This window comes from Diadema antillarum, unplaced genomic scaffold (assembly GCF_040938485.1).
Source record: "Diadema antillarum isolate AM-2024a unplaced genomic scaffold, OU_Dant_1.0 seq00000383_RagTag, whole genome shotgun sequence".
NCBI classification, from domain to species: domain Eukaryota; kingdom Metazoa; phylum Echinodermata; class Echinoidea; order Diadematoida; family Diadematidae; genus Diadema; species Diadema antillarum.
In genome coordinates this window covers 31,061-145,144 of record NW_027271381.1, presented here as the reverse complement: position 1 = coordinate 145,144, position 114,084 = coordinate 31,061, and the positions used below count along the sequence as shown (strand labels likewise).

The window sequence follows — 114,084 nt, the reverse complement described above, 5'->3', positions numbered from 1 at the left end:
ATAACGTCATTGTTACAAGAAACAATAATTACACAAGAAAAAGACGAGACATATACAGATATGATGAATTGTGTAAGGTTGATGAAGTACGTCATACAGCTCAGCTGAATTAGCATGAATTATGCCTATCTGCAGATCTACTTCAGTATTTTGTTTTGCTTCTTACATGGCAGAGTTTTAATTAGTGGTCCAGGAACTTGCAACAAAGGTACATATGCAACTCTCATGCAACCCAAGATGACAGCTGGTATTGTGCGAACAAAATTAGTTTAGATCTAAAATAAACAATCAAAGAAGTTGATGTAGACACCAAAATGATATAGAAATGGTAAATATTGCTACTGGAAAAACACAAACACACAATCAGAACAGTAGACAGTCAGTCAACAGAAAGAAATTAGGTATAAAAACTTCTTAGTGAGTTTATCATCATTTCTTTTTCTCTTGTACTGCACCTTGCACAGGCAGGGGGGCTCACAGGGGTCCTCGTTGATGCTACCGGCATCACTGCAAGCACACTTCTGACAGTTGGGGTAGCCACGGTAACCACGGGCGCACCTGTCGCAGCTTGGCCCGGCGTAGCCCTCCTTGCAAAAACAGTCTCCTGGGTTCTTTTTTTTTTGGGGGGGGGGGGTGGAAAGGGGGATGAGAGAAAGAGAGAGAGAGAGAGAGAAATTGAACAAGATGCAGATAGAAAGAAAGAGAGAGGGAGAGAGAGAGGGAGAGAGAGGGAGAGCAGACAAGGGGGCAGATATCATTAGTGCTTGGAGGAATGAACAAGGGTCAAAAATATATTCCAATGTAAGATCCCAGCAACCCCTGTTGGCAGCCACTTCTGCATACTTCAGCACACTACTGTAGTTTGAATACCAAATTCACTGAGGAGTGCAATGCATTCATTTATGGGCCAATTTCACAATGAATTTAAATATGGATGTTTCTCCTTTCGCTTCTGCTAGAACAATCTACTAGGACTTCTCATCAATTATCAACACTTTCATTATTGCAAATCAAAAAAATTGAATTTTTACTCTGGTGTATAAGACAAATGAAACTAGAAATGTCGCTACAGCGACTGGTTATACCCCTGCAAAACAACATTTCATAAGCTTTGGTCAAAACAACATTTCATAAGCTTTGGTCAAAAAACTGAGGAAGTAGTTAAATCCGCAAGATCTTTCCTTGATCTTCTGCCATTAATATGCCATTACCATGGCAACGTACTTTTGGGTACTGTCGAAAAATGCGTCTTGCACATCTACAACCAAAGGCACACATCTGTACCAAGTTTCATGGAAATTGGGCAAAAACTGAGGAAGTAGTTTGCAACACAAAATTTTCCATCATTTTGGCTCATAATATGTGAGCTGTTACCATGGCAACATACTTTTTGTCACTGTCAAGAAATGTGTCATGCTGACCTATATCCTAAGACAAACATTCAATATGAATTCCATGAGAATTGGAAGAACACTGATGAAGCAGTTTTGCCATGAAGCATTTTGCCCTATATTTTACCAATAACATGCCGTTACCATGGCAACGCACTTTTTGCCACTGCGGAAATATGTGTCTTGCACATTAACATATTCAGATGAACATCTGTACCTAATTTCATAAAAATGGATCAAATACTGTGGGAGGAGTTCGCGACGCAAGATTTGTACCCATTTTTGCCCATAATATGCCGTTACCATGGCAACGTACTTTTGGGTACTGTCAAAAAATACGTCTTGCACATCTACAACCCAAGGCACACATCTGTGCCAAGTTTTATGGGAATCGGTTGAAAACTGAGGAAGTAGTTCGCGACGCAAGATTTGCAACGGACCGACCGCCCGACCGTCCGCAGATTCCTATATACCCCCTTCAAACTTCGTTTGGCGGGGGTATAATGACCAATATCGGAAAAGCTTATCAGAGAGAGGTGATGGACAAGCTGTGTGCGCCTTTATAATGGAAACGTATAATTGGACTACTCACAAACTTGGTATATTCATACCAGGACACTGATTACTTTTGGACAGTTTAAAAGGGAAACTACATGTATACATGTATTATGCAATCATAAATTCAATAAGTCTTTTTTTTTTGGGGGGGGGCAGTTTTACTTTCCTCACTTTTCAGTTGATAGCATTCCAGCTGCCTATCCCCTTTGGAGATTAAGTACTCTGGGCAACAATGAAAATACATATGTGAAGATGACAAAATACAATTTTGATCTACAATTGTTAATACTACTTAGAAGTTACATCAAATCTCATGAACTTATCATACCCCTATGCAATTCTTATTTTGGAAAGCAATTTACTTTCTTTGTAAAATTATAATATCTATTACCATTTACTATATCTTTTTTATCATCTTCTAATCTCATTTCATCTCATCTCACAATCACTAATCTGCGGTTGGCTTCTCTCCTCCTACCTACCAGGTTTTCAAAGAGACGGCTGTCATCCTTCACACAGTGGTATCTGGAGTCACTACGGCTACCAACGGCACTACAGTAGCATTCTGTCAAGACAACATACAGGTGTTATTGTATTAAACTTGTTTTTGTATGATTATAATCCCCCTATACAATATTTCATTGTTGGTACATTATATATGATTATATTTATATTCATTTTGTGTTGGATATAATGTGATTAGTATTGGAAAATGGTTTGTTACGTTATATATATTATACTTCGTGAAAAATACAGAAATAAATCAAATCAGAAGACTTGATTTCACACTGAATTATGGAGTTATCAAGAGAAGTTCATCTAGAATGACAGATGAAGTCCATTGGGTAGGTAAAATGGTTGCTTTCTGCAAACCATTACTGTGACACAACTTCAGACATACATTGTACAGCCTATTTGTTTTGTACTCTAAAGGATAACAATTTAATGTTTTATCACAAACCATTCTATTCAATACTTTGTTCAAGACACATTACAAACAAAGTTTTCACACAAATCACTCTAAAAACTGAGAGATAATTCCTCCATTAACAACTAAAACAGCACACTCTATGTTTCTCTTAGAAGCGAGGGGAGATTGAATTAAGAAGTGTCAAAGTGATGTGACTGATCATGAAATTCATGAGGACTCGCTCACAGGACACCACCACATAAGGATGATTTACTGATATTTACCATGGATACAACTCATGAACTGGAAGAAGTTTGCCAAACACAGATTTGTCGGGGGGGGGGGGGGGGTGTGGATCTGTACCATTTGAAGAACTTTGTATTCTCTGACCCTAATAATGAAAAAAATTCCGCAGAGCTGGCTTAAAATTGGATCATTTGAAATATTGAAAAAAAACCTTGAAAATGTCAAGGCTTTCAACAGATGACCTAATGACAGAAAGAAAATTATAAATGTTTAATACATGTAGATGGGGAAAAAAAAGGTTACACCTGCATTCTTTGAGTCTTGCTCAAGAGAGCACAAAGGGGGGGGGGGGGGGGGAGTGGGAGAAAACCCTAAGCTACATAATTACATGTTAGCTGTAGCCATCACAAAAGTGTCACATGAATACTTTCATTCATTCATTCATTCATTCATTTATTTTTCATTTCCAACAAAAACATATAAATATATTACAAAAATTGAATACAGTGCATAAATTTCATCATACAAAGTAAAGGATAAATTTACAGAAAACTTGTAGGTATAGGAAAATGTTGGAAATGGGGAGGAATGCTAAAAAGCTGAGCTTGTAGGCTGCATTCCCCCCACACGTAATACAAGAAATTATATGATCGATAGACTGATAAGCATTGAAAATGGATGAAACAAAGAAACTAAGACAAAAAGACCTATAACCTAACTTATCCGAAACAAAAACCCTGAACAAATCCCTACACTACACTAAAGTCGCTGTCATGCCGGAAAAGAGAGGAGAGAAACAAAATAGTATGTGTGTGTGTGTGTGTGTGTGTGTGTGTGTGTGTGTGAGTGTGTGTGTGTGTGTATGAGAGAGAGGGGGGGGGGGAGAAAGCAGCTTAATGCGTGGTGTGAAGATAAGAGACAAAAAAAAATAGAAGGACACGAGAGGTAGTGGATGGATGGAGCCGCTTAGCTGTAATTCCAATAGAATATAAGGTTGGATTTTACACTTCTTTGCAACCAATAAAGAATCAACAATTCTTATAACTGTTCAAAATATTTTTCTTCAGATTACTCTTAAAGGAACTTAAACTTGGAGATGTCCTCAAACTGTTAGAAAGGTTGTTCCAATATTTAGGTCCAGCAAATGTAAATATAGAATGTGTAAACATTGTTCTAGTTAAAGGCAGATGGAATTCATCTGAGTGACGAGTTGGATATTTATGGAACGAGCGGTTTCTCGCAAACATGCTTGTGAAGACAGACGGCAACAAATTATTAGAAAGTTTATACATAAATTGGCCAAGACAATAATAATAAATATCAGTTATCTTTAAAATTTTGTTTTCAGAAAATAAAACATCGGTGTGGGCTCTCCAAGAAACATGACAAATTATTCGAAGAGCTTTTTTCTGGAGACGGGACAGTCTGTCGAGATATGATGGATGTGTGTTCCCCCAAGCTATGATGCCATAATTCAAATAAGGTAAAATCAAAGCTGAATATAACATTAAAAGGGTGGGAATAGAAAAATAATATTTAACTCTATTAATAACACCAATATTTCGAGATATTGTGTGACAAATACTATCAATATGTGACTTCCATGAAAGTTTATTGTCAATAACCAAACCTAAAAACTTCATTGATGCAACTTCATCTATAACTATATCATCTATTTTTATATCATTAGGAAGATTATTTAAAGTATTACTAAATAATATACATTTAGTTTTAAGAAGATTTATAGACAACTTATTTGACCTTATCCAACATAACAATCTCTTTAATTCAGAATTTAACAAATCCACCAAAATATGAGGATCTGAATGAGAAAGAAAAACATTAGAGTCATCAGCAAAAAGTACAAAAGATAAAATATTAGAAGCATTTATTATATCATTTATATACAAAATGAATAAAAGAGGTCCCAGTAAACTACCCTGAGGTACACCACAGGTGACAGATTGGTTGCAGGAGTTTTGACCAGATAGAAAAACATACTGTTTACGATCAGAGAGGTAACTCCTGAACCACTCCAAGGCCTTGCCACGTATACCATAGTGACATAATTTATGAAGTAATATTTTATGATCAATGGTATCGAAGGCCTTGGAGAGGTCCAGGAAGACACCCACTGTGTGATGAGCCCTATCTACTGCTTTGGCTACTTTTTCAATAAAGGAGAGGATTGCTTGAGAAGTGCTATGTCCTTTGCGGAAACCAAATTGTGAATCAGAAATGATATCATAAAAATCAAGAAATTTAAGGAGTCTAGAATAAACAACTTTTTCTAACAGTTTTGAAAACGATGACAACAATGAAATTGGTCTATAATTACTAATATCTTCCTTATTACCTTTCTTATAAATTGGGATTACTTTAGCAATTTTCATTCGTAGCGGAACAACACCACTGCTTAATGACAAATTAAAAATGTAAGTTAAAGGTTCAACAATATTCTCAGCTATATTTTTCAAAATAACGTTATCAATACAATCAGGTCCCGAGCTTCTTTTACTTTCCAAACTCATAATGATATCTTTTACTTCATAACTAATAATCGGATCAAAAAAGAATGAATTTGAGTTGGGTAATTTAAGAAATTCATAGAAATTTTTTTGACAAGCAGGAGTTTTATTAGCAAGATCATGTCCAATCTGCGAAAAGTAAAGGTTAAATGCATCTGCAATCATCACAGGGTCTGTTATTTCCTTGTCACCAGAAACAACTCTTGTAACACAAAACTTATCATTTTCTTTATTTATAGCACTGTTTATTATTTTCCAAGTTTTACTCATGTCATGCTTACAAAAGGATATCTGATCCGCGTAATACTTCTTTTTTTCATAACGCAATATTCTTGTAAGAGTGTTTTTATACATAATATATTTACGATGAGATTGTTCAGTACGTTTAATTTTGTCTGCATAATACAAATTGTTTTTCCGGTTTATAGATCGTAGAAGAGATTTTGTTATCCATGGTGATCTAGGATACTTTTTGTAATCACGTTTAACTTCTACCAAAGGAACATATTTCTCTAAATGAGAATTCAAAATATTCATAAAAACATCAAATGATAAATCCGTATCATGAGTGCTATATACTTCTCTCCAAGTTTCTTCATTCAGACTATTCTTCAAATTCTGTAAGTTATCCGGTGTGACTTTTCTAAATACTTCTCTAGTGGGACTAATTGGTTTCGTGGTGACTGGGATGGATGTGAAAATTGGAAAGTGGTCCGATATATCTGCTAAAATGATATTCGATTTAGGAGTAGGCGTAATATTACAAAATATATTATCAATAAGTGAAGCTGTATTATCTGTCACTCGGGTGGGTTTAGTAATAAGTGGTAAAAAAGAAGCTGAAAACATACTATCAAGTAAATTCTGAGAGGCATTTACTGTGTGGCATTTCAATATATCTATATTGAAATCGCCCATAACAAAGCATTTTTTATTAACAAAAATTGGGTTATGGATGAGATCCTGTAAGGCTTCTAGAAATAATGCACTGCTGGAGTTTGGAGGTCTATATATCAATGTAATCAAAATATTCCTAGACTTTGGGATATTTATTTCAACAACCAAAGATTCTAAAATTTCATTCATGGAGTTAAGTTCGGTGTGTACAAAATAATCAAAATGTTGTTTAATATATAATGCAACCCCTCCTCCTACCTTGTTAGTTCTATTATTCGTAATAAAATCATAACCAGGAAATGCAAAAGAATTAGGGGAATATTTAGTAAGCCACGTCTCAGTGAGCCCAATAACAGAAAATGAATTCTGGGTAGGATTTTCTAGTAAAGATTGTAAATGTTCGAAGTTGCTATTTAAACTTCGGACATTTAGATGCATCAATGAAAAACTATCATTCGATATCTCTAAAGACTGAAATTGATTAATCGTTAGATAATCAGAACCTTGATGTAATATATTTTCCTCATTCACATTCAAATTATCGAAGATAGAATTAATGGTATCTGCTGCACGGTATTCATATCTAAATGGGTTATTTTCACTTTGTTGATCCTTTTGATTGATTCCAAAAAGGTTAATCAAATCTTCATTCCCTAGAGAATGAAAAGCAAAACTATCTATCTGCGCCATCATTAACAACCAAAATTAAGTATTAGATATGGAGCGTAAGCTCCTAATTGGAGAATAGCAAACTTTACATAAGCCGAGCGGGACCCAACCATGGATTGGAAATAGATTAACAGCTGATTGTGAACACGAGAGATAGCATGACAAGCGACAACATAAACAAGTAAACATAAACAACAAAACATAAACAAAACAACAAAAGCACACATATTGCTCAGAACATAACTAAACCTGATAGACATCAAGCAAGGCGGAGCTCCCGGCGTGCTTGAAAACACACGAGTAAAAAAAAAAAAAAAAACCACTCATGAATGGTATAGATCTATGGCTTACGTATAAGATAGACCAACAACGCCATAGTAATCGCAGACAACTGCGGTTAAACCAGCTAATAATCAACATCAGTTTAGATCTCAGTTTTATGTATTATAAGAGACAATATTACCAAAAAAAAAAAAATGGAATGCCGTGTGGAGAGAGCAGTGGATAATAACAATGAACAGGACATTGAAAGATGCTAAACTGTCACTGAATACATTCAAAATGTACAGTATAGCGTCATACTCAACGGACCCTGCACACATTTTCCAATACACATTAATTAAACCCATATATTACAACACTTTTGGTACTTCATGATAATAATATCACAAAAAAATAATTCATGTCGGGTTACTTTTTTTTTTTACAGTGATACACAGAAAAAGAAATAAGATGGTTAATACACTTTTCCTCTTCCTCTTGCTATCGTCCTTCTTGACACAAATTAGAGAGTATCAATTTTGACATATCGGTGCATGACATTTCTATGATTATACAAAAGAGGGGGAAATTGATACTGCAGAAATAAATGCAAAAGGAAAAAAAAAGATTGTATTGACCTATTGGAAATAAATGAATGATTCGGCAACCATGGCAACGTCGATTGTTAGTGATGCTGCAAATGACGGGTATGTGAACGGATAAAAGTGAAAAATGGCTTAATACATCAAATAGCATCGTTCTATAATGTTGCCATAGTGTCATGACCAGTGCAGCGGTCTTATAAAATTGCATACCATAATTATCAAAAGTAAAGATGCAGCGAGGTAAATTTGATAAATCAGATTGAAGACCAGCTGCTGAAATACATTATTAACCAGGATTAGGTCACAGTGTCCATCGGTTTAACAGTTTGACTTGGTATTCAATTACATAAGAGAGGAACAAAGTGACGACAAGAAAAAAAAAAGAAGAAGAAAGAAAATAGCGAATTACAAAAAGGTCCCATATCATTCCTGGAAAAGCTAACAAAAAACCAGGATCAAATTTCTACTCGTATAGTTACTCTAGCAACAATTAAGTTGCTATAACTATAAAAGAGACGGCCAGCTATAACTATAAAAGAGACGGACGCCATTCAGCCAGTTGGCATAACAACAGTTGGGAGAATCACAATCTTTCCTTTTCAAAAGAAGTGTGGAAAATATTTGGCAAACACAACAAGCAATATCTGGCTACTGCACATATGTGTAGCAGCTGAAATTTAGCCCAAGAAGAACAAAAAGAACTGGCAAGCAATGACTTGGCATGAATCACGTCAAAATTTGTGATGTGGAGTGACCGAAGTTGCCAGGTCATACAGCTGACTTTCTAGGTGGCTGTTGGAGGGCAAAAAGATAGCATAATGTCCCACAGTTCCAGGGCTGGGCAAAGAGGACTTGAAGTATACACAACAAATCTTTTGCCACTGGAGTATACTTGATCACAGTTCTAAACAACATTTTATCAATGAAAGAAATCTTGTCAACATTGAAAATGGTGAAGCATCCTGTCAGTACCTTGAGCTTTACTTTCATATTGTTTTCATTTCATAATTTCATTCACAAAAACTTAAAAACATAAGGAAGCACAGATGTTGGTTCATTTACATTTCTTATTTCTTTGTTTTCCTGTGCTCTTATGTATGAGATACAAATTGTAAGTGCATAAATGTGTATGTGCAATTTTAAGCTTTCAGGACAGGATTGGGATCGCCAATAATGAAACGTTTCCGTCTAAATTCACACATTTCCCTCTTGCCTGCTGCTGTCTGCAGTCGACTGGAGCTAATCAAATAAAATTCTAGAACTGACATTCTCATGTAGTGGCCCTGTGTGACTCATGGTCACATCAGCTGCCCACTGCAGCAATTGTTAGTTAGGCATTTGGACATTTAAAAACTTTTGAGCCATTCAGTTGACAACTTTTTGGCTGAACACTGGACTATTTGCCAGAAGTAATATGTCACATATAGATTTTCTTTTTTTTTCTGTGCTACTTGTAGTAAAACCAATCACAGTGACAAATATTACATCATAGACATCAAATTACAGATCAGTGGTAAAAATACATTTAAATGAAGGAACATAAATGCCAATTTTGTTTATCTTTACAAAATCTCCATAATTCTACATTTATGTATGTATGAATAATTATGAAGAAATTGTAAGTCTTGTTTTATTCATTTATATTCTTTAGGTGGGGCAATGAATCCCATCCATCTCAAAAAAGAACATATGACAACTCTGCACACTGGCACTGGTCTGACGGTCCCTGACTAGTGAAAGATGGTAAAACTGGGTACCTACTGGTTCGATAGACAGGTCGGACCAGTAGAAAAAAAAAATGGGTTAGTGTGCATGCCTGCATAAGAAGTATATTTCAAAGAAAAGAAAATACCCATTGCAAAACTAATGCATGCTGAAATGTGTTCTCTTACACAAATCAAGTATGACCCTCAGTAAACTTGGTATTTTTCCATCCTGGCAAGGCAATTTACATTTCAAAAGTTCACATCAAACACAGGTGTTTGACATACATTTCACAGGTGTGGACTCAACCACATATCTGAAGAAGTTAATAATCTCATTTACTATAATTAGGGATTGTGAAATGCCCCCTAGTGGTGGTAAAGAAAAGAATCCCCCATAATCAATATGACACCTGTTCATCACATTGTGAGACAAAGGAATGGCCAAGTGCAAATATGTCAATAATTCCTTTCACCTGTCAACAAAAGTGAAGGGTGGGCTGTTCTTGACAAATATTCAGACAGTGGTAAAACATTGAATCCTATGCACTCAACTTACACTGGCATTTATCCAGCATGGGTTCAGAAAGTTTTCATTCAGAGACATGTATAAAGCCATTGACAATTAGTTAGAATAATTTGTTGATAAAATTGATGTTAAATACACATTATACTCTATAAAGTTTGCATTTCTTGATGTAATAAATACCCTTTCTCAAAATAAGCAAACATGGTTTGCACACTTACACTGTATTCCTGCATTGCACAATAATTTTATGCATTATTTCAAAACACCTGCCCCTGTCAGATAATTTAAAGAGCCATTATAGGTTGAGGTGACCACAAGTAGAGTGAAAAATAAGTGTGACTCCAGGCTAAAATAAGTCATATATGAAATTATGTCTCCATACTTCCAATTGATAAGTAAAGGTGTCATGCACCATGCATGAAAAGGCTTCTGTCCCTAACATCAAAATAAGATTAATCATCACATTCCCATAGAGTCAGGTTTACTGGATGCATAATTTAATGGCAAAAAGATGAGATACATACGGTGACATGGCAATGGATCGTCAGGTTCGACACCGAGCGGTCGGTAGAACCCATCGCGACAAGTCTCGCAGTTCAGCCCCGCCGTGTTGTCGCGGCAATCGAGGCAGACTCCGCCCCCCTCGTATCTACCCAGCACATTCAGACTCCGGCCCTGGAGGTCGACTTGCGGGTCATAGTAGCAGTCTTCAGCATGACCGTGGCAGTTGCAAGCTGGATAAAAACAGGTTGGTGGATGTAAGTTCTTTAAATTCAACCAAAGAAATTCAAAGCATAGATGGAGTATATGTTGACTTCATTATGATAACCTGTAATTCTTTTTTTTTTCCATGAATATCATATCAATAATTACCATATTCATCATGATATTAATTAACTTTTTTATAAATAAGTCTTTGCCATTATTACTGCTATAACTGTGTACACTTGCATTTCCATGAATATCATATCACCAATTTTCATTGTCATCACGTTCATTATCTTTTTTTGCAAACATATCTTCACAATTCCTACTGTCACAGCTTCTACCATAGCACTATTGTCGTATTTACCATTACTATCACTTATACCCTCTCAACAGTATCAAAGTGAATTCATTTTGATGAAATGTCTCCTATTGGGATCATCCGATTTTACTGAGTTTATCTAGCCTGGAATTGCACTGTCACTTCATCAGCATGAAATAATCAAACACAACACAGACAGTATTTGTGCGCCGTTTTTAAATAATTCCTTCATGTTGTGTGATTTCATCTTATCTTTGCAGGCACTCAGCTCTGCTTTATATATACGACGACAGTTGTTTAAGTCTACTATAGCCTACTGTACCTTTCAACTGAATCTCATATTCCATAGCTGAGAAAGAGGATCACAAAGGTTATTCTCTGTTACCAGTCTCGATTCTCCCACTACTAACTGCTCCTAGCAGATGACTATCATGTATACTGCTACCCCTACAATTGAGGTGATAAGACATTGGCTTCTACCATTATTCACAGATATGACAACAGTTAGTGTAACTCTACTATATCTTTCAACTCCATCTCATATTCTTGGGATCAGAAAGGGGGCAGGGAGGGGTGGGTTTCTTGAACCATTAGCATCTGACCACTCACCTTCACAAATGTTGCTAAATTCTGTGTTTCCTGGTCGCCATGGTTTCTGGTGGTAACCAGGGCAACATTTATTGCACTGATCCCCGCAGGTATTGTGCTCACATATACACTTCAGGGCCTGTGAAATGTGAGGAATGCAGAACAAAAACAAAAAACAAAAATGAAAAAGAAAAAGAATATGATACAAAGTGCTATGGAACTGAAGTAACTTTTATACAAAATATTCATCTTTCACAATATAAAGTATATTCATATATCAGGCATATCTTCAAAGAGAATTTTTTTGTTGTTGTTGGAAAAGTCCCGATAACAATGAGAGGTGACATCAAATCCTCACATATCCATTTAAAAAAACAAAAAAACAAAAAAACAAACACACACACACACACACACACACACACACACACACACACACACAAACATTGATGCAACTCCAACCGAACGTGCACATCTAACCTGACATACTGAATCATTCAAATGTATGCTCATTTGATGTCTACACTTGACAGATACATGTGTACCAACAGATACCAGTCGGTACTTAAACCATTGAAGACTAGTCCCTGAGTATACCCAGACACGTGTCTATGGGAAAAGTGTGTTTTAGCAAAAGTAGCTTGTCCTCAATTGGTTAATATTGTTAAAGCACCTAAAATGTCTCTTCTACATTCAAAGGGATTGTAGCATGATAACACTACAAACTTTTTATTTCCACCCCCATCCCTTTAAACGTGCTCTTAGTGTAAACATATTCACAAGTAACATAACAGATTACATGGAAATTACAACAGTGCATAACTGTCACTATTGTGGTTGTTACATTGTGAATTTACATGCAGTACAATGGAACCTTTAAACAACCATATTGGGAATTAAGGGGGAGGAAAGGTCATTGACATACAAGTCAACTCACACACATACAGACACACAAACAAACACACAGACACATACACCTCTGAGGACTATATATTATATTCAATGTCATCTAACATTATGATATCCTAACTTGATTCCAAGTCCTGTCAAGATAGGGAAGGGAGGAAGGGATAGCTTGGAGCTAAATGCACAGATCAAGGTCAACAATACTGTCACCTCACACTGAGATAGAGAGACACACATACACACTCTCACACACACAAACATACACATGCACAACACCTTTGAGAATACACCATCAATGTCATTCCAGGACATTGTCATCTTTTTTTGGCTCCAACCTTCCCTGCCCCAAAAAGTATGATCTGATACACATATTTATTTGATAAGCTCACGTGTCAGTGAAAAAAAATAGCGCATTCCAGAATGACCTTTAACCTCCCAACAAGCACCAACCGTGGCCTTGCACATTCCATGGAATCCATCCATGTTGAATAATTGGCAATCTTTTTTGGGGGAGGTTTGCTACTGTGCTGGTTCCATCCATTTCACATCCAAGGTTGCAAGTGGAAAATTTGAATGCTAGACAGGAAAACACAATTTGCTACCTACTACATTCAAAAATGGTGACAAGATACAGCACCCTCAATTAATAGGAGAGAACATATTGATACATTTGTACATTCATCTAGTAAATGCTAAATACACCATTTAATATGTAGGCCCTACACACAAGTTGCCCAACTTTTAATGAGAAGCAGATCAAATGATTAACAACAACTCTACTACTGTATACGCCGAATATTTCGCAAGGTTTTTATTTTCGCAAATTTCGCGAGTCAGGTGCTATTCGCGAAATTAAAGACACACAAAAATAATGACTCTGCTCCCGATATGAATGTGACGCACACATATACATTTCTCTGTTCAGTACAGTACTCCACGATCGCGAATTTAACCACTCGCGAAATCATCAGGAGGTCCTGATACGCCAAATATATGGTGTATACAGTAATTCAGGGGATGCATGAAAGGAAAGAAGAGAGAGGGAGTGTGGGGAGAGCAAAAATAAATGTAAGACAGACAGACAGACAGACTGACAGACAGATATGACAAGACATCAGACTAGCAAAGAGGAAGAAATATGCATTTGCAAACTGGATAAAAAAATTGATGAAGAAAGAAGTCAGGCAGGGTCCAGTCATTTGATGGAATACAAGAATATGGCCACATATATTGAGATTGATACAAAATCCCTTATGAATAGAATCTACTTGTACTCTAGCAGAAACTGCAATAAATCCTGTTAATTCTGATCAGTCACTGCGCACACTGTTCCCTTTATTTAAGTCGGAAGTCTGATCTTATTTTTGTTTTCATGTCATATATTCTAAACTACAATACTTTAAAAGCTGGCATCCATTAAACTATTATGTGATCACTATGATTGTATCATTTTATATGTATAAAACCTTTAACCTCTGAGAATTGACCTTTAACTCCTTTGTTTGACAAAAAAAAATATCCTCTCCTTCTTCTATCCTGATTATCAAGTCACTTTCTCTCTGGAACATCGTACTTGACGATTTGGCAAAATGTAGTATATTTTAACCCATAAACTTTGGCTTTGAGCACCCCTCCTGATTTGCCATTTCACATGAATAATCGTTTCCTTTCTATCTCACATGGTACAGACATAGGACACAGTTAGCTCAAGTTATGGCTAGAAAATGGCATTTGAAGCCATACTTCGGTGAACTTTGAACTTTAACCTTGAATGATTGTGCCCATAATCTAATCGTACAACTACGCCTCATTTAGCGTACCTGAGTCAAATTATCAACAAAAATCCACCCTAGGGATTTTTCTTGATTAATACTGACAGGATCTAGGATGTGTACCAATGGATGAATGAAGTGGGAGAGAAAGAGAGGGAATAGTAACTGGGAAATGATAGAAAAGATTGATAGCTTGGTGACAGATAGGTACCAATTTGAGCCAAAAATGCTGTAATAAAGGGAGAAATGGCCCTGGTACATATTTTCCATTTTTGAAACTGCAGCATCTTTGGGGATTACAACATAAAGACTTTCTTGCAAAGAATTCACTATTGTGCAAAGTTGATGTGTGGATTAATAAGTCCAGATCCGCAGATTGATAAAACAGAATCAGAGTGCCTGGGAATGGATGCAAAATAGACACTACAGAAAGGGAAACAGAGTCTGGTTATCCAGGAAATATCGAAAAACGTCATGATATTATCCAGAACAGCAAAACACAGGTATGGTAATTTAGAGCACTGACTGATGGGGATAGCACAGGCTCTAGCACATTTTAATCAAAACAGCTAAACCTGATTAAACTGAATCTATCATTCCTCCCACATGCTTGCAGAAAGTGCAATTTTCTGTGAGTTCATATTTAGATGTAAGCATACACGATTGTATGCTTATATCTCTCTTGAACAAAATAACACATACACATACACACATAACTCAATATGGATACATACATACATACATATAGGGCCTACTTACAGCAATCATCAATACATGTACCTGCATAAATACATACATTTATATATACTTGCAACTGCATAAATACATACATTTATATATACTTGCAATTGCATAAATACATACATTTATATATACTTGCAACATACATACATAAATATACACATGCACACATATACTAAACTACACACACACATTTGGGAGTTAAGAAACTTGAAATGGCAGTGTTCATATGACACATTTCTGAAAGTTTTTTTTTTCTCTCCTACATTACACTGTTTCTCTGCCAAGCATAGTAAATACCACAACACAAGTAATTCTTTGTTTGAATTGAAGTATAATATGTTGATCTTATATACTCCCAACACGCATATAACACCCTACACAATTGCATGTTTACTTTAAAATTCCCTCAGCACTGTCTCTTTCTGACTTGACTTTCACCATTCCACCTCCTGTTCACACAATTCTGAACACAATAATGTAGAGTCAGGCCTACAGGGAGGTCTTACGTCCTTGGAAGTGAAATTTAACAGTTGGAAAGTAATCCTCAAGAAAATTCCCCTTTTTCCCTTCAAAGACCATAAATCAATGGCCTGACTCCACAGTTGTTGCCCTTGGAGTAAAAGGATGGCTCAATTTTCAGGCACCGGCCTTACCATGTATCCTTTCACAAAAATTGAACAAATATCTATGTGTAATTGTTGCTACTACATCTATTTCTACATCAATGGTAAATTACAAAAAGTGTATGACTCATTTCATCACATCAATCATCTGCAGAAATGTCAGTATACAAGGCAAAATCATTTTTATCATCATTTTAAACAAAGTCCTACTTTACTTCTTCTCCTTCTTGTCCTCTTCTTTCTCTTCCTCATCTTTTTCCTCTGCTTCTTCCTCTCTTCCTCCTCATTCTTCTGCTCAACCTCTCACTATTTTTTCTTCCAGCTTCTCCTTTCTCCTCTTGTACTACTCATCACTTATTGAAATGAAACCCGGCAGAAAGTAATTTCCCTTTTAGTTCATCACAACTGCTCGCCAATCAGATAAAATGATTTCACAAAACAACCTGAGTGACAGCAACATCCATAATAAAAGCAGAATGTTTACTACATCATGTTGTCTATTTTTTTTTTCTAATTAACCCCTTGCCCATTGGAACAGAAAACCCCATAGCATTGTACACACTGTATAAAGTTCCTGGCACAGAAAGGGTTTAAGTTAAGAGTCTTACCATGTCATTTGGTCCTGCGTCTGGATCCACCACACACTGTTGGGCGTGGCCGAAGCATATACACTGGCCTCCAACAGAGATGTCTTTGATGGAATAATAATACTGTAGTTGGTGTTTTTTTCAAAGAAAAATGTGAAAGAGAGAAGAAACTTTGAAGAAACTCAAAAGACAACAGAGAAATGATTTGATTTGGGTTCATGTTTTGAGAGGGTTGTATCCTGCATGGAAGATCATATATCAATTCTGTTTTTGTTAGTTTGAGCAGAATATACATACAGATTTATTGTAATTTATGTTTTTTCTTTAAGATCTGAAGGAGGTTATACACTTGTCACTCACTTAGTGGGGATTCTTCAGCTGCAAGGGTAAAGTCAACAGCGGACAAATAACAAAATACCATTTTTATGTAGTCATGGGCTCTATCATGGCTGAATATGAGAGAAAAGTCTATTGCATTTGGGACAGATCATCTCTTTCCGTAACCATGCTAACAGACAATGTATTACTACAAGACTGCCTGACAGAGTGACATGAGAATACAAAGCGAAAATCTAAACAAATAAAATGACGATTGAGAAGATGTCCTGCCACATCAAATTTGCCATCATATCTTCATAGAGCATAGCCCCCCCCCCCCCATTTTGTCTCAAGACATTTCATTTACTTCCTTTCTACCCTCCCACACTTGGTTGACATATTCATTGGCAGAAATCCACATGGATGAGTGGGCAAATTTCATTATTACAATTAGCAGTGCCCCAGTAGGACACTTATAAGCTTCAGTCATCACTTTTGAAGCAGGATGTCGTAAATGTTTTCAGCCGAGCTTTGACATTACAATGTCAGCAGTTCAGAAGCAGAAGGAAATAAGTTCACTCAACAAACTTCTACTTTAGACTGATCTTACTTACAAACTTACTTACTTATCCTGGACCTGAAATAGATCAAAGGATGGCGGCTCATATATAATGACATGCATTGTATCTATTAAAGCTTTACTTTCTTTTCTCACACACTAGAATATGAAAATGGAACATTAACCAGCTCCCTACAAGAGTCTGAAATACCCACACACTTTGAACAAAGCCCATCAAGTTCACATAGGCAAAGACTTCATAATGCATAAAACATAAAGCTGTATTGAAAGCTAAAAATATCATCCCCTGCTGAAGATCAGAAAACAATGGCAAAGTCATTGAGTAAAATTTAATGACTGATATTCTTCTCTAACCACATATGACAGAAGCCTAGTATTCTAGTTATTTTTGTTATATGAATGGTTATTAAGTGCACAACACAAAATAAAGAAAGGAAGAAAAAGACCAACCCTTAACTGCCTCATTTAGCGACAGACATTTGCACAGCTATCGTTCTGTAACACACGAAAAGTGCAGAGACCACACAGCTTGTGGAATTATTCTTTTGAGTCAAGTAAACTGCTTTTTATAATAATCACTGCCAAACTATACAGCCATGAAGCACTGCAACAAATTCAACTGCACTTTACTTCCCTTCTCCCCCCCCCCCCCCACCCCACCAACCCAATGATAAAAGAAGAAATAATAATATGAAGAAAAAAAAAGTGTATAAAAATATGGTCAATTTGATTATTGTGCTCATTTCTGAATTTTCTCACCCTTCTTGACACAATGGGATCGATATACTGGATTCCCTGGGTGTTAAAGGTCATGAGGTCAGCATGCAGTGTGCGGATCTGTTGGAGACGCAGTCTGATGAATCGTGCTGAGGTGAACTCCTGCAAGAGAGAAACGAGGACAGAAACAGAAAATAAGAACGTCCTTCAATTCTCACTTTTCCAAATTTGATCAGATTGTAAACTTGTTATCTGACGTGGGTAAGCAACTCTTTCTTCACAATTTTGTTTAAAGATCGAGTAAAGTTTTGGGGAAATCCACAGGTTGACAAACTATAGAACTCTACACATTTGATTCACATGTACAAGGCTTGTTCTAAAATGTTCCCATGCAAGACTTATCTCTTTTGTGATCAGGCACATACTATACAGAATGTTCCAACCTTTTGGTTTGAAAACTGTATCCTAGGATAGGTTAAACAATTATCCTGGCTTTGTTGAGGGACATCTAACTGCTCTCCCAATAACGTTTCAAATTTTTTGCATGGAACACTCTGGATATTCCCTTCATCCTTCAGTCCTATCATCTGCATCTGCAGTTGTGATGACAATCAAATTTATTTCAAAAGATAGTCTTATTTCTCTTTATTCAAATTCTCTTTGCTTCCTTAAACATAAGATTTTATCTGGAAACTTATATGTGTTATTTCAACATCAACTTCCAACTACAATAAAACCTGTCTATAGCGGCCATCCAAGGGAGATGAAAAAAGTGGCCATTATAGACAGGTGGCCGCTAGAGACAGGGTCTTTAACGTGGCTTATCTTTCAGAGGAAATTGTTTTTAGTGACCGTATAGGGCAGGTGGTCGCTATAGACAGGTGGTTAGTAAGGCAGGTTTGACTGTACTAATATGACTTTGTCAAAAAAAGGCTACTAATATCCCATGGAATCACTATCCTGGGTTTTAAAAAAAAGAAAGAAAAATACAAACACAAACAAAATCGAAGTGAGGTGTGAGTTTTCTTCAATTTGTCTCCCTCTACAAATTTTATCTTGTAAACTCATACCTCAACCTTCACCCCTCTGCTTAATAATCTCTTGCTTTCAATTAAAATGACCCCCCCCCCAAAAAAAAAAAAAAAAGTATTAGAAGGTCACTACAGCCATTCTATATGCGAAGAGCACTCAAAAAACAAGAGAAACACATTTACAGATACGGAGAAAATTTGACATTACTCTCTAATAATCAAAATTAGAGCCTCTGTTCTCTAACAAATTACTTCACATGCAAAAAAAAAAAAAAAAAAAGAAGAGAAAATCTTCCCCAGCTAACCTTCAAAATCTGATGATTAAATTGACCTAACCGCTTCACAGCTTGTTGACTGAACTATTTCTGATGAGTGGTTGGCAAATAATTACTTACGACCTTTTTGACACAGAAATCATCTCTCACAGAACTGTGGAACACAGGAAACAGCTAGGCAGTAGTAAAACAAGAATCTATTTCCTCCTCGGTATGTTCTTGCCGATGGGTTAATATCTATCTGGTGTATTATTCATATTGATCTACTGACCAACAAGGTCAGATGGCAATATCAAACTGATTATGACATCTAAAGATACCTCACAAAATTCTGTCTGGCAATGTGTGCACATTTTAAACCATGATTGATAAAGACAGAAATGGTACAACTGCTCCACTCTTGAAATTAACCACAATGACAATTTCAATATTTTATCTGGGTTCCGCATCGTAGACATTCCCACACATTCATACTCCTGTTTCACGTAATATCGCTGGCAAACAGAAGCAAAAAATTCTGAAGACTGAGAGCACTGACTTGCCAACACAATTGGATTTTCAAATGAAACAGACATATGCAAATATCTGACACAGTTCTACTCTTCTCAACCATATTTATCATGAAATAGTATTAAATCCCTGTCACATCCCCTTAAAAAATAAAAACTGAGTAACTACAAGGTAAGTAATGTGTGCACTGTACAACTATGATACAAATTTATGGTGAGCATACATCATGGAAATATGATAATAGTACATACATAGTATGGCACAGAATTGACTTTTTTTCAACAGCACCCATCTTGCAAGAGTGACACCAGCCCCTTACCCCTACCGCCCCATACCCCCCCCCCCCCCCCCCCCAAGAAAGTATCTGCACTGGCCAACAGTCATAGAAATTGTAATTCATCCATAGAACTATGGAAATGATTTGTGTGGTAAAATCTATTTTCATTACAGAAAAGAGGAGAGGGAGGAAAAAATACAGAGACAACAAACTTTGTCACAATCTTGACACCAGTGACCTATTCACAGAATCCAACTTTGTAGAGTAGTGGCAACAGCCCCTATCAACCTCCACCCCCTAAAAAAAAAGAAGGCAGAAAAAAAACCTTGTCAAGGTTAATTCATATTGATGTATCATAGTATAACTTGCAGTCATTTTTATTTGGGTGGATGGGCTGGGAGGGGTAGGATGTGGTGGTTGTTGTTTTCCGAGTGTAATGTTTTGGGCGAGTTGGACATAATATGTCACAACAGATGAAAATGAGACTAATAAGATTCCCACATGAATGTCGCCTCTAATTCAGGGGTGAAATGAAGGTCTCACAGCAGGGTATGATCATTTATGTCAGGGGGCATAGACTGTATATATCTGACACTTGAAGAGTGTCATCTATCCACACTATTTGTTTCTTGTCATTTTTGTATTTGTTTGTATTTCAAAGGCCTGACCTGATATTATGTACATATACTCAAAAACTTTTGCACTGGGAATGCAATGTACAACTATTAGATTATTTCGGATATCTCAGCCATTTTAAAACTGATTTTCATCAAACAATATTAATGAACTTTGAATACCTCTTGGAATTGTATGTTCTTTAATATTCAATGTAAGTAATTGAATACCTTTTGGTTTGAATACCTCTTATGCTCTGTAATATTCAATGTAAGTGGTTTCTAATTATCTCACAAAAAAGTTAAAACCTGAATCTCCATCTCAACCAAAATTATACCATCCCTTTTAGTATTGTGCCATAAAGAGGGTGGAAAGCTGAAGATGATAAATGTCCTTAAATTCTGAAACTATCAGATTATCTCACCTGACAGATGAAAACTTATTAGCTTGATCTCATCACTGACAACGGTCTTTAGGATAGATGAGCATGATAGCACACTTCTCAACATCAAAAAGTGGGCCATGACTTGAGATCTTTTGTAACGCTGACCCAGATTCTTGCTCTGATGACACGCTTTATAAATGCATCATCATACCATTATCTATTACAAACAGACTTTCCAACAATGTCACACTCCGTATTCATACTTGTCTACTTGTCATTACTACAATCATCAAATGTGTACACACCGTCCTTGGGCATAACTGTTATTTGTGCCGATGTTAATCTGCATCAGAAATCTAAAGCTTAGTTTCATAAGGCACAATATTCTCCAATGTGTATTACATTATTACACATCAGTTCTGAGATGTATTGAAATTCACAGATATTCCCCTATGAATTACAAGTAACAATGATTGAAGTAGATGCTTATTAACAAATAATATCAAATTGATAAGCTGTTTTTTTTTTTTGGTATTTTATCATATTACAATGTATGCAACACCACATTTGCAAGCTTAAACACCAATGGTAAAACTGTTGTTGTAAAAATATGCAAGAAACTGAAGCAATACTGTAAAAGTGGATATTTTCGTGCGACTAATTTTTTGCGCTTGGCCGGGTAAGAAGAATTTCGCGTGTTTTTAATTCCGCGGAATCAAGACACAACTACTGGAGCATATGGCACGCAAAAATATTTGTGTGCTTTTATTTTCACGCTAGCTTCTGGTTGCGCGAAATGCGCGAAAATGTCAACACCGCGAAAATTTCCACTTTTACAGTATTAGAATACTAATGCATAGGCTTACTTTGTTCTTATCTGACTGTTGATTATTTACTGCCCTGAATTTGCTCCTAGTACTATGGCATAATATTGTGATTTTCTTAGGCTGAAATTTGTAATGTTTTCTTCAATTTCTGCACTGTCAATAGAATACAGCATCTCTTGTGCATCAAGATAATGAGCACAGATTGAGTGAGATAAATTTTGTCTCATTACAAGCAATGAAAAGATTTCTTTCAAGGATAAAGGCATCACAACAATGCATACATTTTGAAGCAAAGTTCCATTATTACAGAGCCAAAAACTTTGAACTGAACAAGCTTGCCACTGTTTCCACAGAAATGGCATATCCCTCAAAAACTCTCTGACCCTTCAGTCGACATCTCCATGCAGCTATTATGAAGCTGAGTCGGCCCGCTTTTTCAGGTTTTCTACTCTTAATCAAACGCATGACAAAGAGATGCACCAGTGGAATTCCAAAAGTAATAGACGAGCATTATTGCGCGATGTATCAATCAGCCAAGGCATGTGAACTTGTTATTGTAGATTTCTTTCTTCAACAGGCACCAAGTACATTTTGTGCCTCGGGAGTTTGGAGTTGAGTTTATTTGCACTTTGTCAAAAAGCAATCTGACCTAAACTTCACACTCCTCTCACTTGACATTAATTTGAAAGGAGTCCATTAGAGGTGCAAATGTCACCGCGTCTGAATCAGCATCTGTAACTTCATCTTTCACAATCCTGGACGATTTATATTTTTTTCTTTCTTTTTCAAATGACAAGTACCTTGAAATTGCATGACAAATCTGTTTCATTACGGGTGCATTTGTGCTCTCTGTTACCCAGCTTCCAAACAAACTACAAATTGTGAAGCTTGTGAATGAATGAATGCCAGAAGCTTGATTAAAAATAACAGGATGTATATGCACAACATATGCTTCTCAAAGTCCATGACTTGCCCTAAAATTGGCACAAGACTTTTCTTCTTGTTTGAATTTGACCTCATGCAGTTTCTCTATGTATCTAATACAACCTACAGTAAGTCCTGCACACAAATATTATATTCTACATTGTAAATGCTTTGATTTAATCCTTTAGCTCCTGAACTAGTTATGGCTGCTTCTCTTGAAAAATCACAGAGCCATCCACGTCATCCTATGCTTGTCTTGTGTCTTTGTGTGTGTGGGTGTGTGTGCACACATGTGCTGTATGGTGAAGGAAAACATGTGTGTTTCATTGACTGGTTCATATCACCCATGTATCAATCTACTCTGCAAATTTCACTATGAGTACACGTAATCAAATCGTCTTCTCATCATCATAAAATTTACTATTTCCATCAAAAGTGAGTATAGATCAATAGTGCATATAGGTGCAAAAGAGCAATTAACCCATTAGCCACTGAAACACCTGAAATCTCCTCTCTGTGTTGTTGTTGTTGTTGTTGTTGTTGTTGTTGTTGTTGTTGTTGTTGATGTTGTTTTAAATAGTTTTATGCTTTACCATTTTTAGTTTTCATATAGAATATATAATAATGTAATTTGAAAGTGGTCAAAGGTCAATAAAAGTATGTCAGAATTACTTCTGTGAAACACCAATCTCTTGATAAATAATAGGCTTTCAAATAAACATAACTTATAATAGACAAACATAAACATGCAGTGAGCTATTTCACATCATCTAAAAAGTTGTCAAAATGAGAGTAATATTGATGTATCTACCAGGGAACCATAGGCCATTATGTACAGAATCTTCAGTTGCTAAGGGGTTAAGACTCACATGGTAACAATAGCCAACAGATGTACTTCTGGCAAGTTACAATCAAAGCAGGCCGGCCAATAATTGTCAAACCACTAATCCAGGTTGGCTTGTAAGAATACATTCCCATGGCAAATTCAAACAGATATTGGGTAGATTTTTTTGTTTTGCTGAAAATATCTCTCCTGCATGTTCACTGTCATACATCTCACTAAAAAAAAGGGGTAAAAATATAAACGATCCAGTTTCCAAGACAAACAAGAATTTCTCCTGAGACAAGTGTCAATTTGTTGTTCCTGTAAACCGACCAAAGCACGAACCGAAACCGCCGAGAGCATTCATTCATAATTCACTTCAGTTTCACACCAAATCCCTCCAATCAAAATCAGAGAGTTAAAAGAAGGGCACACCAACACTTACTTTGTGTGATAAATAAACAAACATGAGATCCATTTGGGAATCTATCTTGTCTTCTATCATAGTGTTTATTTCTCAGAATGTTACTGTGACTTTAGTGTCATATGTTTCAAGATTTGTGGATGTCCATGAAAATACCTTATAAGCAATAAATTGAAGTTTTCATGGCAGTTGTAGCTGGTGCTTCATTCAAGCTTTGCCAAACCTGTCATGATTTGGCATCTGTGCACATTTAAAACTTGCTATTTTCTATACTAGCTCGTTGTTGTTATTGTTGTTGTTGAAAGCACCAGTGAAAATTGGAAAATGCACAGAAGTCATCTCTTAGCAAAAATAAACAGTATGCTTTCTAATGTAATTTACTGATATACTCTGGCAACATTAAATACAAGATACACATCAATTCTAAGCTCTGAGGGTAGGCTAGCAAATAATAATAATCTAGTCCTGAAAAGCTGATGGAAAATCATCAAGTACCAATAATCCAAAGAAGTAAAGTACAGTAAGGGAAACAAAATAACAGCACCACCCTGCAAGTGACTTTTTTATTCTTACAGGTTCACTTGTTTACAAGAGTGACCAGAAAAGGCTTTCAGTACCACTTATATCCTAAAATTCCTTATTGATGGTATGTGTTCTGAATAAACTGTAAGCCATTCTCGAAGGTGACCATCCTTGTGCTCTGAAATGTAATTACACATGACAAAAGAGGCATGACTGATTTCATTTTGATCAGTTATGTGTCACTTAGGATTATCTGTACATCTGGGTCTGGCTGTCTGATCAAAAAAAAAAAAATCATTCCAATTATCTGTACATCTGGGTCTGGTTGTCTGATTTAAAAAATAAAAATAAAAAATCACTCGGAATTTTATGACCCATATAAAATTTCAGCTTAATAAGTTTAGACATTGTATAAAGTGAGGTCTGCATCTCTCCCCATTTAGAATTCCCAGCACCATAATTTCACATCCACTACAAAATTTACGTTTTGATGTATTGTTGAGAACAGTACTTTAATTTCAGGCGTGTATTACAACTTTATTTGTCAAGTGCCATCTCATTCTTGGGAGTGTTTTCCCCGTGAAATATCACTTCATGTCACTCCCAATTTTCCTCACTGCTGTACTGTATGTACAAGTGATCTCATATTCCTCAGAACAATGCCAAGATAACCACTGTGCTGGACAAAAAGGCCTACACTTGTTTCTTCTGTCACTGTTGTTTATGTTGATGATTACAATGTTGTTGTTGCTACTTTTCTTTTTCTCTCTCCAGGGGAAAACAGTTTCTTGCCAACTGCAGTACAATAGAAAATAGATCCACCTGTTCCTTTAAGTGTTCGCTTCTTTTTCTTTTTTTTCATGTGCTCCTATTGGTTGTAGATCACATGCTGCCATTGGTGAATCAATATATGGAATGCTTCAAACATAGGCAGGTTTACAGGTATGTCTGACTTAGTTTGCTGCTAGAGGTCCTAATGAGCAGGAGAATCAGCTTACTCATCATCATGCAAGATTAACCTCACTGTGGAATGTCGTTACATTTGAGTTAATATCTCAAAGGTAAAGTTATCATAAACACAATTTTGATGGTGATATCAGTGTGTAAATTCCACCAAGAAAGCTACCCTGAATTAAATCTAATCTTTACTCTAAGAGAAATTACTAAGGAATTTCCAGCAAACTTTTACCTGAAGGGAAAGTTAAAAGAAAGTTGTCCACTGAAGGAAAAGCTGAATGAAGCTGTTAAGTGACAGAACATTACTGACATACTGATCAAGTTAAAAATACAGAAAAGACTGAAGGTTTCATACGATGGAGTCCTACTCAATTGCTGCACAGTTAGTGTGGTCAAGTAAATATGTCTTGTATTGCTCCTCTTTAATCTGTTGAGGATGGACTAATTTTGCTACAACACGTATTTCCCACAGACACCTGCCCGAGTATACTCGGGACTTGTCCTCAACGGGTTAACTCACTACAAATTGACCAAAATATATTTTGGTTGAATATGTACAAAGCCACTGATGATATCAATGACAATACTAATAAAAATGACCAAAGAAATATCATTAATATTCAATAAACAATCACAAAAGCCATCTGAAGTCCTCAAAGTCTAAAGTGCTGCATTTTCATTTGCAAAGCATTGATATCAAAAACTTTAAAAGGTGTGTTAGAAGTGAAAGTGCAATTTCCACATCATTTTAAAGGTAACTTTAATGACTTCATCAATAGCAAATTCATCAAAATCTCACTTGTGAAAAGAAATTTTCATATATTTCACCACACAGGGATATTGGTTGCAACTACCTGACAACTACAAGGTGATGGTATCACCACAAAACTCCCCAATTGATATGTACTCAAAGATATCATAAAATATGATCAATGAGTCAGCAAGTGTAACACTTTCCCCTGGATAAGTTGTCACTGTTGTGTTAATTCACCACAACAAATTTTCGACAGAAAGGACACCAGACTTGTTGGTGCTTTCATAACAAAAAAAGGACAAATTTAGAGGTTGCATAATATGTATGAGGGTCAAGGATATACTTGTGAGACTCTTTTAATAGATATCATTACCTCCTCCATGATTTACATAAGATGCAGTTGCCACCAACATCACCCTTTAAAGGGAAGGTAAACCCAAAGAACAATGTGGATTGAGTGAAAGCAGCAACATTAGTAGAACACATCAGTGAAAGTTTGAGGAAAATCGGATAATCGATGCAAAAGTTACGAATTTTTAAAGTTTTGGTATTGGAACCGCTGGATGAGGAGACTACTAGAGGATATGACGTATGAGTGGACAACAATACAAAGAAAATATAAAGGAAATTCAACAAAAATTCACTTTTCTAGAATTATGAAAAAACAATGGACCAACCGCTTTCAGAAAGCAGGGGGAATAATTGCTACCCCTAACATATATCAATATCAACTTGATGGAATTTGTAATTTTCATGAAAAATGGATTTTTGCAGAATTTTCTTTAGATTTTCTTGGTATTGTTGTCCACTCATACGTCATAACCTCTAGTAGTCTCCTCATCCAGCGGTTCCAACATCAAAACTTTAAAAATTCATAACTTTTGCATCGATTGTCCGATTTTCTTCAAACTTTCACTGATGTGTTCCACTAATGCTGCTGCTTTCACTCAATCCACATTGTTCTTGGGGTTTATCTTCCCTTTAAGGAAAACACCTGCATTTTAAAATTTCACAACAATCCTGTTTTTAGTCTGCTTGTGATAAAACCTTTTACCATTCTGTTCGTCCAATTTCAGAGTACTGATCAAAGCCAGCTTGCACATGGTGTGGATTCACACTCAGAGACAGGGTGCAAGGACAGAGGGGCTGGGGGTTAAAGAGAGGGACTTTGCTACCAATGGAATGCATCTTACCAAGAGGACCGGGCTGGGGTTCTCTGCACTCGGCCTCCCATTGATGATGGAGGTGTGTATCTCCCCATTCTCCATCGGCTCCAGCTTGGAGTAGAGCGATGTGCACGTCACCTCGTCATCGCGCTCGAAGTGATGCATGCTCCGCGACGGCGCCACACCGTAGTGCTTCACGCACTCGCTGTCGGAGATGGCGAAGTACTGCCATGGCTTGTACATCTCACCATCCAAGGACCGCTCCAGGACCCAGTTGCCAGGGCGTGGCGAGTTGGCAGCTTTGACGATGACATAGGCTACCTGGTATATCTGCAGTGGGATTAGACAGAAAGCACATGACTCAGTAAAGACCTAGATGTCTTTTGATTGGCAAGCTTCAAGTGGAGGTATTGTAAGGTGAAGGAAGATGCAATACAGCCAGATTATTGTTTTCAGTTGAAGATCGATAGTGATTGTATCCGTGATGATGATGGTGATATAATCATGATCAGGATAATGGTAAAAATGCTGAAGATGGTGATGATGGCAATGATGAGTCAACATTACGCCACTGATAATGACAAGTAAATTCGTAATTGTGAATCATGTTGGTTATGAATCTTACACAATAATTTTGTGCTTGATGAAACCTTTTATTTGCAATGTTGGTACAACCCCATCCCCCAAATGTTTGGCAATTGGCAGCTAATAACCTTTGAAAGATGGTGAGTTCACTCTAGCTTTATGGATGCACCTTTCAGCTGCATTCCATTCACACTGCATACATGAATCTAAAGTGGACCACCACCGAGCAAGTAAATCAAAGTCAAGTCTTTTAAACAAATCTACTCTCACATTTGCAGTTTTAAGGATAACTTCAAAGCTGGTTTTACGGACTGGCAATCCTCTCTCCGATCACAACAAATATTACGATTGATACGTGTCAGTTCTTGGAACCATCTCCAAAGTGTTGACTCATGTTTCACCAAGTATGACAAGTATTTGGAAAGAGGATACCCCTAAATCCAACTTTATCCAAACATGCCAGGAAGAGAGACATCAAACTCACTCTGGATCTGTCTACTTTTGTTGACAAGTGGCTTGATCAAAGCAAACAGCCCTAAGGGCCACATCATGCTATTTTGTTTGACTATGATTTCAACAACATAATCAGATTTGCTGGTAGATGGAAACCACACAGACAATCATCCAGAAACACGAATCAGTCTCTGATAACCATGTGGTAAGCTTTGCAGTAAGCATTCTTTTATGCAGCTGAAAAGTTTCAAGCCTTTAAGAAGATGGCCAGAGCCCTGTTGCATGAAAAGATGCAGTCAAACATACATGTAAGTCAGAAAATCAAATGCACACTTTAAAGATAATATAAAGTTTTGGTACCTCAAAAGTTTCCCTGAGTTTCCTTGTCTTAGTTTGTGTTTCAGGTTAAAGTACCTTTCATATAACTAACACTGTGAGACTTACTCGCCCCAAAGTGCTCTCATGTCTTAGTAATCATGCAATAATGGTTTCGTACAATACGTGTATATTGATTCTCGCGGTACCGCGTCGAGTCAAACTAACGGCTCGTTCGAATTTTTCAGAGCCCGCTCTACTCTGGTACGAAACCATTATTGCATGATTACCAAGACATGAGAGCACTTTGGGGCGAGTAAGTCTCACAGTGTTAGTTATATGAAAGGTATTTTAACCTGAAACACAAACTAAGACAAGGAAACTCAGGGAAACTTTTAAGGTACCAAAACTTTATATTATCTTTAAGTCAGGTATGAGCTACTTACAATTGAGCATACAAGGACTTATTTTTGATATTCTGATGTATGTTTGACCTCAACTTTCATGCCACAGAGTCCAGAAGTAATGAAAAAAGAGGAACCCTGATCATATAGCCTTGGGTCAAAATATAGAAATACATCAACAAATCCATGTGCGTGATACAAGATTAATGCAGATATGAAACAAGCAAATTCAATCTTTCATGCAAGCAAGTCTGTGTCATAAACTTGTGATCTTTATACAGGGGGCTGTAAGCTTCAAAACTTTTAATTAAGACCAAATTTTCACGACAAACTCCAATGGTGTCCAACTAGTTTAAAAAAATATACTTGGAGTACCCGTGGTGTGAATCAACAAAATAAAATCATCCTCCAGTAGAGAGGGATGGGGGAAGCATTTGCTATTTTTGCGCTAAATTTTGAAACATCATATCAGAAACAAACTTGTAAATTACTGTACGTACAACCACCATGAATGCTTACTTGAAATACAATTATGATGGAAAATTCTCCACTTTTCCAATACGGAGGTGTTGTCTTTTCCTCTGTTATCAGTAAATTAAGACAAGGAGACTGGGAATCACCGTGAAAGGACTGGCAAAAAGGAGGGAAAGGCTGAACACCTCCAACAAGGTAAACGTCCCCAAACTTTGCGCTGATTTGATTATTTCAATAGACTCGGCAAACATGACACCTAGACATCAAGTGCTGCGAGCCAGAGTTAATGGACCTTGATAAAAAAAGTGATTTTCTATATGTGGCCTCTCTCCCCCGAAACCCAATTGTGCAAAGGTGCACAAAGCAGTTTGATCAAGGAGTGTAAATGACATCTTGGCTTGTTTAGAGGAGGATGTCATTACAAAAGGGTGTTGGAGTGTTTTCTGTCCGACAATGCGCAGTGTTTGGGAAACTTTGTCGAGAGAAAGTTTTGTTGGAAGAGGAGGGGAAAGGTGTTAATTTGAGTCAATATGTACCCACTGGCAAAAGGGGTTTGTATGGTGATTGTGGTCATTGGCAGTACCATGAAAGATAGCGAGCTTGAATGAGGTAAGTTACAAAAGAGAGAGCGAGAGCGAGAAAGGGAAAAAAAAAGAAGTTTTGCTCCGCCAATATTTAGCCAATCCAACCTCACTGGGAAAAAAGTGCATTCTCATGGTAATGTAATTTCACTCAAACAGTTCCTGGAAAGTGGGTGAAATCTACCAAACTTTAGTGTTCATAAGCTGCCCACATGTATGATATGGGGGGGGGGGGTTATAATTTCAACCCTGACTTTGATTGGAATTGTACCTTCACATGTATGAAATAATGTAATTTCCATGAGGGAAATTATTCCTATCATTTCTGAATCCTGCATACAAACATAAAGGTATGAATATCCTGTGGCAATGCCATGATGTGTATGAAAAGTAACTGCGGTAGAAAAATAGTAATTGGGCTAAAATCAATCAAGTTTACCTTCACAATAGTGAAGCAACACAATGTCATTCTTTGGAAACATGGAAATTTAGGGTCCTTTGTCTCACTGTGTTCTTCTTCACACAAACTTTGAACCCTTATAATATGCAACTGTTGTGGAAATCCTATACCTTTCTTGGCCTATTCAGTTAAAAAAATATAGCCCAAAACATAAGCAAACAGAATTTTATTGGTATTTATTTTGTTAAGATCCTGGAAATGGGTCACTTCTGTACATACATGTAGAAATAAATGGAGTTAAGTTCCCTTAAAAATTCTGCTTTTCTCAGGTGATGAAATCAAAGAGACATTGAAAATGCTCCTACAGTTCCTGAGTGTTAGTTTTAATACACACAGGAGAAGTCCTTTCAGGAGTCATATCATAGATTCTCCGGTGAATTTCCGGTGTGCAAGTGTGTGAATGAGACTATATATTGCACGTCAACCCTTGCAAGCCATCGCCAAGCTCTCTGGTCTAATAAAGCAGTGTGTTTTTTGTCAAGGTCAGAGCAAAATTTACCCCTCTTTACACCCTTAATCTTACCCAAACAATAAGGTGTGACCTCTTTAGTGAAAAGGCTTAGGCCAGCTTATCCTTAAAATTGGGTTCTTCACCAGCAGCAGGACAAGCTGGGAAAATATCATCATGGAATATGAGGCCATCATGAGGATGTTTTCATTCCCCTCTTGAGAGTAAATTAGGTAAAGGAGGCTGCTTAAAGGGATGGTATAGTTTTTGGTTGAGGTGGGGGATTCAGATTATAATTTTTGTGAGATGATTAGAAACCTTCAGTGAAATATGAAAGAGCATACAATTCTAAGAGGAAATCAATTTATTTGACGAAAATTGATTTTGAATTGACTGAGATATCGGAAGATGAAGTGAAACAAAGTGATCCTAACAAAAAGTGGGTCCCATCTTTTATTAGACCACTTTGTTTTTGGATATCTCAGCCATTTCAAAACCAATTTTCATCAAATAAACTATAAATTCCTCTTAGAATTATATGCTCTTTCATATTTCATTGGGGATTTCTGATTATCTCACAAAAAGTTGGAAACCTGAAGTCCCACCTCACCCCAAACTATACCATCCCTTTAAGGGTTTCTGGAGTTCACATATTAGTATGAAATACTTGAGGCTGCAGTTTGGATGGGGTTGATAACTTGTTTTGAAATAATTGTTTTATACCATGCTTATTTTTAAGTTAAAATAGGTAATCATCTAGTAAATAGCTTTTCATATGGTGGTCCTGAAAAGCTGAATTGCAGCGATTGCAGAATTCTGCAGGGTGGTAGAACCTATCTGATCAGAAAAGTGTTTGCTGACAATTTTGTATATGACACCTGAAAAGCTGAATGTTTTTGAGTAGAAAGTAGAAGCACATTTTCACCACAATGAATCTGCATTGTTGCTTGAAATCATGACCCATCTTGCAAACACTGACATACTTATGTCAGGGTTATAAGACAGCACTTGCGTGACATTTTGATCTTTTTTTTTAACATAAAGATTACTGAAACATACATGTCAAAAGCAAATGACAAGAAGTAAACAAAAATAAATTCATTTTAAAAAGCTTTTTGACTATGAACTTTGATTCTGAATACGAATAAAAAAAATGAAAATTTTGAAATTAACACAAACAAGTAAAAAGTAGGGAATGCTTCACTCAAATTCACTAAATATTACCCAACTTTAAAATGGTGAATGGTCCTACCAACAACTATACACACCCAGAAAAGTATGGAAATTTTAAAAAGAAAAACAAGTGTGTCCAGCAAAGTATGTCCAGTATGTTTTTGACCTTTCCCTACAACACGTCTGCCTAGTAGCAGAATTCTCAATGGGACAAGAATCACATAAAAACAAAAACAAGAAGGCAATATGATCTCTTTACTGCTTTCAGTGGAATGTGGAAGGAAAACATGTGCTGGTAAAATATTTTTCCTGTTTCTAGCAAGCAAACAGGAAGCTTTCAATGCACGTTAAACTCGCTGATCTTTTTCCCCTGGACTTATTTTGGTTTTCCAAGCAAACTCAGTATTCTAAACCAAAACAGTTTCTGCAGAATCTGTTGATCTAGGAACTGCATTTTGGATTATAGGTTAATAGGCAAAGACCATATCAGTCGGAATGCACAATTTAGCACCATGATGTATCTTATGGTTTCGAAAGAAGGAAAGAAAGATCATACTAGTTTCCAATTTGAATGACGTCTTGAAAAGTATATTTTGCCTTAATACACTTCATTGTTACGTTGTTATACATTCCCTGTCATTGTAAATGAAATGTTATTCTCTTTATTCTTCAGTAAAATGAATAGTAATGATAATGATAATAATAGTAATGTGAACAAACTTTGTCCTGTCAAAATGTATGAGCATTCACTGAAACAATCCTCTAACATTTTTCTACTTTTGATATTTCAAACAATTGGTTAAAAAACGAAACAAATCTATATATTTTTCATCAACTGCTGCAATCTAACTTTCATGGCCAAAATAGATATTCTGTGAGGCTGGATTCTGAGCTCATTTGTTGCACACAATTAAAGAGTAAAAGAGCCATCAAAGTTTTTGATCAATCGGTCACAACTACGAATTCATCATAGGGTGAGAGCTATGTGAGTAGTACACTTAACCAAATAATGATAATAATGATTTTTTTTTTTTTTTTCAATTCAAAGTTTATTTCATTTTCCGACAAAACATAAGTTACACTTCTTTTGACAACAGAGAATAAGGTAAACAGAACATTATGTATTGAAAAGAATGTACAACATTGAGGACCTTATAGTAATTATACATTGTTGTGAAAAAAGAAACAGAAGTGATCGAAATGAGGTACATGTATAACTTTGCTTAAAGTGCGAAAAATGGAGAGACCCACTAAAAAGACAGAGCTTGTAGAATGTGGGCCCCTCTGGAAAAATAACATCAGTGGGAAGATAATTGAAGCATCATAAATACAAAAGGAAAAAGAAAAGAAAAGAAGAAGAAGAAGTCTGGAAGCCCACTGAGAATTAGATTCACAGATAAATACATTTACTTTTATAGACGCGAACGAACATAGAAAACGACTAGACAACGAAACAACTACTGAAGAAAAGGTTGTACGGGACAAAACGGAATGGACAAGACTAACAAACAGAAGACAAAATAGCAAACGAAAATGCACAACAGAGACAGCGATCTCCGACAGAAGCATGTCAAGAGAAACAGATGATAGTTGTGGAGAAAAAAAGTGATATTGTAACGCCAGAAAGGAGAAAAGCAAGGAAATGAGGGGACGTATGAACTGGAGTAAGACAGAAATTCAAGTCTTGACGCTTTGGGCGATAGCGTAGATGGCAGCAGACATCCACTAAAAAGAATACAATTTTTTCTTCAAAGAGGAAAAAAGGTAATTAAGTCAGTAAGTGAGAAAGAAGGCCAAACGGCTAGTTCAGTACTGTAGAGTCATACGATTGCAATAGAAAGGACCTCAGTCTCCTCTTGAAAGAATATATAGATGGGGCGTTTTTTATATCATGATTCAAAGAATTCCAATAATTTGGGCCTATATAAATAAGTGTATTTTTAGCAAGGATCGTGCGTAAAAGGGGTAAATGAAATTCATTGGAACGCCTAGTGGGATATTCATGAAATGATTGGTTTTTGAGGAACATAGAATCAAAAATAGATGGAAGCAAATTGTTGCAATAATTGTACATAAATTGGCCTAAATTATACAAAAACAGATCTTTAATTTTCAAGAGCTTGCTAGAGGCAAACAACGTGTTTGTATGAGAACGTACAGGGGAATGGCAGATAACGCGGAGGGCTTTCTTTTGCAAGAGGGACACTCTTTCAAGTAAATTCTGATGCGTGTTGCCCCAAACTAAAACTCCATAATTCAAATGAGGCAATATTAACGACGAATATAACATAAGTAATACTTTTTGTGGAATATAAAATTTCAATCTATTTATAACACCTATATTACGCGATATTATGTTACAAATATTATCAACATGTGATTTCCAGGAAAGTTTATCATCCACAATGACCCCCAAGAATTTAATATTTGATACTCTTTGTAGATGAGAATCATCTAAAACTATATTTGTGTTTAAATTATCAACAGTATTACTAAAAATCATATATTTTGTTTTTTGAGCATTGAGTGATAACTTGTTAGCTCTGACCCAGTTGGTCACTTTTTGCAATTCAATATTGATTTTGTGAACGAGAAAATCAATATCGTTATGGGCGAAAAATACATTTGTATCATCTGCGAAATGAATAAAAGAGAGATCATCAGATACGCGACAAAAATCATTTATATAGATAATGAACAATAACGGCCCTAAAATACTTCCCTGTGGGACACCACATTTAACTTCTCTGATAACTGAATCATTATTATTAATTGTAACAAATTGTTTTCTATCGACTAAATAACTCTTGAACCACTCCAAGGCCTTCCCACGTACTCCATAATGTGATAACTTATAAAGTAAAATGTCATGATTGATGGTGTCGAAGGCCTTGGAGAAGTCCAAGAAAATACTAACTAAATGAGAATGATTATCAATGGCATGAACTACTCTATCAACGAAATATAAAAGAGCATGCGAAGTACTATGTTTTTCACGAAAACCAAACTGAGAGTTCGTAAAAACTTCATGTACCTTCAAAAAATTGATCATTCTCTTATAAATAAGTTTTTCTAAAACCTTAGACAGTGAGGACAATAATGAAATTGGGCGATAATTGCTGACTACAAATTTATCGCCTTTCTTAAATATTGGTATTACTTTAGCCAATTTCATTTTATCGGGAAACACACCGTTAAAAATTGACAAATTAAATATATGAACAAGTGGATCAGCAACCGAGGAAATAACACCCTTAAGTATAAAATTATCTATCTCATCATAACCAGAACTTCGTTTGTTCTCAAAAGAGGAAACTATATCAATAATTTCAAATCTATTAGTCGGTGTAAAAAATATGGAATCAGAGTTGCGCTGGCCTAAAAATTCAGTAAAATGAGTTTCTGTTGCAGGAATAGTTTGAGCATAGTTTTCACCTATTTCTGAAAAATAGGAATTAAAAATATTTGCAATATGAAGAGAATCATTAATCAATTCATCATTCATTTTAATTTTGTCAATGTCAGAGTTTTTACTCGGAACATTCATGGCCTGTTTTAGAACTTTCCAAGTATTTTTCATATCAAACCTATATCTCGAGAATTGCTTAAAGTAATATCTTTTCTTTTCAGAACGTAAAATCATTGTCAAAGTATTTTTGTATGATGTATATCTATTCTTCGATCGCTCAGTTTTTTCCAACTTATATTTATAATACAAACGATTTTTCCTATTAATTGAACGAAGGATTGATTTTGAGATCCAAGGTAACCTGGGTGTTTTTTTGTAATCTGTTCTATTTTTTTGTTTTGGAATTACATCATCTAAATGATGATTGAATATTTCCATAAAATTATGAAAAGATATATTGATATCATCGCTGCCAAACACTCCTGACCAGTCAGCATTCTCGAGAGCCACATCAAAACTAGCTAACTTTTCGGGTGAAACTCTACGACTAAACAAAGGAAATGAGGGAGGTTTAATATTAGATGAAGTTTTAAGAGTAAAATAAGTCATTATTGGAAAATGATCAGTCATATCTGAAATAATTAGGAAAGAGTCGGGGAGGGGTAGAATATTACAAAAAATGTTATCAATGAGGGTGGCAGAACGATCTGTAATACGTGTGGGTTTGGAAATGAGCGGAAGAAAGGATGAGGATAAAAGTGTGTGAAGAAAATCACTAGAGATATTATCATGCTCAGATTTCAGCAAATCAATATTGAAATCGCCGAGTAAAAGGCAATCCTTATTTCGGAAAACGTGTGAATTTGCCAAATCTGAATAATAGGTTAAAAAATCATTAGCGTTTGAATTAGGAGGTCTGTATACAATGCCTAACATAAGATTTTTACATCCTGGGATGAGGATTTCTATAAACAAAGATTCAACCGTTTCGTCCATTCTAGAAATATCTTGATGGACAATAGTTTCAAAGGAACCTGATATGTACAATGCAACACCCCCACCATTCTTATCAGGCCTATTATTAACAAATAAATCGTAACCATCAATTGCAAAGGAATTTTCTGCATTAGAAGTTAACCATGTTTCACTTAATCCAATAACCGATAACGATTGACTTTCATCAGATTCTAATAAGTACTTTAAATCATCAAAATGTTTATTTAAACTCCTAATATTTAAGTGTAACAAACAAAACGTATCCTCAGAGAAGTTATGAATCATATCTTTGTATTGATTTACTGTAATATAATTGCATAACATATTTTGAGTGAAATCATTACTAAAATCATGAGGCAATTCATTTGTTCCTGTATTCAGGGTATCGGTAACAAAATCATCATAAGGGGTGGTTCCTGTACTGGTTAGCCCACTAACTGGGTCAGAGTCTAACCTAGTGTTCCTAAACAATTCAAAAAAGTCATCATTCGATACGGAATAAAATGGAGCATTAAAAAAATTAGCCATGATTAAAGGTACGAGACGAGATTATAAAAGTCTGCGATGTCAACAAAACTAGGATGTCGTAAATAAGTGGATGATACAAGAAAATAACCAGTCGCCAGAAAGAGGCAAAACACTGGAGTAATCTACAAGTATAAATGGCGTCAAAATCACGATAAGCAGGAGATCGCTGAGGAGAAGAACGTGAAACGAGAAAGAGCAGAATAAGGTAAGTGAGAACGTTCAGAAGCATCGTCAGAGAAAGACATAGAACACACACAACACAACACAATAACAAGAATAAATCAAGTGTCTCTGTGGGCTTCCGAAAGAGGAGGACAGGGATGAGAAGGGAAGTAAAAGAACGAGCTCGACCGGCTGTAGTCGAAAGAGGAGAAGTACAAAGACGTGAGTTGCGCTAGCGTAAGAATTCAAAGTGCTGCACAGTGCGCAAACTTGTGAATTGCAGCATAGACACACCAACTGAAACTTTGACGGAAAAAAAAGAATCAGTAAGAGTTCAGTGGAAGCAGTATATATCGACAGCATGAATGGCTGTCCGTGCCAATCATACATTTTTGGCAAAGCCAAACATCCAAAGTTACATAAAAGGAAGAAGAAGAAGAAGAAGAAGAAGAAAAAAAAAAAAGAACTCGCCACCTGCAACGTTACCTTTAAATTCTTGATCACAAGGTTCATTGGAACAACATTCCATTGGTACTGTCATATGGTACATTATACACGATGTCACGTGGATGTTGCTTAATAGTAATAATGCAAATCAAGAGAAGACATACATACACAGAAGATATTACCTAAGATTCATGAGATTCAATATAGAACATGAGGCCTTAAACCATGTCATAGAATTGAAAATATAAAGTGAAAATAGAGGTACTTGGAATTCAATAGTAGGACCACTTCAGCAATGTAACCAGGTACATGCATGTTCTGTTCATAATAGTTAACAAAAAAAAGAAAAAAAAAAGAAAAAAAGGGTTTAATAAAAAAGGAGAAACGCCTTGCGGCAGGTATGGCCTGTCTTTCGTCAAACAAATGAATTCCCGATTAAAAGAACAGTAAGAAATAAAAAGGCTGAGATTTCATGGTGGGTTATTAGGCTGGGAGGAAAAAAAAAATGACCCGTGAACTATTATACCACCCTAAAGGGAGAGGGGAATGACTGCTTGAAATGAAAGAGTGGCAAGTGTTTTGAAGACACCCGCATACTTTGGATGGAATCATTGATAATAAAATGACAGTTTGAAAATGTTTACAAAGAATACCCCTGACAAAAAACGACAACAACAAACAAACATGGGGGTGACCCCAAGGGCTTGACCTATCCAAGGAAAAAAAAAAAAAAAAAAAAAAAAAAAAAAAAAAAAAAAAAAAAAGAGAAACGAAACAGTTGAATTACATGGTGACGCATGGTTATATAATGACACCTTCCAAAAGAGCACCGGGATAAACTTATAGATACATGTGAACAGAAGCCTTTGAGCCGCTCTTCAACCGCTTGGAAAGCGGGATTGGGGTAGCGTCCTGGAGGACATTAAACACATTTGCAAATAATCGAACTTTGTTGTAGAAATGACACGCTGTACGAGGTCAATGCTTAACAATGCAAATCGAGAGTAGACATTACATATACAGAGAAGAGAACATAGGATTCATGTGGTTCAGTGAAACATCGGGTTTTAAAATGCATGTCACGGTCATCGATCGTATCTTAGAATTGAAAATAAAGAGAAAATAAGGGTAAGTGTAATTAAATAAACGATTTTGGCGATGTAACAACAGAAAAATAAGAAAAAAAAAAGAAATCAGCAACAAGGACTCCCGATTTAAGAACCGAGAGAATCAAAATGGCTAGAAGAATCAGAATGGCTGGTGACACATGACACCTTCAAAAGGGACATCAAGATAAACTGATAAATTCATGTGAACAGGTGCCTTGTCTGCACTTCAAAAGCTTTGAAAGGAGGTAGGGGTAGCGTCCGGAAGGACGTTTAAAACACATCACACACATTGCATAGGCAAATAATCAGACAATGTTTAGAAGCGACATGCCATACACAGTCAGTGCTTAACAATTCAAATCAAGTGTAGGCATTTCATAAACAAAGAGAAAAGAACCTAGAATTCATTGTGGTCCAATAAAACATCTGGTCATTTAAATGAAGATCGCGGTCGGCCACCGTGTCTAGAATTGGAAATAAAAGAGAATAGTGGTATGTGTAAATACAACAGACCCCTTAGCAATGTCTTAGCAATGATGATGATGATAATAATAATAATCCTAATATACACAATAAGGCACTGAATCCATCTAATAATTAAATTTTTAAGGCAAAACTCTGTCCAATGTCCAAATGGGTAATAACATCCTCACTCTGCTTCCTACAATTACTATGAAAGTGGATATTTTTGCATGAGTATTTTTTTTTAATGCTAAGTAGGGTAAGATGAATTCTGTATGTTTTAATTCCACAAAATCAAGACATTAATTACTGGAATGTATGGCAAACAAAATATTTGCGTGCTTTTATTTTCGCATCAGTTTTGTCTGCACAAAAATGCAAAAAAAAATTTCACTTTTATATTACTCTAGATAGCAAGAACCTCCTCACAATAGCCACACTTTGTCTTTGCAGATGAGAGCAGGTGTTCACTATTCTGCCATGAAGGTCGATAACAAGGAAAATACAGAAATGCAGCAGGGAACAATAAGTTGAAAAAAATGATCAGGTGTATCAGATTATGATATATGCTTGTGAGTGAAATGTTACAGCAAGACATGGAAGACAGGATGGTTAAAAATAGACATCAGACAGATTCGTCAATATGACACTAGACAGAAAGTGACTAGGAGGTCAACTACATAGACCCCCTCCATACAAACACACACAAATGCACACACACATGAAAACACAAACACACATACACATACACACGAGCAGCATAAATACAGGTAGCTGCACTGTGAATTATCATACTGCTGCTTTTTTCAGGTCACCATAACAACCCATGCTGAGCAAACTCAAGTGTCACCACGCAGCTCTTCATACCAACCATCATGGGTACTCGCACTTCTACTCTATCGAACAAATGGATAAACTTCGTTTTATTCTTACTTGCTCCATCATTTATAATCTATCGAAATAAGACAGCTTCAAGAAAACAGAAAACAAAGAAGTATAGAACTTGTGTGGCACATAAAGCTTATCTTAACAATTAAAAACTGCTGTAAACAAAGATGGACATATATAAGAAAGTTATGGAATTTTACGTTTTTGCATGCACATAGTGACTTGGCACAGTCATATATGAAATTACATGAAATGATGCCATCCACTCACAAGACTTTCATTGACCTGTACATACGTACATACATTCAGTACAATTTCTTGTTCGATATGAACGATAAAACAACACTTTTGATCTCAAAATACTCAACAACAAAAAAATTATTATCCCTGCAAATCATACCAGCCAGACAAGATTCTTTGTAGAGATTTCCGATGTATTGCAAGCAAATTCCAAATGGTGGAAGATGAATTTTGAGCCCTTCTGAGTACTATGTTTTAGCTTTAAACAGACACATAATTTTTCTGTCTTCTTATTAACAGAAATGACTCTTGACAGATCATGTCAATAACATCTCAAAAAGTTTACCACTACTTTCTACCAAATTCAAGTCGGCAGTTTCCCACTTTGACCTTGAAAGCAAGATCCTGTTTACCATCACCCCATGCAAAAATGATTCAATTTCTTTGTAGAATACAGGGTCACACAGGACCCTAGCCTGAGTGTATTTGAAACTATTTCACAAGGAGCCGACAGAATAAGACCCTTTATGCTTTACAAACAGTACAACTTTTTCTCTATGAAATGAAGGAATGGAACCATCGGACAGTGATTAATATTCTGTGTACACAAGTGAAAAGCCAACATCTATCAACCGATATGTACGTGGGACTTTTTACCTTCTTGCCTTTTGTTTGACTTGTCGTACATGTGGGAGGATCTCCTCTGATACTGAACAGGTGTAACATCTATTTTGGGTGATTTGTGAATGAACTGCGGCCCAGGGAGAGAGTTCCCTGGTGGTAGAAAGGAGCAAAGGGTTGTTTTATTCCATTCTTCTCTCTCAATCCTGGGTTTAAGTTTTGGCCAGAAGGCAAGTCAGTATGCATTATTATGCTCAGCTGCTCCAAAGTCAAAATTGATTTAATTGAAAGTCCCCAGACGCACAATTCAAGCTCCCTCTTCCCGGCTATACTTCCAACCACTGCAAATGGAGTCCAGAATAATGCTAAAATAATCATCAAAATAATGCATGGCATAATGTAAATGTACATACCTGGAAGGCATTTTGTTTTTTTAAGGAAATGTATGACCACATCTACAGTATGCGCATTGCATCTACTGTATGCACATTGTCCTACTGCTGAAAGGAACACTGCATAGAATAATCACATTTCTCTCCGGCAAAGATAATTTTTCACATGAACTCTACACGGATGATGACGAAGTACTAGGAGCCATGAATGGGAACAAAGCTAAGCTGACATCATTGAACTTGTAGCCATTTGACTTTTCACACACCGAAAATCTGCAATGTACTTTAAGATTTACATGACAACGAGTAAACCCTGAATTTTAAGCATTGAATATGTCTTCAATTCAATTTTGATGGACATATACCATCACTGTTGTAAAAAAAAAAAATCCATGTGCATAGCTAGTAGCTATTTGGAACAAACTATAACGAAAAAATTTACATGCACCTGCGAGTTTTTCTAAGTGAAGGCTGTCATATATTTGTTTATCATTAAACTGAATAGGAAGAATGATGAAAAAAAGTTATGATAATGTAGATTACAGTCAATCATCTAACATCAGATTTCATGGGCACCAGAAAAAAAAAAAGAACATTTCACCTAATCTTGATGTCCTGTGCACTTTTGTTTTGGACATAATAATATTGACCTTAAAAGATTATTTCCTCAAAATTTAGATGTAGAATTTAATGCCTTATGTCTGAGCTGATCTTGTAATAACTCAACAGATATTGATCGGAATGGTGGAGGTGCTTCAGATTAAAAATTATGAAATACTATTCATGTGCAGACTATGCAAAAGTGTCTTAGGAAGTAAATACCAAAGTTACATGACCAAGTTAAATGAAGGTTGTTGCACATTGAAAATAAGTGTGTGTGTGTGTGTTGGGGGGGGGGGGGAGTACAATTCCTCTTTCTACAGCTGCATATATACTGGCAGCTAAAAATGTTTTCAACCTCACAACATCTACCCTCATTAGCACATACACTGTACCAAATATCTCATACTCTTTAGATGCTACCACAGATGATGTGTTTGGCTTCACTGTTCTCATACATAAAGGCCTACTATTGTACCTTAAAGGACAAGTTCACCTTCATAAACATAAGGATTGAGAGAATGCAACAATATTAGTAGAACACATCAGTGAAAGTTTGAGGAAAATTGGACAATCGATGCAAAAGTTATGAATTTTTAAAATTTCCGTTTTGGAACCGCTGGATGAGGAGACTACTACAGCTTGTGAGTCATATGCGTACAACGGTATAAAGAAAATATAAAGAAAATTCAACATATTTTCACTTTTTTCGCATAATAAAAGAGCACTTGACTTGCCTCTTTCTAAAGGCAGGGGGAATAATATCATCCATAACATTTGTCGGTAACGAGTCGGGGGAATGTGTACTTTTTTCATAAGAAAAAATTTTGTGAAATTCTCTTTATATTTTCCTTATATTGTTGTACGCATGTGACATCTAAGTTTTTCACACACTGCAGTAGTCTTCTCATCCAGCGATTACTGCACAAAAACTTCAAAAATTCATAACTTTTGAACGGATTGTCTGATTTTCCTCAAACTTTCAATGATGTCTTCTACTAATATTGCTACATTCTCTCAATCCTTATGTTTATGAAGGTGAACTTGTCCTTTAACCCTTTTTGCACCAGGGACTTTGGACAATGTGTCCAATGCTATGGGGTTTTTTTGTGCCAATCACCAATCAAAGGATACAAAGGGTTAACTTGTGACATACCAGAAGAATAGGACTACGTAGCCTTCTGATTGATATGCACAATCACCATGAATTTAGTCTGTGACATGACAAACAGTGACATCACTGCCCATCACCCCTGGACCCAGATTACCCCCTAATGATCTTCTGCCAGACTTTACAAGGTCATGGCAAAAGTTGATGATGATCTAACAGCATGCATCATGCTTCATCTCTCTCTCTCTCTCTCTCTCTCTCTCTCTCTCTCTTTTTCTCTCTATCAACTCTCTGTGACATCATCCTTGATACTACAAATGCCATTATTCAGAAATTATGCGTGATGAATTGGGATATTGTGGACTCTATCACTGTCTAGTCGGATGCGTAATAGTAATATGGGCTTTGTCGCTCCTGTACTGTGTACTTTCATACTTTTGAGGAATGCCTTACAAGTCAATTTCACTCCATTCAGTTCAGTTTATTACACTTATTTTTTTCTTCAAGAACAAAGAAAAAACCCAAAATGTTCCCATAAAGTTCTTCAGCCTAAACTGTAGAATATATGGCTGGCTCCTGAACAAATTCAGAATACAAACATTCACTTTTCCGCTTGTATCAAAGATAAAAGCACACTATTAACTAAAAAAAAAAAAAAGAATCCTGCTCCCACTCTATTTCCCTACATTTTTCTCTTATTAAACTACATCTCCCTTGAATCATTCTATCTCTGTCTTGACTCTCTTCACCTCTTCATATGTTTTCTCTTCATTTTATACCTCATTCTACTTGCTCAACTCTTTACGTGCCATGGTGTAAACCCCCTGTGTGCCACATTATTCTGAAACAGCAATGTAGTCCTGCTTTGGGAAAACATTCTGCTTTTCAGATCCATGTAATTTTATAGATTTTTGTTACCCCTGACCTGTAATGAGCAAAGTTATAGAGAAAATGCCAAGCTTTTCTTTGATGTAAATTGTATGACAAATCTATGGTTATTTTTCTTTCAAATGACCAGTAAATGCCTTATTCTATAGAGGCATTACTTTTGCACACAAAATGGTGAGAGAAAGTTTGAATTTGCTCACAAATCGAGTAAGGAACTGCACTTGATATTCAATCACCACATGAAATGCAAGCTATAAATGTGACTAGAATGGAACCACGAGAAATGCTTTCATTGTACCCTGGTATTTGGCGATTTATTCAACGGTTTGAGCAGAATATGCAAAGTTGGCACGCCGTCGACTGAGTCAGGCGTGCGAACATGGCACATAAAGACTTAAAGGACAAGTTCACCTTCATAAACATAAGGATTGAGAAAATGCAACAATATTAGTAGAACACATCAGTGAAAGTTTGAGGAAAATTGGACAATCGATGCAAAAGTTATGAATTTTTTGAATTTTTGTGTTGGAACCGCTGGATGAGGAGACTACTACAGCTTGTGAGTCATATGCGTACAACAGTATAAACAAAATGTAAAAGAAAATTCAACATATTCTCACTTTTTTCGCATAATAAAAGAGCACTTGACTTGCCTCTTTCTAAAGGCAGGGGGAATGATATTACCCATAACATTTGTCGGTAACAAGTCAGGGGAATATGTACTTTTTTCAAAAGATGGAATTTTGTGAAATTTTCTTTATATTTTCCTTATATTGTTGTACGCATGTGACATCTAAGTTATTCATACACTGCAGTAGTCTTCTCATCCAGCGGGTACTGCACAAAAACTTCAAAAATTCATAACTTTTGAACGGATTGTCTGATTTTCCTCAAACTTTCAATGATGTGTTCTACTAATATTGCTACATTCTCTCAATCCTTATGTTTATGAAGGTGAACTTGTCCTTTAATTCTCCAACTCCCCTCAACTATTTCTCTTTCTCTCTCTCTCTCTCTCTCTCTCTCTCTTCCTGTTTCTTCTCTGCTCTGCTCTGATTTTTGCTTGGAGAATTTTATTTTATGTGCATGTAGCACCTTTAAGTTACATACCTGTATTATCATTATTCTATTAATTGTTATCATACTTTTATCATTTATTGTTACAGTTCGACCTCGATTATCCGGCAATGTCGGGACCGGCGCTCATCCGGATAAGTGAATTGGCCGGATATGGGAGACACAATGTTAATGTATATAGCTGCCGTCAAAGCTGCCGTCCCAGTGCACTGGTAGCTAGGCAGGTAGCGTACCCCGCAACGGTGGTGTAATCTATGCTAGCCTGTGCAAAATTGTAGTCCCTTCTTCACAAAAATAAAGTATATCTTTAGGTGAAAATCAAACATGTTTTACCTCATTAGACATTGAGAAACCTACCATGCACATCTTATGAAATTAGTGAAATAGATCCATGAAAAGATGTTAAAGTCACTGTTTTTTCTCAATTTTTGGATGAAAAAAAATGTCCTTCACTGCGTGAACGCGTCCCGATAAGAGAGATTTCCGGATAAAAGGAGGCCGGATAATCGAGGTCAAACTGTATTATTATTATTACCGCAATCATTATCACTGTCATGACTACCATTATTTTTATCAGCATCATTACCATCATTATCATATCATCATCATTATCACTATCATTACCACAATCATTATTACTAACATGACTACCATTATTTTCATTATTATCACAATCATTATCATCATCGTTGCTATCATTATTATGATTATCACCATCATTATCATTATCATTATCATTATCATTATCATTATCAATATCACCACAACTTTCTCATCGTTGACTCTATCTCCCTCAGGTATCTTCTCTTCCCATTCTTTATCTTACAGTGTATTTCTTTCACCTGTAGGCCTTCATCCTTCCCCCTCCCCCATGTTCCCTTTTACCACTAATACACAAAATCCCAAGAGGCACCAGAATGTCTGCCACATGAATGGTTGAGGTTGATCGGAAACAAGGCCAGACTTCCATGTATCACACTTTTGATTGTCACGGTGAATGGTGATCACCCATCTTCCATCATTCCTATTGTCCTCTTCAGACTTCAGATGACATCGCTTCGGCTTGTATGAAATGATTACCAAATGACTCAAATCTCCCTGATGACTACTGGGTGCAGGTGTAATGTATTGCTGCACTTGTTCACCCTTGGCCTAAATAAGGTACCATGTGCATCACATATTAAATCAATGTTTATTGACTATATTCTCCAAGGCAATGGGGTAAAATTATCAACAATGTGACTGACATCACATTTTGTTTCTCCTGTGCAGTGCCTGTATGTACAAGCTATAAGTGGTGTGCATACATACATACCTACATGCATTTAAATCTTAAAACACAGAATGGGAATAAAATCTTCTAATTTTCTCACTTCCACAAATTGCTATGAAATAAAAACTCTTGACTTCTATACTTTATTCCAGCATCAATACGAATTTATTCCCAAATCCGTTCATTCCATAAATATGAAAAAAAAATCTTTATCTGAAGCATAAAATTTCACAACAAAAAATAATAATAACAACAAATAAACTTTATATTTCTTTTATCCTGAATGATGCATTAAAGAGCTCTATCATTAAAATAAAAAAAATCATGAGCAAGACACATCTTTGGAGCATTTCAACATAGCAATCCATCCCTTGCTGCCCCCTCCCAAAAAGTAAATAAAAATGGTATTTCAGGTGATATGAAAATCTAGAATAAAAACAAACTGAAAGACTTCCATTCTCCTTCTTCCAAGTCAATCAGCTTGAAAAGATCTTCCTTCTAAAGCTCACACAGTGTAGATAGTGTGAATGTCACTACTAAAAGCATGTGGTTGAATATTGACAATACCTATTACACAAGGATATGGAAGCTATGTCGAGGGTAGTTGAAACTGTACTTTATGCAAATTGATTGATACAAAATCCTTGATGAAAAAGTTTAATTGACTTTCTTCCTCCTGCATTTGGATCTATGATTCAACAGGGCATGGAAGACATTCCCTATGGAGTAGAGTGGGTGAATATAGGGCTTTTTACACTTGTAAATTTTTGCTTAGCCCCGGACCAACGGTGGGGCTAAGGGGGGGGGGGGGGGGGGGGCCTTAGCCCCATCATTGGTACGGGACTATCCTTAGCCCACTTTCTGTTTACACTCGTTTTTGCCAAAGTGGGCTAGCCCCACCGATAGTACGGTACTATCTGGCCCTGCAAAATAGCAGGGGTTAGCACCGCAATTGCAGTGCCAAGCAAGTGAGTGTAAACAGAACGAAAAAATAATCCTGGGCTAAGCGACGGAGACGAAGTCCGACCCTCACTGACCAATCAGAAACGAGGTAATCAAGTGCTGCCGGTGCGTGCGTGTACGTGTACAGTACACAGCGTAATTATGAATATTCATGTGGTTTGGAAAGTCCGGGGCTAAGAAATACGAGTGTAAAAAGGTCAGTTTTCTCCTTAGCCCCGGACAAGAGATAGTACGGGACTAATTGGCGAGTGTAAAAAGCTGAAAAAATTGGTACGGGACTAATGATAGTCCTGGGTCAGAGAAAGTCCGGGGTTAAGAAACACAAGTGTAAAAAGCCCTTTTGAGGGATAGATTGATTCACGTAACTAAGGGCTTTTTACACCTGTAAATTTTTGCTTAGCCCCAGACCAACGGTGGGGCTAAGGGGGGGCCTTAGCCCCACCGTTGGTACGGGACTATCCTTAGCCCACTTTCTGTTTACACTCGTTTTTGCCAAAGTGGGCTAGCCCCACCGATAGTACGGTACTATCTGGCCCTGCAAAATAGCAGGGGTTAGCACCGCAATTGCGGTGCTAGCAGTGCCAAGCAAGTGAGTGTAAACAGAACGAAAAAATAATCCTGGGCTAAGCGACGGAGACGAAGTCCGACCCTCACTGACCAATCAGAAACGAGGCAATCAAGTGCTGCCGGTGCGTGCGTGTACGTGTACAGTACACAGCATAATTATGAATATTCATGTGGTTTGGAAAGTCCGCGGCTAAGAAATATGAATGTAAAAAGGTCAGTTTTCTCCTTAGCCCCGGACAAGAGATAGTACGGGACTAATTGGCGAGTGTAAAAAGCTGAAAAAATTGGTACGGGACTAACGATAGTCCTGGGTCAGAGAAAGTCCGGGGTTAAGAAACACAAGTGTAAAAAGCCCTATAGTGTGTTAATACATTGTTGTAAAACATTTCCAGCAATGTGACATCAAAAAAGGAAGGGAACTTTTTTAGAATTAACCATGATGATTCATTTCATCATCAATATTTTCATCTGAACTGGGCCATGGAGCAATAGCATCTGTCAATCATCATTTATCAGACTCTCGCCATCACTAAGAAAATATGTAAGGAGGTGCAGAAAACTGTATCCCCACCGGCTATTGGTGGAACAAAATTCTTACCGGTTGTTTTCTCACAAGATCTGTAGAGTCAATGCTAACGTTCCCCCTTCCCCACCTTCCAACAATGACCATGGACTCATCTTAAAGCGGGTCTTTTTTTCCCAAAAAAGGACAGAGAAATCTCCCTCAGCATTTACAAAATGAATTACTGATTACTGCCCATGATACTGCCACAAATTTGACAAACCTTTTACCCATGGTCATCCTTTTAAGTTGTCTCTGCAGTCTCATTAATCTAAACCAACTTTCGATCCTTTGTAACTCCCTAATCATCACCTCAACTACATAGGTGCTATACTGTAACTTCATGAATATAAGTTGTTGTGATATCATTGACTGGGATGACTGAATATATGTTATATTAACTATAATATCTTAAAAGCAACAAGACTGTCAACATACTTTGTCAAGTGTCAGACCTTTTCAGTTTAAGGTATTGTGGTTCTGGTTCTGCCACGGTGGTCTCTACTGCCAGGAACGTATGTAGATTGTAGTGTATGTTTTATGAGTTGAGCGTGGGTGCGGAAAGAGCAGTGGGCCCATTCACACGCACCTGAAAAGACAGTTGTTAAAAATTGATTCTCGAAACAAGATATGTGTAGAAATTGATAATTCTTGTGTGTGGATACACACACATAAACACATGATCTATAAAAGTCTGCACAAAGATGCAGGAATCAGAAAATGTGTGGGTTTTTTCAGTGTTTGTAAGTAGTACACAAATAAAAATAAAATAGTAAAATAAAAAGTATCCTTATATTTATTTTAATCCTATAATCTAACTTGCCACACTAAGCTCAGGGTGTGGATACCTGGGATCATACTCTGGTCATTGTTTGGAGATCTACCCTCTTTTCAGACGTTAGAAAAATCTCGCCTGTAATCATGATTGCAATCTGTATCTAAAGATTCATGATTGTAATCGATATATTTTTATCATCTGAAAACAAATTACTGCAATCAGGATTCTAGAATCTTGATTTACAAATCAAGGTCTGGAGATGTTTTCAAATCTTGGTTTGCTCGATTCATGGTGTGCACTTCCTGTCTGAAAGACTTGTCATCCAAATCATGATTGAGGAGGCGGAGCTTAACTCGACCCTACATTTAAAGGACAAGTCCACCTTCATATACACAAGGATTGAGAGAATGCAGCAATATTAGTAGAACACATCAGTGAAAGTTTGAGGAAAATTGGACAATCCGTTCAAAAGTTACGAATATTTTAAGTATCTGCGCAGTCACTGCTGGAAGAGAAGACTACTACAGTGTATGATGTCACATGCGTACAACTATATAAGGAAAATAAAAAGAGAATTTCACACGAACTTTACTTTTTGAATAAAGTGCACATTTCTTCGACTTGCTACTGACGTATGTTAAGGGTAATATTATTCCCCCTGCATTCTGATAGAGAGAAGGCGAGTGTTCTTTTGTTATGCGAGAAAAATGGAAATATGTTGAATTTTCTTTATTCTTTCTTTATATCGTTGTACTCATGTGACATCACAAGCTATAGTAGTCTTTTCATCCAGCCGTGACTGAGCAGAAACTTCAACAAGAGACCCGCGGGTCTAGCGCTCACCTGAGTATCGCAAGTTCACCTTTCACGCAGTCACTAATCTAAATTATTCACAGCTCTACCAAAATTTGACCAGGCATTCTGAAGTAGAAGATGAAAATGTACAATAAGGGCCCAAATTTTTAAAGATTCCTTAATTTGGGGAATTGGGGGCCCCCTGGGGCCCTCTGGGTGGGGCATGGTGCCCATTTTGATAAATTGAGATCCTGACCCCCTAAGGATGCTACCTGCCAAGTTTGACGAAAATCTATCATGAGGTTTTCAGGAAGAAGATGACAATGTACGATTCAGGCCCCCATTTGGACCTTCCTAACCAACCCCCCCCCCCCCCACCCCTGCCCCCAAGAGGGGCACCCCTGGATCTCCTATGAACAAACTCGAAACTACAGTCATTAATGTACTCACTCATAGTATTATCTTAGCTGTATAACTTCTGATTCTAGAGAAAATTTTTAACGATTCCTTCATTTGGGGGGTTTGGGCCCCCCTGGGGGCCCCCTGGGTGGGACATGGTGCCCATTTTAACAAATTGAGATCCTAACCCCTTAGGGATGCTACCTGCCAAGTTTGGTGAAAATGGGTCATGGGGTTCTAAAAAAGAAGATAAAAATGTACAATTTAGGCCCCATTAGGACCCCTCCTCACCTCCCTCCCCTGGGTCCCAAGGGGGGCACCCCTGATTCTGCCATGAACAAACTTGAAACTGCAGTCATCAATGTACTAACTCATAGTATTAACTTAGCTCCATCACTTCTGGTTCTAGAGAAGAAGATTTTTAAAGATTCCTTAATTTTGGGGGATTTGGGCCCCCTGGGGGTCCCCTGGGGGCCCCCTGGGTGGGGCATGGTGCCCATTTTAACAAATTGAGTTCCTAACCCCCTAGGGATGCTACCTGCCAAGTTTGGTGAAAATGGGTCATGGGGTTCTCAAGAAGAAGATGAAAATGTACAATTTAGGCCCCATTAGAACCCCTCCCCACCCCCCTCCCCTGGGTCCCAAGGGGGGCATCCCTGATTCTGCCATGAACAAACTTGAAACTACAGTCATCAATGAACTAACTCATAGTATTAACTTAGCTCTATCACTTCTGGTTCTAGAGAAGAAGATTTTTAAAGATTCCTTAATTTGGGGGGGTTTGGGCCCCCCTGGGGGCCCCCTGGGTGGGTCATGGTGCCCATTTTAACAAATTGAGTTCCTAACCCCCTAGGGATGCTACCTGCCAAGTTTGATGAAAATCGGTCTTGGGGCTTTCAAGAAGAAGATGAAAATGTAAAAAGTTTACGCACGACGCACGACGGACGACGGACGACGCACGACGCACGACGGACGCCGGACGAAGGGCGATCGCAATAGCTCACTTGAGCCTTTGGCTCAGGTGAGCTAAAAATTCATAACTTTTTAACGGATTGTCCGATTTTGCTCAAACTCTCACTGATGTGTTCTACTAATATTGCTTCATTCATTCAACCCACATGTCTATGAAGGTGAACTTGTCCTTTAAGTCTATTTACAATGTACAGACAGAGCGAAATGTAACGCAATCTGCCTGCGCTGCACGAGCTTTAGCATGCACTTTGCGAGTTTGATAGACAAAACAGGAGCGCGTTCCTCCAAAATTCAATTCCAGATTAAAATCACGATTTCCACATTTGAACATCTGAATGTTATGTGACTCAAATTATGAAGATCATAATCACAATTCATAAAGATGACTACAAGAAATATTTTTCTATCATCTGAAAGAGCTGTTAAAGTGCTTAGCTAGGCAAAACAGTCACGTAAGTCTTTCTTTTTATGTTTTATGTTTTAAGGGAGGGTGGCTGCCAATGTGTGAGAAACAACAAATTAAAGTGACTTTTGAATCACGATAAAAAACCATGATAAATCCTGCATGTGAATGCCCCCATTGTGTGCCATTATGGTAGAAACCCATATGTACCAGCTGGTAGCAGTGCAACTCACTTCTCCTGCCAATAATCACAGCTTGATGTGACTACTCTAGTCCATACCTCAAACACATTTTATGCCTCTGTAACTGTTGAGTGACTTCCCTACCTGCATCATGTCATTTTCTTTCCTTCACGAGCTGTTAAACTTTTTCCGCTATGTTTTTAAGTTTGGAAGTAAGCCACAAACACACAGATTATGAAGTTGACAGCAACTCAGGTTTGAAGCGTTCCAAGCAACTTTGCAGTGGGTTGTCAAAGCTTTCACAAACTGCACTTTTCAATACGACAAGTGGATGTTCTCTCTTTGAAAAAGAGAATATTGTTTCTGTAACTATAATTCTCTTTATCCAATCTAACTATAAAATCTCAAGTGGTGGCAGCACTATTCAATTTTCCTGACAAAGTATTAGCAATGCTGTGCAAATGCACAGCGAGCTCTATTTGATCATACATGAAAGACATGGGGTGCTATCTCTATCTACAGACTACCATAGTTCTGTAGATATTCTCAGCAATTGTTATGCATTGATAAAAGAAGCATCAAGTTATAAGCTCTTAAAATGCATAATATTGTATTGTGAAGTGAAAATGCTTTAATCATGATAAAAAGGGAAAAATTACCTGTGCCTGATGCACAGTAACTGTGCATTACCGGAGGTTTGACCTCACTTGACCTCCGTGTGTTGCTGTATGTAGGTGCATAAGATTACCTCATTCATTTGCACATAGTAGTTACAACAAGCATACGGACCTGAAAGCTAGCAACAATGTTTACATTTATATGTGATAGAGAAGAAGTGGAAGTGGACAGTGAAAGGGGGGGGGGGGAGGAACTTGCAAAGGAGCACCCCCACACTATCCCACCCCAAGCAGCCAGATCAGAAAGATGAATGATGGGCAACAGAGTGCTACCCTGTTATCTAGCTGACTGACAGAGAAATGACAACTTAGGTATCAAAAGGGCTTTTTACACTTGTAAATTTTTGCTTAGCCCCGGACCAACGGTGGGGCTAAGGGGGGGGGCCTTAGCCCCACCGTTGGTACGGGACTATCCTTAGCCCACTTTCTGTGTACACTCGTTTTTGCCAAAGTGGGCTAGCCCCACCGATAGTACGGTACTATCTGGCCCTGCAAAATAGCAGGGGTTAGCACCGCAATTGCGGTGCTAGCACCACAATTGCGGTGCCAAGCAAGTGAGTGTAAACAGAACGAAAAAATAATCCTGGGCTAAGCGACGGAGACGAAATCCGACCCTCACTGACCAATCAGAAACGAGGTAATCAAGTGCTGCCGGTGCGTGCGTGTACGTGTATAGTACACAGCGTAATTATGGATATTCATGTGGTTTGGAAAGTCCGGGGCTAAGAAATACGAGTGTAAAAAGGTCAGTTTTCTCCTTAGCTCCGGACAAGAGATAGTACGGGACTAATTGGCGAGTGTAAAAAGCTGAAAAAATTGGTACGGGGCTAACGATAGTCCTGGGTCAGAGAAAGTCCGGGGTTAAGAAACACAAGTGTAAAAAGCCCTAAAGGGATTCAAGAGAGATGATCGATGATAGTTTAAACTCACTGTGACCTATGACCCCTCCATGTTCCTTATTAAATCATCATTTTTCCCCTCTCCCCTTATTCACTGTGACTTGCTTTCAGTCTTATAAACAACTCTGAGAATGACTCATAGGTTACCTGTTTAAATCTATTAATACAACTTGTACAATAGCGTATATGATTATTGACAATTGAAGATTTCGACAAATGGCACGGAGATGACAGGAATTTTTCATTTTGTGGAACCAGTTTGTATTCAGTCACCACATTATGAATATTTAGTTGTCTTACAAATTTGGGCTCAACAACGGTAGTCTGACAAATTTTCACAACAAATGCAGATATCTCTGGCAACAATATATGAACTGATGAATATGCCAGTATGAAGGTCTACTGTGAAAGCTGTTATTTTCGTGAGGCTTTAACTTTTGTAAATTTTGCCGATTGGGCTGCAAACTTAACAACACACAATAAGATATTGCCACCTAATCTCTTCCGCATTATGATTAAATTCATGGACAGGCACTGGAGCACTTATGAGAGCCTCTGAATCATATCGTCAAAACATCATCTTACATAAAATGTCGGTGACCTCAGTCGCGAAAATATCTGTACCAAAAAAAAAAAACCCAGCTTTTACAGTATGTATAATTCATATACATGTATAGTTTATATGCATATAATCTATACACACAAATACAAAGATATAATATACATACACACACACATATACAGGGTTTTATTCTTAATCAAAAGAGAGCATGTGGTCAAATTAGGGAATGTAACTTTTCATACGTAATCTCCTTTCTTCTCCATCTAAACTTTTTCCAACTGTACCTGTATACTTCATCTTCAAAACCTATATATTTGCAACTAAATTCACCATGTTCTCAAAAAGGTAAATCAAGAGAAAAGACAAAAGAAGGAATAAAATAGGCCATTTTCTGATCGAAACTTGCCACATAATAACACATTATTCACTTTTCACAGATAGGAAATTGACAGTTCTTTGCTCGTGAATGACACAAAAGTGAAATAATCATGCGTATGTGTTGGATTTATTTGAATGGACAGAGCATGCGGGAAATTTGTTTGTTGATTTCCTGAAGTAAATCAGATTTCCTGGTTGCCTTTCAAACTTTCAGATTCCCATCTCTGACATGATTGGACCTCGGGGAGACATCCAGGCAAGATTCGTTCTCGGTCTTCGGGATGCGACAGATGTGAATCTGTCTCATCCCATTTCTTGCCCCAAACATTCACCTTTCCAACTGCCGATGTCGATATCATCATCTGCTCGGAGGCCGCTATGACATACTCCTGTAACTCAAAACTCGCTACATTCCTGATTCGTGACTTATGAGGATCTGTGAGGATTTGGTCTCCTCACTCCAGATGGAAAGAATCTGTGGCATCACTCACTTGTCTAACTGCCCGATTAAACTTTGCAAATAAATACAAAGTAAACACACAGAATGCATCCAAAGTGAGTTGGTGCTATATACACCTTCAAGTGATTTTGTGAGTACTTGAGTAGATATGAAGAAAATAAAATCTTTATCTCTGATCATACACTAAACTGATATAGGCTTCATATTTCAGTAACCTTTCACCATTTCTTGATGTTGGACGAGTTTCTCAAGTAAAATACCATTTCATTTTTACATGGTATAAAAGTGATTATAAATCATGCATATACCCTAAATACATCAAATGGCACTGCACAAAAGGTGCCACTAACAATCTGTATAAACAAGTGGTGATGTTAAAAACAATTGAAAGAGAAAATTCATTCCATACATCTTTGGTATTAGATGGAATGAGAACTAATGGGTTTGATCTCACAAGACTAGTGCCTACCACTTGGGGATGTCAATGACCTCAGGAGCTTCGACCCCTGCCACCGTCAGGATGGTGGTGGGCCAAGCAAACTTCCTACACTCAGTGATCACAATCTGGCTTGCCTTTGAACCAGGGGTATGCTCGCCCTCCATTCATACTTTCCTCCATTTGTAACAATTACCCTGGATTCACGGGTGACTACATCACTCCCGGCTTAGCTTCCATCCAAGCAAAAGAGATGGATGAATTTATTAAAAGAGGAAAGAAGAGGAAAGTTGAAAATAGTGGAGAAAGATGGGGAGTCAGGAGGAAGAAAGGGGAGATGATGGAAAAGGAGAAAGAAAGGAGAAATGGAGGAGAAAAAGAAAGAGAAGGAGAAAGATGAAGTGAAGGAAAGGAGGAGAGGTGAGTGGAGTGAGACAGAGGGAGATGGAAGGTGAAAAGAAAGTCACAGTTAAAGTGGAGTCAAAGGTGACAGCATAAAGGGGGGCGCTTGGTTTAGAGTCCTACTATAAAGTGGTGAAGAACAGTTAACCTCTTACCAACAGGAACCTCATGAGTCATGTGCAAACTCAATAGAGATTTCAGCATCTCATGGGAAAGGGGCTATGAGGAGAGGGGAGGGATCTATAGATGACATTAGGGAGCTTTAGATTTTTGCGACGGGGACGTTCAGAGGGAAAAAAACCTATTCTGAGCATGCGCAGAATTGTGTATCAAAGTTGATCTATTTATAGCTTGCACACCTGAGTTTTCACTACGCGTTATGTGCTATTTTTACTTCCGCACAATTCACGATGTAGAGAGCTACTTCATGCACCGATCATATGGGGACGCCATTTTATTTTTGATAGGTTGCATCTCAGCATAATCTAAAGCTGCTTTTCAACACGGCGCAGGGAAGAGGAGAACGTCCAGCTCAAGCGTCGTCTCAAACGTTCACACCGCAAATTTAAAGCTCCCTACTGGAAGGAGGAGGAGGTGGTGGCGGTAGAAAGATATGGGGGAACCGGAGGAAGGGGAAGAAGAGGGAAACAATGAACGGCAAGAGAGGAAAAAAGAAGAGAGAAGGTGAGTGAATTGAGGAAGAGGAAGAGTGAAGGAAAAGGGAAAGAAGAAAGAATGGAGAAGGAATGCATAGAAAAAGTAAAGAAAGACATAAAGAGATGAATCAATAGAATGAAGGTGAAATACAGAGAGGTAAGAGAGTCTGATGGAGGAATTGACAGAGATAACCCAGATGTAGAGCAGATGAGAGCAAGGGGAAGTTATCATTTCTTAAATTTTTGTCATGCTGTATCATCTATTTTGCTTCACCCACTAAGGACTGCTATAGTCATATACTAGTTGACATCTCATGCAACTTAGTTGTCGGTGGTAATGACTGGATTAAAGTAAAAGTAGGCACTTCCTAAAATAGATTGAAATGCTCGGAGGGTGGGAACACACCAGTTAGCCAGATGAGGAGGGCCACACATGGCACAGGGGGTCAAGTTTTCCCTCCATGGTGTCTGTTACCACACCCTACAGGGCCTCCGGAGACACGGATCCAACCCAGAATGGTCAAATCTTACATATCTTTTATCACATACGAATACTAAACCTGACTAACATTCATGTACTTCTTTTCTCCCCACAGTTTTATAGCATACATATATACTAAATATCATATATTTTGGGAGATTTGATGCTTTTGTCTCTTTATGCATGTAAAAAACCCAAAATATATATATTTCTTATCACAATGCAATGCATATTTTTGAGAAATATGATAAAGAACTAAACTGAAGACCGAAAACTGCAAAATGAAATATCATAAATTACATATCGTACAATTGGTATATATAAATACATATGAAAGAGAGAAAAAGAAAGGTAAACATAATCAAAACAGAGAGAGAAAAAGAGAGAAAGAATATAAACACATACATTTCAACATTTCTAAGGAGTGAAATATGATTTGAAATTAGGCATTCACTTCCTAATCATTTTAGAAAACAAATGACAAGGATGATTAAGAACTTCCTTTAGTTGTTCAGTAAAGAATATGAACTTCTAGTGCAATTAATACCATATCCACATCTTTCTATGCCTGTACCAGAAATTCCTCCTTGATGAACTTGACAATACAGTAGATGAGCTCCACCGGTATGACACCCACGGATATGTTTGAATAATAGAGAGATCATTGACACCCAATTGCTATCATAAACTTGCTCTGTTGACTTTCAATTTTCACAAACAAAAGAAAAGAGCAGAAGGCTGTGGACATCGCAGGGCCTAGCCACTTTCGGGTCTGATATTTTACAGACACATGGAAGAGAATACCACCCTGCTCTTTGGTGGTTAGTGATTTACCCTGATGCAATCTGTGATGGGAAAGACTCATTGGATGTTACTTTCCTCTAGACGAAGACAACCAGCCCCAGAGTAAACATCAACATATCACAAACCAGAAATAACACCAGCTCACTTTCAGTCTCAGGGAAGGCATCCCTCCCCTATCATTGCCATTGGCAACCTCATCGTTATCAGTGTGGCATAGATGTTATTCTTTCTCCCAGACTTTTTCTCACTTTTTTTTATGCATCTTTGACCTCTTTCTTCGTATATAGATGTCTCTCTATCCTTCCTCAATAGTATATCACCTATCCCCCCCCCCTTTTCTCTTTTACTTTTGCCAAGCACTGCTCTTCATATTCCATTTCTTCTGGAGGCAGCAAAACAAAAGAAACTTTCTTCTTTTTTCCTTTTTTGCTTATTATTTTGCACCCAGATGATGGCCTCATTATTTCTCACATGCCTCCTATGGCCAAAGTTTCATTTCACACCTGTACTAACCATTTCCCCATTGATTACTAAACTACACACTAGCATAAAGGTGGAACTGTGCTCAGCATGAATTTACAATACAATTAAGCATTTTATTGTTCACATCAATTATTTTCTACAAAAGGCACCATACTTTTCAAACACTCTTCTACAACAATGTATCGATCACTGCTACAAAAGAAAAAAAAACTTTAATAGGATACTATAATTTATGCGAATTATCAAAACTGCAGACAGTTGACTTTTTTGTACAGGTATATGGTCAACCTCATGGTCACCCCAAGTGGAACATCGAGTGGCTTGCTACACATGTTTGCAGCCAGATGTGAATTAACAATTCTCCTTCCCACGCTGCAAGGGGTCGTGACGTGTATGACACCTGACAATATCAACCTGACGTGGCATTGCCTCAAATATGATCTCTTGATTGCACCAGAAAGGTTGAAAAAGATACGCATTTCAGGGCAAGCACCTTAAATGACCATGCAGAAAAAAAAAATCACACAAGATAATCTATTTTTCTGTCCCACTGCAGATAATTCTTGAATTTCCCCCCTATGCACCAACTTGATTTCCCTAGCCTAAATATCCAGTAGTGATGGATAAATTATCGGTCCACAGATAAACAGGAATTATTCCCCCAAGACACTGCGCTGGAGTAACACTGTGTTCACAGAAAACAACAAGCTGTTTGGAATTCATTTTAAGAGCCATGGACTATTCGATCCCCTTGTTTATTCTGACACCATTCGCATGAAAAGCGGAACACGAAACATACAACCAATAAAGAGTGCACCCAACAGCAAAAATTCCTAAAAGCTTACAGTCCATTTATACCTTGCTTTTGCTCCCTCATCTTATCACGTCATGATCAAGATTATCTGATGCATCAGCGCAAAAACATCTTGAAAGCCAATGTAGCTTCACTACCACTCTGTGCATCTGAACCTGGAGTACTGTCCTTTCAGCATAAAAGTTAAAACATGGCATTTGGGGCTTGTTTTTGAGGTACGAGTATGCTAAATCAGCAACGTGGCATTTTACTGCAGTTTGATATAAAAAGCTATACAACTCATATCATCAGTTGAACAGTGAACCCCCCCCCCCAAAAGAAAAGGAACAGTAGGAGTCATATTACTTTCAAAATATTATTAGTATCATTGCAATATATGAACCAAATCTTTTTTATTGTCTTTCTCATAAATATAAGCCAAACTCTTAAACTAAATGTGATAACATTGTATTTCTTGTACAATAGAAAACAGATAGTCAATTGTACATGCCTGTCATGCATGTATTGATTATTGCAAACAGTATTATGGTTGGAACAGTGATAAAGGGTGTTGGAGTAGGCCTATAGATTCAATTTCACAAATAAATGACAGGTTCACCCCCCCCCCCCCTCCAAAGAGAACCAAATATTATGAACATAATGAAGATAACACTACACATTACATTTTTTGTGTTTCCATTCTTAAACTGTATTTGTCATACCAAGGAGGTATTACACAAGCTCACCTTGTGCTTCCTTGGTCATACAAAGCAGTTTACAATGCGAACACATACTGTATCCACAATCTGAAAGTAGTGAAGAATATAATAGAAAGAAAAAACATGTTACGGTTGTCTTCAGTAACATAGCCCAATCATGATAACGCTAGATTCACCGCACATTAAAACTTCCTTTTGAGAGAGTGCATCCTTGTGGTCTACAACATTCACCTTTCAGGTCATACTCCTGGGTCCTCAACTACCAACCACCAAATGACCTCAAAAACCACAAGGGGGCCCCTAAAAACCATGATGATCACATTTTGTGTGTGAAGTGGGGTGCTGGTTTGATGATGTGACCCAGGAAATGAGGTCACTTCTCTCACAACAAACTGAAATTGTGGTAGGTGTAAAGGGAGATGGTCGCAGATGAAATGGGGTAGAAATTAGGGACCAATTACAGCAGAAAGTGTGGTCTGAATTTGGGGGGTACGAATGAGAAGGGGGAAAAAAGCCATACATCCAAAACTGTAGAATGACATTTGTCCCTTCTTCCTTTGAAACAAAAACTGAGATCTTCTGCTAGATGCATCTCCAACTTCTTCTAATTAAACCCTGTCTGCGCCAGGGACTTTGGACAGGGTATACAAGTACATTGTACAATGCCACAAGCCTTTTTTGTGCCAATTGACACTCAAAAGCACACCAAAGGATGACCTGAAGTAGTTACAATGGCAACATAATATGGTATTCCTATTGGCCCTTTATAGATAATCAAGACCATGTCGATATTTATATGATTAAAAGAACAGTGCTATGTCCATTGAATTCAGAAAAAGATTGAGACAGTTGTGGAATTTATGAACATACCATATTTTTACAAAAGAGAAATATTTAAAATCAAGGTAATGACATCTTTGTCTCACTACATTCCTATTGGCATTTTACATCATTACACAATTCTTTTTGTCAATAATTCAACAACTACACCCACCCTTTCCTCCATTACAAAGCCCACACTGCCTAATCATTAAAGCTTCAGAGCAATTTGATGATTTGATGAAAAGGATAAAATATCTTCTTCTTTAAGTCATGTCTGTTTGCATTTTAGTAAGATAACTTCCTCTTCCAAAATATGTAACTGTGCAATTCAACAACTCCTTTAATTCTTGTCCAGTTGTAATGAAACTTTAATTTATATTTCTATGTGTATTTTTATCATTTCAATGTAAAACACAGAGTGGATTTCCACTCCCAGCTTTTAATAAGCCTCATGGTTGTATCATTTGTCTGCTCTAAATGCCTGTACAAAGGGATTACTTCACTCAACAAACATGACCATAAAGGCACACATATGGAGGAGATGTTTGTACGTCAAGAATTCAATTCTGACCCCGATGTACATGCTCCATGGTATATGAACAGAAACTGAGACACAGCAGAGATAAAACATCCTCTGACTGTTGAGACTATAATTTAACCATGACATAAACAATCGCACGTGCTTCTCTCCCCCTCACAATTCAAGAAATTTTTGCTCTCAGCCATATTTAAAAAAATGGGCTGTAGGAAGTACAACCACCACTATTTTGCTCGGTGTCTGTAGGGAGATTTGAACAAAGGGGAGTCAATTTGGGCTATAATGTTGATGTCACAAAGTATTTCATTCATGTCGATAAAAACATGCTGAAAGAAGGAAATGATGGAGACAACATGAACGTGAACATCTTTTGAACACGATTCTGCGGTCCTTGAGAAACGGGAAGGGGTGGGGGGGACTTGAAGCAGTTCATGAAACATTCTATTCTTGGCATTTTGCCAGGACATTAGCTGCCAGCTGACTGCTCTGTCAGCTGTTGGATCAAAGGAAGAGACCGAAGGAGACTTTCACACTTTAATAACAAGAACACACTTGTGCATAATCGTAGCTTGTCCAGTAGAAGGGCCCTAGCAAGTTCACTTTATTCAAGCCTTAGGAACCTTCTGCCAGGCACGCAATGAATAATGTTTCGAAACAGATTCCATGCTAATAAAGTAACTGCCCCCCCTTTTTTTTTTACTTTGTAAGTCTGTACAAATTACAAAAAACAAACATACAGACAAACAAACAAACAAACAAACTTGAATATGTCTACCAGAAACACATTTCTCAAATCAAGCTTGCCCAAGTTTGGTCTGGAGATGGTTTGAAGTATCAGCCGATGGAGCCTAGATTTGATTTTACATTAACTTGCTTAAGTTATCCTGAAGTTACCTTGACGTTACGATTTGTATATTATCCTCAGGCTTGTATGTAAGCATATCAGTGATTACATGATAGACACGCAACGATTTCACGACACAGCTTCTATATGAAATATCATTCACAAGTAATAAAACAGCAAAGAAGACACATTTCAGAGTCTGAACACTCCTTAATATTCATGAAGATGCATGATTCAAAAACGTGATTTCAAACAAATACTTTTTCCACATCTGAAACCCCTCAAAAAGTGGCATGAAGATGAAACTGAAACATCATGATTCCTCCAGGCATAAAATGTGTTTTTCAATCATCTCTGAATGAGAATGACACATTGTCTTATGGACAGTCTAGTCATAAGTGGATCCGGGGGGGGGGGGGGGGGGGGGGGGGGGGGGGTGCCCCCTTTTATAAACCAAAGAAATAAAAAGAAAAAAAAACGAAATTTTTGAAGATACCATCTTTGTCAGCCGACTGTAGTGGCAGCCGAAAACTGTAATGAAGCATTAAAAAAAAATTTTTTTTTTGCTTGTCAGCCAATGAAACCCTGAAGTGGCACAAGAAATATTTTTGCCCCCCCCCCCCCCCTTTTTAGAATTCCTGGATCCACCCCTGCTAGTTTACATCGGTGGGAGAGTGGGTGTATGGGTGTGGCATTTCCTGGCTCCCGAGTTTCGACCGAGTCTGCTTTCAAAGACAAACTATCATATTCTCCGGGTGGGAGATGAAGAAATGTGTAAGGAAGTATATGGCAAAACAATCCACCGAATCTAAATTCTAACATCATGCTTGCCTTAACTGAGTGATACGCACAATGATGGAAGATATGAAACGTACTGGTAAGCCACAAAGAATACTATGGATAAGGTCGCTACGTGCTGTCTCGGGCAGGTGGTTGCACTCTCTGAACTTACAGGTTCAAGTCTACCAGAGTTGAGCTTTCCACAAGGCTTGGAGAAGGAACACTAAACCAGTTTTCTTAACCCCATAATGCTAACATGTTCTGTGTCTATCCCTTTGTAATTTGCGGACCGATATCACTGCCAGGTGGGTGCCACAGTAACCCCATCAATCTTTGATGGCAGTATTTACATCTAGCTCTAAACATCATCAGTAGATTTACATGCTGTAGTTCTGAAATTGTCATTTTTGCCAACTTTGCACAGCCTGAAGTTTCATGATGATGACTGTTATGCCTTTTCATCATCTCGTCATTACCATTTACCAGGTATGCATTTAAATCATCCGCATTATGGACACAAATCATGTCAGCATTAACAATACTACATCAGTAGCATTTGTTAACATTAATATCATGATCTTGATCATCATATGTAATACTGACAAATCCACATGAATGTCATTATTGTGTCCTCATCTTAACCTGAAACCTAGGCTCCATCACCACTGTATCAACAATGGCGTTGTTTTGGATCCTAACACCATCATCAACATCATTCTTTTTTAATCACCACTGGCATAATCATTACCACTCATTTAATGATCATTATAGGTCATCATCATCAATCAAAATTACTGTCGATCACCGATATCCCCATAATCATTATTACTATGATCACCATTATCATAATCAAAATCATCAACAGTATTTTATGAATACATAGATAGAACAATAATTGTCACCATCTAACCACAGGTATATTTCACCATCATTTTAATAATTATCATCACTTTCTGAAGATATACAACCATCATCATCATTGCAACAGTGTTTATCATCTTCAACACCACAACCACCACCAAGTCGGCCTCACCTGCCCCAGGTCCAGTGTGATGGTCACCCAGTGGTACTCCATTCCGTTTGCTATGCTCGGACTCTGCCACCAGCTCTCCGAACCGTCTATGGCGTTCCATATCGGATGCCGCTGGTGTGGATACACGCTGCGCATGTTGCACGTCCGGCACTGCGGGTACTCCTCCGACTGGTTTGGCACATGCTCCACGAGCTTACAGTACGTCTGCGGCCCACGCTCACCGCAGGTTGCATTCACGGATATGCGCCCTCTTGTGGCCAGGTTGAAGATGTGAGGAAATAAGCCTGAAATAGATAGGGAAGAAAATGGCATTCATTACTTCTTAATCGTTAGGCCATTTATTCACTGCCTAAAATCACAAACATGCACAGTGGTACTGCTATATCTTCAGTGTGTGATATTTTATTGCATCACTACTGCTATCCCTTAAAGGGTGTGTACAGTTCTGGTCGAGGTGTAGATTTAGTTTTTAACATTTTGCGAGATATTCAGAAACCACTCTATGAGATGTCAAAGAGCATGCAGTTCTAAGGGGTATCAAAAGTTTATTTGATGAAAATTGAAAAAAAAAACAAGGTGAAACAAAGAGATCCTAATAAAGTTGGGTCATGTCGCCTTTTATTATTAGCACTTTTTTGGATATCTCAGCCATTAGAAAACCAATTTTCATCAAATAAACGTTGAATCCTTCTTAAAATTACATGCTCTTTCATATTTCATAAGAGGCTTTTCATTATCTCACTTAGGAATGTTCAAAACATGAATCCCTACCTCAACCAGTACTGTACAGTCCCTTTAAAGCTTTAAATTTGCTAGTTTCATCACAGGAAGAAAAAAATGAAAGTTTACTACAGAAGATGATGGCAGTATCTGCCCCATTTTTTCCTCCCCTACCAGTCTTGAAGCTTCATAGAAACTGGTCCTGGAAGCAAGTAATTATCTTTCAAAAGGAAATAAACATGAATTGATGAGGCCAGTGATGAATATAAAGTGTTCCAAGGGGACCACCCTGGTTTCATGGCGGACCTTTTGATTAATGATGGGGTTTCAGAAGGGTACAGAGAGGGGTCATGACAAGATCAGTCTCTATGGGAAAAAAAAATGAAAAGCAGCATGCAATACACTTATTCTTTAATCCAGACTTCAGCTACATTAATCTATTTTTCAAAAATACCTACATGCATTTCAGACTCCATATCTGGAAGTTACCTTTATGTCAAAAACACATTCTATGACCAGATGATTTCAAACTTTTTCTCTTGATTCATAATTCTCTTTAACAATCACTGTTATCATATACAATACACCAAGATCCAGAAACTCTGCTAGAGTAATGTCTTTCTCAGGACATCTGAACATTTTATCTATTTTTACATTTTTTGACTTCTTTTATCATCTGCATTATACTGCATTTTTTTATATTTCCCCTGATATCACCACCCCCCCCCCCCCCACAAAAAAACCAACACTCACACACACTTAACATTTCCATCAATTGCCAAAACTGCATCATACATACATGCAAAGCTTGCCTTCACATTTTCACGTTGCAATATAAAAAGTTAACAACAAAAATTGGTCTGGATGAAACAAAAAAAAAAAAAGAAGGAAAAAGGTAGAAAAAGGTAGAACACAGGCCATTTTCCCTTCCTCTCCACCTGAAATTGATGATGACATTTATGGATGGGTAGAGTAACTGATAACTGTCAACTGTGAGATAAATATGTCCTACTTCTCACTAGACCCAAACTTTTGATAGTTTTGGTCTGCCAGAAAGAGAAAGTCCCTCTTTGCAGTCTACACCTCTTCCTCTGGATCTGGAGGTGTGAGGGGATTCTTTAAAGTTTGCCTTTAAAGCGAAACTTCACTCCACTGAAAAGGCGACTTTCATGAATAAACTTTAATCACGCTGCTAAAACGGTAAAAGCTCGATAGAAATCAGACCTTAGAATATGAGATGACAATTGATGGAATTCTGAAGTTTCCTCTTGCATCAACTACATAGTGACACTAAAAATATTCCCTCACCTAAATCAGATGAAGTGAGGACACAAAACTTTGCTATTCAACCTTCCTTGTTTTATGATGAAATTCAACATGAAACACATTAGCTGCGGTCACACTAGTAAGACTTTTTAAAGTTTAAGTTCTTGAAGTCTTGCCAGTGTGACTGCAAGCGTCCCGCAAACTTCTCGCAAAACTTCTTGCAAAATTTTCGGCTCAAACTAGGGGAAATTTCCCTAAGCCCTCAAATCAGAGAGCTCCTCGGTCAAATCTTCTCAAAGTTTGTGCAGTCTGAACACAGGCAACTAAAACTTCACAAAATTCTGTCACATGATCAGGTCACTCCATTTGCACTGCCTCCAAACCTGTCAGGTGGTGTGCCTTTTCTTCTTTGCTGCGCATGCACACCAGAGACCCAAACTATGATAATGTATCGAAAACTTGAACGTCAAGAAGTTTGGCCGCCAGTGTGAACGGCAGAGCAAATTTCGCAAAGTGTGACTGCAGCTATTGTGTACTTATCGTCACACTACAACAGAGTTGTATTACTGCAGCAGCAATTACATCTTCTGAAAAGTGGTAGTTGTTATCAAAAGACTCATCTACATATCTTAGAATATGCAATTGTGAGCAATATCATTGTTTTATGGCGAAAAAAGGAAATATTACAATTCTATATCTACTGTTTGTCTAATCTGAGTTGACTCTCTGTAAGCTTAATTTTCATCCAGTGTATTAACCTGATATCAGAGGGGAGTTTCTCATTTTATTTGCCCAGCGCTTCTTTCATACATCTGTGAGCATGGGACTATCAAATTGGATCAATTCCCATTGACTTGTGGGGCAGTCATTTGTGATGGTTTTAGTAGCAATAAAAACAAACAAGAGACCCGCGGGTCTAGCGCTCACCTGAGTATCGCAAGTTCACCTTTCACGCAGTCACTAATCTAAATTAAAATTTGACCAGGCATTCTCAAGTAGAAGATGAAAATGTACAATAAGGGCCCAATTTTTTAAAGATTCCTTAATTTGGGGGGATTGGGGCCCCCTGGGGCCCTCTGGGTGGGGCATGGTGCCCATTTTGATAAATTGAGATCCTGACCCCCTAGGGATGCTACCTGCCAAGTTTGACAAAAATCCATCATGAGGTTTTCAGGAAGAAGATGAAAATGTACAATTCAGGCCCCCATTTGGACCCTTCCAACCACCCCCCCCCCCCTACCCAAGAGGGGCACCCCTGGATCTCCTATGAACAAACTTCAAACTACAGTCATTAATGTACTCACTCATAATATTATCTCAGCTCTATAACTTCTGATTCTAGAGAAGATTTATAAAGATTCCTTCATTTGGGGGGTTTGGGACCCCTGGGGGCCCCCTGGGTTGGGCATGGTGCCCATTTTAACAAATTGAGATCCTAACCCCCTAGGGATGCTACCTGCCAAGTTTGGTGAAAATGGGTCATGGGGTTTTCAAGAATAAGATAAAAATGTACAATTTAGGCCCCATTAGGACCCCTCCTCACCCCCTCCCCTGGGTCCCAAGGGGGGCACCCCTGATTCTGCCATGAACAAACTTGAAACTACAGTCATCAATGTACTTACTCATAGTATTAACTTAGCTCTATCACTTCTGGTTCTAGAGAAGAAGATTTTTGCGGATTCCTTAATTTTGGGGGGTTTGGGCCCCCTGGGGGCCCCCTAGGTGGGGCATGGTGCCCATTTTAACAAATTGAGTTCCTAACCCCCTAGGGATGCTACCTGCCAAGTTTGGTGAAAATGGGTCATGGGGTTCTCAAGAAGAAGATGAAAATGTACAATTTAGGCCCCATTAGAACCCTTCCCCACCCCCCTCCCCTGGGTCCCAAGGGGGGCACCCCTGATTCTGCCATGAACAAACTTGAAACTACAGTCATCAATGTACTAACTCATAGTATTAACTTAGCTCTATCACTTCTGGTTCTAGAGAAGAAGATTTTTACAGATTCCTTAATTTTGGGGGGTTTGGGCCCCCCTGGGGGCCCCCTGGGTGGGGCATGGTGCCCATTTTAACAAATTGAGTTCCTAACCCCCTAGGGATGCTACCTGCCAAGTTTGATGAAAATCGGTCTTGGGGTTTTCAAGAAGAAGATGAAAATGTAAAAAGTTTACGCACGACGCACGACGGACGACGCACGACGGACGACGGACGACGGACGACGGACGACGGACGACGCACGACGCACGACGCACGACGGACGCCGGACGAAGGGCGATCGCAATAGCTCACTTGAGCCTTTGGCTCAGGTGAGCTAAAAATCTGTGATATAAATCAGTAAACTGAGGATACAGCAGTCAGCTATCATCCCCAGTCTCAAGCTCCTCGAATGACATATCACAAAATTGACAAATGAATTAAAGGTACAACAGTTATAGTTTACGTTCATTTCCTTTCCCTTATCAACAGCTATTGTGTGAACACAAAGAAGACAAAAGCAATGTAGCTCCTATGCCAGAATCAATAGCTAATTTATCATTAACACTATCCCAACATTCATTTTTCACTTCATTAAAAATAGTTTTGACCCAAAACTAGCAATCATAGCTCCACTAGGCCTGCTCACTTTCTTTAACAAGTTTTTCTTATCTTTTAATTCTAGAATACATTCACTGCTTTACTGCTTTCTTGATAAAACTATGCTGAAGGAAAGTGTCTGTTGATAGACAGCTAACAGCAGTTATGAAGTTATTACAAGCTGGTAGCTGAACAAACATAAACAAAATATGAAGCAGCAGGATTTGTTGCCAAGTTAGACCAACTTGGCTTTATGAAGACTCCCCCAAAATATGAAAGATACACCTGACAGTGAGAATGTGATATCACTGTGTTAGTTCCTATTACAAACATGCACTCGCAACACCACCTATGCACATACACACAACACACAATTTCTTGCCCAATCAGACTAGCCCACTTTCTGATATTTTCTCAGTTGGAACGCGCTAAAAGATGAACATTAACCCATCGCTTGACCTGAAAACAGAAAAATTGAAATTGTAACAACTGTACGGAAGCTGGATAAATAGAGCACGAGCCGAGCGCTTCCCTTTGAATAGGGGCCTTTTGGCACTGACAACCAGAGAACAGTTACGGTGTCCTTTACGCCAAATTAGAGGAAGTAGCCTTTTCCGCAGACCTTCACAAAATTTGTGCTGCAGATTGATTTAAAATTCTGTAAAGATTTTAAATCAAATTACCTCCACGTTAAGGGATGAAAGATGGTTATATCTTTAAAGTATTGTCCTTTTTTGTGTTTGTGCTGAATGCATTTTCCGGTGGCCATGATAACGTAATAGTACAATAGCAGCAGTTGTAATTTCTGACCCTCAAACAATTACTTTTCTGATGTTTTTCAAAGAGGACTTGTCCTTCTGTGATTATAATGAACAAACTTAATATGCCAGAGACCACCAAGGATGGTTATTGAATGAAGGCTAATACCCTTTTAACTTTGATGCAATCTTTTCTAACAATGACAGGCACTGGGCAAAATCACACGGCTAGAAAGTTTATTTGTGTCCATAAATCATACGCTTGACAAAACTGACAGATTGTAGAGGTAGTAATCGCTATAATTTTACTTCACTTTATCTTTTTTTCTCCAAATGCAGAGGTTGGTGCTGCAATTTAAATCTGAAGTTTCATTGTCCCATCAACACAAGGGGGATGTACTAGAAGTAGAATAAGGCTCTATGTGCTTGGCATAATCATGGGGTTAATTATTGTTCCTGAGCGCAAGATGTTTCAGTGCTGTTTTGAAAGTAGTATCAGCATTTTGCATTAAACAAAAATGATTTCATTGACAAAAGTTTGGCTGAGATTTCTTTTTGTTTGGTTTATCCCTCTATCTCTTTCTTTCATTACTGAAAAAAATTCTAAACTTCTTTTCAAGGTATCTCAGGTGCATGGTAAACAGCTGATGCCTTCCTGCATGCATCAAATCTATATACCAATATTGTGTCAGAAATTTTCTCACTATTCTTCCTACAAAGGGGCAAATCCCTTGCAATCTTCGGCATAAAAAATGGAACCAATCCATCTATAACATTCTACTCATCAATTTAGTCATTCTTCTTTTAACATTATTTCACTGTTATCATTATACACTTTACTACTATTTCTTCTTCTACAGATGTTAATTCAGACATTTATTTCTGCCAAAATGGTATCCCTAGCTTTTAGAATAACACAGCTTCACAAATTGCATAGATCTGGATTACAAGTATATAAATATCAGAAACTTCTCTGTGCAACTCATGTTATAGCATCTGTCCCAAAAAATAAAAAAGAAGAAATAACATAAACAATACCACTTTGACAAGTGTCATTCACATGTAATCACACTTAACAATGTATTCTTTAACTTAAATACAGCATAAACAATACAAACTATCACCAATGTTTCCATATTGGTTTTTGGTCCTAGTCTATTGGCATGTTCTATAACCTTGTTAGTGGGATGCGAGCTTGCTGTGCATTCCTTTTGCACATTACTGTCATTTCAGCTATGAGAACCTTCAACAGCCTAGAACAGATCTAGACGAACAGCTGGCTACCCAGGACTGTTGAAGTGAACTGTCTGTAAGTAAGATCTGAACATATTATGAAACTCTTCTAACTATTCTTACAGAAAACTGGAGGGAGGAAGGACTATGGCATTATTGCTCAAGATTTTGGAGAACTGGATTGAAATCTCACAAGTCTATTTCATTAGGACCTATAATCTGATATATCAATAAGGTGAGGTAGATAGGTCGCATCAAGCTGAGAAAGTTAAACCAAGAGAGAAAGAGGAAGAGGGAGAGAGTGTGAGACAGGCAGACATATCTAGGGAGGATCCAGAGAAGAATGACGAAGATAGTGAGAGACTGAGGGAGGTGGGGGGCAGACTACAGACAAATGTAAAGACACAGCATTCTACAGACAAACGAAAGGTTGCCCACAGAGATCACTGGATAATGTCTGCTAACGCAAGTCACATTCACACAGACAAAATAGCAGAATAACTATGGTGATCCAAACACCTGTACCGGGATATTTTACGCTTGTTCAGATGGACAGAAATATCCTACTAATTGCTGATCATGACAATTTGTTGACCAAACTGCACGTGCCGAAATCTACCAGAATGGCAACCCTTGCTCTTATGTTCATGCACTGTAACAATGTGTGTTTTGAACGACGCCGACGGGACAAAAATTCCGAGAGTTTTTGCTTCGGCATTCACACACACATGCCGAAGTGCAAATTATCGTGCAATTCTCACATTATCACGATAATTCTGAAATAATTGCAAAGATTTCTTGGGTTTTGGATAGCAATGCTAAGTGCACTACTTTGTGGGATTGTATGTCCACACAGGCAAAAATCTTGAGATTTTGATGGGGATGCAGATCTCAAGATAAGTATCACTCTTTTAAAATTTGATGTCTAAATTCCACTATAGAATCAAGAATGGACCTCTTTCTTTCAGGTCTTGTAACATTGCAAGGAGTGATGACTGATCGTCATTTCCGATACATATTTCACTGATGCTAACCTATCATATAAGTCTGAGAGTTGACATTTGACAAGAATCACACAAAAAAAGAATGTATTCTGTTTGTGGGAGAACACCTAGACCATTTACAACAATGTAAACATGACTCCACATCATGTTGCTAAAATCAATTGCATTGTGTCATGGTTAAGTAATATTTTAAGAAATATAACTCAAGCAGAATCTGCAGTGAAGGGTGCAATATTCACACACCTGCTCTACCTCGCGTTGGTATAAAAACAGAGGTCTGGAACAAAGCCTGGATAGCATACTCCATGTTGAAACACTCCACTTCTAAGCTGGAACGCAAGTGTCTACAGTACTCTACCAACACAAGATCTAACACTTGATTCTTGAATGAATAAAGATGGGAAGAATAGATAAAGACGGTTTTATTTTCTCTACTTTTCGTTGTTCTCCATGTTTGAATTAGGGATAAGAGGGTACTGTTAGTTGAGGACATTCAGAATGGTACTTATGGGTCAAGAACTGACCAGCCAATTTCGACTGCAAAGCAAAAATTCCTTTCCGTGGGAAGGTTTGTAGGATATCTGCAGGATGTGAAATGTGTTTGAAAAAGAGATATGAAATATGATTGAAATTGATGCTTGATATGAAGGGGCCCCCTGGGGTTCAAGAAAGAATGCCAGCTGAGAATTTGAGCAAACTGGAATCAGAAGCCATACTAGTTGCCATGGTTTCCAAAGAGGACTTGATAGTACAAAATCATGTCTTGATCTTGTTCATCTTCAGAACCTTCCTTTGTTTCTTTTTTTTTTGCTCTGAACAAATTATCAGAGATGGTAGTAAGATGAATGATTTAATGGACTCATATATTAAATGCTCTCAATAATGCCAATTGCACTAGGGATACACATGAAACACTTTGACTTGGAGCAATTTCATGAAGATATGCAGCGGTCAGTAGCACAGGCAGTATACCTTTTTATGAAATAAATGAACAATGAAATGTAAAATTACAAAAATTAAGGATGTGGGGTGCAAAGGGGGTGTCTTTGCCCCCCCCCCCCCCCCCCACCCTCCCAAATTCACATAGCTTAAAGGGTGGGTACAGTTCTGGTCGAGATGAGGATTTAGCTTTTAACGTTTTGCGAGATTTTCAGAAACCACTCTATGAGATGTCAAAGAGCATGCAGTTCTAAAAGGGGTATCAAAAGTTCATTCGATGAAAATCGGTTTTGAAATGGCTGACATATCCAAAAACAAGGTGAAACAAAGAGATCCTAATAAAGTTGTGGCATGTCGCCTTTTATTATTAGCACTTTTTTGGATATCTCAGCCATTTGAAAACCAATTTAGATCAAATAAACGTTGAATCCGTCTTAGACTTACATGTTCTTTCATATTTCATAAGAGGCTTTTCATTATCTCACTTAGGAATGTTCAAAACATAAATCCCCACTTCCAACCAGTACTGTACAGTCCCTTTAACAGAATGCCTAAACCATGCATTCATTTATTCATTTTTACATACTGTAACACCGGAAATTTTCACATTCATGAAACTTTCACAAATTTCCGAAGAGCCATGATCCATGAAAGTAAAATGCACGCAAAAAGTTTCTATCTACATAATCAAGTACATGTAGTATACTCATAATTTTTTCATGGGCAACAATTAATTAAAACAGATTGTTGCTTCCAATCTGCAAAAGCTTCATTACGCGTATGCTGCCAGTTTTCACTCGGTGGAGGGGCAATTTTTTTTTTTTTCATCTTGCAGCAACTTGTTGGCCACAGGACAGGGGCAATGATTGACATAGCGATGATAATATCTGGACAAGTTTTCCTTCCTCTAATTTGAACCCAAAACTTGGCATTAAAAAAGATTTTAAAAAACTTTGCAAAAAACTCCCAAACTGCTTCCCCTGAGAGTATAGTCACAGAAAGATTACTTCAGTCAAACCAGAATGAGGGGAACGATAAATTAAAATGTGTGAGCGATAAGATTCTCTTTTTACCTTTATTCTTTACTCATAGTGTTCATACTGATATTGCATGCTTGAATTGCTTGTCTAGTTCTTTTTATTGTGCCAGTCTGATGCTTAGGGTGGGTGTGGTGCATTAACTGTCGCTACTTCCTTTTCTCCCTTTTTGTTCTATATTTTCCCAAATTTCACATCAGCGATATCAGTGCGGTGAGTTTCAAAATTGTGTTAATACCCTAAAGTGTCTATTTGTCTATTGATATATCTACCCGTCTTATTTCTCAGTAATTTGATTGATGACATTAAATGCATTCCCTCATATTGTAACCTTTCAAAAATGAGTCCAGTTTTTTTATCGACTTCTCACTCATTCATCACATATTCAAAGTATCTCCATCAAAGATGGCTAATTCTCAAAACCGGTGGTTTGCAAGGAAAATTTCACTTGAAATCAATTGCCTACTAGATATGACGATTCTCATAAAGTTAATGTTTGTTCCATGCAGTTTTGGCCAATATTGTTTGGTGAATCTGTCAAGAATGGACCTGAAATGAATAGATGACTAAATGTTCTCATCTGTCCGTTTGTTCAATGGTGTGTATGTCTGTCTGTCTATTTGGCATTTCCGGCCTGTCTGTCTGTCTAATTCTTCTTTCTTTTTTATTTTACTTACTCCACTTTTCCTTAAACACACATGCACACAGACTCTCAGACACGAACACACACACAGAGACACACACAGACACACACATATACTCATAACCTTCTCAACATCCTTTTGATGACTTTTCCCCACCTCCTCCTCCCTCCCACTCCATCATCCAAATACAGCATCTCCGCACATCCCAGGATGCCTGTCTGTCTGTTTTTAGCCAATGCCAAATTTCCCAGTCAAAGCCCGTGGGGAAAAGGCTGGCCGGATGCTGCGCAGCGGACAGGCGTTGTCGCCCTCTGCTGATTGTTCTTCAGCGCGCGGAGCAGACATGCATCGTCACGGAGATGTGGCGAGTGAAAGCGTGAGAGAGGAAGCGTTTGATGTTCGCTGAATGAATTTTGGACTGGACCTGACAGTTCTTAAAATAAGGGGTACAAAACTTGACTTATTGCTGACAGACAATTATTTCACCCACTTATCCTTCTAACTTTGAAATAGAATCCACCCCTTCATCCATCTCAACTAAAATAGAACAAAGTTGATTTGCAGACAATCCCTGAGTTACAAGAGGAGATATAAGGCTCAAAATTGGAAGTACATGAAGAAAAAAAAAAGCATTTCCTTTTTGTGTGTTTTCAAGCTCATTTACATAAGGGCATAAAATAAAACGAAAACATGCAAAACATTGAAAAATGTGAGAAATAAACTTTTCCTATTAAATTCCTTACAAAGATCCGATGTTTCATGAAAATAATCACTGTTCCAGACAAGGTTCTCCAATTTCATCTACTTTAAAACATATTATCCTTGGCAACAATTTAAAGTTTACTCCAACCTGTATAGTCTTTGCAATTGATAATGAAGTTTATGCAGTCATGTGTCTGGAGCCACAGTTCTAGTTTCTGTTCAGACCAATTTTTGTTCCCACAGCTATATAAGAGAATTTCCAAATTGTGCTGTATTGCTCTAAAATGTCTGCCATCAGTTCAAAGTCAGATGTAGATGATACGATATGGGGGAGAGGAAAGAAGTTATTACAGAAGCAGATGTTTGTCTAGACATATCAACCATCTCAGAGTTAGTTGTGGAAGAATAGACAGATGTCAAACAGTTGAAAAGTAATATGACTGACTTCTCCATTGGCCTGTTCTTGTTGGTAAATCATGATGTGGCTTTAATATTTGCAATGTTTGAGATTTGTGTTCATATTGCAAAGAAAAAGTCATGAAGTTATAGCACACCAGAAATACTGAGTTTTTGCCATCGTAATGAGCATGCTGAATTGGCTTGGCAGTCTGAGTCAAGCAAATACAGCAATTATGTACAATTGTACCAGTAACTCGGATGGGTTAGCTGCATGTTTCATGTGTGGCTACAAGGCGGAATCCAAACATTAAGTCGTGCTATGTGAAAGATATTGCAACTTTTCCGCAGTGAGGATTCTCATTGTTAACCGCTACAGTAAGTTTAATATGAATCAGAAAATCACTCTCACAAAGATATTTCTGGCGTTTGTAACTGAAAAAAAGAAAGTTTATCATGAAAGACAACAGTTTGATAGCAGTGGGAATAGATTTGCAAGAGAGGGCCTCCGTCTTTGATCCCCGATCATATGTCGGAGGCAGACACTCGGACGGCTCATCCTTCGCCCACTGCCAGTGCCATTACCAGATCTGATGGCGAGGCGAAGATTAATCGTTTCCTGAGGCCACACACCTGCGAGTCCTCCCAGCGCCTGGGGGAGATTTCCTCCCCAAAATCCCCACTTTGTTTTCATTTCTCACCTTGGGAGAACCCCCACCCTGGGAATGATGCTTTCCCCTCACCTGCTTGTAAGGAAGAAAAAAGGACAGAAAATAAGCAAAATAAAGAGGGCAAAATTTTGGCAATATTGTCTTGGGGAAAAAGTGAAAGCCATACCCATGGTACAGTGTATAGTGTAAAAGATGTGCAGTGCAATGCTAGCCTGTGGGAAATATTCTTAAGATTCTTGCAAACTTGCCCTGCATCATGTTTTACCTTTTGCTTGTAATGACAAAGAAATTGTTTTTGTTTTTTTTTATTGATGAATGTACACCATTCTTAACACATTCTCATATTAAAAACTACAAGAACTTGGAGACCCTGTACTCTTCCCTCTCCTCTTTGGCATTCTCTGATTATATACTGCTTCATCTTTAAACATTGTCATTATTACAGTCAAATTTTAGTATGATACATTGTAACAATCATCACTCGGTGTGATCAATAATTTTTGGGGAAAATGTATTCAAATTGTATATGTACTATTAAATGAAAGTGAAGTATTAAAAACAAGGAAAAGTAGAAATTATGCGGTGCGTAATATATGTCCCCGCCGGAAGTAGCATTTTGTAACAAAATGTACAATACAGGTCAAAAAATCAAGGTCAAAGGTCAAAGAAGTCAAAGGTCAAAATTCTGTGTAGAAGTGTTGAAGCCCTCACCTAGTGCCATCACATAAAGCAAACAGAATCGAAATCGGGTTAGAAATGGCGAAGGAGTAGCATTTTGTAGCAAAATGTACAATACAGGTCAAAAAATCAAGGTCAAAGGTCAAAGAAGTCAAAGGTCAAAATTCTGTGTAGAAGTGTTGAAGCCCTCACCTAGTGCCATCACATAAAGCAAACGGAATCGAAATCAGGTTAGAAATGGCGAAGGAGTAGCATTTTGTAGCAAAATGTACAATATAGGTCAAAAAATCAAGGTCAAAGGTCAAAGAAGTCAAAGGTCAAAATTCTGTGTAGAAGTTTTGAAGCCCTCACCTAGTGCCATCACATAAAGCTAACGGAATCGAAATCGGGTTAGAAATGGCGAAGGAGTAGCATTTTGTAGCCAAATGTACAATATAGGTCAAAAATCAAGGTCAAAGGTCAAAGAAGTCAAAGGTCAAAATTCTGTGTAGAAGTTTTGAAGCCCTCACCTAGTGCCATCACATAAAGCAAACGGAATCGAAATCGGGTTAGAAATGGCGAAGGAGTAGCATTTTGTAGCAAAATGTACAATATAGGTCAAAGGTCAAGGTCAAAGGTCACGACTGAAATTCTGTGTAGAAGTTTCAAAGCTCCCATGTAGTGCTATCATATAAAGCAAACAGAATCAAAATTGGCTCATAAATGACAGAGAAGTAGCAAATTGAAGATTTTGATCACACACGGACGCACACACGGACGGACACACGGACACACGGACACACGGACACACGGACGGACACACGGACACACACACGTACGGAGCCCGTTTCATAGTCCCCTGCTCGAACTCGTTCGGCGGGGACAAAAAATAGTGAAAAAAAGTAGGGGAAAGGGGGTGGGGCAGACATTTTTATGCTCCTTGCCCATCCCGTAATCTGATCATGTAATTATGGAGTGAATATCGTCTCAAAACCACTTTCCCTCCCGCAAAGTTATTGATCAGAGTGTGGCCATTCAATGGGACGTCCATTGTTTGGGGTGAGGAAGGAACACGGGCTGATCCTCTTAGAACAAGCTCTTCTTTGCGGTGGTCGATATCTCTCTTAGCCGTCTGCGACTCTAACATCTCCCTCTCCTCTGCTGAAGAGTCTCTGAGAGAATGGAAGCACTGAATAAGCCTCTTAAAGTTGTTGAGGAATAAAAAAGGGGTACAACCTCCCCCCATTGTCAATCTCCACCCACTGAGTGATGCTCCTTTTGGAAAGCCATGTTCTTGGGACAATGAGATGACAGGAAGTCGCAAGCTGAGACGCCTGTCTATTATCTGGGTATTGAACCTCCGACATTCTTGTCATATCCAGACAAACACTTGTACAGACGATTACAGGGTGGAGAGACATGTATCCATTCAAAGAAATTTGCATTAACCCCTTCAAGATTACCATCAGAATATGCCATCGACATTTGATATAAACAGGTTGAGGATGGGAATCAGAGAGTTAAACACAGAGAAAAGATTTCAAGGTATGGTGAAATACAATAGATCAATACACAAGTGTGGTCTGCCTTTGCGAGTGTCCATTTGTCAGCTGAATTATCTTAAAAGATTTGTGGTTGCTTAATATCTCTTCCTATGTATGAAATGTTCGCTGGATTACCATCTTTACGGACATCACCTATGTTGTGAAAGACTATCTGCAATTAACAACACCAAAAATTCCCTTCATCCTTACCCCGTTGAGGATGAGTCCCAAGAATACTCAGGCAAGTGTCTATGGGAAATGCATGTTGTAGCAAAATCAGTCCGTCCTCCACGGTTAATTGTTAACTCTTTCTGGTGACAGAGACTTTGAAGATGTTTGCTTGCTTGTTTTTGGAGGATGATATTCTGCATTTTCTTGATTATTAAAGAGGTTTAAATGAAGGGATTCAATCAAGTCACGAAAACGAAAAACTTTCAATGAAGATGAAGAATGATTATTGAATTCTAATGGATCAGGGGAGATGCCACTTACATAGATGAAATCTACAATTTCTATGTATCTTAAACCTCATTTTTTAACTAACTCTACTTTTCTGTGATCCATTAAAGAATTTCTTTCAGTAAAGAATTACATCTACTACATATTGCCTGTGATTTCAACCTAACCTACAGAGGACATACGTATGATTGTCTAAGATGAAAAGAATATAATCATGTGTTGGTATATCCAGTTTTGAGTTAAATTTCCCCAGCTCATTTACATTTTTTCCTGTACTTGTCCAAGAGATTATGTTGGTCACATACAAGAAGATCTACCATTAAGCAAAACCTACTGCAATGAAGATCAATTGATTAATCAATGAATGAAAAAAAAAAAACCACAAACATTCTGTGGTAACCTAGATGGTAACTCTCACTATGCCCTCCATGTGTGAAAATGAGAGGTCTGAAAACCACCCTACAGCGCTGTATACAGAACCTCAATTTCACCTTCAAGGACAAGTTTACTAACAGTGTTTGCTTGTTCGGGACTGTCACCAAAACGGGTTCTATCTCTGATGCCTAAATCAGATAAATGTGGTCAAATTATGCTGTTATAACAGCAAATTTGTCATCTAAATTGAATCAGGTAACCAATTCAAATGGGTGTGGCTGAGCTGGGTAACTTGATGGGAAAGTTAAAAAACTTTGAAAAACTAGCCACTCCCTGCTAGCCTTTTGTACAAAGATAAACTAAATATACATGTGGCTAACATAGCTACATTGTGAAATGTATCGACCTGTTGAGGAAGAGTACAGTATATGCTCGGGATTGATCTTTAATGGGTTAACACAAAAACAAACACACACACACACACACACACACACACACACACACACACACAAACAAACACACATATAATGATAAATAGATGGATAGAAAGATAGAAAGATAGATAGATAGATAGATAGATAGATAGATAGATAGGAAAACAAATGTATCAAACATATTCTCAGTGGTCTTTCTGCACTCCAAGGATTGAACTGACTTGGTTAAAGAAATTCAACTGATGAAAATGCAAAATCACAAGAACCCTACACCAAGAGTCTGATTTGACCATGGACCTGATTTGAAAGACTATCTGTAACTCTGAAGGACCATGAGAATTCCTTGGCAAACAAACAGAAAATGAAGAAGGAGGCGACGGGAGGGGAAAAAAGTCACTTCAACTTGAACATCCTGAGATCTGAAAGGAGCTGGTGACAGATTTACAAGCGGGCTGGCCATGTTATATTGAAGACAGACAGACAATCAGGATTACAGGCTATATTAGATTGACCTTTGTTACAGGGATCAAATTGACCTCTGACCCCTGCACTTGCAACAGATTGGGAGACTCCTAATGATTCTACCCTTTTCACCCTTTCCTGCTTTTTTAAAGCTCAAACTTTCTGAAAATCAGAAAAGCAGACTTTACATACATATATTACAGTGAGTCCCCTAAATTCATGACTGTTTGAAACAAGATAGCACAGAACATATTGTAATTGATAGAATGTGGAGAAATATCAGAATATTAGAAGATATTACCACTGAAATGTGTAAAATCATCATTTTTTGGAGTGACAGTATAATCTGACCTCCAAAAAACTTAGTTTTTGTAAAAACAGTAACTAATTTTATTCTTGCAGAGGGATTCATATCAACCTTTTAGAATATTTAATTAAAAAAGAATTCAGACATTGGTCTCTTCTTTCAATATATATATATATATTTTTTTTCTCTCTCTCTTTGTTGGGGGGGGGGGGGAATATATTTCAAAAACCTAAATTAAAGAGGGGCTTTAAAGAGAAATATTTCATGCACTTTGGGGGATGTGATGAGAATCAGCTACATTGAGTGGTGCTGTGATTGATGAGTGACTGACTTACGGTGGGAAAAGAAACTGCAACTGCACTGGCCATTACCACACTGTGGTTAACAATGCTTTGGAAATTTACGACATGATTATTGATGATGACTTGTTAATTGCTTATAATCAGCGATGAGTATCCAATATCCTCTGCTCCTTTCCTCCTTGTCTTCCTCGCTGCTATTCCATTCCTTACCTCTCTTCTTCTTCTCCAATGATCTGTGACAATTTTGTGGTAGTAATTTTGTGGTGTTACTAATCCCTCTGCACTAATTGGTACTTAGTATTTCATCTTCGTCTTCATTCTTCCCTGCTTCCTCCTGTCTCTTCATTCACTCACCTCTCTCTCTCTCTCTCTCTCTTTCACTATCCCTTTATCTACTGATTTGTGACCATGTGTGGTAGCATTACAATTTTGGGTAGCATTTTAGTGTTTGTTTTTTTCAATGAAAGGCATTTTACTTTCCAGACTTTATAGGGTGATATGGTGAAAGTTCCACAATAGACTTAATAGGGTGATATGGTGAAAAGTTCCACAATAAACTTTATAGGGTGATATGGTGAAAAGTTCCACAATAGACTTTATAGGGTGGTATGGTAAAAAGTTCCATCATAGAAGAGCGACATTAATAAAGAAAAAAGATATCTGAACTTTATCACCATACATGGAAAGTCACTGGCATAATAGCATGTGATCAATCACAAAAGAAGTAAAAATGACAGATGGAGCTAGTGTAGGGATACACGAGTTCAGAAACAAGTGACACTTTGAAAAACTGTGATTTTTTTTGCAAGATATACCTTGGACTGAGGGGAAAAAAACTTATCTGTTATCATGGAAAGATTCCATCATCTTAACTCATAATCTGAAAATCTGCATAAAGATTAAAGGACAAGTTCACCTTCATAAACATAAGGATTGAGAGAATGCAACAATATTGGTAGAACACATCAGTGAAAGTTTGAGGAAAATTGGACAATCGATGCAAAAGTTATGAATTTTTAAAATTTTTGTGTTGGAACCACTGGATGAGAAGACTACTACAGCTTGTGAGTCATATGCGTACAACAGTATAAAGAAAATGTAAAGAAAATTCAACATAATTTCACTTTTTTCGCATAATAATAGAGCACTTGGCTTGCCTCTTTTTAAAGGCAGGGGGAATAATATTACCCATAACATTTGTCGGTAACGAGTCGGGGGAATGTGTACTTTTTTCAAAAGATGAAATTTTGTGAAATTCTCTTTATATTTTCTTTATATTGTTGTACACATGTGACATCTAAGTTATTCACACACTGCAGTAGTCTTCTCATCCAGCGGTTACTGCACAAAAACTTCAAAAATTCATAACTTTTGAACGGATTGTCCAATTTTCCTCAAACTATTGATGATGTGTTCTACTAATTTTGCTACATTCTCTCAATCCTTATGTTTATGAAGGTGAACTTGTCCTTTAATTAACACAAGTTTTCAGAATTAAGAATCATTTCAAATAAATGTCTATTTTTTAAAAATAAACGGTTCACTACAAACATTTACCAATATGGACTATGAAATTCGAACATACATGTAGCCACACTAGAATCCCTAAACTCTAGCTGCACTTACAAAAGGTACAAAAAACAGATATACTTAGGACTGATATAAAATAGTCTGTAGTAGGATACTGCCAGAAAGTGGTACACAGGCAAGTTTCAATGCTAAATCCTACCGCACACCAGTTTGTGATATCTTGTGTACAGTGTGTATTTGCTGGTGGTTTTCTTGCGCTGTATTCTAAGATTTCGAAATCATTCTGGCCAGTCAAACAAGGTAAGCTCTTTCAATCTCATTTTGACTCCAGTGACCAACAGGACAATTTCTCAGATTTAACCATTTTCATATACCCAATGAAATATTCCTCTTTCTTCCAATCTTTTACAGTGGAATGTAATTAACCTTCTTCAATTCAATTTGAATCTTTTTAGCCCGATGCAGGTCGCTTTGTGGTTAAGTATAGTCACAAGTCACTTATGCACGTAATATCCAAGTAAAGAGCAAACATTGTACAATACCCTCAGAAAAGTTCACACCATGTCCCTCTCTTTTCACCTTTTCAAAACTTACAGGATTTCCATTCACCATTTTTGTGTCCTTATGCAGCGAGGATTGTATTATACCAAAAGAAGCACTCTAAGAATAGAGAAACAAGAAAAGGGGGAAAGGGTCAAAAAGGGAACCCATTCAAAAACTTCACCTACAAAAGAAGGGCAAATATCTCTGAATTGTCCTAATACAAATAACCTTTAAAAAAAAAGAAAACTAATATTGACTCAAAACTTTATGGCATCCTGTCCACAAACTCTCTGCACCTTTGTCGCGGAGGAGTTGTTGTCCCCGGCGATTATCTCGGTTCATTCGAGGGAAGCACTGGCCCTTGTTGGGAGTTAGAGCTGCGGAAGGGAACCACTCTTTGGGGTGAATTCAAAGATGTGAAAAGAGTCACCTCCTTGGTCCCAGGATTGGTATAGTGGTTATAGTGGCAGGGGGTAGGATCGGAGTTGTTGTTGTTGTTGGACGTGGTGGTGGTAGATGTAGGGATGGAGGTGCGGTGTTGGATGGTATGGGTGGTGGTGGTGGTGGTGGTGGTGATGGTGTGGATGGTGGTTATGGGGGTTGGAATTTAGGTGGTGGAGATGGCCTGAATGGTGGTGCTAAAGGTAGGGGTGTTGATGGTGGCACTTGTGGCAGTGGTGGCAGGTTGTGCAGGTGGAGGTAGGGTATTAGTGATGATGACAGTATTGGTGGTGGTGGTGGTGGTGGAGGTGTGGGTGGTGGTGGTAGTGGAGGTAGGAGTACTGGTAGTGGCAACAGCATGGATGGTAATGGAGGTAGGGGTGTTGGTAACTACAGAGGTATGGCTGGTGGTGAAGGTAGGAGTTCTGATGGGAGGCAATGGTGTGGGTGGTTGTGGTGGAGGTAGGGGTGATGGTGGTGGCATTTGTGGCAGTAGTATGGGTGTTGGTGGAGGTAGGAGTTCTGATGGGAGGCAATGGTGTGGGTGGTGGTGGTGGAATTAGGGGTGTTGGTGGTGGTGGTACTTGTGGCAGTGGTATGGGTGTTGGTGGAGGTAGGAGTTCTGATGGGAGGCAATGGTGGGTGGTGGTGGAGGTAGGGGTGCTGGTGGTGGCACTTGTGGCAGTGGTAGTAGGTTGTGCAGGTGGAGGTGGTGGTGTTTCGGGCAGGATTGCTCACCAATCACTGGAAAGAGCCCTGTTGTGTTTCCTGATTTATGGCACATTCTTTACGAATTAATGAACAAGATATCCTTGATTACCTGAAAACACGATGATACAAACATGATTTCATGCAACCCAGGGTCCAAAATACTGCAGCCCCTTTTAACATAATGTACACTATCTTTGGGGGTTCACAACAGATATTGACTCATCTAACTTGAAAGTGAAGTCTGGTCCACAGGTTAAAACTGAACTGAAGAGAGTAAAATTAAATCACCTACAAAGCAAAAGTTATGGAAGGGAACAAATTTCATGTTTTTAACAAAATAGCACTATCAATCCAACTTATACACTCGTACAAAAAATTGAATGCCCAGGGCCCTGTTTTATGAAGAGTTAAAATTGATTATACAGTTGATTTCAACTGTAAGTCTATGGCAGCCTGTGTAGTAAGGAATTTCAATTGATTTTATGTTTTCATAAAACGGGCCCTGATAATATTGCTCTTTCCAAGGTCTCCCACTAACTGGTAAATATACTTCGGTTAATTTTCTCATTTTGAAATTTACTAAGACAGAACTATTCATATTCATTGTACCACATGATTCTTGAGATGTTGAAATAAAAAAAGAATTGTAACTCTTCTCTGTGGGGAAAGTTAACATTGTCATATGTGGTTTTTTTTTTATAATCTGATTGTCATTCTTCTAAAACACACTTTCAAGTAATGATTTTTTAAAGACGTAGTGCTTGATTGCAATATATCCACCAATATGGGAATCAAAGGGTCATCTTAACATGATCAGACATGAAGAATCCTTATACTAAAGCACTCAAATACATATGGTTACCATGCCAAGAAACTTGTTTACAAAATGCCGATTGTTTGGTGAGAAGTGAAGGATGGAAGGCTCCTCATTTACAGTGTTTACTCATTTACAGTGAATGGTTTCTGTTACAGTTGAGGCACTCTCTGTCACAGGTGACAAAAAAAAGAATTATTCAAATCACACACAAATAGTCAATACAAGCCATGATCTATTTCTTGGATGCATGTAAGATGGTAATGATGATAAAACATGAGCACCAGCATGTGGTAAACACAACTGCCTGGGAGAGATACATGTACATTGCATTCTATTGACAACGATATTGTTTGCACTTAATATTCCCATTCTCATTAAAAATGACATACATGGCTTGTAGTCCACGCATTGTTAAACTTGGCACCATTCCCACAAAGCCCAGGTGAAACAAACACAATCACTGTGTATTACCAATTTACATCTCACATCCTTGGCACAATTTTTGACAATCTGTGTATCCCCAGGATTGGCACAGAGTTCCCTTATGTCACAGCCCTGGGAATATTGGCATCATGATAGTCTGCAATTTCAGACCTTTTTTTCTCTCTCTATTTCTTTGCTTCCTTAATACATTGTTTATGAGCAAAGCAAACTCATCGCCAGTTTAAACCGGATAATATGCTGCTGAGTCTGACATTGAGACAAGCCACTAGAGGCCTTAATTTTGTATCTATGGGGTGACATTCACATCATCAAAATTCCATTAAACTACTTACTGTATACGCCATATATTTCGCGAGTCTAAATTTTCGCGGATTGGGACTTCCCGATTATTTCACGAGTGGTTCAATTCGCGATTGTGGAGTCCTGTACTGAACGGAGAAATGTATATGCGTACGTCGCATTCATATCGGCATTAGAGTCAATATTTTCGCGTGTTTTTAATTTCGTGAATAGCAGCTGACTCGCGAAATTCGCGAAAATAAAAACCTCGCGAAATATTTGGTGTATACAATAACCTTTTATCACAGAGAGTGATAATATCAAGAGAAAGAATAAGAATAAGAAATACGATAATCATATTAACAACAATGCTCGATATGGGTAACAAAGACATTTATAACATCAACAACTGAAAGTGACTGCAGGCAATGTAAGAATATATTCAAAATATCTTTGTAGCATCATTCCCCAAAACATCTATTTGATACACAGATGAACTTCAGGGTGATAGTTACAGTTCAAGGCATGACAGGAGAGACTTCGTGACCATGGAAAAAAGCAACGGGGCTTCGGGGCAGAGCCTACAATAGCGCCGCAGGCAATTTCACACTAGAGCAGCGGCGAAAAGGGAGCGGAGTTTTGCATGACATGATCCGTGTTGTTCTCTTATGTTCAACTTGTCACTTCCCTGACGTTACAACCATATTGGCGCTAGTGCCCCATTCTCCTCCAAGTTTACTACACGTCATTAGAGACACCCACCTGGCGTCTTTTCTACGGTCATCCCTCCTAATAGCTACAACTGTTCAAATACGTACCTGGTAATTCAATTTGCCATAAGGGGCTCCATTCTTTCGGCTTGGTTCATCACAAAGTGACAAAACTTTGAGAGAAACATAAAATACACCCACATCCGCTACTCCTCATTTCATTCAGTTATTAACTGATCTTCTGTTGTTAGACTGCTATCACTCACATCTTCCACTCAGCCATGAATGTTCTTTCACTTAGTTTGTTAGCCTACATATTCATAGCATAAGTTGTCTTCATTCATTCATTTGTCTGTGTATTCACTCGTCTGTGTATTAACAGCATATCATCAGAGAGATATGTAAGATAGAAGAAATGAATATATATACACTGTACATGTATACTGTAAAACAAGATATTTTCGCGGCATGAAATTTTCGCAAATTGAGCCGACAGCCTTTTTCCCGGCATGAAATATTCGCGAGTTGCCTCTAACATTCAATGCATGTAATGTAGACAAGAACTTTCGCGTGCATTTTAATTTCACAAATCTTGGCTCTCGCGAAATTCACGAAATTAAAATGCACACGAACATTCCTCGTTTTACAGTATTTACTTTTTAAAGCTTATCTATGCATCACTTCTCAGAATTTCTGGAAGGTAATAGGTCGAACGAGTTTTCCTAACATTTGACTGATGTGATGTAGGCCCTATTATTTCTAGTTAGGCCCTGATGCCAGTCTCCATAGAGGCATATGTTAAATTTGATCTGGGTGTATTTTTGATAAAAGGAAATATCACAATACTCATTGGTAATATAAACAAGTCACTGGTTTGGTTTTATTCATGAAAATGCAAGTTACAGTGGGGGGTGGTACTCTGACAAGCTTTTTATTTTGTCTCGAGACTACAGATTGCATTAAAGAGTCCAACAGCATGTTCTACCAATTTTCTCCACTTCCATTAATGGTTTACATCTGGCATTACTTAAAACCACAAGTATTTGCAAAAATACATACATGAATGATCATGAACAGCACTTGACCCATAATCTTTCCAGATTGAAAATTTGGTGACAAGATGGTGATTTCTGCTGGAGATTATCAGTGATGGAATTTTCTGCATACCTTTCATATTTCAAGATTTATGGCGCAAAAATGTACAATTCTCAAGGTTAGTGGGCTCTGTATTTGTGTTACCTGGTATTCTGCAAGCAGTGCATGCCTAGCCACTGGGCTGTTATGCTTCCTGCATCGGTGTCTGAAATGCTTTCCACCTCAGAACCTCAAAATAAAAAATCACAGAGCTATCACGAGTTATGTCAAATGTAATGAACATACTTTTTGTCTTTAGAAATGTTCGTCAGTGGTTTTTTTTTTCCATTGTTTTAACAGCAGATCATAAGAAGGAGATTTCAGACGAGAAATTTCAACACATGGAAGGAGTGAATTTTTCCCCAGTCTGATAGGAAAATACACTACACTCTTACAAAACTATGTGTATATGCCCTTTATGCTATTTTTTCCCCTTTCGGAGGGGGAGGGGGGTATGCTGGGATTAGAGGGGGGCAAATCTTACACCCTGGGGGCTGTAAGCAAAGGATATGTGCCTTGATACCAGGTGCTTTTGTGAGGTAGGTCACCTTTTGAATTTGACCTCGTGGTATATAACCCTTTGAATAAAATCTTTAAAAAAAAACTCAATGGCAACCAGTACACACAGCGAGATGCACATGTGGTGCGTTTTCCTAAAATGCAGAGTAAGACACTACATGTGCACACTATCGTGTGCGAATGAATATATACCTATCAGACAAACTCGATTCCAGATGTAAAGTTCATGACATTTTTTTAACTGAGGTTGGGTGTAAAAGAGGACAACAAAAACTACTATTTCATATGTTGTACTGGAATTATCTCTAGGACGTTCTGCAAGTAATAAACTGGTTCTTGTATTTAATATATCCCAGACAGGGAGATCAATTCAGCTATAAAGGAAGCTGTTTTCTGTATTCCAAGGCATAAAACCACATGTAAAACATCAGATGGAACTGAAGTGATTACAGACCTAGATATGACATATATTTCAATACTGCCAAAGGTGTCACACCCAAAAATAATATCCCATAAAGATGTGTGTTAAGATTTACAACATAAAGCAAAAGAACTCTGTATGACAGGAAAGATTCAAAAGAACATCTTGTGTTTGGTAGCTACTAAAGGGAAATTCAAAACTGCAGAATCTGCAAAACCTTCCTTGGTCATATAAACAAATGCTGATTGACATCGCAATTGTAATCATGTTTGTAATTCAGCATTCAAATTCAAATTCAAAATCTCAGTACGTGTGAAAGCAAGACTGGATGACTTTCATAAAAGCCTCCTCCCAGAGGGAAGGGGGAGCTAGGGAGGGGATTTCAAAGCAAAGCTTGAAATGGATCCCTGTGGATTAACTCCCTCTAACCATACACATGCTTACCTCCACACAGCACCCCCACCCCATGTTATGTAGCTGGGTGAAGTAGTGCCATTTGCAGTAGTGTGAGTTCAAACACCTTTCCAATGAAGTGTTTGGCATTGATATAGTCTGGAGTAATATATACACTGTATAGGCCTATAATGTTTCTTTTATTAGTAATTTCTATGCAGATAGGCCTATTTGTTCGGCTCTCGCTTGCTAATTTCTTCATGGCTCATAAATTGATAATTATCAATTTTCCAATTTCTCATTTCATTTGGAAATGCTTCTCTTCTTCCATCCATTCTTGTATTTTTATGATTTTAGTTTTCATCTCTGCCCCTCCCCTTTTCTCCAACCTCCCCTCTCAACTACCCCCATCTCTTTCTTCCACCCCCTTCTCTCCCTGTTCTCCTCCTAAATCCCCATACACCCCTAAGTTTTTAAAGGTATTGTTTACTATTGGCAGCAGTGATCTTAAAAATGTTCGAGCTATCACATTTGATGCATATGTGCAAGTCAGTTGTATCACAAAGCATCCCACCATATAAAAATTTTGCGATAAAACCTAAAATACAAGGAGATATCACAATTTTTCTCACTAAACCATAACTGTAGACAGTTTAGTCCAGAAACAATTTTATTACATTTTGTATATTTAACAATACGTAACATTGATTATAATGATTGGGTAATTTTTACATTGCTTGTTTCTATCCATAACTTACATTTTAGAACTGTTTTGAAGTACTAAAGCTGGGTTTTTGTTTCATCTGCAAATGGTAGATAAATATACCTTTAAGTCATCCCTGAGCCATGCCATGTTTTCACTCACTCCACTTGGCACAAACCTGCCTGATGGTTACCCTTCAAATTGCAATGGAAGTGTCATGCTGGCTACAGTAAGTGCATAATTGCATCGAAGTTTGAAACTGGACCACTGTCACATGGAATGCCGACCTCCTGATCCCCACACATAAACACCAGTCTGATAACAAAGTTCTTCCTTGTGGATTATGTTTTTGTGAATGTAACCTATTTACAAATATTTTCTGGCCCTGGAATGCTAACTGCACAACAAAAGGAGAATTGGAGTATACAAAGAAACCACCAGACATTCTTGGCAACAAGGATACAAGGACCGGAAATGTTTCTAACAAATATGTGGATTATGGACACTGGGACCATTTTGGCTGAGAGACAACATTCTCTGATACACCACATTCTTCGTTCAAGGAGTTTGTAACAAGCGAGTTCCTAACATAACCCTCTCGAGGGAGTCTCCTTGTATCACTGTGACAGAGCGTGGTGCAACCTGGGGAGGTTATTTGGATGGTAAAATTTCAGCAGGATGTACAAACGTCATTATGTGGTGATCATTGTGTACTAACCTCCCACTTATAGCACACAGGCTTGCTTGCAAGTCACTTGAGAAGCAAAAGGAAACATTCTCCATAGACTTTTACTGCACATGTGGCCTTCAAATCTAAGCTCAGTACACACATTTCATTCAAAATCTTTTGAGTTTGATATTCATGTGCAAAAATCTGCCTCTTTATTGATTCATATGTGATCCATATCTTTCTAGCCATATCAACAAAGTCAAGAAGGGGATACAGCGATGTATGTAAAAATTTTGGTGCAAAGTCACCATTGAATAGGCCTACAAGTTGTACATAGATTCATATGCGAGTTACCCTTCTTCTAGCTCCAAAGTAATCCAAGAGTAGCCTACATATCTTCTGTTTCATTCAAATTTGTTTACACATTCCTTCACCAACATATGGAACAATTAAAAACTTTCATGAACTCAAGGGCAGAAAACACACAAATCACCAAACAAACAGCAGCACATTCATTTCACCCATTTTTAAAAGCATTCTTTTCCTTACACAGAGTGCACAAACAATCATTTTTTGAAAATTATACAAATGTAAACAGGTAAACACAGTGCTGGCACTTCCATCCCTAGAGCTTGAGGGATTTGAACAGTAAGGAACTGGCAGCAACTCTAACATTTGTCTCAAAATTGGATTACCTGGCGACTCCCAGTAACTGAATCCTGGGTGTGGTCATCCAGTCACGGCAATAACAATTTGGCTGCAACAGTGGCTAAAGCTATTGTGGCTTCACTAGGCATGCGGCGTGACAAAATCTTAATTGCTCATCCATTAGCAACACAATTACTATACACTCCACCCTTATCATTTTTTAATGGTAAACACAATAAAAATCCATCTACATTTCTGGTTTATAATCTCAAGGCAAAAATGAGATCCCCCACCCCCCTCGGGAATAAAAATCAATGATGCCTCCTACTTTCATACACAGTGGGAGCATACACAATGATTAGATTGGAAACTCTTAGAATGTGTGCTTATCTGTATTTATGAAACATGAAAAAGAGCAACACTCGTGTCATCATGTAAAGTCTTCATACATTTGTAGCCTACTTCTCCGCAAAGATATTGCTATAAATGTATACAAAACTAAAGTAAAGATCCTACAATTTGCAAGGAAGTCAATGTGTCTAATCTGTCTTTTTTTCTCTTTTCTTTTCTTTTTTTTTTGCCAAAACAGAATGAAAAGAGCTAAGAAAAGCACATACCAACAGAGATTTTCTGTATATTTCTGGCCGATAATAAATAAAAACAATCATCCGAGATTTTAGGGTGTATCTGCCCTCTGAATATTTCACAAGTATTCTGGGAGCACTGGGTCACCGTACCTAAAAAGTATCATTTTCGCAGGTCACGGCTAGAAGAAAGTACACAAAGCTTGTTCATATTTCTCATACCGCCTGTGAGAACGACACGACTCTATACGCAATTCCGACATCCTCTCTCGCCAGAGCCCTTCCAAAAATTGGACAAATAGGTCTTGATTTGCCCACCACTGGGCCACAGCGAGGGGACCAATTACACTGACCAAAAAAATGACTGGTTGATTTTTGTCAGTAACAAAGGGGGGTGGGGAATAACGTCATTAGACCAACCAGTGCATGGGGGAAGGACCGCCTAACCCCACGCACTAACCCCTACAACTTTCCCAGCAGAACACTGAGGTAGCTAAACTTGCTCTCATCTTTTTTTTTTTCTTTTCAAATCATAGCCAATAAAAGAGATGTTTGAAGCATTGCTGCCAATTCTACAATCTATACACTTAGTGTCATATAATTCAAAATAAACATCTGCTGAAATTACATGTACAGGAAACTAAATATATTTCTTTCATGACTGGTCAACAATCAAAATAACAGAAGAGAAAATAAACCAAGCACTATCCATTACTTGGGGGGGGGGGGGTATATAAGAAAGGTAGCTGATATTAAAAATGTGCCACCTTCAACTCATCAGTTCATTGTTTGTATAGTTTTAAACAAATAACAAAATTTCCTTCTGCTGTATATATCAGCACATTGCAAACAGGGATTATTCACAATCTAATTTTGTATTCATAATTTCAATTCTTCTATATATACACGTACAACATTAAAATTATTTCCTTTTCTAAAGATAAAAGACAAAATGATACAAAGAATCAAACGATAAGGAAATATAGTTGATCTAATGTGTATCATAATGTCATAACCCTCAATGTCTTCTTCTATTTATACTTATACTATTATGATATCAATGATGATCTCACAACCTTCAAATTAGATTGGTGTCATTATGCTAATTTTGTATAGCATGTTGCATGACCACTCAAAAGGAAGTTACAAGCTTGGCACAACCACTGGTCACTCAAGGACCCTCCATGTATACCTCTTGGACCTGACTGACCACTCATTGGAAGTCATCCAATCCCTCTACCAATTACTCATGGCCTACTTCTGGAAGAATTCAAAGACGTTTTAATAAAGGATGGACATTCTCTCTTGGCTGTACCTTCCGGATAAGATGTAGGCCCTAATTTACTCTATTGGCCCCATGTGTGCACGGGGACATTATTTGACTGATTCCAGCGATTTGTTCCTTGAGGATAGCGGATGGCCAATTAGAGAGGACCTTGCCTTGCGTGTGTTGAGCCATTGGCATTCTGACCCCAATGCACAGCAGTGGCTACCATCTCCATTTCAATATCTCATCATCACTTCAAGTCAGATGTTGGGTCTGCTTCGGAAACTTTGGAAGGAAAGTCTTGATAGTACAACATTGTTCTTTATCCCTTTTCTCATTCCTTTGTAGTTTTTTTACCATCTTAAACTGTGATCTTCAAAAAGTATAAATCTGAATTGCATAGAATATCCTTTCTCTCTTATCCCCATCCCCCGCCCCATCTGTTGAAAGCAAACTGAGATGTCATAATACTACTAATTGGTCATTTCAGACATATCAATAATTCATCTGTGGTTATATGCTGTTGTCGGTGTAAATCCTATCAATTATGTCAGAAAGGGAAAGCAGTAATGAGGGGAGTTGAACAGATAATTATAAGCAATCCTATCCCAGTTTCAAACTCTTAAATCCTGATTGAGTTTTGTATTGTATCACCAATACATTTTCAGCAAGACAGGGCTCTATAATATGTACACATTTTCTTTCTAAAGTTTGTTCCCTACCATATAATAAGCAATTTTGCTTTCTGTCGTAAAGCCTGTTCATCCTGCATTCGCTTGATTAGGGCATCTAAATGAAGAGGATACCAGTATCACAATCACCTGTTGGTATGTCTTGGAAAAATACAAAATAATTTCATATTTTCTGTACGTATGCACTAGATGCAATAACACACTTACGGGGCTCCATATACTGAGACCAAAGAGGCGAGATTACAGTTCTGTCCCTGAGGTCATTACCCTATTCCAAATCATTATTCTCCTGTGGACCCACAAACACCCAGACAAGCACAACTGAAATAGTAACCACTATAGACTTCTCCCTAAAATTCTGCCTCTGGGCATGTGGGAACCTGAATGGAACAAGCAATAATTTCCTCCACAATTTTGAAAATATTTCATCATTTTTTTCTTCTTTAAATCACCTGCAGCCGATGACTAATTTTCCATGTCTGATTTTTTTTTCCCCCAAGCTGATTGGAATCACGGAACTGAGCGTTCCAACTCAGTGTTTTACAATGAGCGATATGTGGCAGATGGGATACAATTATCCTGACCACTAAATCAACAGTACAACACATCTTCATTATTAGTTCACTAGAGATTTCAATGACATATCTGGTTAGAAAAGGCTGAGAAAAACATATTCATTCCCAGGCATCTTTACACATTGGACAACTTGCTTCAGTTCCACCGCACAAATATTCCCATAAAAACACCCAGTGACGTGAATTTAACATCTATCCCTTGTCATCCATTGTTCTTTCCACTACCAACTCTCCTGTTTATATTCAATGCAGGCACGAAAAATTTTCAACTCCGTAACTTTTAAACTAAAACTGTCTGTCTGTCTGTCTGTCTGTTTGTCTGTTTGTCTGTCTCTCTATCTTTCATATATTTTACAGCATTACTGTGCAGGTTTCTATAGTTGTTCAAAATTTCTGGTAGGTCCAATACCATCTTCTAATGATAAAAGACTAATTTGACTGTCTGTCCAAGCCATTCTTTTAAACCCTCTGAAACTGTGGGTGTGTATGAATTGGTACAGTGATCATCTACCACACCAGTCGTCGCAACATGCAACACATGTCAATCATCTCAAGAACGCAGAGTTTATTGAAAAGTGTCGGCAGCAAGCCATCAAAGACGGTTTATGGCTCAGGCAATCTTTCACTAGTGACCAATTCTATGTAGCTAATCGCAGGAGAGATTGAGAAACAATGCAATAAAGGACATTGGAACTTGCACATTAAAAAACATATCTTTTCAGTGATTGTAGATATTTCCAGTTTATCTCTCTGCTTCTGCTAAGCAGAAATTTATTTGTACAGGGCCTGCATGTACCAGTAGTTTGTATACGCTTTAAAACTATGTATCATTATATGGCCTACATTATAAATCATTACCTACATCAGTTAGCATGCAGCAAAAGCTAATTTGACAAGCTGGCATATAGAATGTATGATAAATGAATACAAACAGCCAATGATGTTTTAATTGTATACAAGTTTAGTCTAAGATAAAACCATGCTTTTGACTTGTATTGCACGCAAATGACAAGATGTGCAGTGTCATATATCTATAATTGGTGAGAGGCACATCGGGAAGACAAACGTACATCAACAATCACCCTGCATGAAAGTTTATTGAGACCTGTCTGGGACAAATAAAATATGAATGATGTCTTCAGACACCACGAAAAAAATCTTCCCTTCTTGCTATATACTCTTCTTCCTCCTCCTCCCACTCCTCCTCCTTCTTCTCCTCTTCCTCCATTTTCCTTCTTCACTCCATCTTCTCTTTCTGCTCTTCTCTCCACTTTCCTGTCTGCTTCTTTGTCTCATATATCCAATCTCCACTTCTGCTCCCTTTCTCTAGGAGGGATTTCACACTGATACAAAAGCACACAGTTTGTAATCATGTTTTTGAAACACGGTTCTGAACAGAAAGAGTTACAGAGCATTCAAACACTAAAAGAAGTCCGCTCACTGATTGCTATGGTGCGTACACAACATTCCATGAAACAGCTGTTTCAAAAGCTTTGTAGCTCATAATATAATGTTTATTAATTGAACAATTCTTGGGATGCGACAGTATGGACCCATTCTTGCACCATGGTGAAATATTCTAGCTAAGCTCCACCTCCTCAATGATTTTGAATGGGTAAATCTGTTCTATATTACAAACATCCTGCGATCATCAAATAAAAGTCTGTTGGGAGACATTTCTCCCAGACCACAATGGGCATATCATGGGGTAAGAAATGTACCGTAAAGTTCCGTGTATAAGACGCACTATTTTTTCGTCGGAAAACATTGAAAATCGGGGGTGCGTCGTATACACGGGTACAGTCGAATCACAGAAAAAAATCTGTCATGTACACCCAATTTTATAAGGCCAACTTGGGGCCATGTATGCCCATCGACGTTTGGAAGGTAAGCAATCACTAAAACTTACGGATAAATGGGCGATCTTTCAATCTGGATACACACAAAAAGCTGCAAATACGAGATAAACTTACGATCGGCCTTGTGCACTAACGATGTATCAATTTGGCCATAGACAACAGCTGTAACAGCACTGCTGTATGCTACCGATGTCAGTCTACCAAGCTACCTACAGCCAACCTAGTAGCTGGAATACGCGATGTACAGGTATCATTACTAAATTCCCGATACCGTACTACATGTAGTATCAATATGGCCATAGATAAAAGCTGTAAAATACTGAGTAGGATCGACACTATGTCACCGTAAATATGAACGATGTGTGAAGCATGCGTTTGCTCTTCATTTCACGATGTCAGCTAGGATAGCATAGCTACACTGTAGCTAGCTAGCTAGCTAGCAAGCCTTTGCTTGGCAAAGGCAGCATGCAGCTCTTGCTGCAGAGAGGCTTTTGCAATGGACTTGCGTGCACACAGCGATCGGATCGTAGCGCGCTTGCCCGTTGCGCGCTGTGTGTGCAAGTCCATTGCTCTCTGTGTGCGTGTGCTGAAATTATAGCGAGCTGCCTTTTGCAAAAGGCTAGCACTGTGCATACAAGCATGGTACAAGAGACACACATGTTACTGGCAGTCCCTCCAGGCGAAACAACATTGAGTGTACTAGTAATTACCGTACACACCGTACGTCTCGCCGTATGATCCCTCTGCTACACTTGTTGATGTTTTTCTTATTCTTCGTAATGAACCTTCCAGTCTGACATGCGTCAATATGCGAGACACGTACCCTCTGCTATGTATGACAGCAAAGATCGTACTGTACACTCATGAGTACGATATGCATGACACATGTACCACGATTGAAAGGCGAAACAATAGCAAGTGAGTACCGAGACAAGTCTCGCATTTTGCGTCTTCCATATTTTGCCGATGTCCGATGAATACCGTTAAAAAAAGTATAAAAGCAAACGAAAAATAGAGCAAATACATGCTGCATTCTAGGGAAATTTTGAGCTGAAATAATATGTATGACACACGCAATATTTGCGTGGAATTTTTTTTTTTTAATTTTAGGTCCGAAAGTAGGGGTGTGTCTTATACACGGGTGCGTCTTATACACGGAACTTTACGGTACTTGAGAAGAACATGATTCAAATCTACTTTCAGACTTGACAAAGTAAACTTTATTAATATCATAAAACACGTTTCTCAATACGTTAACAAACAAGTTCTTCTGCCAATCTGAAAGGGCTCGTACGACATACCATATAGAGAAAAATGATTGACAGGAGTTTACATTTCACTCAGACATTGACTGTTGATCTCATGGCCATTATAGGCCTCCAGCATACAGGGGTCCAGACTTATTCCCATGACATTTCGGCTGGAATCAAACTCACATATGACTTTGGCGATATTAGGCCCTACATTTCTGCTCCCTCCCCGTGGATTCAACTGAGAAGTGGCAATCTGTCCATCAGTTCAGGAGAGGTGGTCGCCATGAGGAGGCATTGGAGGGGAGAGTAGAGATCATTCTAGCCTTGAATTCAGACTAAGGGGTAATGTTAGCCCCCCCCCCCCTTCTTGTGTGCTATTATTATGTGGTCAGACATTTGTTCCAATACTGAGTGGGCAAGATGTGCCAAGAAATGTGATTACACAGTATAATCATGTGCTTGTCTATGAATGCATCTGTGTCTACACATTTATCTGCCTGTTCTTTCAGGGTCCAATAACTTCAAAGTAAAAAATCAATCAGTAATCATGGCTATCAACCCTAATACTTCACATGCTCTCCCCCCCCCCAAAAAAAAAAAAATCCAACCTGATCACATCATTAATCTGAAACAGCAGAGGATTGCTGAATCTGTATCTATTTAGAGTACTGAAGTGATGACGTCACAGTCTTTGTCATAAGTTGGAATCAGGTGCAAGCATGGTTGGCAACAATATAAATGTTCAAAGATATTTGGGCCATGTGAGGTTGCTTAACTTTCAACTTTCAACTTTATTTTCACCTCTATCAAAATGAACAAAGAAATTATGTACATTTGCATATACACGGGATATTTGAGATACAGAACAAAATTTGAAAAGGTACATAAGAAAATTATGAAAATGAAAAGTAGATGCGATTACATCTTTGTTAAACCAGTTTCCATAGCAATGAATGGCTATGATATTATATTTTGGTACTCCTATGTTCCAAGGATTCAGCAGAAGAAACCACAGGGTAAGGTTCAGTAAAGGGTGTGTGCACATCTTTCTCTTTTGTGTTTTTGATTTCACAATACCAGTATTAGAAGAGAAACAAAAAGCAACAGCTAGTTAGTGAGGCTAACAAAGTCTGGTTTAGAGGCACACAATATTTGAGTGACACTTTGCAACCAGACAGTCCTCATCTGGATGAGGCCCTTTTCCTGAATCAAGGGCCAGGGTGGTTTGAGGAAGGCCATTCTCATGGCTGGCATTAAAGGCTTGAATTATAGGGGAAGTTCTCCAAATATATCAGTACATGTGGATTAAGTGAATGCAACTATATATTAAAGTAGAACACATCTATGAAGTTTGAGGAAATCAAACAATGGACAAAGAACCTATAAAGAAAATTGTGCAAATGTCTTTTTTTTTCTAGTATAATGAAAGAGCACTTGACTTTTAATGCTTCGATGCATACATTCGCTGACAGATGGGTGACAGGCCTATTAGCGTTTTTTAAAGTAAAATTAAAGATCAATTCGATCGGACCATTCATGTTTCTCCATGCTGCTGGGTCTCTTTTTTTAAAGAGTGGATTTTCACTTTAAGATGGCATCAAATGACTAATGGCTGGGGAAGGTCTCCCTCACACTCTACATATTGCATCCACCTGGGAGCAAATGATGTGATCTGACATCTAACCATGCCTTGATCCTCACATCACATGCATCCCAGCTCGCACAATATGTGGGCTGTTGGTATCCAGCTTTCTGACATATTCTTAAGTGTGCTATAGTGCCTTCTTTGGAATATCACTCCTCCTTTTGATATTTATATTAAACCTTAAAGAGAAGTTCAAATTCAAGTTCAGATTGAACTTATTATCATGGAGCAAAGGATCAAACGCATATAGACACAGAAGTTCTTTCCAGAAAAGTTTCAATCCAAGCTCAGGTTGACTATTAAAGAAAAGAGAGAGAGAGAAAAAAAAGAGAAAACTGAATTGCAGACAGTTTCATGAAAATCAGATACAAGTAAAAAATCAAGAGATTAAATTTCACAGTCTGACATTATTAATATAAGATTCATATAAGCTGCATCCACAATAATTATGTACATCAGAGGAGGTGATGTCATTATCTCAAAAGTCTCCCACTGGTTAGGGCACAAATCTTCACTAAATTTCCTTATGTCATGAGTTGAAAATGCCAGAAATGAATATCAAAGCACTTAAACATCAACTTTATCTCAAAATTGAAATGATATAGCAGAGCCTTTTGAGGAGACATTGTTGCCAAATTACTTCACTCAATAAACATTTTCATGTTTTTATGAATTTGCCTAATGGAAAAAGTTGTAAAGCTATGACATCATTGATTCATCTGATTTGCATGTTGAAATGTGAACAGTACCACTCTTTCCTGAAGACCCTGAGAAACTTCAGAATTCCATCAAATTCTTGTTTTCATCCATTTTTTTCTGAAAACTTTGCAGCTTTGTTTATTTGACTTTTTTTTTGTAAAGTCAGCTTAAACATTTGAGTTTAGTTCCCATTTGAAGATGATCAAAAATACCAGTGCCCCCCCCAAAAAAAGAGGAAAATTGCTGTTACATTGTATGTGGATAATACACTGATAATTCACAAAGTAAATAGCATGATGACTCTGTCTCTGAGGAGACAAAGGAAAATTGATGCACTTTAATGAAACAACTGATTCCAGAGCAGATGGCAGTAAAGACCAGTGGGAGTATGATACAGATTCCTTTCATCTCCTCAAAAGGCAAAAAGGCAGTATGATGAGATGTTTTAATTGGATCCATATGGAAGAAAGGGCTTTAAAAAGTGAATACATACACTGGTTTGTCCCATTTTTGCACTAATTTGTGATTCATATGTAAAGGGCATGTATTTAGTAACAAAAATCTAACCCCCCTAAAAAAAGAGAGAGAGATACAGACTCTAGAGAAAGGTCAAGGTTCTTCCCTCATGAAATCACTTATATCAAAGCAATCTCTTTCTATAGGCCCGTTCACACACAAGGGAAAAAGTGCGATTTAAAAATCGATTTTCTTATCGCGATCAAAATTTCGAAATTTTTTCCAGTGTGGACAGAAAAATCTCACTAATTACCGCGATCCTAATCGCGATCCAACTCGCACTATTAGTGCGATTTTTCAGAATAATCGCGATTATTTTGCCAAGCGTCGTGTGTGTGAGCGCGATCGAGATTCGGAAATCGGTATTTTTAATCCCATCGTTCGTAGCGCGTGCGAAACTCTATTGGGACTGCGGGGTCAGTCTTCGGTCATGCAAGATTCGCGCATGCGCAGTTTGGCCACTGATCGTTCTTTCCTTGCTGCGAAGTGCAATTTTTCCCTGTGTATGAACGGTCGAAAAAAAAATCGAAATTTGGATCGCGATTGAAATTTCGATTTTCGTTGTTTGTGAACGGGCCTAATGTGCTTTCACAAAACTACTTACATTTTTTCAACCTACCACTTAATATATTGAAATTCTCTCTTCATGGGTGTGTACACTTTTATATAATTTTTTCCTTACAGTCTGATTGACTTAGCCCTCTAGATCCACAAACAACCCTAGAAGAGAAATTGCAAGTTAAAACACAAACACAGTCCTTTTGGTTGCATAAAACTAGTGTAGGGAAGAGCTACTAAACTCCTAAAGTTTTCCCTCTGTCCTGCACCCAAGAACAAATCACTCAACACCATCCACAACTACCAGGGCAGCCATCTGGCGGGCGACACAAACAGAAAAATAATTTTTGCGCTTTTGTTTTTGCTTTCAATTCTTCTCCCACAAATAATCTCATGGATATGTCCCTCTTGTAGGCATCCCGGAAAGAAATTTGACTTGGCACGCGAAGAATTCAAAGCGCGAGCATCTGAGGCATCCTGAGAGTCTCGCAATAATGCATTTATCTCCCTTCCCATTTCAGAGGATTTCGGTTTTTCACTTCTTGGCAAAATGATTTCTCCTAGGCACACTTCATGCAGACCTCCATGATTACTCCCTAATGGTGGTACTGTGAGTTCAAGTACGGACAAGTGCAGCATGCCTGTGATATGCAGATTGCAATATTTCATTACATCCACTTTAAAGACCCAGAGCACAGTAGCGGAAAATCACTTGTGAAGAGATCTACAAAATTTTCCATACTCTACATTGATTTTGAAAATGAGTGGTGGCATTCCACAATAGCCAAAGTAAAGATGGTCTGAAAATGAATTTGTAGAATAGTGATATGTTGAAGTCCATGCATAATTAGCCACTCATGATGGAAATGAATCTCAATGACTTGAATGATTGGAGAAATAGTTGTCTAAAACAATACAAATCTGAGTCCCGCACATTATGAGGTGTTTTGAGGTACTACTTCAGAATGGTCTAGATACAGCCAAGTACAGTAGTTTTGCTTTAAAGTTGGCAGATTAACCTAATCCAAAACTTCAATGGAAATTCACTTGAATTATTGGAACCACATTTACAAGCATGTATATCACTCCTCCAATGTTTTAACATCATAAATCCATCACTGATTTGCATATTAACCTTTTCCAAATTTAATTTCTATAAGAAATTCAGATGGCAAAAATGACATCCTTTGAACCTATCTACGACGAAAGATATTGTATAATGTACTGATTTAGCACTGATGACTATTCTGATTTCAGCTGCAGATGGACAGAACATTACTTGTAATTTTTTAATGTAAAGCAAATACCATCAATGATGCATCTAATTTCTGTACATGTGACTGTGACTGCGACCAAAATGACTGTTTCATTAGAAATAACTCTTAATATATTTTCTTTCATTTTCCTAGAACAGTCACAATGTTTCTTTGACTTGCTCCCATTTTAAAGGCAACTTAACTATCAAGTGGAGTTTCACATGCATATTCTGAATACATTTTCCTTCTATCTAACCCCATTCCCTTACCTCTATTGCACACACATACACACAAACACATAAAACACCCAATACTAATAGCTGCCACAACAGATAAGCACACTAATTCATCCATCCACAATCATTACCACACACATCCACAATCATTTTATAGAAAAACATGCAACATACAAAAATACATGTCTGCATAAGAAATAACGTCAAAGGAAAGCACTGGTGTCACATCGTTCTGCCACACTCTTCCCTTTCGCCCCTACTCTGTCCCCCTTCTACACCCCCGTCCCCTGCTCTTCAGCAGACGAGGCTACAAATTAACCGAGACGTTGACACTATTGTAGAGAGGGGTGGTTCATAACACGCCCCTTCAACCTGCTAACATGGGCGCGCTCCTGTCACCCAGTCTTACTTGGGAATTGCTTAGACAGGATTAAGGGGCAGAGGAAATTACAAGTGAGAACCAGTTGGTCCGTGCTACCTCCCCCTCTCTCTGGTAAGAGGAAATCAAAATCTGTGGGTACACACCCAGAAGACCGAATTGGGTCAAAGGCAGCTGCAGCCTTGACCACAAAAACCTGATTTCTGCTACATATGTATTTGTGATATCCATTCATGATGCTATTATATGGTTGTCCACCGTGGGGGAAATTGAGCAAACACAAGTAACAGATTAGAGTGAACAAACAGTGTATCATATTCCATTTTTGTTGAAATACATGCTAAAAATCTTATCTACACCATGTAAAAATACCTTTAGTTTACTTCATTTGGAATTATCATATTGTATGCAATATCATATGGACATGGAGGCTTATGTGTACCATAGTGAATAAGACATTCTTCATATGAAAAGGTCTTAGGCTATTTCTGGTAGAAAACACATTAGACACTGCATGTTGAGTACGATCATAATCATTTGAAATACATGACCATCTTAATTCACTTTGTCATAACTTTCTCAAATAGTATATGAAAATTACATCTTTTCACAGATATGAAATTGCATTCATTTCATCAGTTACTACTAAAAACCCATGATTGCATCCCAAAGGTAAATTCTTCATTGTGAAGATGAGATGAATATTAAGAAGTCTTGAAAAGCAAGTAACAGTTATTAGTGTTTCTTGAGCATATTTCTTTCTTAGCTATTGCAAGTATTTATCAAAGGCATTGTTTCACAGTGTTTCCACTTTAAAATTCTATGCTGAGTGGTCTTACATGCTACCCATACATCTGGTGTCGTGAGAAAATGAAGCTATGGACTGAAAACGCAGGTGACAATGATCATTATTATGCTTCAAAAGAGTAACAGATCTGTGAATGGCTGCATTCATCATACTTGCATTTTGCCCAATGTACATGTTAGTGATTAAATATGTTATATAATAGCATGTGATACTTTTGTTAGTAAGAACAGTTTTACTAGCATGGTGATACATTTGCTTGTGATAGATACTTTTGTCAGTGATAGAATAAATCTTTAAAAAGTTTTACTGGCAGGGTAATACTTTTCAAAAGTTTTCTGTGCCCAAGTGTTTCTTCATTCAAACATCATCATAGGCCTCAGTCTGCAAAGTCTGCTCTCATCTTTGAGCTATACCGCCAGGGACTGTGGGCAGTGTATGCAATGCTGTGGGGTTTTCTGTGCCAAAACGGCAACTCATATCACCCAAAGGTTTCACCGTCTTTGTAAGCAGGTGTGATGAGGTATTCCAACATCTCTTCTCAATTGTGCAATGATCCTACTACATTCATTGTACATCCCTCCTTTTCACAGCTACTGGTAAGCCACTTGAATCCTCATACCCTCTCCCACCGCAAATCAATATTTTTGCAACCTTGGTATTGTCCATGCCAATAATGGAGGATTCTGAGGCGGCATATATGACTGTGCATAGGACTGTATCTAACCTCACACTCTTCGATCAAACTCATCATGAAGTTTCCCACTGAGAGACTAATTGTCTTCACCTCTCACCAAAAATTATCGGCAATTCAGAAGGATTTATATTCAAAATCAGTCTCTCTGTAAACAATGATATGCATTTTCATTGACACAAAGAGAACTGACATGAAATCTTATCCTCATTTGCATAACCTACAAGTAGAACATCTGGAAATAAGTTCATTTAGAGATCTATGAATGTTTAAGGATGTAAAAGTATGAATGGGTGAGACATTGCAAAATTTCAAGTTAAACCACTTTCTTTGCTAAAGAAAAACATTTTCCAGTCCTGTGTTATCTTAACTGGGTGTAACTACTGATCAGGTATGATGAGATTTTCATGTAATTATCACATTTTAATCTCAATCTTATCAATTTGATCAGCCTTTTGATTAAATATCAGTATATTTATTGTTGTTAAGCTTGATGACGTTTACGACTTTGAATAATTTCTTGCATTCTCGTTTCTTTCTTTCTCCATTCATCAATATATCAAAAATGATGGCCACTAACTTTAAAATGAGAAGTATGGCTGGAGGACAACCATGTCGAAAAGAGCTGCAGAGGCAAATATAGAGATACCACTCAACAGCAGGGAAATGAAATTAAGCATTCCTCCTCTTCCCTCTAGACCTGCTAACATCACCATGGCAACAGGCAAACCCAGCATCATCAAGCTATGGTGTCCTCGTTTATTGGTCATCACCAGCTTGCACAGCTTAAAATATCAATGACTTCTTTGGCTTCTGGCCTTGCAATAGATCTTGTAAAACTGATACACTTATCATTCCTAAAATCTCATCACCTAAATTTGCTGTGAAGGCATTGACACATTTAGGCTGTTTATATTTCAGAAAGATAGCATTAATGCAAAATTGTTATGTGTCAAAATTGGAAAGAATATGCCTATAAATATAAATGTTTTATTAAAGATTTTCACATATAATTTTCTCTTTTTCTTTCTTTGAAATCATCTTGAGTGTAGGTTTATCATATTACTGCAAATACTATTTCTTTAAATAGGTAATATCAGAAACAAGAAACCTAAAATAAAAATTTGAAACCAAATTGAAAAGAAACCTGTATTCTGCACTGAAGACTGTGCTAAATCTAGTAATTAATATTCTTCTATGAGGAAGGGAGTTAATGAAGGAAGATGCTGGGAGGATGATGCAGGTTTCTGGCTAAGAATCAACTCAGTTTTTCCTGTCACCTTGGACAACACAGAAAGGACAACAACAACAAAAAATAATAGTACAAAAGCTCTGGTGTGACAGTGATGGTGTGCATATTGTGCCTAAAATCTCCATGATCACAGGAAACTGCGTTTCTTTCAATTGCCACCAGGAGGACAGGGCTAGCAATTTCCACCCAAATTTCCTGTCTGATGATTGATACTGAGTTTGCTGATGTTCCCATTCATCCTGACTTCTCCTCGAGATTCTCAAGGCTTGACCATAGCTCTGGTCACTCCCAGAATATGCACACTCGTACGCTGACTGGTAATTAAGCTTATGAAACTACCTTCGTAAGGCCACTTGGGCAAGAATATGGTTTAAAAATCGTGTAATTGATGCAAAGCTCTTACAGAGCAAAATTAACCATTTACAATGACAGTTGACTCACATAAAGTACAGCACCATATCACATCTCTAACATTTAATTGGATGTTCCTGCAAGTTGGAGATCAAGTATCATGATTTTTTATTTAGGCCGATTCATTCATTCAAATATGTATCATGCAGTGTGCTCATACACTCCTGTGTCATGAATGGAGGCCCCCAGGGATCCACAATGACTACAAGTATTTCATGTAGTACATCAGAACACACGAATCATACAAAAGTTCAATTAAACTTTCGTAAGTGCTGACTTGTTTCTAGACCAAATCTTTAAGTAGAAACAAATCAATTTCTGTCCACTCTGAATGAGGATGTTTCAATTTTTTTTTTGTCCCAACCTCGAGTTTTCCTCTGAATCTCAAAGCCCCAACATGTACATTCACATTGAGGGTGAAATACCACTGTATTTTATAATGTGAATGCAATTAAACCACAAAATGCATTGCAAATAAACTTTTGTATTGTGGATGGAAAGTTGTGTCACAAATACCACCAATCTGGCGGTGGTGTATTTCTCACATGAACTGACACAAATCTTGAATTTTCCCCATAGAAGATATGGCATGTCATGAATGTATCTACTTTGGGTAGTAATTCAAACTTTGTGCCTAATACGCATGCAAATTTTGAGTAATTTGTCACCAATCTGACATTGGTGTAAAGTCATATTTCTCACCTGATTTAGCACACCTCCTGTCTTTTCCCCATAGGAGATACACAGAGTAGGCCTACATGTATGTGCATGCGCAGTGGCCAGAAATAGCATGCGCAGTATTTTGTGAATGAGGACGTTTCCAAGTGAATATGAGGTATTTATATTTACTGAGGTGTCTATATTTACAGCGATATTTCCCCTGATGACAATGGGGCCAACAAATTACCATGGTATTTAATACCGCTGTAATTTTGTAATGTGAATGCACCTCGTCCTTGATGGATGCTCCAGACAGGTGTACCGAGGTCTACCAACCTGTCATCACAGGAGGTACAGTGCACCGCCAACTCAGGCACCAGCCTTGCTGTACCTCCATTGAATGGTTCCGTCTCCTCCCCCCCCCCCCTTTACTCAATGACAGCATAACACATAGCACTCAGTGAGTTGGATCTTCACCCCCCCCCCCCCCCCCAGTCTTTTCATTCCCGAAAAAAGTAGGGCAAGGATGAAATCATAATATCCTCCTTAGCATGAGCTGCAAGGCGACAGACGTGGCCTAGATTGACATTGACAATCACACCAATAGGCAATTTGTATTTGAAAGTCATCATCTTATTAATTCATATCTTATTCCATTATGCACATAAAAACAAGAAAAAATAAACTGACTGACAATTCATCTTTGAATTTACTCATATCACAAAATATCTATGCTAATATCTATCCTTTGATGGTGACAGGAAAAATAATTGTTCCATTTGGGGGATTCTGACTTTAGAATTTAGTTACGCTCACACCAATATTACACTTTTTTCTCTGAACTGACAGGACATTTGCCATTCTGATAACTTCACATCAGCTGACTCATTTTTGTGTTTGGTTGGGTTTTTCAGGAGATATTCCTTAACTTTAGGGATGACATCATTTTAGACCTTTGTTTGAATATAATATGCTTCTCTTTTCTAACCCCTCCCTAATACTGTATATCACTGGACAGTTTGAAGGGGGACAGTTTGAAGGGGGACAATATTTCATTTTTGTCAATTCATATTTATTCATTTATATTCATATGCATATCATCATTCAATACTTCCTTTGTATTTTTATTTTTTTTTTTGCAACAAGCAACAAGAAGTAGAAAAAGGGAAAATGGTTTCAACTCTTAGTGCTACACCGAGCAACAGAAAAGTTGGCTGTAGATTTCGCAGACCCACATATTCATTTCAACATCAAAGCTCTCCATCACAGTCTCGTAATTATTCTACCTGCCGAATCTATGGCGGCTCTTTCAAACCGTTCCTGAGCAAGCGCCTTCCACAATGTCTGGTAATACAGCAGGTGAGAATTCCACACACATCGATTAGATGAAGGGAATTACATCGAGTGTTACACAGGTAGCCATTACAGGGATCGATGGCACAACAGATGTAACAGCTGAGAATGCTAACATGTGTCTCCATGCAATGAGAAATATCAATAGAAATAGGAGGGATCATCACAGTCAATAAGGCGTACAATGGCCCCCAAATTCTTATTTGATGGGGGCTGGGGGTTTCACTTGCTCGAAATTATTCCCCTCACAATTAAGCAGCAGATCGTCATTGGCAGAGGGATGGGCCCAACGACAATGGCCTATTTGGGGAGTCTGCGGGTCTTAATCCGGCGCGAAATGAAAACATGTATTGTCGCAGCTTTAGGGAACACAAATTGACTCTTGACATCTGCCTTTCATCTGGGCTGGGTGCTCTCCCCCGACATCGATAATTGCCTCACACCACTGTATCTATTCAAGCAGTAAATAGTACATCCCTCCTCAGAAATCATTAGGCTTCTTTTTATATCAAAAAGCCTTCAATACGCTAAAGCAGCATGAACCACCACAAAAATACCATTCCCGCATGGCAGTTCAGGTACAGACAGAACTTGGGAAATATATGTCTCAAAGAAGGATGCAAGACAAAAGTCTACATAACTGTCTCATTACCTGCTGTTCCTTTTTTTTCTCAAAAACTAAATTCAAATGACTGGCTAAATGAGGTAAATCATCAGTTAATCCACTTTCTCCAAATATAGATTATTTTCCTTTTTGATTCAAAACACTTCATTATATCAAGAAAAACTTTAACATACAATACTATCTTGTAACAAAAGGCAGAGACAAGATGAAGGTACTCATAGAACACAACAGCTCATGAAATAGATAAAAAAATATCCTATATCTTCTCTGATCTTGAAACAGCAATTTTTTTCGACACAGCGGAAAATGCATCATTATCCAAAAAAAAGTCAAAATTGCCTAACTACCTACATGAATATAACCTATGATCCTATGATATACAACTCATTTTATTACCTGCCACTATTTCATGACTTATCATTAAGTTTTACTTTGCTTGTTTTTCTTAACTTTTTTCCATCATCTCCAAATGTGGAATGAGCACAGAAGAAGTTGATCAGGAAGAACTGGCATGATTGATGAAAGACAGTGAACCACAAAGAATTACGCACCAGCTCTTTACTGCCTTTCATTCCAGGGAAAACAAAGGTAGAGGAGAAGAAAAGACAGGTGAAAGATAGAAGAGTGTCAAGGGATTTGAAGAGGATTAAATAATCCATACCTTTTTTTTTTTACCACCATTCCATGGTGATCTTTTACGTCACTTGGCACGCAAGACGAAATAGCACCAACGGATGAATGCCAACAGAACTTTGCTCCCCAAGAGCATGAACCAGGCTGGAGTTGGCTACTCTTATAAGTTTGCTTAAGATGCTCCATTTTCCACAAACAAAAGAATTTTATAACCCATCTTTGTTCTGTATGCCTCTCATGCAACAAGGGAATAGAACATTTTGTGTCATGTGTCTTACAGCAATCCTACTGTAGTGGTGAAGCATAAAAATAGTAGTGACAGAAGTGTCCAGTTTCACAGTTTCGAGGAAAGTCTCTGGTACAAATAATTATTTTCACATCGTGCTCCAGTGCAGTTTCGACAGTTGAAATGGTTTGAAAATAATCTACATTCATTTAAATTGATTGATTTTTTGCAGAAGACCAGAAATCTAGATCTTATGAATTACACAAAATAACAATAACCATAAATTTTAAGCTACTGAATCTACACCATAAAACACCTTTGACACTCAATCCCTCTCATACAGACTGAATCCTTGTTGGTTCCCAAGCAAATGAGAAGATGGTCTTATCAATATTCTTGAAAAATGGAAGAATGCATTTGTGTGTAGTTTTTTTGTTTTGTTTTGTTTTTTCTCAGATTGCTTTAATCTTTACCAGTCTTTGGAGAGGGGATCAGTCTATGAAAACTGAAGTAACATCAGAGTATGAGGTTTAAAAAGCACCACAAAGTGATGTGCAAAGAGAGAAATGTTACTTGGAAGTGACAAAAGTACTTTACAGGAAGAGTTTTGGAGGTCTCGTCAAGCCTTGCTTTAAATGGCAGTCTCTTTGGGTCTTTTTAATTTGTCTTTTTAAGATGGAATAAAGTTCTATGATACTGTATTGGTATCTAAAAATTCATGGATCTGATGAATTTATGAATCATAGGGTCATATAATTTGTCCTTGGTAACTACATCTATTCACAATATCAATTTGCATATTGTTTCTTTGCTCTACCAGTGTTCTTGTTTTTTCTGAGGAAAAATTATGCCAAAATAGATCAAGAAATTCTAATTACTGTATTTTTTCTTTGCTCTACCAGAGTTCCTGTTTGTTCTGAGGAAAAATTATGCCAAAATAGATCAAGAAATTTTCATTACTGTATTTTTCTTTGCCATTCCATGAATGGTGGGGAATAAAATCAGTTTTAGCATCATGATCCCAAAACCAATATTTCCTGTGTATGAAAGGGTAGATGAGAAATCACCATCCACACAATCAACACAAGGCAATCAAAATTCTTATAGAACTTTCATTGGAACATTCAAAGTCTGTGAAATAGCAAAAGGGCCTAGGTATAAAGTGTTCTGCAGTAGAGCTACTAGCTCTCTGAGTCGCCCATAATCTGAATAACTGGAGCTAAATGAAAGACTGATGCATGAATGAGGTATCTTTTACAGGGGAAAACCATGATTCTGTGAAGGGTTCATCAACATTACTAACACCAAATAGAACCCATACATCTCAAAAGGTAGTGATTTTCACTTCTTCCCTGTACATAGAAATCTCATCCCCCTACATTTTCCTTTTACCCTCTCTACAAGAATTCCTTCTTACAGAAATCAGGTGACCTACTATACTGAGCCACCCATAGATTACTGATGACAATAGGGAGAGCTCATTTAGACCCCTTGTGTATGCACTAGAAAGCTGTACATCACTGGGGGATTGTTCTCTGCTCATTTGGGGTTTCTGGGGCAGGGATAATCTCCCATGTAATCTGCCCAGATGATGAGAGGAAATAATCAACCTCCTTGGTTGTCAGGTGTGGGGCGGGTTTGTAACTAATTTAAGTGTTCAGTTAGGAAGGGTTTGGTGTTCCCTTTCCCTGGTTTGATCCATGAGGTCAAAACCTCCATCTCAAAGAAATCACTGCACACTTTCTTACTTGAGAAAACTGTAAAGCACTTCTTGAGACAAGCAATGATACTTAGCTGACACTCCTATCGCTCTTGCTTTGTATAATCACAACGGTAATAACAACAGTAACAGCAGTAGTTGTTGGAGAAGATATTGCTCTTGTAGTAACAATTAGTGATTATGATGGTGATGATTATGATGATGATGATGATGATGATGATGATGATAATGATAGTAATAATAATAATAATAATAATAATAATGACAATAATGATAATAATAATGACAATAATAACAATAACAAACAGTTATGATACTCATAATAATTGACAGTAATAATTTGAACAATATCAATAAAGTGACAGCAGTAGTAAGTACAATACTATCTTTCAAGTCTTGTAACAATATTGAGACAAGTAACACAATGTGAGGCACCTCTGGATAAGAGAAAACTTTTTGATGATGGGAAAAAAAAAGGATATTGCCTTCATAGAAAAAGAGACCACAGAGGAAAAAAATAACAAACAAAACAGTCCACATGCCTTGGACAATAACACTTTAACTGATATATATTTTTGGATAATAGTCAGAACTAGGCAATTGTCTAATCTTGACAAATCAAATTTCCTCCGATCCACAAGGAAACTATTCACTCACCTGCATTTTGGAGAAAACACCACCATCCCACCTTTCTATTCAAACTCCTTTAGAAATTCTACACACAACACAAACATGTGCCGATTTTAAAGCAGAACACAAATAATGTCCTTCCTAATGAAGGTTTATAGTCTCCTTTTTGTGTACTTATGTAACAACCAGAGTAGACAAACATTTGGCATCCTAGGACAGATTTTTGGTGGACATAGCCTGACTGACCCCAAACGAATGAAAACATTCAAAGTAAACACCCCATCTGCATGCTCTGTCTGTCCAAAAGGTCATCAAAATGCTTGACCAAGCTAGAATAATGACAGGGAGAGGGGAAGTGGATGCTTGCTCTAACATGAAAATAGGGAACTTGTGGGTTGTCAAGATATATATTTTTTCTACCACTGCTCCTTTAGTTCCAATTAGAAATTTGAATTTTCTATTTCAATCAAACACATTGTCAACGGTCTCCTCCACATAGACCATGAAATATGTAAATGTTTACATGTATAATACAATATTTCTTTCATATACCTACCAGGTATATGTCTATGTATGATATGAGTAAGTTTAGTTATCACCGATTTTGTCATGTCAAAAGTATCATGCTTTGTCTGATCACCTCTAGATTAAAAAAAAGGAACTTTGGGGTTGCTTGTTTAAATGTGTTTTTTTTTTAAACCTATGACAGTTAAATCACAATTGAGTTACATGTTGAGATATATTCACTGCAATTCATAAATGGGAGCTACAGTAAAGACATGTCTATTTGAGTAAGATGGTGAGTGCATTGATGGATACTGCCTTTAAAAGGAGAAGGGTCAAATAAAGGGCTTTTTACACTTGTAAAATTTTGCTTAGCCCCGGACCAACGGTGGGGCTAAGGGGGGGGGGGGGGGGGGGGGCCTTAGCCCCACCGTTGGTACGGGACTATCCTTAGCCCACTTTCTGTTTACACTCGTTTTTGCCAAAGTGGGCTAGCCCCACCGATAGTACGGTACTATCTGGCCCTGCAAAATAGCAGGGGTTAGCACCGCAATTGCGGTGCTAGCATCGCAATTGCGGTGCCAAGCAAGTGAGTGTAAACAGAACGAAAAAATAATCCTGGGCTAAGCGACGGAGACGAAGTCCGACCCTCACTGACCAATCAGAAACGAGGTCATCAAGTGCTGCCGGTGCGTGCGTGTACTTGTACAGTACACAGCGTAATTATGAATATTCGTGTGGTTTGGAAAGTCCTGGGCTAAGAAATACGAGTATAAAAAGGTCAGTTTTCTCCTTAGCCCCGGACAAGAGATAGTACGGGACTAATTGGCGAGTGTAAAAAGCTGAAAAAATTGGTACGGGACTAACGATAGTCCTGGGTCAGAGAAAGTCCGGGGTTAAGAAACACAAGTGTAAAAAGCCCTTTAGAGGTAGATGTGAATAGCATACTGCTCTCTGGATGACATGATTAAAGTGAAATTGCAGTTATCAACCAAAACAACCATGACAAATGTAGATATCTTGCTTTCAAAATACGGAGAAGTACCCGGTACAATGCAGTATAATATAAAAGCTGATGTACAGTTGTACCAGTTCAGGTAAGGGGAAGACAAAATGGACAGGACTTTTGAGGACCAATTAGGACAAATGGACCAAGTGCTCAAACTGATGGCTCCACAAAATGGGGACAAAGGGAAGGGGTAGATAGAGTACCACACTCAACTGATAGGGCTCAAAAGAACCTCAGCAAACACCTTTTCCCTCTCTCTTTTAACCAGCTAAATGAAACATTTGCATAATCCAGTACAAACACTCATTCAGTTGGGGTTTTGTTATTGTAAAGTGGAAGAACCTACAAGACTGGGGAGGTTTCTATACATACAGACATATGAAGTATGTGATTCCTGAAACTTATAAAGACAGTATACCTCTTTCGCATGTTGTTGGTAATTTCTATCAACTATAAAGGACAGTTGGGACAACTACGTAGCAAGTGTATTAAAATCATACTTTATGCTACTTTTGTGAATATGAGGTATAGACATTTCATGTTTAATTAGTTTTTCTTTAACAGGCTGTACATTCTTTTGTTAGTTTGTTTTTGTCAGCTTCAACAGGCATGCATCCTATCAACAATGGGGCAACTTTGTGTGAGAGTTCCAATGGCACTTTGCACAAAAGAGCAAAGACTAGTTTGCTAGTTTTGTCATTGACCCACACATATGAAATAGTAAAAATGCTTCTCGATCTATGAAACTAAATTAACTACAACATAAAGACTCATTTCTTGACTGATTACAGTGGCAAATAAAGAGATATAAATTATTCAACAGCCTACACACTTAATATAATTCATGTAAGACATCTTAACATAATTCTTGTGCTTTTCAGAAAGATGATAATCTGATAAGAGTATTTGATGTAAATCCTGTAACTGTAAAGGTGGCATTGACACACAGAATAGAGCTGGCCCCGATTCATATGGCAAGTATCCCACCAAGGGGCAAGTCCAAGATAAGGTCCCCTCAGAAGGCAAAATTTCATCTTTGCTCAATATTGACATGTTTGGTATCATTTTAAAGCTTATGAGTTGAAGTTTTGGTTTCCGTGAAGGAAAAAATGATATTATGTAAATTTATGCAAATTTCAAGGGCTTCATTTGCATAAATGTGAAACACAGCGTTACGTATGGGACATTTATAAAAATTCATATTAATTTGAAGGAAAGCAAATAATAATTGATTAATATGTAGACATAAGAAGTTCATCACATAGTTTAACTTGGTATGAAAATTTAGGGATTATGCAAATGATTATGCAAATTAGCTCGTGTCCTATCATGAGATGTCCCATACGTAACAAAATGAGGTCATTTTTTTAGGTTTTTTCTGAAATTGCTAAGGTTATTTTAATGCCCTTTTGGAAAGTTCTAATTTATTGTTTAGAGAAATTAAATACCAGAGAAAAAAGAAAAAAAAG

At 37.7% G+C, this 114,084-nt stretch overlaps 1 protein-coding gene across 1 annotated transcript; it reads right to left on the bottom strand.

Moving 5' to 3' along the window:
* Positions 1–2,383: 2,383 nt before the first annotated feature.
* On the bottom strand, positions 2,384–71,989 carry LOC139731719 (laminin subunit alpha-2-like). The gene is made up of 8 exons (XM_071642599.1): positions 71,935–71,989; positions 64,131–64,414; positions 27,674–27,976; positions 18,199–18,318; positions 16,563–16,664; positions 11,934–12,051; positions 10,822–11,031; positions 2,384–2,514 (listed from the first exon to the last, which is right to left on the bottom strand). Exons 1-8 carry the CDS (start codon positions 71,987–71,989, stop codon positions 2,384–2,386), a joined length of 1,323 nt encoding a protein of 440 aa, XP_071498700.1.
* Positions 71,990–114,084: the final 42,095 nt, after the last annotated feature.

Bases quoted from the DNA above. Each gene is read 5' to 3' on its own strand.
- LOC139731719 (XM_071642599.1), bottom strand. From the start codon at position 71,989: ATGGAGTATGCTATCCAGGCTTTGTTCCAGACCTCTGTTTTTATACCA. The intron at 12,052-16,562 runs GTAAGACTCTTA...CACATTTCACAG, and splicing joins ACGCAGGACCAAATGACATG to GCCCTGAAGTGTATATGTGA. The intron at 2,515-10,821 runs GTATGTATCTCA...TTGTCTTGACAG, and splicing joins CGATCCATTGCCATGTCACC to AATGCTACTGTAGTGCCGTT.